The sequence below is a fragment of the Panicum virgatum genome, chromosome 4K (genome assembly GCF_016808335.1).
Source record: "Panicum virgatum strain AP13 chromosome 4K, P.virgatum_v5, whole genome shotgun sequence".
Taxonomy (NCBI): Eukaryota; Viridiplantae; Streptophyta; class Magnoliopsida; order Poales; family Poaceae; genus Panicum; species Panicum virgatum.
This window is the reverse complement of record NC_053139.1, coordinates 2731264-2870494: the sequence shown is the minus strand read 5'-3', so window position 1 is coordinate 2870494 and position 139231 is coordinate 2731264. Positions and strand designations below refer to the sequence as shown.

Sequence of the window (139231 nt, the reverse complement as noted above, 5' to 3'; positions counted from 1 at the left end):
CTGCGCTACCCCGGCCATTGCGTGGCTTGTTTTGTGATACCCGGCCAGGGCTTCGGCTCGCCCATTTTTGGGACGCACGCGTGCGTCGTCCTCCTCCTCGCGTGTGGGGGCGGCAGGTGGCCGGGGATTACTGGCCTGTTGGGTCGAGCTGCTTGTCCTGGACGACCATGGCGCTCTACAAAGCATGAGCTAATAGCCTACGCTGCTCTCCCACTCCCAGGACAGTTTCATCGGAGAAAGAGCCCATTTTTAACTGATGCTGTGGGATCGATAAAGCAGACACGTCAACAGATTATGTTGTTGTCTGAAGATGCTTGGGAGAACCCTGAAAAAAAATGCATGTATCGATGTGTCGTCGCAATGTCTGTCAGATCACTGTGTTGTGTTTTGTCTGGCGTCACATGCTTGATGCTACATGTAACCAAGTGGCCCAATGCTAGCTACATTTCTCTCGGTCCCTGATGATGTATAGTTTAGGTTCCATCCGCGGCTCGTATCAAGCATGCTCGATCTGCAGGTTGTTCAGCCCCAGGCTCGGATCATGAGCTTCTTTTGCTGACCACATCCCTCGTACTAACCATATGTACTTCTGCTAGTACGGACTTCGGGTTTTAGTAGTTCAGAAGGAACTGTGTATCCAAATTTCTTACTTCTCGGATCAAAGCATGAAGCTCCAATCCTCCCAATCAAGCGTCACACACCACCAGAGTACCACTTACTTCACTAGCTTGCGCCTTCTGATTGAGACATCCATGTCTTCAATGATCATGGTTCCTGAGACAAGCCTTTATCTAGATAAATTTGTGCTTACAGAGAGCTATAGTGCTTGGGATTACAGGGATCCTGTTAGTACTCCCTCTGACACACCACCAGAAGTCTTTTGACCCTGGAGAAATTCCCCTGATCCCTATAAAAGCTATAATGCCTTGAAAAAGAACTTTCATGCATGCATGCTATATATTTTTGTTGGTGTGGTCAATGTGATGGCGGACCATGAGCAAGTCAGACATGAGAATTTTTTTAGCGACGAAGCAGACATGATATTTTTGTTCTCAACTTCATTTAATTTTTCTCTGTATGAATATGTTACAAACAGACCTACCTAGCGAAAAGTCAAAAGCAAGCTAGCAATTAGGAAGTGGTTCCTTAGGATCTATGAGAAAATGGGTGGAAGCTATAGTGGTCATTCTTGAGCAAATGCTGATCAGAACATAGGAAGCCATCCAATAATTGTTGCCAACTTCAGCACATTGTTACATCAACATATGCATGAAAACAAACATTGTGGGCGGTGCAAGGGGGCTAACAAATGTTTTTCTATGTATGGATGATCAACTAAATGACAGAAGACCATAGTTGGAATCAAACGACAATAACCCCATCAAGTCATTTCCTAAGTCAAATATTGCTCTCACGGCGTCTATGCCTTTTATACATGGACAACGACTTTTGTGTAGTAAATAAAACTGTGTTTCGTGCTTAGAGGTCAGGGAAGAAACTTCATCAGACTTGTTCTTTGGAGCAAGACTTTATCCCACATGAACTAGATTTTTTTTTGTCAACATATATACTTGATCAAAAAGTAGCACATGCATGTCTAAGTATCTCCATCAGGCAAGCATGGCAGATTATCCTGTCAATTTTTGTAGACCAAAGACTTTAAGTTATGACTGTTTATTCTAGAATCAACAATCCATATCAATATTTTCTTATGTCAACAAGCACACCAACATGTTTTCTGTAGCTTACGTGCGTCCTATTCACACAGATCATTCCCATTTCTCTATATGAAACATAGAACAATTGCAACAATATCTGAGATCTTTGTTATTCATCCTCTCTTTCTCATATAAAGAATAAATCCCAAAGTAATAATTATTGATGCAAGAATTGAATATCGATTCCAACATATGATATATTAAATTGGAGTAAAATACACGATCAGTCCCCAAACTTGTCAAGGTGTGGCATCCCGGTCCTTGTCGGACCGGGGGCAGCGGGACTGCTTACGGGCGTAGAATATTCTAGAATAAAAGATAGCGCATGGAATATACCTTACTGTATTGTAACTACTCGTATAGAAGTAGAAGTAGTCGAATAGAAGTAAACTACCCGATAGGTATTGGGAAGGACTCCTATAGTACTCGACTAGGACTTTCCGTTTAACCATGTCCCCCAGACTATATAAAGGTGGGCATAGACCCCCTCAAAACATCATCAATCTATAAGGCAATACAAATAATCACACAGAACGTATGGTCATCCCAGTCCCCAAACTAAGAAAACCAGGAATCCAGCTCCATGTAGTAACTAAAGGTGGTTGCAAACCATGTTTTTTGTTCAAAAAAATCCAACAAATAATAGATATAGTTGTTAAACCATAAGAATATCTCTAAGCCCCCAAAAAAAACTCCAAAATTTTCAAAAAAAGATATTAGACATACATCAGAGCCTAAATAAAATAATTGGAGCTCATGAAAAATATCTCGCGAATATACATATATTTTTCACATTCTCCTAGAGTTTCATGAGATATTTTCATGAGCAACATGGGGAACCAAAATAAAATAATTAGAGCCGATGAAAATATTTTTTGGAAGCTTCTAAAAATTAGATTTAACTCCAAAAATTAGATTTTTGGATCGGTCGTGTATTTTACTCAATAAACTGCTTATAAAACATGTATGTCCTTTCAAGTTAAAAAAATATTTATAATGGCATCCTTGATTTATCTCAAAAGATCCCAAACGATTCGGTCTATCTATCTCGATCTGAAATGATTCAGCGCCTACCTATCTCAAAGTCATTTTCCAAACGTAATTCACGTTTGTATCGGCAATTTGGCATTCCGCGAAATCTCTATCTCTTGTAGCATTATTCGTCTTTCCGCGACATGGATTTGCCAAGCAAAAAATGATTAGGGGTGGTTAATGAGTGCCTAATTGACATTGGGACGTATTGCGCCACTCTTTCTCCACAGAATCTCATAGCTAACTTGTATATCTATCTCGCTCTAAGGTTGTCAACTTCCACCACGGTAAACTAAACATCTTTAGGCAGAGCCAAGCATTCCAAATTTTGTATCTCCTAGTAGTGCTCTGCGTTCGCATTGGCGGAATGAAAATGTGAAAAATAAAAATATATATAAGGAATCTTTAACGGTCGCTTAAGAATCTTTAACGGTCGGTTGAGATTTTGCATTGTCACTCAATCTCTCTGTGGATCTTTTCCATCATCATACTCTTTAAAAATAGCTTAGCACCTAAAACCTCTATATCTTTGAGCAAGATATGCGTTAGGATACATATGCATCTCTAACTCTAAGCCGCCCTAGCTCCAGCACAGTATACTTCTAAGAAAGTTAAAAAAGTAAAAAAAAAATTGTGAAAATATCTTTCTTAGCGCCCCGTTTGCAATCGCAGACGAACGTGCCAATCCAAAGATGACACGATGCATGCATTGCCACTCTATCCCTAGTTCTCTAGCTACCCATCATCTTCAAGCCACTGCGTATCCAAGCGTATCTCACTCTTCAGAAAACCACCTAATAGTGAGCAGCACCACGAAAAAGGAAAAACCTCCATCTCTTGGGTCTGGTTTTGGCATGACGGCGCCAGGAACAAACAATCCGAGGACGTACGGTTGTTTAACCACGCCGGGCGTGGTGGCTAGCTGCAGCCGCAGCAGCAGGCCAGGCCTCTAGAGGGTCAACACAGGAGGGGAGGGGAGGAGCGGCCCGGGCGCAATCGAATCAGACATGTCAGCGAGAGACGTGGCCAGCACCAGCAGCCCAGCGGCCGCGATCAGGATCGGACACACAGGGACGACGACGACGACTACCCTCCGGAACCCCCGCGGGCCCCGCCCCGCCCCGCCCCGCGGGCCCCACCGCCCACCCCCAATCTACGCGCTTGTCTTAACCCCCACCCCCACCCCGCGCATCGTCGTCGGCCCGAGACCGAGACGAGAGCCGAGCACCACCAGACCACCCACACCTCCCGGCCGGCAACCCGCCGCTTGCCTCCTCCTCCCCCTTTGACCGCCCCGCGACGCGCGCGCGCCTGCTCGTCGGCCGGCCAGGAGCTCGCCGCTCGCGTGGGGATTGGAGTGGAAGAGGCCGCGCGGCTGCTGGGATGGATCCCGTGGCGGCTGCCGCGGCGCACGGCGGCGGGCACCACTTCGCGCCGCCGCCGCCGCCGTTCCACCCGTTCGCCCACCACTTCCCAGGCCAGCACCCGGCGTTCCAGCATTTCCAGGAGCAGCTTATGGCGGGCGGCGGAGCGACGGCGAAGCAGGAGCTCGCGGACGACAGCAACACCATCAACAGCGCCGGGAGCAACGGCAGCGGCGGCGACGCGGCCGCGGACCACCACCAGCAGCAGCTGGGGCCGGCGGGCGAGGAGCATCAGCAGCAACAGCAGCCGCCCGCGGTGCTGCGGCGCCCCCGGGGCCGCCCCACGGGGTCCAAGAACAAGCCCAAGCCTCCGGTGATCATCACGCGGGACAGCGCCAGCGCGCTGCGCGCCCACGTCCTGGAGGTCGCCGCCGGCTGCGACGTCGTCGACAGCGTCGCCGGGTTCGCGCGCCGCCGCCAGGTCGGCGTCTGCGTGCTCAGCGGCGCCGGCAACGTCGCCAACGTCACCATCCGGCAGCCCGGGGCCGGGCCCGGCGCCGTCGTCAACCTCGCCGGCCGCTTCGAGATCCTCTCGCTCTGCGGCTCCTTCCTCCCGCCGCCGGCGCCCCCCGCCGCCACCGGGCTCACCGTCTACCTGTCCGGCGGCCAGGGCCAGATCGTGGGCGGCACGGTCGCCGGCCCGCTTCTCGCCTCCGGGCCCGTCGTCATCGTGGCTGCCTGCTTCGGCAACGCCGCCTACGAGCGCCTCCCCCTCGAGGACGACGAGCCTCCGCACCAGCAGACGCCGCAGGGCCTGGCCGGCCACTCCTCCTCCTCGCCGCCTCCGCAGCTTCCATTGGGCGCCGGTGGGCACTCTCACCCGCCGCCGTCCCTCGCCGACCAGCTCCCCCACAGCCTCATCAACGGCCTCCCGCTCCCCGGCGACGCCTACGCGTGGGCCGGCCCCGGCGGCGGCGCCGGCCGCGTCGCCCCGTACTGATCGATCGCCGCCGGACATGGAAGAAGCAGGGAGAGGAGAGCAAGCAAACTAAACATCAAGCGCCGGCGCGCTTCGTCGTCGCCATCGGCATGCAGCATGGTACAATCCATCGATCGAAGCTAGCTAAGAGTCATCCATCAATCCATCTCGATCTCTCCCCGCCTCTGCTAATTACCCGGCCCTCTTCGTTCCCGTGCTGTTCTTCGTTCGTGTAATCGTCAGTCCGCCATGGATGGTCAACAATTACCCGATAACCCTCTGCCTGTAGTAGTGTAATTCCTCGTAGTGCTTTGGAACTGTTAATCTCTGCGGTTAATTTTTCTTTCACTTGCACCTTCACCTGATGAGCAATGCATGATGCTGCTGCATCGTCGATCCACCTGTAGAGAGAGAAAGGGAGGAGGGGTTGAGGAGGAGATTAGAAGTAGTAGTAGTGCTAGCAGAAGCAATTAAGCTTCCTTTAAAAAATTGTTTTAATCTGTCTCCATCAGTCCTTCTCTTTGTCTCAGCCGAGCTGGGGATCGAGACCACAGGGGCGGAGCTGATTTGAGCTTCGATCGTGCGAGGTCAAACGGGCGGGGGGAGCTGATCAATCGAGCTGCGTATTTTATGGGGGGTGATGGGCGAGTTCGTTGTTGTTTCCCTTGGGCCTGTTCATACCGTGCACCCAGATGTGTCTAAGGGGAGTGGCCATGGCCGCCGGGCCAGCAGGCCGGTGATGGATGCTATCACATGATCGAGCTGCTAGCTAGCTACCTAGCTAGCCAACCACTTCACCAGCGGGCGAACGGGGACGGCGCCCTCTCTGCTCCCACTTCACCATATGTGACGCGCACTGCAACACTTGCTATATTTTATGTTGTCTCGAGTGTCAAACTGGGTCGATGGACAAGGGAGGGAGATTAGTCGAATAGTCGTCGTCATCGCCACAGGCCTCAGGTGTGCGCTTGGTGTCTCTTGGACTCTGGGCCATGCTCTGTGTGTGTGCTTTGCTTGGGTTAGTTCCAGTCTCTGACAGTAAACCCGTGATCATTAGCAGGGTGTGGGGATTATACACACACAGGCTGTGTGCCACTGTACTTTTGCTAGTTCAATTAGGAGATTTACTGTTTCTTTTCTTTTTTTGGCTCTAACTGGTGAACATTCACCCCCTTCAACATTTCAGACAAACGGACGAATTTTTTTTGGAAAATAGTTCAGTAGTTTCTAAAGCATATTATTGTCAAACACTTCTACATTGTTTTGTAACATTTCAGAAAACCCTATCAACTAACCATATACACAGCAAAGTCGTTTAACAGTTGTTGAAAAGCTGACAAAAAGTTTTTAAACCTACTAGTTCAGCATTTTTATAAACATATCTCAGTTTTTTTAAAAAAAAGCTTATGCAGCACGCAGTTTTTCTTTTATTTTGGTAAAGATTCTGTACCAAATGAATTCAAATTTTGTCAAGTAAACTCATTTGTTCGAAAATTGCTAAGAGGTTTACCCGGCCGTGTAGGATTTGTATTGTAAATCATTAACTAGAAAAATGTTGATAGATCTAGCTTCTTGTGCGCGTCATATTAGAAATAATTACTTAATTAGAAGAAGTTCATTAATTGAACCTGTTATTATGCTTTATAAGTAGATCTACTAAAATCTTTATTTGATTCCACCAGATTTCATGTCTATAAATTTTAGATTTCCTTCCAAAACTAGGGTCTTTGTCAATAATTTTCACTATGGCCCATCTAGCTTCCTTGCTCATAGCAGGTTGGGCCGTTTGGGTGGGGTGGGGGTGGGGGGTTAAAAAACTTTTTTTCTAAAAAAAATAGAATTTATTAAAAAAAATTCAGAAAATTCCGAAAACACACCCTTATATATATATATATATATATATAGATGGCCATGTGAAGGTTCATCACGAGAACTTTAGGGGGATGGTATGTAGTTCTTCCAACTTAACTCTATATATACGTACGCACACACGTCTAGTGGCATGTTCGATAGAGGTGCATGCTTACTACTGATATATGTGCACAAAACACTTATAAAGGTGGATATAGAGAGCCTGTTTGGCATGGCTCCAGTTCTAAGATCCATGGCGGAGCTGAACTTTTTTTAAATAGATTAAAATATTATATATTTTTACTTTAAATCTAAAATAAAAGTATAATGACTCAACAAAAGACCCTTGATATATTTGCAACTCTATCTCCAAGAATTCCTGGAGCTGGGTATAAACAGCTCGAAGAACTCTATGAATTTTCTGGAGTTGATGGAGCTATGCCGAACGGACCCATGGTTGCATTGGATGGATTTACTTACCACTGATACAACAACATTCTCTCGATGTTTAGTTAAGCAACCATGCATGCATGCCTAAACATCAAACAACGCTGCCTCTGATACGACGAAAAGCCTGCTCGATCTGCCGAGCGATCGGTCGAGCATAGCGCTGCATCCGATCCGTGCATTTCCTCGTCGATCCTGCGGCGCGCAGTTGGTGCGTGCTGCCCTGCTCCGGAAGCACGAGGCACTGTGGCATGCAGGGCACGGTTGGGAGGGACTAAGGTCACAGTGGGCGCAGGGCATGCCTGCCCTGCCTGCCTGCCTGCTGCTCGTTGCATCTCGCAGCCGCAGGCATCTGCCGCATGCAGGCAGATGCAGGCGAGGAGGAGGGGGGCAAATGATTCCGGTGGCCGCATGCATGGCATGGCATGGCATGCCACGATCTGCGGGTCGCTTGCTATGCTGCCTGCCCTTCCTTTTACTGCAACGGCGACGCCGGGAGGCAACGCAGGCAGCGCAGCGCCGAGTTCGAGGCTGATGCAAGGAACAGCGGCTGATGCCTATTTATCTCTCTCTCTCTCCCAGTGGCAATTACCAGGCATGGATGCAGCCGCAGCCCGCAGAGGGGAGTGACCGAGTGAAGTATGGGCCGCCTGATGAGGAATTGAATCGTGGGCAGGGTTTACAAATCCGACTAGTCCGGTCAAACCGCCGCCCTCCGGTAGCAGTTTACCGGACCGGTTGACCAGAAACCGGTAGAAATCGGTTGAATTCAAATCCAAATTCAAAATCGCATATGCAATCGGTTTCGACCGGTTTACCGGCCGATATGACCGGTTTGGGAATTTTTTATTTTTTGAATTCAAATTTGAATTTTGAATTTGGACCGGTAGACCGGTTTACCGGCCGGTTTGACCGGTTTACCGGTCGGTATGACCGATTTGGAAATTTTTATTTTTTTGAATTTAAATTTGAATTTTGAATTGGAGCCGATTTGATACCGGCCCAAACCGTAACTGGGCCGGACCGATTTGACCGGTACATGGTCAAACCAAACCGGTTCGGTTTGGGAGGGGGAGCTGATGAGGCCGGCCGGCCTCCCCATCCATGCCATGCATCGAGCTAGGCTAGAGAGAGGAAGGGGTAGAGAGAGGGAGAGATGTGACGTGTGATGCGATGTGTGTGGGTGTGATATGTGTGATGTGAGAGATTGAGGGGGTAGAGAGAGAGAGCGTGTGCGTGGTGGTGGTGGTCAGTGGCCTCAGGGTCACACGTGCACCTGGCGCCTTTTCGAGGCAGCAACAGTTGGGAGGGTATGGCGCGCAACAGCTAGAGAGAGAAAGCAGCGGCAGCTGGGGATGGGATGGGACGGCCAAAAGACGGGAGGCTGCAGGCGCTGGCGCTGCCACTGCACGCGCGCGGTGCGTCGTGTTGCCGTGGCTGGAGCGGCCCGGCCCGGCCGGGCGGCCATGCGTGCGCAGCGCATGCATGCCGCACCCGAGCAGGCGAGAGGATGGCCGCGGCGGTGGCGGTGGCAGTGGGCGAGCGAGACCATCGTCCTCGTTCGTCACGGTCGTTAGTTATAAAATTCTAGAGCAACGACACAGTACAGTGCTCGATCGGGGACCAGGGTTACGTGACGGTGTGTGTGTGTTGGGGGTGGGGGGGGGGGGGGGCGTGAGAGGTTTCAAACTTTCAATCCATCTCCAATTCTCCGAGAGAGAGAGATCCCCAAGTACCAGTTCTCTTACAGTTTCGATCGTGTCACCTATTTGCAACCACTACACACCAAATTACTAGCGAATTTCTTTGCTGTTCCGCTAGGTTTAATTTCTTAAGGGTCGTCGTCACAGCTCTGGACTTTGCTTGCAGGGGGCCTATACAGTAGTGTGGTGTGCAGATAGACCGACTCAATGGACAATACTAGCTACCTTGCACGCTTCATTCATTCGCCCCGTTGACACGGTTACACGTGGTGACCGGCCGCACGTTGAATTTTCCAGGGCATATCCGATCCGTATGGGACTAGTAGCTCAGGAATCATTCTCATCTTATCCTTTTTTTTTCTACAACAAAGAGGAGAAGACTCGGGAGTCGTTTGATCCTCGACGACTATATAACCTATACCTGCAGAGATATGCTGATGCAAAAAAAATACGACTAGGCAAACTGACCTGGGCTGTGTTTAGTTGCCCCAACTTCCTCCAAAATTTCCAAAATTCCCATCACATCGAATCATTAAATGTACCAAAAGACGCATGCATGGAGTATGAAATGTAGGTAAATAAAATAACTAATTTCACAGTTTAGATGTACATTTCGAGACGGATCTTTTGAACCTAGTTACCCCATGGTAGAATAATATTTACCACAAATAAACAAAAAGTGCTACAATTTGCTACAGTTCCAATTTTACAGGATTTTGCAGGATCTAAACACAGCCCTGGTGGTGCAAACAGACAAGCACATTTCTATAGAATAATACATAAAGTCAGGTGTCCTCGAAGCTTTACTGTTAGTCGTATAGCATGGTCTGACCCCAATAGAATTCAAGTTTTATACTGCACTTTGTCAGGCGTTGATATAGGACTAATTCCATCGACCATGCACATTTTGATCCGAACAAATGATACTTCACTGTAACTGACGCCCACAGTTACAAAAGTTCCCGGATCAGTGGATGGCGATTTTAACACTATTGGGACAAAAATGTACTCGCGTTCTCGGTACAAGAACAATGTTCCGAATGTGGCACCGTACCACGTTCCCGGTGTATCTGACACAGCAAAACGCCAAATCCATCCAGACCATGAACACTAGCAGACTAGCTACTCTCCCAGAAAGAAAAGAAGACCGTGAATCTTGCGAGCAATGACCATGTGCATGCGATGCGATCCCAGAGGAGAGATCTGGTCCGAGATAGATAGATCTCGATCCCTGATGGCCTCCTTCCCTCTCTCTCTCTGCTTGCGGGCAGGGTTTTTTTACCGACCGGTGAAGTCAAACCGCCGCCGCCCGGTTCCGGTTTACCGGTCCGGTTTAACCGAAAACTGGTAAAAATCGGTCAAATTCAAATTTCAAACTATAGACTCCAGTCCAATCGGTTTATACCGGTTAGCCGCCCGGTTTGACCGGTAAACCGCCCGGTTTGACCGATAAACCGGTCCGGTTTGAGTGGAAACCGGTCCGTTGAACAAAAATATCGACTTTAGTTCAAAATTTGAATAATGTATAACATATTTTACATTATATTTGTATACTTTTGTATGCACGATTTTTTTTTGTTTAACTTCAAATGCCCGCAAAGTATACTAAATGAACAAATTTTTGAAAATTTTTGACACCATTAAATTCGTAGCAACTTGAAGTATTTTTAGAATTTTTTTGGGATTTTTTCATTTTTTTTAAATTCAAATTTGAATTTTAAATTTAGGCTGGTTTGAAACCGCCCCAAACCGGAACCGGTCCGGACCGGTTTGACCGGTTACCGTGGTATCCGGACCGGTTCCAGACGGTAAATTTAACCCTGCTTGCGGGTGCTCGATCAAACCTCTGAATGCTGATGAAGGAGTAGGAGGGGGTACCGGCCTGTAACCCTGTGTGGCAGCCCCGCCCAAATTAATCCGGCTCAAGTGCGCTAACCATCTCCATAAAGGCAATACAGGTTAATACGCACTTCAAGCGGAGTAATCCGGCAGTGCTGTCGGGTAAAATCCCGATTAAACCACTTGAAACAGGACTGACAAAGCAGTTCAGAGAATGCAACATTCCACAAATTATACAGTACAAAGTATGAAACTGATTTGTTATAATTACAAACTGAGTTTGAATTTATAAAAGTACAACAGAGTTCAAGTTTGACGAAAAACGAATGATAGTCTAGTGACGAAACCAGACGTCATGATGAAGCCCATACATGACGTCAACCGTAACCTCCGATGTACCACCTGAAAAACAAAGCCACAAGCAAGGCTGGGTATACTAATACTCAGTAAGGCTTACCCGACTAAGGGTATACTTAGCTCTTTATCTAGACATGCAAGACTTTTGGCTTGAGGGGTTTGTTTTGCCAAAAAGCAGTAAATAGTAGATCTTTAATTTCAGATTTTAGCTTTCAGGTTCTAGTTCAATTAACCATTCTAAATGAGCATCTATCCAATAGCATACATGGTAGAAACAATTATCTTTCATCATCCAATCAGCCATATTCATCATCATCATCATCTTTCACTTTTTACTCTATGTGGCAGAAGTATTAAGCAGTCCCAAACTGTGAGAAGCGGACGATTCGAATCGAATTTATTAACCTTGCAAAGCAGACCTAACCACACGTCACGTGGTTACTCCCAGAGTCACACGTGCAACATTTTCCCTTTCTTTCCGGGTTGTGGATCAGGGTCACCCACCTCGACTACTAGAATTCACGCCCGGCGTGCGCCTTTTTGTACCCGCATGTGGCCGCATGTGAACCTAGTTCAAAGAGGGTGAAAGTAAAGTCCACTCGCCGGGCCGATCAGGTACTTAACCTTACCGATTACCATATTTCTCGGCATGTGGTTAGTACGTTCAAACGCTTAACCACCACTACCACACACTGCGGCCTTATCCATTTTCACTAAACAGACGGGGTATCACAAGTACCACAACCCTGCCCGTAGACCTTATAGTTGCAACAAGTAGTAAACACCCAACTCCTACAATTTCTCGTGAGCGACAGGAAATCACTCGACTTCTACCGAACCATTAGCATAGCCAACTAGCGACTTACACATACTAGTGTTCAAGCATCGGTACCTAGGATCATGCAACTAAGGTTCCAGTCAACTCCTGTAAACTTAAATGCACAAGTAGATAGGAACAATAATAAGTTGCATAAATTTAAAATAGAAGGACATGCTCCGGGGCTTGCCTTCCTGGGCGTAGCTAGTTCTGGGCTCTTCCGAAATTGGGTTTGGGTCTTCAGTTGCTTCAGTTAGATTCACTTGAGCTTCCTGCAGCTCACTCTCGGACTCGGGCGCCATCTCATAATTTTCGTCGACGAGAGAAGTCGTATCTATATGAAATGCACATGCATGAGTGGTGTGATGATAACAATTTATTATTTTCTTCACTAAAAAGTTGTAACCCAACAGAACCAAAGTTAAAGAGTGAAACACTTTCATTCATATTTTACTGGGCAATCGTTTATAGAATAAAATCTCATATGTTTTAGTTCATAAAAGAATCTAGGATTGAGTTTCAACACTTCATAAGTTAGAAATAGTTTCAGCAACTACAAAATTTACACAAGGTAGTACATCAGATCAGAAACTTGCAGTAAAAAAAATTTCAGGCAAAAACAGTAAAGCAAGGATGCATGAAACATACTCAAAAACAGCACATGCTAGGATCAAGATGAATTTACACAGATTAAACTACAACATTTATGAATCTCAAATTTTTACAGAGGAGTCTACATATGATTCTAAACACACTTTAAATTTATCAGAATTTTTCTAGACATTAAGCAGGAGTAATAAAATTGACAAATTTAACTCACATATAACAAGACTAATTAGTACAGAGAGTTACAAAGTGTTTTTGGCTCTCAAAGTTTGTATTCTAGCTTCTCTTCTGAAGGCTAAGGAACGGTAAAATTTTTAGATTTTTCTAGATGCAACAACTATTTATCACAATATAGCACCATTTTTAAGTATTAATTCACAGAGCTAGCTACACAAATCTAAAAATAATGAAACTTGGACAATGGTGTTCATCTAATATTGTAAGTACACAAAAAAAGTTTCATACACATGTATATATCAGAACATCCAGAAATAAAAAGTAAATTATTCTACTAGATCTAGCCAAGACTAGGGTTTCATCTAGTTACAAGTGTTAACCGGTGCTCAATTTTTACACAAAGCTAAGCATGGCATGAAGTAGCTACCAGCCAAAAATCACCCATAGATGCTGAGTAGAACTCCTAGAATAATTATAGCCTATGTAATATAATCTTTTTCCTAGATTAAAATATAGACACAAAATAAATATGTGCATGTAATGAAACTTGTAGATCTTGTGGCAAGGATTCCAAAACATATAGATTTGCATTTTTCTGATTTTTCTACAAATTTCTAGGCATTTTCAAAGTTTGCTGTTTTGAGTTCATGGCGTTTTTACTCTTGGACCCCTGGAGTTTTGTCTCCTTTTCAGGGTGAGCCCCTGGCCGAAAAACAGGGGAGGGCCGGCGGCACCGTTTCTGGCGAGCAGGGTCGCCGGCGGTGGGGGGCCCGAAGGGGAAAAGAGAGAGGGGCTCACGGGCTACCTCTGGAGGGTCTTGGGCTCGCGGACGCGGACGGAGATGGCCTCGCCGCAGATAGGGGCGGCCGGCGGCGGTCTGGACCGCGGCGGCGGCATTCCGGCGGGGGAAAAGGAGTGGGGCCGGGTCGGAGAGCACCAGCGGAGCGTGGGGAATCGGTTCCCGGGCTCGGCTTGGGTGGAGGGAGGCCGGGGAGGGCAGCTCCACGGCAGCTCAGGAGGGGGCGGCGGCCATGGCGATGGCGGGCGGCGTTCTAGGCTGGGAAAGCTCGGACTTGGCTCAGGAAGTGGGCGAGAGTGGAGAAGCTTCCTTGCGAAGCAAAAGGGGAAGGATGAGAGCAGGGGCAGAGGGGTGAGGCGCAAGTAGGCCGGCTCGGCACGTCATCGCCGTGGCGGGCGGCGGCAAGAGCGGTGACCGCGTGGCGCGTAAGCATAGGTTGCAAAGGGCGGTGGCGAGGCAGGTCGACAGCTGGTCAGGGAGTTCGGTCGGGGATGGTCCTCGGCCGGGCCTGTGCGTGGCCGGCGGCCTCTGCTCGGCCGGGCGTGGAACAGGGGAGGGTGAGGGAGAGAAGAGAGAGTAGAAAGAGAAGAGAGGGCAGCGGTTTGATTTCAAATCTTCTCAAACTTTTTGAACTGAACTTGAAAAATTTTGAATACGAAAGTTGTTCAAAATTTTAAGATCTACAATTTTTGTTTCTGGCACAAACTCATTCGAAGCTTAGATCTACAGTTAAATTTGAATTATTGTTGAACGTGCATAACTGCCACATTTGAGTTTAAATTCAAACTTTTCTTTGATTGTTGTATGGAAACTTGAAAATCTTTGAACATAAAAGTTGTTAATCATTCCAAACCCTACAACTTTTGTTTTAGGCAAAAGTTTATTTGAGCAATGTTTTGGGAATTATTTTCTAAGAATATTTGTTTGAAAATTGAAAAGAATATAGTTTAAACCTTTAAAAACTTTGATTCAAATGACTCGTCATTTCATGTACAAAACTTCATTTTCTCACCTGTTTTCATATACACATAGACACATACACATGCATATACAAACACACACATATATATTTCCCAAAAGAAATGCATAATTTGAATTGTTCTTGTTTATTTAGCATGATTCTGTGTTTATTATTTCTTGCTTAGTATTTTAAAAATATGGGATGTCACACCCTGTCGCTGCCTGATGACTTGCCACGCCACGCCATGGCCGCGACCGTGACGTCTGCTGCCTTTCGCTCTCGCCCCCCTGCCCGGCCAGCCGGCCGATCCATGACGTCGTCGTCGGCCGGTCGGTACATGCACATGTCCGATAAGATGGTTATAGTATAAATTTCCTTCCCGGGTCCCTTTCAGGCCCGTGCCCCAGGGGGCGTGCGGCCCGTGCGGCTGCACAGGGCCCCCATTTTTTTGGGGCCTCAGAATTTGTAGCAGCCCATTAACTCCCCGCATCCTTCCTACTTGGCCGGCCCTAATGCAAATGGTGAAACGGACGCATGCCACGCCCCTGCCCTGCACAAAACAAAAAGGCCCACAACACTGAGGAGTCCTGACACCCGCCGCCCGCCAGTTTAGTTGTCGTGCCGTCTTCCTCTAATCCTGTGCCGATTCATCTTCAGTTCTTGTTTTTCACGAGTCACGACACCAAAGGCCGAGCTGTCGAGGCAGATGCCAGACGGCAGGGCAGGCAACACCGTGTCACCGCCGAGGCCATGATCGCGAGTTTGCGACGGCGACGCGGTGTAGCAGCCGGCCGGCGGCCCCAGGGCAGGCGGAGAATTCAGCAACGACAGGTCGGTAATTTCAACTCTTCACGCAATTGACTGGCTTAAGGAGAAGGTAAATAGATATTTCTTTTAATTCCCAATTGTATTGATATACATATATACTTGTATCCTTTGAGTCTTTAATGGATTAATTATAATTTTGTTCTTTCATCTTTTATGTTAGAAAACGATCGATAGAAGTTATATTTTTTGCAAATCGATCTAGAAAATATGATTCTAGTAGCCAAAAACATAAGAATGATTAGTTTAGTAGGCATCAATTCAGAATTTCGCACAGGGCCCCGATTTATGCCGCCCTGGTCCCTTTCACCTTTACGTACGCGTACTTGGTAACAGCAGTATTTGTATTGTATTTCAAACCCGGCCGCGAGCTCATCCATTATCGATACGATACGTCGGCGTCGTACGTGTACGTCCGTTCCACGCCGGTGTGTGTGTGGATGGATCGGTCAACGACGATGCATGCGCTGGCAGCAGGTGCACACGATGGCTACTGCCGGTGGTGCCCTGACAGATGAAGTGTCAGAGCTCATCAGAACGTCAGTACTTCAGTCGTAGCAGATCGATCGATCTTTCTCTCAAGGAGAAGAAAAAAATACTGAAAAGAATGTTGCTGTCAGTGCTTAGCTAACTAGTAGCTAGAGAGCTCCTCTGTACTTGCTCGTAGTACTGGTACGTACTCCGGCGTCGTGTACACCGACGTCATACGTGCGTGTAACACAAGTGCTGAAAACGAGGGCGCAGAGATCAGATTCAGATCAGGTCCTCCATCGTCAGCAAAGTGTCTTGGTGTCTGTCTTGACCGACGAACCTCACGAGATCGACTAGTCCCGTACTCCCTTGCACAAACTCAAATGCATGCATTCCGAAACTTTTGTTCGGCGCATGTGAATTTTTCAGGGATTCAAAGAAAGGGACAGTTCGATCGGTTCCAAAAACAACAGTGCAGTACTTGCCATCAGATCACTTATCTGCAAGTAATTAAGCCGATGGTAATTTTGTCTGTAACAGAATTTCCCTTTATTTTGTGCGCGTATCTCTGAAGGAACACGCACTGGGTACAAGTTCTGTGGAGTCTTCTCGCTCTACAGGCAACTGGCTTCTTGTCTGAACTGACAGGGGTCGATTGGATGGTTACCATTAACCCCCCCTCTCGGTATGTTAGGGAGCGTTAAGGCCCTGTTTGATTTTCACTAGCATAGCATAGCACACAATTTCTGAGAAAAGAATTTCACATGCATGGAGTACTAAACGAAATTTATTTGTAAAATATTTTCATGGATGGGTGTAACTTTTCACGACGAATCTAATGACAGTAATTAATCGATGATTGACTACAGTTATGCTACAGTAACCATCATCTAATCGTGCGGTCAAAAGCCTCATTAGGTTCGTCTCGCGAAGTAGAGCAAGGTTGTGGAATTAGTTTTGTAGATTGATTTTATTTAGTACCCCTAATTATTGGTCAAAATTTTTATGCTACTTATGATAAGACACAACCAAACAGGGCCTAAAAATATTTGCGAGCAGGATTGTTCCCTTCCTCGCTATCCGAGTCTGACTGATGGTGGCACACACGACGACAAGATGGGAATAAGAAATCCAAAGCTGGAACTGGAAGAAGGAGATATGCCTAGCTATGGAGATAAAAGGCAGCACTAGTACATCCTAGGACTGAGAGAGCCATCACTTTGCACTGCAAGGGCAAGTCAATTTAGGTTACCGCCATGCATCCACTCCTCTCTCTCTCCGGTCTCCATGAAAGTTTTATGGGCACAATTATCTAAACTAAAAATTAGGTAAATATACCTGATGAGTTTTATGATAATAAAACTCTCCTCACATCCCATGAAACTATATCCTTCTCTCTTTTTGCCAATAATACTATATCATCTAATGTTATGAAATGCTTCATAAAACTTTCATTGAGACTAGCTTCAAGCTTCAGAGAAAGATAGCGAGGGAGAGAGGGAGCTGTCTGCAAGCAGGTAGTGCAGGCAGGAGTGGCTCAAGGCTGGTTCTTTCTTGCTTGTGTCTGTCTGCATATGATATGAATCATATGAGAGAGTGTGCATCAGTGCATGCATGCCCAGCAGGCCTCTTCTCTCAACCACTCTGGCTGTGTTTAGTTCCCTCAACTCTTCCAAAATTTTCAAACTTTCCATCACATCGAAATCACATCGAAACATTAAATATATCAAATGACCCATGCATGGAGTACTAAATGTAGATAAATAAAAAAACTAATTGCATAGTTTTGATATACGTTGCGAGATGAATCTTTTGAGCCTATTTAGCCTATGGTAGGACAATATTTACCACATACAAACAAAAAATGCTACAGTATTTTTCGCAAATACTTTTCGCATCTTTTTTACAACTAAACACAGCCTCTGATGAATGATGATGTTGACCCTCGCTGGGGCCCGCCTCCAAATGGCCTTCGTCTTCTTTTCATGAAGTGTGCAAAGGTAAACCATGCCTAGCTTGTTTATTGGCTAAAACTAAACTAAAAGCCCCCCTCCCTCCCTCCTCTCTCCTGGGTTGCTTTCTTGAAGTTGGTGTGGCGAAAAGGCCCTACCTGGGTGTCATTAGGGCATGCACAATGGTGTAGACGGTTGCCGTCTATAAGTGTCTAGAACATCGCACACAGACAACAAAAAAGACAACATGTACAGTGGAGTGTTGTGAGTCTATCTACAGGTTATTTAATACAGGTATGGACACACAACATAAGGTGATCAAGTCTAAATTGGATCTTTGTATACCTTTTTGTTGCATGTATGAAATAATACTTTGTGAATCAAATAAAATGAATTGTACCGGACGTACTATAGAAAAGCAAGAACATAGTTTTATTCATGATCTGCACAGGCTCTAGCTCTTTTGATCTGTTGCGCTTCTTCGGCGGCGAGCTCTGCTCCTTTGTCTGCCACGGGTCAGCAGCCTTGTGCACCCCTGCAGAACAAGTTCAGATTATCAGAATTTCCATATAAGCATCAACTAATTACAGGAGAAACAATTCCTGCGTACTTGCAGTTTCACATGTACAGAAGAATACATATTTTATTCGAAGGATTAAACTGAAAAAGGTAAAAACAAAGAGCTGCACTTGCATGGATTTAGCTGTTCAAGTGATCTGCTTCTCCTCCTCTTGTTCCAGGACAAGCATGCATCTAGTTCTTTCCTCTGTTCTAGGGCACACACATAGGGTGGTACTACGCTTTATCAGAAAAGCACATGTCCTTGGACTGCAAGAACGGCTTGCTAATTCAATTTAAATCTGAATGACATATAGGCCTCAACCATAAGACCACAACCTTGCTAATTCAAGTTCAATCTGAATGACATATAGGCCTGAATGACATATTTGCAATTTCTACTACCTGGCAAATAGATAACTCAATTTCATTTATAGCCTTCAGTTCACTAGATGCACCCATAGATAGATATAGATAACTCAATTTCATGAACAGAGCAAGGTTCAGCTGTCCAGAGCAAGGTGAATACATTAACTCAATTTCAGGAACAATGCACATCACAGACAACATCACTAAAGTTTCAGAAAGCTTACGTCAAAGTCGGCGGCGAAGCTTGGCTCTTGGGGTGGATCATCTGCAGCTGCCGTCGCCAAGGTGCCAATCCGCTAGCTGTCGCGTCGCTGTCGCCGCCTTGCCGCCCAGCGACGTCGTCGCTGCCTTCCCGGCCCGCGCCGTCGTGCTTTTCTCCTCGCGCGCCGCAGATGCTGCTAGGAGCTCCCGCACCGCCGCAGCCGACCGCTACTCCGGCCCCATTTGTGAGACCCCACCGTGACTGCAGCTGGGATTTGGTGGAGGAAATGGAAAGAGGAAAGGAAAAGGGCGCGCTCGCAGGTGGATTTCACGCGCGCGGGCAGGGGAGCACCGGATCCTTGCCGTCGTCGCCGAGTCGCCATCCCTACGTACAGTGCGCGGCGAGCGGGCGATGGGCGCTCGGAGCACGAGCCAGTGCCGTCGCCTCGCGAGACGACGGCACCGCTCGGTTCTCTGCCAAATCGTGATTAATTTGCTTGGGTAATCGTAATAAACCGTAAAACGACGGCATCATTAAGAGCGTTGTACATGCCCTTATCCGCTAACAAACTGTGCGCTTATCAGCTCCGGCCGGTCGGCTGCGCCGGCAGATGCGGACACGCACGGCCTCTGCGATTCAGCCGGGATCGAAGGCCAAGGGTTTTGTTCCTGTAAACCAAACCACACTTCTTTGGGGAATTGGACCCCCAGGCCAGCAGCTAGCTGCTCTTTACTTGCATGCAGGAACTGATGGCGCTGGATGATCCCATCATCCCAATTCGAGTTCCAGTTCCAAATGTGCGCCGGATGAGTTCGTGTGCGGTGATGCCGAAAACAGGGAGGCAGTGGGATGCCACTGTGCCAATTTGGTGGGCGATGACAACGGCCATGAGATGGAGTCATGTCTGTTGGCCTGTCAATTCTGGAGTTGTTGCACACTCTCATCTGCAGTTTCGTCAACAGTGTATATGTGGCATCGATCTGGGCAACCTTGTCGAAACACAAGAGTGGCGAGTGCAATGGGCTGGTGCATTTGGACTTGCAGGTACCATTCCTCGCCTACCAATCGGCACTCTTCTCGGGGCATCAGCTCCTCCTCTGAATAATGTCGTGTTTAGTTTGAGCGCAAAAAATTTTTGCGTTGGAATTTTACTAATTTGAAATATTAAATGAAGTCTATTTATAAATTTTTTTGCACAGATGGGTTGTAAATCGCGAGACGAATCTAATGATACTAATTAATCTATGATTAATTAATAACTAGCGGATAGTTACTGTAGCATACCTGTTGCAAATCATGGATTAAGTAGACTCATTAGATTCGTCTCGCGATTTACAGCCCATCTATAAAAAAAGTTTTGTAAATAGACTTCATTTAGTACTCCATACATGTGTCGAAATATTTGATGTGATGGTTTTTTTTTGTGTTTATGAGATTTACGGGTAAAAATCTAAACAGTACCTAAACATTCTGCGCGTTTGTGCACAGTACGTAAGGTGGCCAGTCACCACCATTGAAAGCTAGGTCTTCTCTCCCAACAGCCGGTCACATTGACATGAAGATACAGCAAACATGGGCTCCTGATCTCATTATTGAAAGCTACATACAGCCCGGAAAAGGGCACTGCTTGTATCTGTATTCCCAATCCAAAACATGGGCACCTGATGGTACTGAAAAGTAGTGCACGGTGCGCCTAGAGGCTAGTGCCCAGTAGTGTTTTTGTTTGCTGTGAGGAACAAGCCCAAGTTGATCCCGTCTAATCGAGTCATCGTCCATTGATCAACTTGATTAGAGAGAGCCAATCCCGGTAGTCCTTGGAATGTGTCATGAGCACCGCCCAAGATTTAAACACACTCCACGAGCACAACAATAACACTATTACATAGGTACGTCAAACACATGAGATCATATTACAAAGCGGTTCAAAGTTTAATACAACAAGTCTTCAGAGTTTCTGCAGCGAAAAGTTCTACTACTGACACTCCATACATAAAGCAAAATAAGAAAGTAACACTATATGCCGATAGTGCCCTTCACATAGCCACCGGCCATTACTCCTCACCCGCACCTCCGTCCACGGGGTAGAAGTAGCCGAACACGGCCTCCGGCTGCGCCTCACCTGCGTCAACTTAACGGCAGCAACGTGAGTACAAAAGGTACTCGCAGGGCTTACCCAATATGAGTATATAATATCCCGACCTCAAGGAGAATGCATTTGGTTAGTAGCAAGGATAGGATACGGTATTTAATTTTTGCATAAACGCATCTAACTTTGATCAAGTTGTAATAAGCAAAAGACAGATCATCTATATCTCTAGAGCATGCATCAAACAATTACATAAATAAAGTGTTCATAAATCATAAGCTCAATCTTCCATGAACTTCCTCGGTAACTCTACACTAAAGTCAAAGTACAAGAGCGTGCTCAATGTCCGAGAGCGCGGCTATTGCAATAGATCGAAAACCCTGCAGGGGTGTACAACTTTTCCCACACGAGAACAAAACCAACGACTATACCCACAGCCAAGGATAAGTGTTGATTCATGCCTCAACCTTTCGCACAAACACAACCGACTATGAGCGAACGGTCGAGAAGGACAAGTGCACCGGAAACGCCGATCGCACTCCATCACAACTCGCACCGAATCCGATCAAGGCAAGGTGTGACTTATGTTAATTGGCTTACCGTCCCATTATGAAGTATGTGGTTTGTACGGAAAGGTGCTCAAGTATCAAAGCGATTACGCATCGATCCTTAATCAACTCAAGCAAGACTAACTATGTGAGCTCCATCCCAACATGGTCCTATCATACTTGCCCAAGTCCAAATCATTCTTCATATTTGCTCAACTTTTATCCATTCTTGACTAATCATGTAAATTAATCAAACATACTATAGCTTGCGAGTGGTGGTGACCTTGCCACCTCTCGTCTTGTACCGAAGCTAAGCATGGCTAAGCATATAGTTCGTGACACTTATTCAAGCATACTCATCTAAAGATGATATCCTAATCAAGGTTGATAATGCATCAAATAGGTTCTATGCAATCAATGATATATATAATAACTCATGCGCAAACAAGACACATATACTTCATTGATCCAAAATAGGGTGTAAGAAATGCTTAGGGGCCTGCCTTGAGTCTCGACGGGAGTAGAGTCTCCAATGATCTCCGGTTCAAGCTCCTCTTGCTCCGGCATCACGGTCTCTACACGAGTGCAATGATGCAAGATAAATAATATGCCATGAATGATTGACATGGTATGCAAAAGGTATGAGAAGGTATGATTTAACATTGCAAAACTATGATAAAAGGGGTTAGACATATAGTACATATGTGGAATAATCATAACTAAGTGTAAGGGTAAAGAACAACTAAATGTGGACCGTCCGGCTTGGGAGAAGCGGACCATCCGACTACAAACGACGGACCATTTGGTGGACCTTCCGCCGGTCAAGTGCGGATCGTGTTGGGTGAAAACATGCTCTCTGACTAAATCGCGGACCGTCCGAGTTAGGTTAAGCGGACTGTCCGGTCTGAACGGCGGACCGAGTGGCGGACCGTCCACGGTCAGTCGCGGACCGTGCTGGGTGGAAAACATGCTCTCTGACTAAATCACGGACCGTCCGGGTTAGGTTAAGCGGACCGTCCGCCTCTCAATTTGTGAAAAGCTAAGAATCGTGCAGAGGCTCTGTTGATTTGGTCAGGAGCTGGCGGACCATCCAGCCATGTCGGGCGGACTGTCCGCGACACGGCCGAGGCTCACCGGCGAGTTCGCCGCCGACGATTCCGGCCATGGTTTGGGGTGGGGTTTGTTCCTATAGATTCCTGGGAGTCTAGGGAGTTGTTATCGCTATAAATTAATAAGGGTTAATTTATGGGCCGAAAGCAAGATGGGTTTAAAGCAGAAGATTAAGGAAGGCTTGTAAATCGGCTCCTGCGTGAGCATATGGGCCACGTTGGCCGTGTATCCTTAGATTTAGTTCAAGATTAGAGATAGAGTCCAATCGGGACAAGATTAGTTTAGATTATTTCTCAAGTCTCCGGACTATAAATATGTATCCTTTGTTATTCGTAAGGGGAGCGTCATCACGACTCGCAAACAACAACTCTCGGCGCATCGCCACCCCTAATCCTAGGGTTTCAACCAAGTAAGTGTCATGCTGCCCTGATCAGGACAGTATTGTTCTTGCTTTTACCTTGGTATTACTCGTACTGAAGCATTTTTTATGGCGAGTAGTACTAGTTATCATGATATTCGTAGCATGGCTTTTAGTAGATCTTTTGTGCTTTGTTGCTTATCATCTGCGAATATCATGTTGTCTCTGTGTAGTCACGTTTTAATCTCTCGCTAGTTCTTATCGCATAGAACTAGTCGCACAGGGACAACACCCTGCTTCTTTCATGTTTAGTAGATCCGATCTGTTATGGTTTGCTCTTATCTTAAGAGTTGGCATAATATCTGCTGGGTTAGGCCTTGCAAACGGATTGGATGATCCGGTGGCGTAGTAGATGCTTTTTCTTAGCCTTGATAGGGATTGTTCCGGGAATCGGCTCTTGCTAGTTCTTAGGCCTCTGTTTTAGGTTGTGGTTTAGTTGTCTGTTACGTTCGCTAGGCCCAGTCACGTGTAGGATGTTCCGATCTAGCAGTGAGGCTGTTACCATCGTGGGTTAAGATTAATTGGACTTGATTGAAGCAGTTTTATAGTGATTTGCTCTATTTATCATATCCGGATACAATCAGATCCCGTCTGACACCGGGACTCGATCGGCTCTTCAAAGCCGATGCAAGAGTCGTCCCGGGGAGCCGACCACGGCTCGGACTTACGTTTACACGTGTCTTTGTATGCAGGAAACTGTTCGGGGCACGTCTACACCCTCCTGATCGGGTATAGGTCAGGTGGCACGCCCGGCTTTCACACATTCTCCGGGCGCGTGACGGAAATTGCGGGCCGTCGACGAGGGAGCAGTGCTTGCCAGCGCACCAGCAACCTCCCGGCTCTTCGTGTTGCCCGTCGTTGCTCGCCGGTGGGTTTCGGTAGACAACACATTCTGGCACGCCTGGTGGGACACTCGGCAACAACATCCACCGCAATGATGACCGGAGCTCAAGATCAAGAACCCGCTCCCAAGCCCGTCACATATGATGAGCTTCCTCCTGAACACAAGAAGAAGTATGATGAGATCAAAGCTCTGCTGGAAGCCGATCTCATCGGCTCTTTTGAGAGGACTCGCAACCATGGCATCAAGTGGAAGGGGTTCTCACCAGAAGGCGCTCTGGACAATGTAGATCTGTCTGTACCATCTGAGGAACGCACCAGAGCCCTGCGTCAGGAGATGAACTACATGGTGGCCCATGCGCTTCATTGGCACTCTCAGAGCTTGATGAACGAACTCGAGCGCATGGCGCATCGCGTCATCCAGGAGATAATCAAGAACCAGTACTCTCCATCCGGGCCAATCCTGGGGAGTCATACAGAGGAAGCTGCAATGCATTCTAGGCCGCAACTGCCGTTCTCGTTTGCAGCTCCCAGACCACACAGCTCGCCGATCTACGTCGTCCACAAGATCGGCGGTGATCCTGGAGAAGGCCAGTTCCTCACCGAGCCACCTAAGGAGATTCCGCAAGGCTACACGTGCGCCTACATCCCTGACAGCGTCAGTCCAGCACGCTCGGTGCAGATGGTGAACCCAGGAGCTCCTGGAGCAGACGCAGAAAAACAAGCGTGGCTGGCAGAGTACGCTACTGGGCCGAGTGCTGAGCCATCGGCCCCAGGAGTTCTCAGTGTGGAGCAGGTCAGTGCAATACTCAGAGACCAGTTCGGCATCCTGCCCAAGAGGAAAGCGATCGGTTATTCCAAGCCGTATCCAAGTGATTATGACTTGATCCCACTGCCACCCAAGTATCGGCTTCCTGAGTTCACCAAGTTCAACGGGTCAGAAGGAGCCAGCTCCATCGAGCATGTGAGCCGATACTTAACGCAGCTTGGGATGATCTCAGTATCGGATCTCACTTTGGTAACCAAATCGCACATGCATTATGGTTTCGAATCTCTAGGTCATCAATGGTGATTGGGCTCTAGGTGAGTTCTTGGCTTCAAATCCTAGGGCAATGGGGAATAGATCGGGGATGGGAAACACTCACCGGCGTCGAGTAGGATACTGGCAAGGGCTTCAAGTCGTCGGGGAAGGCTTGGAGTAGCTCGGGGTCGTCCTCCTTGCTTGAGGCTTGAAGGAGAAGATGAAGTGGAAGAAGAACTCGTTGGGGAAGCTCCTCCCCAAGGAAGAAGATGAAGTCGGGGTGGTGGAGCTAGTCGGCGTCGTTCTCCGGCGTCCTCAGGTGGTGCTCCGGCAAAGTGGAGGGGCTTCAATGGTGGGGAAGATGGGGGAGCTCCTCCATGGCTTGGACTTGAGAGAGAAGGTGAGGGGAGTGAATGGGATGAGGGAGAGAGAGCACGGGGTGCTCTGGTGGAAGAGGGGGCGTGGCTGATGTGTGGGGTCGGGGGAGACGTGGCGCCCAGACTCTGCGCGCACGACACGCAGCGGAGATGCACTAGCGGACCGTCCGCGAGTGTGGCGCGGACTGTCCGCGGGTGGGTGACGTGGCAGTGAAGTCGATGCGTTTGAGGTTGACCATGGTCGGCCACGTGGCAGAACCGCGGACCGTCCGCCGTATAGTGGCGAACTGTCCGCCACTGCCAAAAACAGCGTATTAACCTAAGGTTTAATTCTCTCCTTAAGGGGTGAGCTAATTATGTTTAAAACTTAAAGATGCATATGATGCCATGTTTAACTAGCTCATCAACATAGGACTGTTACATTTGCTCTGCCGCGCACTAAAAGATGATACTGGCAGTTAGCAAAAGCATACTAGGTACTGGCGACCTGCAGATTCAGTATAAGCTTTGTGCAAAATTTGGACAGTACATTTCTCTTCAAATAGAAGATTCTCGGGAAAAAGTAGAGCGCATGCTGCGTCCGATACATATAATGAAATGGAAGACTAGCTGCTACATTACACTTCAGCCAGCATGACTGCTCATCTTGCTAACTAGTAAATCCTAGAGTTCCGTAAACTGAAGTTCAGGGTAATGCAAACCAACACAGTACACAGCTCTGATACAATAACATAGCATCTACTAGCCAAGTCCCAGATTTCGCATGTCCTTCCTTTGAGCAGTGGACCCCTCTTTCTTGATCCGAGAAGGCCTGACAATGCGGTCAATGACCCCGTATTCGAGAGCCCCTTCAGCATCAAAGCGCTTCACCCTAGACAAGTCCTCATGAATCTGCAAAGGTGTAAATACTTCAGATGGATGGGACCCTTAGGACCGAAATTGCTGATACAATCATATCAAATAACAAGTGAAAAGATAAAATCATCTATGGGATATTCTCAAAATAATCAGAATATGGTACAGTAGCATGTGGTGTAATATGGCAGTGTGAATCAGATTTTGGAATTTATTACGCAATACTTGAGATGAATGGGACCCTTAGGACTGAAATTGCTGATACAATCGTATCAAATCACAAGTGAAAAGATTGAAAAATAAAATCATCTATGGGATATTCTCAAAAGAATCAGAATATGGTACAGTAGCATGTAACGTAATATGGCATTTTGAATCAGATTTTGGACTTCATTACGCAATACAAAAAAACAGAGCAATGCAAACCATAATGCACCACCAACTTGTACATAATGTGGCAAAAAAATTGTTTAAGCGCACATAATTTAAAGGAGATAAATCAGAATTTAGAAAGAAGGTTCATGAAATCGGAAGTCCTTGCCTTTTCGACAGAGTGACCTGTGTGCTCCGCGAGTTTGCCATACAGATAGTTCTTGATACGAATAAGCTCATTTGCTTCATTTTCAATATCATCAGCCTGCAGAGAAATATAAAATAAATAACAGACTCTAAGATGCAGGCATCCGATATTAAACCGATTGGCCTTCTGTTAAGATTATAAACCTGGCCTCGAGCAGCTCCAGCAGGTGACTGAAGTGAAATCCGACATAGGGGCATACCAGTACGTGAACCCTGGACAGCACAGAAAGAACAGATATATGTATTATACTCGAGCATATTCAAGACAATAGGCTCCAAAAAGAAAACCAATATTAACTAGTAATACCTTTTCACCAGCTGCAAGAATAAATCCTGCCAAATTGAATGCAAATCCCAAGCAGTGTGTACCAATTGGACTCTTCAGGCTCAGCATGGTATCATATAGTGTCATACACGGAGTAAGCTGCAAAACCAGGGATGAGTTCAGATTAGAATGTGACCTCATTTTCATGGACTCTTTGATCAATTATTTTAATATTTGAAACATAAAAAACATGTACTTAGATTTTTCAAATTCTTGATGCTAGTGCTGCTTCCATTTTCTCCCAAAAAGAATAACAATAGTAACATAAAAGAAGACAGCCAACATGAGTCCAAGCATGATGTTGTAAGGTTCTTACATCTCCTCCTGGTCCATTAATGTATAGAAGAATCTTTTTTGTATTATCAATGCTGTCAAGGTACAGCATGCTTGCCAACACTTGGTTGCTGAATTCTTCATCTATATTGTCCCCAATGAAGATAATCCTTTCACGATACTGGGCATGGAAAATTCAATTGTTATCGCGGTGGGCAAACAGAATTACATCAGTTCAAGGGAGCATGTAACTAGGTGTTGTCAAGTATTACCAGAGCATTCCATATGTCAAGCCATTGCCAGGTTCCTTCACCAGGGGTTCTGTAAGGCACACGTGGAGTACCTATAGGCATCATCGAAATGCGGGCTCTGGTAGCCCTCTTGTTTGACAACCTATCAAGGGCAAATTAGTACACTAAAATGTCAATTGTGTGCAACAAACGACGCCAGAGTAATTCTGTTTTTCTTCAGCTACCTCAAGTGCCAACAAATCTATGGAGTATCACTTCTTATTAAAACAGGGACGGGAAAAAATCCTTTGTTCTTTAACAGATGGATAACTCATCTTAAGTTGTAGATCTTCTGAATATCCATCGCTCGAATGAGACTCGAAAGGTCACTCATGTCTACAGACTATGGTTACTTAACGTGATCGAAAGCACTGCTTGCAGACTAACATAGGTACTTGCATTTCCATGTAAAGTGCCACATCCAACAATGCACTAGGACTAGAATTACAGCTAACCGAAATGGAGCAACAACAAACATTGCCAATGTGATAGTAACAGTACATCCTAATCCCCTATCACGGCGTAAAATCTAATTTCTCAGAAACCTGGGCGGCGGGCTCATGCCCCCAGCAAAGAAGGATCACGTGCCAACGCATACGGATCGGCGCACACTCACCCGAGAGAGATCCTCCGGTTGACGGCGGTGTAGAACCCCGCGCTGACATTCGGGCACGACGACTCCGACGAACCTGCTCGGCATCCTCAATCAAACACGGAAGATAAATCCAGCACAAATCCCAGCAAGTTTCGTCAGCTCTCGCTCACCTAGCTTGGTCTGCGCCCTGAGCCCGACGAAGACCCTGGTGCCCACGCTGCAAGAGGGGGGGGGGGGGGAGGCTAGAGAAGTCAGTGTGGGGAGAGATTAGGGTTTCAGGGTCGGAGGAACGGGAGGAGACGGCCAACCTGAGAGATGATGTCTGGTTAGCGGCGGCGCGGGCGTGGAAGCAGGAGGAGTTGGCCGGCGCCGCCGGGGACAGCACCATCGGAGCGGGCGGCGGAGTGGTCGGGGGGAAGGAAGTAGAACCCGTGGGGGAGTGGGTGACCGAGTGGATAACGGGGGTGCGCCTTGTGCGTCAAGATTCGTGCACCACGCGGTCCACGTGGATGATTTGACGGATGAGATGAACTTGAGCTCATGACGGCGGCGAGCGGCGGCGGAGGCGCGGAGTTGTTGGCGCCGCCCGCCGGGCCACCGCTCGCCGTCGATCAGAGATGCGTAGATTCCTCGCCTTTGGTGAAAGCTCTCATATCTAACGAGTTTGATCACTCTTCAGAGATTGAGAGGCGCATTGAACTTGGAATGCCCTTTGGTGAGACCGATGTTTAATTTGTTTTTGTCCATGTTCTTGTAATTCTTCTGCTCATGAGTTATTAGCACACTCGATTCGTCCGCTGCTCCCGTGTGTCAAGGACTCCAGGTACTATCGGGTTTATTTTAATTTTTGATGGAGTATTTTTTTTGCTCGAGTTTCTCCCCAAATTTTGTTATTTACATGCATGTATACCAGTGTAGCTGCTTCAATTGCCCCTATAAAAATTGATCGCACCTATGCCCTCGTGTTTTTTTCCCTGTAACCCGTATGCCCTTCTGTTAGAAGATAACGGGAAAAAAGATTGACAGGTGGGACTGAGCAGGGAAAAGACGATATTGCCTTTGTGAGTGAGAGTGGCCCTTTATCTTTTTCCCAACCTGCTCCTCCCCATATCCCCGCCACCTCCCCATCCCCCTCCGACGGCGAGACCGGCGCCACCGCCCGGATCTGCGGGGGGGGGGGGGGGCTAGCCACGCCCGGCCTCTCCTGCCGTGCGTGGAGGGCGCCGCCCGGCCCCGTCCTCGCCTGGAGCCACTCGGACCCTCCTACCGCGCGTGGAGGGCAGGCGCTCGCCCTGTCCCCGCCTGGAGCAGCCTAGCCCCGCCTGTCAGATCTTATTTACCGTTATCTTCTAACAGAAGGGCATACAGGTCACAGGAAAAAAACGCCAGGGCATACATGTGCGACCAAATTTTTTAGGGGTATAGAGGTCGGCACCAACTTGCATAAGGGCATACACGTAAAAGACTCCACATTCATGCCAAAAGTTTAGAATTTACAGTTTAGAAAAAGCTGCAACATATTCTACAAAAAGTTCTCTATTGTTCATCGTATTCATGAGTTACCAGCTTACAAGTTTCCTCTCTTTTTTTTTGGGAAAACGGGTTATGCTGTTGCATGTGGTCTGTGGAACAATTATATTTGCTGTGGGTACAAAAGAGTTGCATGATCAAGTTTTGTGTACGGAAAATACTTCGCGCGTACGTGGATAGCTACCCACCCACAGCAGTTAGGCCCTTCACAATGTGTGGCTTAAATGGTGCCTAAAATAGAGAGAAGAAATAGCCAAATTGGCACTACTCTCACCACCCATGCCTATGCTAGAAAAATGAGGAGAGATGCAAGTAGATGCACTAATGACATCTCTTAAAAAATTATTTCTCTAACACATGCGGCCTGGGAAAGACCGCAAGAAGGCATGACTCATTGGCAGCTTGGAGTTGATTCTATTTATTTATTTTTTCTATCTGTTATGTGGGTTCTATTAGAGCAAGACTTATGATTCAGCTTGCTGCTGGCTGAATCAACACCACCGTGGAGAGCAATAAATGCAGTAGCAGCAATGACAGCATGCAACCCAGCACATGCAGCGAACCAGAGTCCAGCGCGGTAGCAGTTCGGCCAATGAGAGCCGCATGCATGCGCATACGCTCGCTTTGGCCGGCGTTTCACGAACCGCCTGCTGCGCACTCTCTCTCCATTTCTCTCACTGCCAGCGGTGATTTTTCTGATGTGGCACTGCTTCCAGCCTGCCTTGCTGGCTTCATAATACTTGCTCCTAGTGATGTCTGTACTACTGCCCATTGCAGCTCTTGAGGAGCGATGCTCACTGGGGCCTGATTTTTTTTACAGGTTTCACTCCATTGTGGAGGGCCTTAGTCTCCATTTGCATAAAAATGCTTGTGTCAGAGGGCACCTATGAAGTACCTTTTGCGTCAAAAATTAAAATTCAAAAGTCAATATGGTAGATTGTACAATCTTTCCGAAACTTAACTTCTTACCACATTTCTAGCATTTACCTAGAAAATAGTTTCAATCCAAATTGATATCTAACATTTTAGCTAGAAAAATAGCTTCTATCTAAAAACAAAAATAATTCTAAAATCCCAATCCATCACCCGAGCAATCAAATCATCCCAATTCCAATTTAGACAGTCATGTTATTACACATGGAGCAAGGTGAGCTAAGTTTTAATAGATTGATCTATAGAAACATATGTTATTACGCAGATTTATGTTTAGCAAAAATCGGACTTACAAAGAATCAACAGAAAAGCGCTTGCGAGATTATACTGAAAAGAATATGTCCATTGCTGCAAAGGAGATTTTGATAAAAGCAGTAGCACAAGCCCTACCAACTTACAGCATGAGTGTTTTCAAGTTACCGCTGGGCTTATGTGATGACCTGACCAGCATCATACGTGATTTCTGGTGGGGAGTTGAAAATGGGAAAAGGAAAACTGCATGGATAGCTTGGGAAGAACTAGTTTTAAAAAAGTGCTGCAGTGGCATGGGTTTCAAAGATCTTCGGCTCTTCAATCAGGCCCTGCTTGCCAGGCAGGCATGGCGCTTAATACAGTTCCCTGACAGCCTCTGCGCACGTCTGCTTAAAGCCAAGTATTTTCCGAGGGGTAACCTAGTTGATACGGCCTTTTGCTCCAATGCTTCATCAACCTGGCAAGCCGTCATTTATGGACTCGAGCTCCTAAAGCAAGGTATCATTTGGAGAGTGGGCGATGGCAGCCAGATTCGGATTTGGAGGGATCCATGGATACCCCGGGAGTTATCAATGAGAGTGTCAACTAGGCAAGGTAGATGCAGAATGAGATGGGTGTCAGAACTTCTAGACACAGAAGGTCGAGAGTGGGATTTTGATAGACTCATTCAGATTTTCAACCCAGCTGATGTGGAGGAAATTGTTAAAATTAAAATCCCAGCTAGGCGGATGGAGGACTTTATTGCATGGCACATGGAGAAAACCGGCCTCTTCTCAGTACGGAGCGCGTACAATCTTGCTCTCAGAATCAAACTGGGTCAGGGAACTGCGTCCTCTAGTTCTGCACCTGATGGTACAAGGAAAGTGTGGTCACGTGTATGGAGCGGCAAGATTCCCCCAAAAGTGAATGTATTCACTTGGAAATTAGCTAGAAACAGCCTGCCGACAAGACGTGCGAAGTATATCAGACACCTGGACGTAAGTGATACATGCGCTCTCTGTGGCCGGGAACCAGATACAAGCTACCACACCACAGTCACCTGCCCCCGGGCGCAAGGTTTGAGAAGCGCAATGCGTGAGCATTGGCTGTTGCCGGATGAGGAACAGTTTCACTACACTGGACCTGACTGGCTCCTATTGCTTCTTGATCAGTGTTCAGATGCAGTGCGCGATCTCACCAAGCTGCTGCTCTGGAAGACATGGTCCATCCATAATAACATCACCCATCAGGAAGGTCCCATGAGTATCCCTGAAGCTGTTCATTCCCTTCTATCCATGCAAGCTACGCTGTCAGATGTTCTGTCTGGCAGCTGTTCAAACACAGGAAAGGGGAAGTTGCCCTGCCCAGTGCTAGGCAAGCAAAAGCAGAGTAGTGCTGGCTCCAAATCGTTAGGGAGGACAGCATGGGATCCCCCTCCAGCGGGATGGACCAAAGTGAATATAGATGGCTCCTTTGTTTCCCAATCTGGGACTGCAGGCGTTGGCATCATTGCTAGGGACAGTCAGCGTCGAATTATTTTCACTGCGTGGCGTGTTCTTTTCAGGTGTCGAGATGCAGCGGAAGCGGAAGCGCAGGCATGCTTAGAGGGTATTCGACTTGCTGCACAGTGGGCCCAAGAGCCCATCATCGTAGAGACGGACTGTGCTAGAATTGTTCAAGCAATGGAAGCCCAAGAGGATCGTTCCACACTCAGCTTCGTCATAGCTGAGGCCAAGTCCCAAGCCCGGTTGCTAGTTGATTGGCGTGTTGCCAAGGTAAAGAGAGAGAGTAATTTAGTTGCTCATGAGTTAGCTCATTTAGCTCGGAGAAATGCTCACACAGCAGTGTGGATAGGTCAAGCACCTGCGTGCCAGTGGCGGAGGACAGATGAGAATTTAGGTATGGCACAGTTAGACTAATGAAGTCAATTGCTACAGTATAGTGCTTATGCTAATGCTAAAAGAATTCACACCAACGTTGAACATGTATTGTCCTCAAAATTTGAGGTATGGCGGCAGCCATACCCTGCCCTACCGAGCGCTCCGCCACTGCTGCGTGCGTACATGATCTTATCAAAAACGAATGTAATTCTCCGTCCTAATCAATAAAGCTCTCTTTTACCCGCAAAAAAAAAACAGATCAGAACAAGAAAAAAAAATCAACAGCAAGTAACAAACAATCTGACAAGAAATACAATTTGGAAGTTGGAGTTTAGAATTTGAGGTGGCGATCAGCTTATTAGAATCAGACCGATAAAGAGGCAGCATTTTTTTTTTGTCCATGATGCCTACGAGGCCATGCTCATATATAGAGTACATTTGGCACTTGGCAGCAGCAATACCCACCGCCGCTGCCACAATACACTGCTGCATTGCTTGCTACTGGACGCAGGTTCGGGAGGAAGAGTTCGATCGATGTCGCCATTCTTGTGGCCCTATCTGATTGGAGCAGGAGAGGCCCTCCTCTTACCGGTGTGGGGTCCGACGAGAGCTGGTGAATCGCTCTTGGTGGCGACGCATGTGGAGGTCCGCAACTGTGGGCGATCCCTTTCCAGCGTCCCCGGGAGGAAAGGGAACGCTCGTAGCTCGTTGACGCCAAACTCGCAGCCGCTGTCAGGTATGGTTGGATCTGGGGGCGGGGCGGGGCTGTGCCTGTGCCGCCCTGCCTCGAGACGAGCTCCAGCAGCCACTACCTGCCGTCGTGCTCGCATGACCCGTCAAGAGAGCTCCACGGCGCCTGAACTGGCGTGCAGCTCGCGGCGATACCGCGTGGAGCAGATTTTTTTTTTTGCGAAAGGAAGGATGGAATTAGAAATGAAGCACAGTACATCCCCAAATTACAAATAAGACCTTCAGAAAAACAAAAATTACAATGAAGCCCTTCGTCTTCCTTGCCTCTGTCCTCGCGGACCACCGACGACCGCCGGCACCGACGAGGCTGGAGAAGTGGAGCTCCAAAACTTGGAAACGTTGCAAGAGCCAACGCCACAGAGCACCAACCTTGACGCATCTATTACCACTGTGGAGCAGATTTTCTCAAGAGAGGGAGACGAGAGCCGAGAGCCAGAGTGACATTCAGGTCCGTTCATGGGACGGATATGCTTCTGGTGAGCATATGCCCACATGAGCAAAGAATGCACTTGGACTTTTGCCTCGGTGTGAGAATTTCAACTTAGGTATTGTTTAGATCAAAAGTTCAAAATTTCAAAAAAAAAAAATTGCGACACCTACATGGTTATTAATGGTAGTCGGAAAAAATTTACATTATACAAATGGATTGTAAATCGCGAGATGAATCTAATGAACCTAATTAGGCCGTGATTACACAAATAGATTGTAAATCGCGAGATGAATCTAATGAACCTAATTAGGCCGTGATTAGACACTAAATTGCTACAGTAAAGCTACAACAAACATATGCTAATAACGGATTAATTAGGCCATTAGATTCGTCTCGCGATTTACAACTCATTTGTGCAAAAAAAAATTATAAATAGACTTCATTTAGTACTTGTAAATAGCAAAATTTCCTTTCAAAATTCTTATACTCATAGCTAGGGTCTAAAACTAAAAGGTTTATGGGCTCGACCGAGGATAAAGGCCTGCTAGGCCAGTAAGGCCTTACATTCGCAGATTCGCACGAAGCACTAAACAACTTCGATTATTGCTCACCTCGTAAAAAACTTCGATTATTGTTCAATATTAGAGAGTGCCATCTTGCATCATCATCATCATTTTAAGAAATGGTGCTTATAAAACTGCGAAGGCGAAGCCGAATTCGTCAACTTATCATGACTAATTAAATATTCAATTTTAAATGGTGGGCACACTGGCAAGTATTGGGCCATCAAAACGAGCAGCGCTGCATGGGAGATTGGGAAAAGAACAAGGGGAATTCCAGCGCGGAGATGCCTACGGAAAATGACCTGTGATCAAGCAACGGCAATGGATAAAGATCGTTCGCAAGGTGTCCAAAGTTTTTTTTTTTGGTCATATATGTGCGCCAGTTGATAATATATTTTTTCCAACCATATTTGTGGGCAAAAATTCACAAATTTTTGATGACCCCAACTCGAGTTCTTGTCGTATGTGGTTAATGGCTGATTTCCGGATCTAGTCTCCTGTCATGGGCCAAATGAAAGATGCCCACGGAAAGGTCAAGCAACAGTAATGGAAAAAGATCACTCGCAAGGTGACCAAAGTATTTTTGTCATATATGTGCCAGTTGACAATAATTTCCCAACCATATTTGTGGACAACAATTTACAAATTTTTGACGACCCCAACTCGATTTCTTGTCGTACGTCGTTCATGGCTGAATTCCGGATCTTAGTCTACTGTCATGGGCCAAATGGGATAGGTATCACGAGAAGTTGGTAATGAAGTCACAATCCATCAAACACAGAATAGTGGTGCATCTTTGTTCAAAATAATAAGGGAAAAAAATCTAGTTTACACCCTTGAACTATCACAAAAGTCCAATTTTTCAATCTTCAACTACAAAATCGGATAGCAAAGGTCATCCACCTGCTAAAACCGGACAAATTTAGCCCTTAGGTAGTTTTGAAGGTGATTTTTCATTTTGTAAGAATTAAAAATATTCTATTTTAAACTAACAAATCATAACTAATTCATTTTAAATTAAAAAATGTGAAATTTTACCAAAAGTTTTCTAAAAAATGCAATCTATCTATTGGCATGATACTTTTAATCTATTTTTTTATTTTCTAATATTTGGTTGCTTGTAGTTATATCTATTATTTTTTAATAACCAAGATTCAAATAGAGCAATAATAGATAGGTTACATTTTAAAAAAAATGGTACTAGTTTCAAAAAAATTTTATTCAAAATAAATTAGTTTTGATTTTTTAGATCTAACTAGAATTTATTTAATTTTTTTAAAAAATACAAAACCACCTTGGAAACCATCCCAAGAGCCAAATTTGTCCGGTTTGGACAGTTAGATGGCCTGTGTTATCAGGTTTTGTAGTTGAAAGTTGAAAATCAGACTTCTGCAATAGTTTGAGGATGTAATTCGGACTTTTTCTAAAAATTAATTATGCTCATAGTTTCAGAATGATCTTATAGCTAGACTTGTACGCATAATTTTTTTTTCCATGAAGTCATCGGTGGTGCCAAGGTGTCTGTTTGTTTTCTAGGCAAAGGCAAAGGTGTTTGTGGCTTTGTGCATATGACAGATTAAAAAAAATCATCATGCTTCTAGGTGAGCTCTTACTTTCTTGGACAGAGTTGCACGCTTGATTGGACCGGGGAATTTTTCTTTAGAACCAGATGGTGACCAAGGTGACGGTGCAAAATACCACTTGTCCTTGTCCTTTTCCCGTGGGTAGACCTTTGATCGTCCTCTTGCGCCATTAGTTAAACTTGAGAGTGCTTTTTCAAACAAAAACGTATATGAATTAAGGACCAGTTAAATCTACAATACTCAATCCATATGAATATATGCGTCAAGATGGTGGTACCACGGAAATTAACCATCAATATTGTAAAAAGGAGCACTTCTCTTAGAAAAAAATATATCCGGCCGCTTTCGACTTCGAAGCTCTACCATGCAAGTACATTTGTATACATAATAATACTCTAATCAACAAGGAAATATTTTTGTTAACACAGAGAGTGGAGTAACTTTTTCTCCTCCCAGCTTTAAACTAGGATTTAAGAAGGCTATCAGCAGGAAAAAAACAATTATTATATGATAGTACTATGTTAGTACTCCCTCAGTTCCAAATTGTACATCGTTTTGACAAATCTGATACATATATTTTGCTATGCATCTATATAAACACTATGTTCAACGAATATTTTTTGGAACAAACAAATTAAACACTATGTTTAGATGCATGACAAGAATTATACATCTGGATTTTTTTAAAAAAAATGATCTACAATTCAAAACGGAAGAATTATCCATTGAACTTTGAAAAGCTACCGCAGTACTTACACCATGGAACAAGACATCGAATATGGTTCGATGCCGCTAAAGCCCCCGTGGCCCCGTGGAAACCAATGGCGCGAGGAGCTTCCCCTCCTCCAAGTAGGGGTGGGCATTTAAAACCCGAAAAAACCAAACCGAACCGAACCGAATAGACCGAAATGTCGGTCTATTCGGGTTCTCGGGTTCGGGTTCGGTCCACACTTATGGTTTAATTCGGGGTACGGGTTAGGGTTCGGTTTCTAGCCTCCAAAACCCGAATAGACCGAATAACCCGAAATTCATTCAAACTCTTGGTATGCCATGATATCTTATGTGATTTTTGAACTTATTAGCTAATAGTTGTTATCTCATCCTAATATTTGTATGTCTATTTCATTATGCTATTTTTTCATAGTTACTTATCGCTATTACTCGTACTTCTATTTAACTATTCATTGCATATATTTTGATGGAAGATGAGGATGTGTTTATTATTCGGTTAATTCGGTGGACCGAATAGACCTAACCGAAATATTCGGTCTATTCGGATTCGGTTCCTAATTTTGTTTTTAAAATTTCGGTTCTCATTTTTTGAAACCCGAAATTCGCAAAATCCGAATAGACCACCGAAATATCCGAATAGACCCAATGTCCACCCCTACCTCCAAGCAAATCCATGCGCGGACGCCGACTAGAGTGGGGCCCATCCGCTCACGTGTGGAGACTTGTGGCGCCGCCAGGTGGCCCCGACCCGTCCCGCCGCTGCCCTCTTCTTCCGTCTACAAATTGTCCGCCCGCGGCCGCCGCCCCCGACTCGAGTGGCGAGACAGAGCACGAACAGATCTAGAGAGAGAGCGAGCGAGAGGGCATTTTGCTTTTTGAGATAAGGAGGAGAGAGCTTCGTCGCGGCGGGAGGAGATGGCGGTGACGATCGCGTCCGTGAAGGCGAGGCAGATCTTCGACAGCCGCGGCAACCCCACCGTCGAGGTACGTGGCGAAATCGATCGAGGGGGGCAAGGGGCTTGTTCCGTGTCGGTTCTGCGCGTCGCTGTGCGTGTGGTGATGGTTTTCCGTCGGAATCTGGACTGATTGCGGCTGTCACTGATGCGTGCAGGTGGACGTGGTCCTCAGCGACGGCAGCCTCGCGAGGGGGGCCGTGCCCAGCGGCGCATCCACTGGTACGTGCGCCCTGCATGACACGAGGTTTTTCAAGTGCTCGATCTCGATCTCTTCCGCGCTGCGATGCTTGTAGATTGGTTGATCTGGGGGGGGGGGGGGGGGGGGGGGGGTCAAGGAACTCTCCTGAACCCCTCCGCGCCGCTCCGACCCAGAACCACCCCACCGTCCAGCGCTCTCTGACTTGTGGTGGCTGCGGCGGCGGCGGCGCTGAAGCCAGTCCCTGCCGCAGACCCTCTCTTGTACCCTCTTACCCGTTTTTACTCCCCCGTTAAAACTTTGGGCGCAGCTTCTGAACTCCGGCGCTCCCGTTAAAACTTTGGGCGCAGCTTCTGAACTCCGGCGCCAAGCACCTGTGCGTGATGGCGTTTGAGTTCGTCCCAACTCTCCCCATCTAGATCCGCCCTCCATGCTAGAGGATCTAGCCTCTGCACCTCTCGGTGACGAGGCGCGGCGAGGCGAGCAGATCGGGAGCTGTATCTCAGTCAAGGCGTCGCGGCCTTCTCACTCGGTTCTTGCCGCCTTGCGGATCCGATGGCCAGAGGGGCGGCTTTGGGACTGGCACTTGCCCTTGGCCACGAGCATGGGGACGTCGCGCGGGCTGATGCTGGCTACAATTGGTTGTTGATATTTGTCAGGTTACATTGGCTAGTGCTGGATGTCTGCGTGGTTGTTTCGTTGCTCAATTTGATTGGTATATTCTAATTGAAAGTGTTATTGAGTCTGTTCTACGCTGCTATGACCATCTGCTGGGAGCATATTTGGAACGCAAGTGTTTTTTACTATAGGAATTGAAATACCTCCTGTAACATTTCTGTCTTCAGGCTTTATAAAAAGCAGCTTCCTTGCAAAGTAGCGCCTAAAATTGTTTAGAAAACATGTCAGCAGAATCATCACTGTTATGGCATGGTGAACTTGTGGATATGTTAATCAAACAAAGACAGCTACGCCATTTGAACACTACTAGAATGTTCTCCACATAATGTCATCTATTTATCCATTGATCATAATTCAGCTATATCTTTCTGAGCCTTACTTCAATACTCAAGAATAAGCATGATTTTGTATCCAAATAGTACAGAAATAATGCAGCACCATTGAGACCATGGTTGAAGACTGAAGAGTACTTGTCTTGTGGACCATGAAACAGATTTATGTGTGATGCAATGTCATGTTTCATCATTTTGACATGCAATACAGAAAAGCAAAGGATTTTTCGTACTAGATAACTATTATAATTCTAAATGTGCTATTTAGTTTGAAATGACTTTTGCAGTATGTAAGTTTCTGCTGTAGCCCCCCCCACCCCCCCCCCCCCCACCCACCCACCCACCCACCCACACACACACACACACACACACACACACACACACACACACACTCTTTTTGAAGAAGAGTGGCTTCTGATGTTGATTCAAGTTCCACATACCTTCTTTGACATCTATATGCAGAATTTTTACATTTTTGGAAAATTTACCTCAGGAATATATGAGGCCTTGGAGTTGAGGGATGGAGGATCTGACTATCTTGGCAAGGGTGTTCTTAAGGTTAGTTGGCCTGCAATATTTTCCATTCAGTGAGTGTATTATGTTATCCGTATATGCCATGTACCATGGTCATTCGTGCATACAATGGTCCTTGTTTAAGAAACTTTTGATAATAGAAACCAACATGTATCTCACTGTGTATTTGCAATAAAATTGATTAGTGAAGCCCATTTGAAGTACTTTCAGCACAAGAGTAATCAGTTCAGTAAGTGTTACTTGGTAGGTTGTGATTTAAAGTTTGTTTCCACAGTTGACCTGTATCAGTGGTAGCAACCATTGTTTTTTATGGGTTGTTTTCTCCGTTCAAATTGGACTAATAAATTAAATTGTCTTTTGCTAGGCTGTGGATAATGTGAATAGCATTATTGGACCAGCAATTATTGGAAAGGTATCCATCTCAGTTCTCAAGTCAGATGATTTCATTAATGCGATACCCAAAACACATTATAGCTAGCTTACCGGTGAATTATGGTTCAGGACCCCACGGAGCAGGTTGACATTGACAACTTCATGGTCCAGCAGCTTGACGGAACCTCCAACGAATGGGGCTGGTGTAAACAAAAGGTATCATGGAGTTGATACTTATGTTCGTAAACTAAACTTGCATTTTGCACTGTTCATACTGATTTCCTTTGATGTTACTTTGAATCTACAAAGCTTGGAGCAAATGCTATTCTTGCCGTGTCACTAGCTGTGTGTAAAGCTGGAGCCATGGTGAAGAAGATTCCTCTTTACCAGGTCTGTCAATGTTACCATGCTTTTATATTATTTTGTATGCACAGTTTAGAGGATTCTGAAAGTCTACATATTGGCAGCACATTGCAAATCTCGCTGGAAACAAAACACTGGTGCTGCCTGTACCTGCTTTTAATGTGATTAATGGAGGATCGCATGCTGGAAACAAGCTTGCCATGCAGGTAGCTTAGTTTGAGAAGATTTTCTAAATACATGCTTCAACTATATTTTCTGAATGTTTAACTGTTGTACAGGAGTTCATGATCCTCCCAACTGGTGCTTCCTCATTCAAGGAGGCCATGAAGATGGGAGTTGAGGTGTATCACAACCTGAAGGTGAGCAAAAGACAATTTAATTTATTAGTCCAACAGTACCTGAATTTTCTGATATATCGTAGTCTGTACCCTTGGAGAGTGTATTCAGATGTAGCTTCTGTACGCAGAGCATAATCAAGAAAAAGTATGGTCAAGATGCTACAAACGTTGGGGATGAAGGTGGCTTTGCACCTAACATTCAGGTAATGTCCATATGCCTTTCCCTGTTAGTGCCATAGGCAGGCACAACAGATTTCTTGTAATATTTTTGAAATCTAGTGTATTTAAGCTGACCACAGGCCATAATTTAAAATTTAAAATATGGCAAAATTGAGTTTTGTGCAAGGACAATGGCAATAGGCTAATTGCTTTATGGTTCCTTTTCACAATAGGAACACTGTAATGTTTATATATTTACTCCAGGGGTACTTACAAAATTAATCATTAGCATTCATATGATCTAACAAACCAGTTGCTATATCAACCAATATATGCAGGAAAACAAAGAGGGCCTTGAACTGTTGAAGGCAGCTATAGAAAAGGCTGGCTACACTGGAAAGGTACTTCCTCTCTTCTCTACTTGCTCACAATTCAACCTTGTGTATTGTTAATCCAACTTATCCTATGGCAGGTGGTCATTGGAATGGATGTTGCTGCTTCTGAATTCTTTAGTGATAAGGATAAGACATATGATCTTAATTTCAAGGAGGATGTAAGAACTGCAACTTATTATGCTTTTATTTACTCAGAGCTAGTCTTTATGTTATTGTACAGGCCTATGATAATAAATGACTATTTATATTAATGTATATTAACATTGTGGCCAGAACAACGACGGTTCAAACAAAATTTCAGGTGACAGTCTGAAAGATCTGTACAAGTCCTTCGTTTCTGAGTACCCTATTGTCTCGATCGAAGACCCGTTTGATCAGGATGACTGGTCCACCTATGCCAAACTCACTGATGAGATTGGAGAACAAGTGCAGATTGTAGGAGATGATCTTCTTGTTACTAATCCCACTGTGAGTAACACTTAAGTGCATTGATTTTCTTACTAATCCTTGCAACATACAATTTTAAACATTACCTGCTTGACTTGAACAGAGGGTTGCCAAGGCCATCAATGAGAAGACCTGCAATGCTCTTCTGTTGAAGGTAGAATCATTGCTATTTTCTTACAAATCTTTTTCTGGGCATCACGTTTCGTTGCCTGTATTTTTAGTGACACCGACTAATCTGGTAATGCCATCACTACACGGTTACAGGTGAATCAAATCGGCTCGGTGACCGAGAGTATTGAGGCTGTTAGAATGTCCAAGCGTGCTGGATGGGGAGTGATGGCAAGCCACAGGAGGTTGGCATTGCAGTGCTTTGTGCACTTTTGAAAGCATAGTAGTCCCGTTTGATCTGTTTTCACTAAACTATTTGATCTCCTCTTTGTTCAGTGGTGAGACAGAGGACACCTTCATTGCTGACCTCTCGGTTGGGCTAGCTACGGTACTGCTGTCAACTAGCCTCGTAATATACACATCAGATACTTCTGAATATCTTCATTCGTAACATCCTCTCCATGTATTGGTTTCAGGGTCAAATCAAGACAGGAGCTCCCTGCCGTTCTGAGCGCCTGGCCAAATACAACCAGGTTAGTATTTGCACACGCTTTCATGGAAATTCCTCTAAGTTACTGAAATTACGTGTTGCATTTCCAAACCTGGTTATGTTTACGGTTTGAAGTCTATTCTGAACAAACATCATCATTGCTTGTTTCTCGGTTGCAGCTGCTCAGGATCGAGGAAGAGCTTGGTGCTGCGGCTGTCTATGCCGGAGCAAAGTTCAGGGCACCAGTGGAACCCTACTAAACACCCTTCTTAGAACCCGAAGATTATCATGTGTTCTGGTGGTGTCACTAGTTCGTTGCAGCATTTTAGTACGAGTCTGTATCATTACAATAAAATCTTGTGTACCATAAAAGCTTCCTGTGTCATTTGCATATGCCATATCACCAATGGCTGGACAATTCATATAAGTGGTGATTTTGTCGTGCAATTTCTGGTAGTTTTGGTGGGTGACGATCTGCACCCGTAAAGGTTTTGTCCAAACAGATTTCTGAACAGTTTGGGTTGTGCCATAAAGATGTATTTTGCTTTTTGTCGGATGTGAGCTTCTATACTCTTAACCATTTCAGAATGTAATGTGATGCCACCTCACGCGGCCACAGCTTCAGCTTGTACGTCCCAAATTACAATTCATTTTGATATATATATATATATATATATATATATATATATATATATATATATATATATATATATATATATATATATATATATATATATATATATATATATATATATATATGACACCGCTATTCAGTAACTGGGTATGGAATATACCCGAGCCAACCAGCGGCGAGCGCCGAGCCCACCTCCCACGCTGCGCTCGCGCGTCCGCTCACCTCCCATCCGGCTCTGTTTTTATTCTTCGTTGTGCCTATCCGGTTTCACCGCATAGTGGCTGTCGTGGTTTCCATTTTTTTATTCCAAGGTACAGTTTTTCTTCGCCCGCTCTGCCTGTCCAGTTTCACCGTGTAGGTGGGAGCGTGGTGTCCATTTTTTTTTCCAAAGTGCGAACATAAGCTGGGTAGGCATGCAGTTGCGTTTTTTGCCAGCACGTATGACGGGCCTGACGTGGCTGATAAAACTGACGGCGTGCCACTTGTATTGTTTCTCAACCGTGGCCATCAATAGTTCAATACATCAGTAGCCAATTAGGCATACAACTAGGCAGATAGCAAAGTTTAACAAAAACAGAGTCACCAAACTACAAATATTGAGGTTTTACACACGTGCTCTGAAACAGCTTAACATTTGCACAACATTGACAAGTCATCCGAGTAGGTTTTTAAGTAATGTTTTTACACATTATGAACATTAAACTACTTTTATAGTCCAATACTGGACAGTTGCACTTGAAATTTTTTACTGTAAAAGTTCAGTACAAAATCTTGAATCCCCATATATGCATAACTGCATCCGAGGGTCTTTTGCATGTGGCATGTGCAGTTATGATCATCTGGCATCATCTGCCGCCATAGTTTATTCTGAGGCGAAAGATCTTCAGCACAGCTTGATCAGAACACCCACCTGTAAATAAGATCCCTGAACACAATCTTATATAATTAGTATAATGGATAGCTCAGAAAGAGAAAAAAATCCAAACAATAGAAATGTGGAGCTGATTTTAGGATAACTGTGTTGAAACCTGATAAGAATTGATATCAATTTTGATGTACTTCAGAATTTACAGAATGCATAGTCATGTTCAAGTATTAGAACTTGAGCGATAACTGGACTAGTCTGGGACCAGATTCTAAGAGCAGAGCTAGGTAGCTAGCAAATGTAAAAAAGAATTTACATGTACCAGAAATTTCTTAATTTAATGGCAAAGGAAAGGACTGACTACACTAAGTAAAAGGCTATGAACAGCACAAAGTGCTTCAATTCTGCACATTCTTCTCCATATAAGACATACAAAGAATGAATTATGAAGTAGGTTGGCTAGAATATAGTGACAAACCTAAGCTGAAAAACTCCTTCATGAACCACACAAGAGGCCAACAAATCCAGTTACTATGCAATTTTTCTACTGATAAAGAATTTTTTAATATGAAACTACTGAAAGTGTAAATCAATTAAACAGGTTAAGCCTGCCTCTGTCTCAGGAAAGATCAAGTATTCATAAAGCGACCAATCATCAACAACTGAGAGCTCACCTCTCATGCTTGAAACTGAGCTGCTGAAGGGGCGTGCACCATGAGCATCTGAAGTCGTGGACAGGAGGTGCAACAGAATATGCTCCTTGTGTCCTCAGACTACCCACAAGTGAGGGAGATAAACTGACAACAGGGAAACCATTTATGGTATTTTGGAAAGAAACGAAATGTGGATATGCCTCACATATTAAATTACTGCTTATATAGTTTACTAATGCACTCAAATCTTATATAGGCAGATACAAAACATGGATAAGGCTCACCAAGCTGCATCTCACTTAGTAGTTCAGATGGCAAACCATGGAATCAACACTGTGAACTACTAGTAATAAGTAAGAAAAATATTAATCCCAAGGAATAATTAATGGGAACATATCTGGTGCAAACCACAACTCTGTTAAAACCCGTGCAAACCACGGCAAAAAAGTCGTATAAATTCACCAAAAAAATTACATATGTAGATGATATCATGCTATACAATTTTGTAAAATATCTTGTCCAAACTCGACTTCGTTTGTGAGATATAAAAATAACAAATTTCTAACAAATCATTTGGACAGCTTTCTGGCTTGAAATTTGTTATTTTTATATCTCACAAACGAAGTCGAGTTTGGACAAGATATTTTACAAGATTGTGTATCATCATATCATCTATATGTGTGATTTTTTTGGTGAATTTAGACGACTTTTTTGCCGTGGTTTGCATGAGTTTTCATGAAGGCTGTGGTTTGCACTAGATATGTTCCCTTAATTAATGGGAACATATCTGGTGCAAAGCCAAGCTAACTTCCTAGAACTATGTAGCAGAAACAAAATTGGTGCGGACTATTCGTGCAATATATCAGACCACCTATAATACCAGTTTTAATTTTCTTTTCTAGCATGTCAACTGAAGAGTCGTAGTCTAAAATTGGAAAGCAAAGGACACAAATTATTTAACGGAACTAGAACGAACATGGCAAGATAATTGTTGTATCTCCAAATAACTGAAAACTGAAGCTTTTTGATCAATTTGTGCACTAACAGCGTGTTTGGCACGCGATGTGAAAGGGATTTTTAAGCTTCCATTCCCCATCCCGCTAAAACTTGTATTCCCACCAAACAAACATGATTTTTTTAAGCTCTCACATTTAAACTTCCATTCCCTTCCACTAATTACCTCCAGCCGAACAAGCCGTGATATTAATCCATCAAAACATATGGCTAATCTAGCACTATTATCAGGTGCACAAATCTGCAGAGAAAAGTACCTAAGCCTAAAGTTCAATGTATGTAAATTAAGAAGAGAGAAACTGACAGCAAGATTTCAGAAAGCTAAACAAAGTCTAGTTCAGTTACCAAAGCCATGAGATCAACAATCTAATCCACCTTTACTGCATAACTTGAAGTAGTATTAAATTTAAATAATAATTCCCACCACAGAGCAGTTCGCTGAACACATCTCATGCAAGAATAAAAACAAAATGACCGGGGGTTGAAAGGATGGTGTTGGCGATCAGCTGCTCGACGGAGGGTGTTCTACCGGCTGTATTCAGATTGGAGACAGTTAAGGCTGGGGACGCTCATTGCCCCTAGCTCGTTGGTAAGGGACGTGCGTAGGCAGCAGGATATCTCATGAAGAAACTCAAATGATCAGCAGTTCAGATTGGGCACATCAACATTTAACAACAAAATTATATGAGGAATCCAAAATTCACAAAGTTCACTATGTGGAGAAGAAGCTACGGAGCCTTGATTGAATGGGCAACCAAAAGGAGATTTGGCCAGATCCAAAATGGCAACTCGTCGCCACAAGGTAGATGACGAATCAAGAAGATATGCATGTCCCCTTTGGCTCACGGGGATTACTAACAGCTACTACCGACACAAATAATCATCACATACGTGTGAAATAAAGCAAAACCATGGGAATAGGGTGGAGTCGATGAGAGGGCACTTTGCACACAGGGGATAAAACCTCTGAAGAAATCGCAAGCTTGAGGAGACGGTGAGGAAGTTGAGCTCCTGCAGGTCGCCGTCGTCGTTGCGTCCTTGCCCCATCCCGCATGAGGTAGCGGGTCGAAAGAAGGAGCACTCCATCCTGGTGACCAAATCGAAGGAACCACCACCCACATCCCGATCTGAAGCTAGGTCGCCTTGAATGCGAGGATGCGCAGTGCTGGCCTGGCGGCGGGCGGCACCTGTCATCGGATCTGACTGGCGGGCGGCGGCGGCGGGTCGCAGGACGGGCGGGCGGCGGCAACAGCGGGTCGCAGGACGGGGACGGGGACGGGGACGGCGACGGCGACGGGAGAAGCAGAACGCGAAACAGACGGAAGGATTAATGGGAGATCGTGGGCGGCGACCAAAGAAAAAAAAATGAAACGAGCGCGGGGTGGGTCGGGCCCGAGGAACGCCAGGTCGGTGGAGGTAGAGGGTGGTTCGGGTTATTTCATACTAGCTGGATGGTAAATAGAGCTACTATATATATTAAAAAATTAAATTAAATTGTAATTTGGAACGAAGGGAGCATTCACTATTCGTGCACACCATTGAACCGCGGCAAGTCGACTACCAAATTTCAAAGTCTAGAACCAGCTACAAATCTAGGGCCTTGTTTAGTTGCGCAAAAATTTGGGTGTAAAACACTGTAGCACTTTCGTTTGTATTTGATAATTATTGTCCCGTCATGGGTTAACTAGGCTCAAAAGATTCGTCTCGCAAATTACAATCTAACTATGTAATTAGTTATTTTATTTAGCTACATTTAATACTTCATGCACGGGTTGAAACATTCGATGTGATAGAGAATCTTGTAAAGTTTTGGAATTTTGAAGGGAACTAAACCGGGCCTAGAACCAGCGAATGCGCTTCCAATAGATGACTGGACTAGGAATGACATTGACATCAGATACCCAGCCTGGCAGGGTTTCGCTTTTTTTTAAAAAAAAACTCAAATCAGAGGAACTTGCAGTACTCCTTTGCCCCGTGAGAGCTGATGCTCAATCCAATTCAACAAATAGGAAGTGCCGTGGCTCATGACGCACACGTGACGCACGCTACGGCAGCAGGTGCTTTCACTAGGTTGAACAGCTCGGCGCGGCATGCCAACCTTACTGTTGAAAGGCATGATACATGACGCATGCCAATTCTTATAAAGCTGCAAAGGCAAGGTCGAATTCGTTATCTACTTATCACGACTCAACTATTCAATTTTAAATATGCGGAAAATCTAAATGGAGAGGTTTAGTCTTATGGAGAGCCCTCAAACTTTCTTAAAACATAAAGTGTAATTCCACCAGATTTCCAAAAATGGAAAGTTGTTATTTTTATCTTCAAAATAATTTTACTACCCTAAGAAAGTAACTTTGTACTCGGTGAAAATTACAAAAAGGTAACTTCGTAATCTATTAATATTACAAAAAGTAACTTTTATTATCTGTGCCTTTATTAAGAAAAGTAACTTTTATATTTCGTGAAAGTTAAGAAAAAGCAATATTGTAGTATATAAATTTCAAAAAAAAATAACTTTCTGGGTTGTGACATAAAGTAACATACCAATAGTATACATGATACATGGTATGAAATAACTTGTGACTTGTTTATATGGTAGAGGAAGTAAGATTTGTATTTGAAAAAGTAACTTTTATACTTGGTGAAAGTTAAATAAAAAGTAACATTGTAGTATAGTATTTTTAGAAAAAGTAACTTTCTGGTTCGTGACAGGAAGTAACTTGCTAATAGTATATATGGTATGAAGTAACTTGCAACTTGTTTATATGGCAGAGGAAGTAAGATTTGTCTTTAAAAAGTAACATCACCACTTTGAGCAAAACATAGTCATGTAAAATCTTGTTTTGAAGCTCTAGATAAAACAAACAGAACAGTATAATCGGATTTTGATTTGCATATGTGATTGTAGAACTATAGATTTTTTTAACTTGCACCGAATCACTTGCGCCATGTCACGTGGCTGCCGCAGGGATTGCTTTCTGAGCTCACGGAGCAGAAGCCACATCGGAGAGACATAATTGCTTTTCCAATTTCGGTGCATATATAGTTGCTAGTAAGGCTCTCCGCTCAACGTGGAGAGAGCTAGTAAGCCATATAATTGCTTTTCCAAGTGGAGAGAGCTCTCCCTCTCCAGGTATTTGCCTCCTTAAATATGGTGGCATTATTGGCGTAACAAAAACAGGGCTCTGCCTTTGGAACTGGGAAGAAAACAATGGGTTCGGAATTCCAGTGCTGAGATACCCATAGAAAAGGACCCCTCGTCAACGGTAATGGAAAAGGAAAGCTAGAAGCCCAAAAGCATCTTGACATATATGTGCCTCTTGATAGTGATTTTTTAGCCACATGCGGCCAGCATTTTCGAAAAAGTTTGACAACCCCAACTCGAGTTTCTAGACACAGGGCTTGTCAAATCTTTTCACTATAAAGTCATTGAAGGTGCCAAGTGTGCCTGGTTTCTAGACACAGGTTGAGGTGTTTGTGGCTTTTACAGGTGAAGAAGATTTTAAAAGTTTTCATGCTCTAGGTGAGGTGTTAGAGCAACTCCAGTAGAGAGAGCAAATGAGCTTTCATATGAAGATTTAGTCGGTGGATATCAAAAATCAATCTCCAGCAGGGGGAGCAAATGAGCTGCTATTTTGTTGGTAGGCCTTTCAAATTCCCCCCCACACCAATTTGGTGGCCCTCTATTTGGGCTGCCAACTATGGGCCCTTTATAGAAGTCCAATTTACTCGGCCTGCTAGAGTGGAGACCCATATTTGAGTGAGTAAAATTTAAAAGTTGGCTTCTAAATAGACATTTGCTCACCCAAATTTAAAAGGCCTACTGGAGTTCCTCTTACTTTTCCCCGATGTATTTGCACATTTGATTGGATTATAAATTTTCTACATGAAGCGAGTATATTTTAATTTGCTATAAAATGTACTAAAGCCAGATGGTGACAAAAGGTGGCGATACAAAGTGCCACCTGGCCAACTCCTTTTCACTTGCCTACCTAACACATGCCTTTCGGTTATCCTCTCCTATCATTAGTTTACAATGCAATTTAAACTGCTTAAAAGTTTTAATTTTTTTAAGAATTAGGGATCTGCAGTTAAATCTACAATATTCATTGCATGCTGCGAATATACGATGATTACCTGCAAAAAAAAACATATGGTGATCTGCAACAACATGGCGCGTGCCACACAAAACAATCATCAATATCGATATTATAGATCAGCATTTTTCTCACATAAAAGTATATTTGCTTCAAGACTATACCATGTATGTACCATCGCGAAACCGACGCTTCTAAATTCAAATAATTACAATAGTAAAAGTTCTTAATTTTGAACTTGAACAGATCACCGTACTTGCACCGCGGAACAAGAAATCGAATATGCTTTCAGATGCGCCAGCACCGTGGAAACCAACGGCGCCCCCGTGGAAACCTACGGCGCGGGCCCGCGGGGAGCTTCCCCCCCTCCAAGCAAATCCATGTGCGGACGCCGACGAGTGGGGCCCACCCGCTCACGTGTGGAGACTTGTGGCGCCGCCAGGTGGCCCCGACCCGTCCCGCCGCTGCCCTCTTCTTCCGTCTACAAATTGTCCGCCCGCGGCCGCCGCCCCCGACTTGAGTGGCGAGACAGAGCACGAACAGATCTAGAGAGAGCGAGCGAGAGGGCATTTTCCTTTTTGAGATAAGGAGGAGAGAGCTTCGTCGCGGCGGGAGGAGATGGCGGTGACGATCGCGTCCGTGAAGGCGAGGCAGATCTTCGACAGCCGCGGCAACCCCACCGTCGAGGTACGTGGCGAAATCGATCGAGGGGGGAAAGGGGCTTGGTCCGTGTCGGTTCTGCGCGTCGCTGTGCGTGTGGTGATGGTTTTCCGTCGGAATCTGGACTGATTGCGGCTGTCACTGATGCGTGCAGGTGGACGTGGTCCTCAGCGACGGCAGCCTCGCGAGGGGGGCCGTGCCCAGCGGCGCATCCACTGGTACGTGCGCCCTGCTTGACACGAGGTTTTTCAAGTGCTCGATCTCGATCTCGATCTCTTCCGCGCTGCGATGCTTGTAGATTGGTTGATCTTGGGGGGGGGGGGGGGGTGGGTCAAGGAACTTCGTGGTGAAATTATTGGATGCTGAACTTGCCGAGCCTGAACCCCTCCGCGCCGCTCCGACCCAGAACCACCCCACCGTCCAGCGCTCTCTGACTTGTGGTGGCTGCGGCGGCGGCGGCGGCGCTGAAGCCAGTCCCTGCCGCAGACCCTCTCTTGTACCCTCTTACCCGTTTTTACTCCCCCGTTAAAACTTTGGGCGCAGCTTCTGAACTCCGGCGCTCCCGTTAAAACTTTGGGCGCAGCTTCTGAACTCCGGCGCCAAGCACCTGTGCGTGATGGCGTTTGAGTTCGTCCCAACTCTCCCCATCTAGATCCGCCCTCCATGCTAGAGGATCTAGCCTCTGCACCTCTCGGTGACGAGGCGCGGCGAGGCGAGCAGATCGGGAGCTGTATCTCAGTCAAGGCGTCGCGGCCTTCTCACTCGGTTCTTGCCGCCTTGCGGATCCGATGGCCAGAGGGGCGGCTTTGGGACTGGCACTTGCCCTTGGCCACGAGCATGGGGACGTCGCGCGGGCTGATGCTGGCTACAATTGGTTGTTGATATTTGTCAGGTTACATTGGCTAGTGCTGGATGTCTGCGTGGTTGTTTCGTTGCTCAATTTGATTGGTATATTCTAATTGAAAGTGTTATTGAGTCTGTTCTACGCTGCTATGACCATCTGCTGGGAGCATATTTGGAACGCAAGTGTTTTTTACTGTAGGAATTGAAATACCTCCTGTAACATTTCTGTCTTCAGGCTTTATAAAAAGCAGCTTCCTTGCAAAGTAGCGCCTAAAATTGTTTAGAAAACATGTCAGCAGAATCATCACTGTTATGGCATGGTGAACTTGTGGATATGTTAATCAAACAAAGACAGCTACGCCATTTGAACACTACTAGAATGTTCTCCACATAATGTCATCTATTTATCCATTGATCATAATTCAGCTATATCTTTCTGAGCCTTACTTCAATACTCAAGAATAAGCATGATTTTGTATCCAAATAGTACAGAAATAATGCAGCACCATTGAGACCATGGTTGAAGACTGAAGAGTATTTGTCTTGTGGACCATGAAACAGATTTATGTGTGATGCAATGTCATGTTTCATCATTTTGACATGCAATACAGAAAAGCAAAGGATTTTTCGTACTAGATAACTATTATAATTCTAAATGTGTTATTTAATTTGAAATGACTTTTGCAGTATGTAAGTTTCTGCTGTCCCCCCACCCACCCACTCTTTTTGAAGAAGAGTGGCTTCTGATGTTGATTCAAGTTCCACATACCTTCTTTGACATCTATATGCAGAATTTTTACATTTTTGGAAAATTTACCTCAGGAATATATGAGGCCTTGGAGTTGAGGGATGGAGGATCTGACTATCTTGGCAAGGGTGTTCTTAAGGTTAGTTGGCCTGCAATATTTTCCATTCAGTGAGTGTATTATGTTATCCGTATATGCCATGTACCATGGTCATTCGTGCATACAATGGTCCTTGTTTAAGAAACTTTTGATAATAGAAACCAACATGTATCTCACTGTGTATTTGCAATAAAATTGATTAGTGAAGCCCATTTGAAGTACTTTCAGCACAAGAGTAATCAGTTCAGTAAGTGTTACTTGGTAGGTTGTGATTTAAAGTTTGTTTCCACAGTTGACCTGTATCAGTGGTAGCAACCATTGTTTTTTATGGGTTGTTTTCTCCGTTCAAATTGGACTAATAAATTAAATTGTCTTTTGCTAGGCTGTGGATAATGTGAATAGCATTATTGGACCAGCAATTATTGGAAAGGTATGCATCTCAGTTCTCAAGTCAGATGATTTCATTAATGCGATACCCAAAACACATTATAGCTAGCTTACCGGTGAATTATGGTTCAGGACCCCACGGAGCAGGTTGACATTGACAACTTCATGGTCCAGCAGCTTGACGGAACCTCCAACGAATGGGGCTGGTGTAAACAAAAGGTATCATGGAGTTGATACTTATGTTCGGAAACTAAACTTGCATTTTGCACTGTTCGTACTGATTTCCTTTGATGTTACTTCGAATCTACAAAGCTTGGAGCAAATGCTATTCTTGCCGTGTCACTAGCTGTGTGTAAAGCTGGAGCCATGGTGAAGAAGATTCCTCTTTACCAGGTCTGTCAATGTTACCATGATTTTATATTATTTTGTATGCACAGTTTAGAGGATTCTGAAAGTCTACATATTGGCAGCACATTGCAAATCTCGCTGGAAACAAAACACTGGTGCTGCCTGTACCTGCTTTTAATGTGATTAATGGAGGATCGCATGCTGGAAACAAGCTTGCCATGCAGGTAGCTTAGTTTGACAAGTGTGATTTTCTAAATACATGCTTCAACTATATTTTCTGAATGTTTAACTGTTGTACAGGAGTTCATGATCCTCCCAACTGGTGCTTCCTCATTCAAGGAGGCCATGAAGATGGGAGTTGAGGTGTATCACAACCTGAAGGTGAGCAAAAGACAATTTAATTTATTAGTTCAACAGTACCTGAATTTTCTGATATATCGTAGTCTGTACCCTTGGAGAGTGTATTCAGATGTAGCTTCTGTACGCAGAGCATAATCAAGAAAAAGTATGGTCAAGATGCTACAAACGTTGGGGATGAAGGTGGCTTTGCACCTAACATTCAGGTAATGTCCATATGCCTTTCCCTGTTAGTGCCATAGGCAGGCACAACATATTTCTTGTAATATTTTTGAAATCTAGTGTATTTAAGCTGACCACAGGCCATAATTTAAAATTTAAAATATGGCAAAATTGAGTTTTGTGCAAGGACAATGGCAATAGGCTAATTGCTTTATGGTTCCTTTTCACAATAGGAACACTGTACTGTTTATATATTTACTCCAGGGGTACTTACAAAATTAATCATTAGCATTCATATGATCTAACAAACCAGTTGCTATATCAACCAATATATGCAGGAAAACAAAGAGGGCCTTGAACTGTTGAAGGCAGCTATAGAAAAGGCTGGCTACACTGGAAAGGTACTTCCTCTCTTCTCTACTTGCTCACAATTCAACCTTGTGTATTGTTAATCCAACTTATCCTATGGCAGGTGGTCATTGGAATGGATGTTGCTGCTTCTGAATTCTTTAGTGATAAGGATAAGACATATGATCTTAATTTCAAGGAGGATGTAAGAACTGCAACTTATTATGCTTTTATTTACTCAGAGCTAGTCTTTATGTTATTGTACAGGCCTATGATAATAAATGACTATTTATATTAACGTATATTAACATTGTGGCCAGAACAACGACGGTTCAAACAAAATTTCAGGTGACAGTCTGAAAGATCTGTACAAGTCCTTCGTTTCTGAGTACCCTATTGTCTCGATCGAAGACCCGTTTGATCAGGATGACTGGTCCACCTATGCCAAACTCACTGATGAGATTGGAGAACGAGTGCAGATTGTAGGAGATGATCTTCTTGTTACTAATCCCACTGTGAGTAACACTTAAGTGCATTGATTTTCTTACTAATCCTTGCAACATACAATTTTAAACATTACCTGCTTGACTTGAACAGAGGGTTGCCAAGGCCATCAATGAGAAGACCTGCAATGCTCTTCTGTTGAAGGTAGAATCATTGCTATTTTCTCTTACAAATCTTTTGCTGGGCATCACGTTTCGTTGCCTGTATTTTTAGTGACACCGACTAATCTGGTAATGCCATCACGACACGGTTACAGGTGAATCAAATCGGCTCGGTGACCGAGAGTATTGAGGCTGTTAGAATGTCCAAGCGTGCTGGATGGGGAGTGATGGCAAGCCACAGGAGGTTGGCATTGCAGTGCTTTGTGCACTTTTGAAAGCACAGTAGTCCCGTTTGATCTGTTTTCACTAAACTATTTGATCTCCTCTTTGTTCAGTGGTGAGACAGAGGACACCTTCATTGCTGACCTCTCGGTTGGGCTAGCTACGGTACTGCTGTCAACTAGCCTCGTAATATACACATCAGATACTTCTGAATATCTTCACTCGTAACATCCTCTCCATGCATTGGTTTCAGGGTCAAATCAAGACAGGAGCCCCCTGCCGTTCTGAGCGCCTTGCCAAATACAACCAGGTGGGCACCAGCACATGGTTTCTTGGAAGTTACTCTTAGTTACTGAAACTAGATGCATTTCCAAACCTGTTTATCTTGCAAAGTCTGTATTCTGAAAAACATCGGCATTGCCTGTTTCTCGGTTGCAGCTGCTCAGGATCGAGGAAGAGCTTGGTGCTGCGGCTGTCTATGCTGGAGCAAAGTTCAGGGCACCCGTGGAGCCCTACTAAACCCTGCGTTCTTAGAACCTGATGATGAGGATGTGTTCGGGTGGTGCTAGTAGTTCGCTGCGGCATTTTAGTGCGAGTCTGTATCATTACAATAAGAGTAGGTTCTTGCGTACCTTGAGAGCTTGCTGTGTCATTTGCTTATGCCATGTCACCAATGGCTGGACAACTGATACTAGTGGTGATTTTGTATGGCTACCGTCTATCTTTTTCTGGAGGTTTGATGGCTGACGATCTCCTCCCGTGATATTATTGTCCTAGCTGAATTATGAACAGTTTGGGTTGACAATTGTCATCAAGATGTTTTTTTTGCTTTTTGCCGGATGTGAGCTATGCTCCAAGACCATACGCCAATCTCGATTGAGTTTTACGGGTACTAAAATTAATGCCATAATGAGGTATTATGATTGGAGAGAATGAAGTTATCAAGTTTTCTATTTTAATAACAATACAATTAAACTTTGTAATGAGACTCGTTGTGGTCTTAGAACGCCGCCTCGCTCGGCTCAATAAGGGCATGTCCAGTAGTTAAATAACAGCTATCTTTATAATCCACTGAGCTGACGTGATCATCATTAAATGAGGAAAATGTGTGTTACTATCTACTATTTCATCTACTGTTTTGGTCCGTATTCCCATGCAAAACAACACCAACTAGAATACGTGTTAAATATCACACAAACAGGCTAAATAGACACCTCATTGTAGAGTTGTTATTTAGCCGTCTATGTGGGTCAAATAGACCGTAGCTGTTAAATCTCCAAGTCTAAACCAGCTCCAAATCTAGAACCGACGACTAGACTAGGGATGGCATTGGCATCAGATGCTGATACCGAGGGAAGGCTAAACAAAAATGGACCATCAAACATGATGGCAGCCTGGCAGGGCTCCGCAATTAGAAAAAAAAAGAGACAACTCAAACTAATGCACAAATCTCCGAAACTTGCAGTACTCCTTTGCCCCGTGACAGCTGATACACAATCCAATTCAACAAATAGCGGGAGTGGCTCATGATACACATGATGCATGCTATGACAGCAGCAGCTTCACTGGGTTGAACAAACAGCTAGGCATGGCATGCCAATCTTACCGTTTGAGGTATGTTCTCTATTTGCCTCACTGAACCAGAAATGGGTAGCAGATATTCAGCCTGCCATGGGCACTCTTGTGCGGTGTTACCTAACTAAAGATGGCAAGACCAGATTGAGCCACCATATCAATTTTTTTCAGCCTATTCGTCCTCCTCCGACAATACACTCCAGATCATCCTGCAGAAAAACACACAAGTGGCAGTTAATTTCTCATTTGCTAGCTGCAGACTTGCGGTCAAGCAATAGAGTTAGCCATAACATCCTTACCAGAACAAGGACAGGAACAGCAGAATGATGAGACTAACTATCTTAAAAAGACGGCGCTTCTTCTCACAACCAAGTTGATTAAATATCTCCGTCACATCTACTAAATGTTGCCGCCGTTGGTACCTGCAAAGGCCATAAACATATATTTATTCATTGCAAATGCTGAAAGGAAACTAGATTGTTGCTTGCTTCAAGTAGTTCAATAATAAGTTGATGGCTACTGTATTAACAACCAGAAAAGGTTCTGAAAACTAGACAGGTTAGCAACCATACACAGCAAGGAGAAATTACAGCAACTATATCAAATGCTAATAATCATTCACATGGTATACTCTCGCTTTTGTCGCAGTTGCCCCCCCCCCCCCACCCAGCCACCCACCTTTTTCAAGGCTTGGGGAAATGAAAAAGGAATCTTCTAGGCTTGACAAGTCTACCAAGGTAAAGGTATAACCAAAACAACCAGAAGCAGAAAGGTATCCAGCTAACTGATAAGGTTTAGCTTTAAACAGCAGCAATAGAAACCAATGGTATCAGCTTTGGGAAAAAAAAATTCATCTCATGTCTTTCACTCTTATTTCTTTCTTCAACATTGAAACAACCAAAACAATAAGGAATGTTTTGACCAACATTTTAATCACAGAATCAGAAGCTGTGTAACTAAACTGTTTAATGTCTTGTGACAGGCTGACAGCTGCTTGACGATATTCGCTGACATCTATGTTTGGTTTCAATCATATGATGATTTGGTTGAATGAATTTAGAAGTTAGCTGCATAAGTACATTCAAGTAACAACCAAGCTCATACAGCACATGTTAGCATAGACAGTGAAAGATGTAGGGGTAACTGTGGCCTTAGGTTTGCTGCAAAAGAAATATTATTTTGTTCTCAGATGGGGTACTCTATTTTTTTGTTAGAATACAAATTATGCTTTCTGCGTGCTTACAGAGCATGATGCTTTTGTAAATATTCATGAACCATGATCCAATCCCATCATGTGATATTTATAAGATGTTCATCGTATGCATTTCAAATATTCCTATACAAAATAAGATATATGGAATTGCCAGCATCGCAACCTCGTGTATGCAACTTAAACAAAACACAAATGTTGACAATTCACTATATCACTCACTAAGCACAGCCATTGTAAGTTTAACAAAAACAGCATACAGGAGGCAAAGCACCTAAACAAAAGAGAATAATTTATTAACTATGTAAAAAGGGCCCCTACACTCATTAAATTTCTATGTTTCCTACTCAGTGTTAATTGCTGATAAGATGTTGAATATGCAGAAATTCCATTCAGTTAGTGTGCATATATGAGTAGCATTTGGGTTCGAAAGCTATTAAGAAAAATATCAGCTACATACCCCTGAATCATGTAATCATCTTCAATATGTCATGTGTAAAGTGCCGAGCATAGAGTTAGAAGCAGAAGACACCAGCCTTTAACATATGATTGTTTAAAACAAAGAATTTGTGACCCAATAGCACGAAAACAGCTAAATCACTTCAAAGCACCCATTTCCTCTTTTTTTTTTCTTTTGGTTCTCAGTATTAGTTGATAATTTAGCAACAATGTCTAATCAACACAATGCTAACCTCATGATTTTCACATTAGTTAAAGCCTACAGGACCATATTAGTTGTTTCGAAAGGTAGTTATGAGACAAGCAGCACTTACAGAGTATAGTTGTAGTACACCATTGGGACAGAAAGCAAGAACATCGCCCAATGCCCAGATAAGAGGAACAATACGCTCAGAAGTGCTTGCAATACGAATTCTGGCATAACCACCTTATTTATCCGAGAGGATGAATCAAACGGATTGATATAGTCAAACTCTAAATCTGCCAAGCACATCAACTGCAAAGGCACGAGTAAGAACAAAATCATCAGGAACAATTTCAGTGTAAGTATGATTGTCAGTAAAAAAACGAGGGAAAAACATCCAAATTCCTCCAAAAGAAAACATCTGCTAGGGAGCCTTGTGTAGACTCCTATCAAAGGCCACAAACTGGCAGTGTAAACTATACAATACCAATTATATGCATCGGAGATCTCGAGGCTCAACACATATATCCCGCATCAACCACCAACCAGGCAACAAGTTGGAACCATCACTAGAATCTAACATCGCAACCAAGTCCAATCCTGATTGCTTCTCCGCCAGCCAAATTAAAAACTCAAAACCAAACATTCGGATTAGCTACACGGTCCGACCCCCTAAACCACTGAAAGTCCGACTGAAACAACATGTAAATCCGCAAGAACGGCCGCCTCAGTTTCGCGGGGGATCGTCCAGAGAAAGATCCTGCGGGTGCCCAGGCACAGATACGGATTCGGGGGCGCGGCGCTGACCTGGTAGATGACGAGCACGATGAGCGCGACGACGAGGAAGAACGCGGTGAGCCACACGAACACCATCTCCGCCTTCCCCCCAACCGACCGACCTGGCCCTCCAGGCGGCGCAGATGCCTCGCTCTCTCGCTAGGGGGAGGCGTCGCCGGAGCCCTGGCCGAGCACGGTGGCGCCACGGCCGCCGGAGGGGGGTGGTCGGGGTGCAGGGGCGGCGAGCTGGAACGCGTGGGTGGGGAACGGGAGGAGAGCGGGTCGGTCGGTTCAGATACTCAGATGGGAAGTATAGTAGTTCCTCTGGAGTTACTCTACGCTCACTGACGTGTGGGTCCCCTGGGCGCGTGCTTCAGCATTGCAAAATTGCAAGGGAAATTTGTGTACAGCACACTCTGAAAGAGTGATTTTATGTAGAACACACCATGAAAGCTGATTTTGTTCTCAGCACATCCTGAGTTTGCAATTTTGTCTACAACACACCACACTGAGCATAATAATCATTTTTAGTTGAGTGAAGGTTCAAAAAACCATTTTGCCCCGGGGCCCACATGTCATCTTCTTCTTCTCCCGTTGCTCCCTCACTTCCTCCGCCACCTCAGCTCCCTCTTCCCGTGCCGCTCTTCCCTCCGACCCTCCTCTCCGCCGCCGCTCCCCTCCTCCAATCTTGCGGCGACGAGCGCGTAGGGAAGCACGCACGGTGGCGGCGGTCGGAGGAGGAGGAGGCACACGGTGGGGGGAGCCGCTTGGCAAGGACGAGGAGGAGGAGCGCCGCCCGCCCTGGGAGCTCGGGGCGGCGCGGGTCGGGAAGGGCACACCGAATCTGGGGAGGGCGACGCCGGTCGGGGAGGAGCCACCGCGGGGAGGGGCGCGCGCCGGTCGAGGACGAAGTCGCCGTGGGGAGGGGGCCGCCGCCGGGAGGCTCAGCGCGCGTCAGTTGGGGAGGAATCCGCCACGGGGAGGCGGCGCCGGTCAGGGAGGAGGCCGCCGCAGGGAAGGGCGGTGCTGGTCAAGGACGGGACCGCCGCGGGGAGGGGGTCGGGGAGGGAGAAGACGCGTGGGAGGGCGGCGGTCGGCGCGCGGGAGCAGACGCTGGGCGGGCGGAAGTAGACGCAGGGAGGACGGCTGGCGGCGCACTAGAACAAGCGCGGGGATCGACGGTGGTGGCCTGCCGGAGGGAGAAGAAGAAGATGACATGTGGGCCCGAGGGCAAAATGGTCTTTTAAACCTTCACTCAGCTAAAAATGATTATTATATTCAGCGTGGTGTGTTGTAGACAAAATTGCAAACTCAGGATGTGCTGAGAACAAAATTAGCTTTTATAATGTGCTCTGCACAAAATCACTCTTTTAGAGTGTACTGTACACAAATTTCCCAAATTGCAAACAGTTGCATTGACGGCACGTGACCGTGAACTGTAAAGAGAGAAAGAAAGGGTGCCATAAGTCTCTTTCAAAAGGAAAATTTTTTTAGTCACTAGCAAAATGTACGTGCGTGTCGCACGTAATATATTTTTAAACACATAATCTATATACTATACTTATTATGAACATAGATGACATTTGGCCACATTATTTCTCTGATCATATTTTTGACTCAAAGTTTAAACTCGGTTCCTAATTGCACTTCAAGATAACGATGCAAGATTTAGTTGCATTTGTTGTTTGCCTAATCCAAGCATAGCAATATTATTTGGACCTAGCTAACGTACGAAATTAGGCCGGCCGTACGGCCTTCTCCTTTTTGGCAAATAAGGTATCAAGTTTCCCTTTTTTGGCAAAAAAAACTGTTATCCGCTTCACTATCCTCGTGATAATAAGGAAAAAACGATGACATCAGCGCATGCAAAAACAATCTCAGGTTTAGAAAAGCTGTAATTTTACAACCGAGAAGCAAAATTAAAATACAATTGCACTATTGAGTTGCCCCTGGCAAAAACTTCAAAATAAGATCTCACTTCAATATATCTCGATCATATTTTTCTCATACAATTCCAAAAACACTTCTGTTAAAAGTTGAAAGCATATCATAATATACTCCGAAGTAATTTAGAATAAATGTACAAGCAAATAACACAGATTGATTTGAAGCAAAATTAGATTAAATATACAAGCAAGTAACATTAGAGGAAATGCCTATTTGCTTCCTTTCCTAACCATGCCACGACCTGCAATGCTTTTAAGAAAGAACATAATTAGAGGAAATTAAAGTAGTAGGGGTTAAAGACTTCGCAGTATGTTGCCTACATGAAACATTAGATCGACACTACAAGACACAAAGTATATTATTCTTGCCTGATGAAAACATTAGATTTAGCACCTAATAATTTATGGTGATGCAGCTTCTCCTACAGGTGCATCAACTATCTATACTGCAATACTTTAAGCGATAGCAGTTTTCACATGATGATTCATCAGCTTCAACAGCTGCAGCATGTAGAAGCCACATGTAACCTTTGGCAGAAAAATTACCTATTGTAACCCATGTTATTGCCTATCAAGAACAAATATTATTGCTCATTTCCTACCAATATTATTGCCCAATTCCTACCAATATTATTGCCTAGTTCTGAAAATGCTTCTAGTATTTGATGTGTTTGCTACTGAAAAGTACTGAAACGTGTCTCATAATTGATGTATTTGCCTACTGGAAAGTAATGAAATGCTTCTAGTAATTGATACAATTCACTATAGGAAAGTACTAAAAATGCTTCTACTATTTGACAAAAATGCCTACTGCAAAGTACTAAAATGGTTATAATGATGTGAAGAAGAACAAGATAACAATTTCGCATTCAGGAACCAAACTGAAGCTTCGTTCATGAAACCCAAATTAACAGTGATATGAATACACCACCCACCCACCCCAGATTAAACCCCCGAACAAAGGAAGAGCAACTGAATCGAAAATGCCCAAATCATCCACCTAGATGTTGGTGTCCAGGTCAAATCCTCTGAGTGTACCCTGCAACAAGAGGATGGATTAACCCCTGCAAGCACCGCATGGCATGGCAGCATGAGATGAGAGATCAACTGTTTAATTAATATCGGAACACTGTTTGCAAGTACTATTTCAAAAAAAAGATATAGTGGACTCAAAAGCAATGTAGAACAAGTGAGAGAGCAAAATAAATCAAATTTCCTGAAAATATTTATCATCAGAACATAAAAAATGCTAAATCAGTAGAACAAAAATGCTAAATTATGATAAATATATTACTTGTCGATTCAGTATATGTTGCCTACAAGGTAACACAACATACATAAGTAGGAAGGTCAAACCGAACGCGGTGGAGAACTGGACTCCACTTTCCTGACATGTATCCCCATAGTATCATTAATCTGGGAGCAGAAAAACTATAATTTCCCCATATTAATGCATTGTATGTCATATTCCAAAAAAGGATAAAACAGTATGCCAGATAAATGTAACAATTTCAGATTGTATTAAACATATAAATCATTCAATGACAGTGATTACACATGACACTAAATAGAGGTAGCATCACACCATGTCTGAATTTAGCTATTTTTAGATGCACATGTCTGAATTTAGCTATTTCTCCATAGGGTATAGAGCAAAGAAACAAACACCATGAGAAGGAAACTTTAGATTGTAATGATGTAAAAAGACTTGGTTCCAAACAAAAGGAGAGTCTATCGGCCGTCACATGAGACATAAAATGTTAAAAAAATTACTTGAACTGAACACTAAAAATGCTATATGAATAGTATTTAAATACCTACTAAAATGTATTAAAATGCTCCTAACAATGCCAGTAGAAAAGTTTGTGGGTCGCAAGCAACCAACATGTAGTTCTGCACTTGCATAGTCAAGCCCCTACAAAATGATTAAGTTCTTTTCTGGTCCACCAATGCATAACAGGAGTCTAAAAATGATCGGAGTTAAAAATGGTAGAAATATAGATTTACAACTTAAACCCATCTCTAGTGGTGATCTTGTTGTTACTGTGTCTAAAGACCAATCCATGTTACAGCATTCCAGAGAGGGACACTGAAAAAACACGGATATAACACAAATCTGGCCACACAAAAAGCATAACAAAAAGGCAAAAGGCAATGATTATGGAAAATGATCAGCTATCTCAAATTAATTTTCCTACATGAGAGAGAATGCAAAAGCTAGAAGACAGTGCTACAGCTCCCTGTCATTAAGTAAAATCACATAAGCACTTGCTGTTGGAAGGGAGAAAAAAGTTATAGAGCCACTGGGTAAAAGCACATGAGCACTCAAGTAAAAATTGACACATACAAAGGTAAAACTACACGAGCTAAGCACAGAATAATATTTGTATCGATCTGAAGCAGCTATTGCATAAGGACAGAAAACCAACAATGGCTTGCATCGATTTGATTTCCCTGTAGAACAACAATATATGTAGCAATCTATACCAGCACTACAGACACTCCCACCACGCCTATCTCTATCAAAATACTACTGCAGCCAGTGGGTGGGGGCTAAAATACATGCAGCAAAGACAGAAATGAAACACCAAGACAGAAATCGAATCGGCTTGAATCGCGCAGGAGGACCAGACAACACCCACACGGGAGAAAGACCTGGGGGAAATCGCATCTTGTTGGTTGGGGCATGGGATTTACCTCTGAAAATGCAGTACCCCCAGTGTTGCGGCCGCCGACAAAGAGCACAGGCCTGGCACTGATTCGTTGCCCCTGGTCCTCACAGTTCCCTCGATCTGGAGACGATAGGAACAAAAATCACTAGAATCACTGCCAGCTCTCCACCCCCTGCACCCCCAACTCTATCATTTTGCTGGGCAATGGAAACAATGCTGAAAGCACCCCAAATCAGAGATGAGAGAGAGAGAGAGAGAGAGATTGATTTCAGGTTTGCGAGGCGCCCCGCAGAGGTGAGGGGTGGGGAGGTGGCTCACCTTATTCTGAACCTGCACCACCGGATTCGAAGCCACCCCAGATGCTGCAGTCCTCGCACAAAAAAAGCGCCCAAATCAGAGACGAGTTGTAGAGAGATTCAAGTTGGTTGGGGGATGAGCCTTAGCTCACCATCCAACACTCTCTCCCTCCGGATTCCAGCTGCTCGTGACGATGAACTCCACCAAAATAAAATGCAAAAATAATCCAAAATCAAAACGCGGTAGATCGAGATGATACCAGCGCGCTGGGGAAACACTCACCTGGGTCTGATCTTCACTTCAAACCCCGCCGATTCCACGCTGGGATCCAAAGGCGCGCAACGATAGTGGGTGATGGGAGCAATTTCGGCGATGGCTGCTAGAGCGGATGGAGAAGAGAGAGAAACCCTAGAGAGAGAAGATGAACAGACGAAGTGAAGGGGGCACACGACCCTCAGGTTTTCTAGAACGTGGGACCAGCCTGTCAGGTGCACATGGTGCGCGCGTCGTTCGATGGTGCGCGAGTTGTTCATTGGATGCAGAGCGGACGGTGGATGCAGGGGGCCATAAGATTGGGCAAAAATACGGCCTGTTAGAATAGAGTCATTACCATATTATTTATTGTATTGAAAAAGCTATTTCCTTTAACTGAAAAAAATGTTGACATCACAACAAATTTAGAGAGGAAAAAGTATCCAATGATATGAGATGGACAAAAAAATCACCCGCATTGGATTGGATTGGAAAACAATTTTCTCCATAAATCGCATTTGGATCACATACATCAGAAGAATAGGAGAAAAAAACAGAAACAGAATCGTTACCTTGCAGCGTCGAGGGAAAACTTGTGACTGGGATAGCAGACGCTCTATCTGCCGCGGTCCCCGCTTGAAGGGGGCATCGTCTGATCGTCCATCAACTTGATGCTAGACACATATTTGAGCCAAACAGGAAAATACTGAGAAGAACAAACATAAACATGTCGAATTACAAGACCAATAAAGTATCCAAAAGAAAGAATCATCAAGCTCCAACCGATTTTCGTTGGAGCAAGCGAGTATCTAGCTGCCCAATCAGCAACCAGATTATTTAACCAACGATTCAGTCACCACACAATTATTGCTTCATCTCTAGCTCTTGTGTCAATCGATTTACTACTAATCCTGGATGGATCGGAGGCCAAAAACAAGAAGCAACCCGTGCGTGTTACAAAATTTTCATCCCAGAAAAAGAGAGGCGGAGAAATCTGAGAGCAATTGAAAAGGAAAAAGGAAATCAAAACCCAAGCTTTGAATGGCCGTCGTCGGTTGAAGCCAGTCTGGCTCCAAATAGCGTCGCGCACCCACAGCACAGCCCGGCCCTTGAGCATCGGCCCGGCGACCTCCACCACCAATGCTGTGCGGTGGCTCCCACCCACCGGCGCCCGCCTTGCTGTTGTCGTCCAACATCTCGAATAGCATCTGCTCCGGCCTCCGGGTCTGGCACAACGAAGCAGCTCGGACACATGGGCACCTAGACGGGCGCTGACGCCCGCCGTCGCCGTGCCGTCCTACCCTCCGCCTCCACCAGCCAGCAGGCCTCGGGGCATGGGCTCCCCGGCTCGGCGGCCGAGTACCAGACGTCGGCCGCCGAGATCGAGGTGGCGCTGTCGATCCCCCATTGCCACCATGCCTCCACCAACGAGGATGGTGCCGCCGTCGCATCTGCTTCGGTGCAGGAGATGCGAGCAAGGAAGGGCTGGGCGCACGGACGGATTAGGGGATCTCGAGTAGGGAGGGGGAGGGAAGGACCTGAGCATGGAGGAGTACGATTGGAGAAGGGAAGGAATCAAACAGACGACACACGATTGACAGGAGTTAGAAGAGCGGGTACACGCGGGCGGGTAAGATGTGAGCGGTGAGAAAAACATTATCTTTTTTAGCAAAAACGCTTCCCAACATGCGATTTTTACGGGTCTCCACCCCTTCCCACCTTTCTCGACCCTAACAGATGGGTCCGGCGTGAGTGGTATGGTGGATCTAATGTGGGTGGAAAAAAATTCAATTGTTTTCGATCTATATATATAAATAATAACCTTTGATTTGTTTAAAAATTTGTTCACAGCTGAACCGATCCGGCCCCACAGTAGACACGGATGATGAGCTCGGGAATTCGCAGGAGGATTTTTCTTCAGAAAAAATGCAGGAGGAATTGACATGTGCTCGATGTAATGAAGGAGTCAAGCTTTAGCAGCTGCAGGCTTGTAATTCTATTTTTTTTAAAGAATAATCATGCTTTGCTAATTCCCATGGGGATCAACTATTCCAGCATTTCAAGAACGGTCTAGTCAAAGTCATGCCACTAGCAATCTCACATTCACTCAATCTCGCTAACAGGAATGTAACGACGGGCGACAGCACTCTCTCGGTAGGCATCCCACTCAATAGCTTGTTTGGGGACCAGCAATCCCAACTCATTCCAGTCGGTGGCCAGGAATAACAAATTTAGAGTCAACTAACATGAGTTAATTAATCCATGAGGAAAACCACAAGTACTCCTTCCGTTCCAAATTATAAGTCATTCCAAGAATCTTGGAGAGTCAAAAGTTTTTAAGTGTGACCAAATTTATACAACAACATAATAACATTTACGATACCAATTAAATATTATTAGATTCTTTGTTAGTTATATTTTCATAGTAAACCTATTTGTTGTCATAAATATTTGTGTTTCTCTCTATAGTTTTTTTCAAACTTTGAGATGGTTTGACTCTCCAAGACTTTTGGAATGACTTGTAATTTGGAACGGAGGGAGTATTAAGCAATTACATTCCGCTACAGGGTATCATCATTGTACAATCATAATATGTCATTGTTTAATAATATAATAATATTATCTGAATGGTAACAGATGGGACGTCTTCTCCCTTACAATATAAGTATATCATATAATTCGATCGAGACTTTAAGATTCAAATAAACAAAAACAACCGTCCCACAGGTGAAGGGAGGGATAAAAACTGAGAATAGCACCCATAAAAAATGAACTTTGACACGGCAGATTTTAGCAACAGATGCAATACAGTGTGCTCCACCGCTCTTAATTCTCCGCCAACGCCTCTTCACTGCCCCTAAAGAAAATACATAAGCAAACAATATTCAGAACGGCACCCAAGATATGGTGTACATGTTGTCATAATCAATATTCATACCTTAAAAAAACCTTAGTCTGGCCACAAAAGCTTCCTCCTGCACCATAAAGGTAACAACTATAGTAAAAAAAAAGCAGTAAAAATGATAAAGAGGTATCATGAACAAAAAAGGAACTAAATCACCATACATCCTCATCGCTAGAGTCATCATCACCTCCAAATGGCACATCTCCACTCACATGCCCCCCAATGTATGCACGACTATTATTTGGGTGTATAACCTTCTGCTTAGGATTGGTGCAACCATAGCAACAACCTTCAAAAAGGAAAGCAGGTATTGTCATCTAAAAATCAAATAACAAACGATGCATAAACATATTTGAACAATAGATTGGCAATTGAAGGTATTGAAAATTGTATGTATGCTTGTTATCAAAGTCTTGTGCACAAGCCAATTTCGAGATAGAACAAAAACACAAAGCAGAAGAAAAATGCACAAGATTAGTGATCATATAGGGCAAACAAATTAGTAAGACTACATATTAGACAACTGGAGATCATATCCAACATTCTGCTACAAATTTACAACTACATTAACAAGTAAGTTCCGGATAGTGAAAGCAACAAATTTTATCACAACATCCTGTTGCTGTAAACTTGTCCATATTCAGGAGGTGTCTTTGTAATGAGATGCAAAAGTGTGCAACCATGCAACATTATTCATGCCAATACCATGTGAATAGTGAAGTTAATGTGGAATAAAACTAAGTAATACCATCATCTTTAGGTTTGATCATGCAACAACAGGTGACCGCATAACCATTTTTTATCCACATCACTTCAGCAAAGAATAGATTGACATCATCAGCTTTGTTCGTCTTCGATGTGAAGTTAAAATGATAATAAGTCTTATTGTTCTCATACATCCAGTCGAAGCTCACAAGATCTTTGAGTTCACGTGAAAGATCCTACAGAAAGAAAAGTAAGCATTGCATAAGCATGTGTGCATGTGTTGGGTAAAAGGAGGGGTTGGGTTGAACCTTGGAAAGATTGTAATAATCATTATACTGGTCCAATAAAGCTTTAACCAAATGACACATGTGATCCTTGGAATTCTTGGATGGTGCATTGGGGCCTCTCTTTGGCGTGCCATCGGGATAGTAAAGACATTGTTTAATAAGCCACTCCACACGAGGACCTTCAGATGGCTTCTGGCATCTAATTCACATCAGAGCATTCTTTTAGCACTTCACTAGAAACTCAGAGTGTGGAGGAATAATATAGTAGAAGCGGTACTACATATTCAGCAAATGTTATTGTGTCCCATGTAGGTTGGGGAGGGTGGTTCATTAAAAGTTGCTGGCACATAGATTAGCTCATGGAATAATTAAGAAGGAACAAAGTAATGTCTTAAAAACTCATAAACACATAGATTATCAAAAATGAAATGATTCCATGCCTATAATATATCAATGTATCACATCTTTCATTTGTGGACTCTCAAGTATTCTGCGATGCCTGGCACTTTTTGACCAGCTAATGGGCTAATTTTTTTTTCTAGTTATCAACATAGTACACGACATGGGATAAGACATCCGGGTGGGTTTCCCTGGTTAACAAGTTAAAATCGAGACCACAATAGATCTATGCACGACATGGTAGACTCTGGTGGGTGTTAATCTTTATACACTACAACTTGTACACTATATTGAGTTTACCTACTCCTAGGCAAACATATTTACAAAAAGAAACTGTTGTGCTAAATTTATCTGGTGCAGAACAGGATCTCAAATTAATGTAGCCTGTTTTCTAATCAACTCTTGAGCTTTCTATACCCCAAAATTAAGGACATTTGTTCTGTTAGTGGTTCATACTCTGAAAAGCTGAGACTGTAAAATCAAGTTAGTGATACGACCACTACAAACAGGGCCTGAATTGTATGGAGAGATGCATCGATTTTCCTTATTATTTATAACTATATAATCAATGCTTGCAATGGAGAAACGAAGGTAAACAGAGTCTAGAAGCTTTACATTTCTGGGAGCCGCCGTTCTTCAAGATGGCGATTGATAGCAGCTTCAGCTTCCTGCAAGCTTCCAAATGGTCCGCCCAGATCGGGATACATGTGCAGATATCCCTCCCGATCCGTCCTCATGTAAAAGTACTGATACCAATTCGGGGGCCTGCACAACAGAATGGGAGGCCCGACAGATGAAGCCGATGGTGGAGAGTCCTCAGCCGTGGCACGCAAGTGCAGCACACTACTTGGACTGGCAGTGCTCATCAATTGTTCAGACGATGCAGACCCAGCAGCACCTGCCGCAAGCTCCTCCTCGCTGGATGGGAAGAAGGTCGAGGAGCCATCGAGGGTGCTTTGCGGCAGTGTCCCTGGACTGGAAGTGATTGGTTCCTCCGATGATGGGAGCAACTCCTCCTCCTCCTCCGAGGATGAAGTATCCGCCTCTTGCAGAGTCAGCGCGGATGCAGAGTCGGCAACAACGGCCGCAAGTTCGTCAGAACTGGATTAAGAAGGGGGAAAAGATCGATCAGTACAGACTGCAGAGGGCCTTACGCGGGATCTCCACATTCCAGAAATCTGCATGAACCCCTGAAAAGAAATCTGCATGCATGAATGCATGGCGTCGATTCCGGCCGGCCCTTTGGTCCTCTCCTCTTCTTGCTGAAAAGACATTAGGTAGGGAGGCGAGGCACTCACACTGACATTGATGATTACAAACTGGTGAATTTCGCAATGATCCTCGCACCGGATCCTCTTCTTTGCTGATGGGAAGCGAAGATGCTTGATCTCGCCGCCAGTTGCCGCCGGGAAACCAGACGCGATTAGCGTCGCGCAGCCCTGAAAACCTCGAGGCCAAAAGTTTTTATCTGGGCTGGACCACACGGATCCTCTTCCTATCGCGACTCGGTCTCGTTGTGCAGCCCGGCCCCGGACACCTGCCAGACCAACAGGGGAAGGGCGCTGCCAGCCTGCCACGACTCAAACCTCGTCGGCACCAGGGGAAGGGCGGCGGAGCGAAACGAACACCCGCCGCCTGTGCACGACGACGGAGGTCGCGATCGCGGCGGAATCCGCCGGCCGCGGCGCGTCGTACTCGCGCGCGAGCCACAACCAGCAGGCGTCAGGTAGACCGAGGGTCCAAGCGAGGCCACGAAGAAGAAGCTGCCCCCGAATCGCAACGCCGCCCATCCCGAATCACACACGGCTCATGGTCATGGAGTACGCGCAATGGCGGCATCCTTAGTTGCCCCCGAGCTTCCCGAGACGGGGCCCGGCTACCCGGAGTGGATCTTCCTCGCGAGGCGCGCCTACATCTCCGACCGCGTCAACGCGGCGACCCTCGCTCGCAGCCACACCAGCGACGGCCACCCCGTCCAGGTCTCCCTCTTCGCCGCCGCCCCGCCCGCCGTCTCCCACCTCTGCGTCCACTGCCCCGGCAGAGACCCCCACCAGTTCAGCTACAACCCCGGGGTCGTCTTCTCCCGGGGCGATCTGATCCTGCTCGACGTCGCCTTCGACTGCCGCGACACGAGCGACTACTTCATCTACAGAGCTGGCCCCAAGACCCCCTGCCTCGTCCTGATTCCGGAACCAGAGCCCTTGCCCTGCGCCTCGAGCTTCCTCAACACCGGGATCGTGCGCTGCGGCGCCGACGACCACTTCGCGGTGGCTGCTCTCATACGAGACTACATGACCGACATGTACAGGCTGTCCGTCTTCGATTCCAAGACTGGGGTGTGGGAGACGAGGCTGCTGCCGCTGGAGCCGTCGGAATCGCTTCGCGATCCCCTTGCGCTTTGCCTCTTCCCTAGCAAGGTGATCCCGCTGAAAGGTTCCATCTTGGGATGGGTCGATCTGTGGAGGGGTATCCTGCTGTGCGATGTTCTTTCGGATAGCCCCAAGCTCCAGTACATCCCGATGCCTACTCCGATGCCAGGCAATGAGGGTCTTGAAGACGAGGCCGAGCCAACATATTTTAGAGATGTCACTGGCTGTGGGGACCTGATCAAGGTAGTCGAGGTGGAATACAAATATAATGGCACTGTGGTCACCGATCCCAGCAACTACATACATGAAGATTGGACACTTGTCACACTGACTCGGAGGCTTGATTCCAGGGACTGGGAAAGAGGCCATGAGCTCGACATTGGGGATGTAACAGTGTCTCAAGACTTTTATGGACGTACAGATGTGTTGCCTCGGTTCTGCGATGAGAATGGAACCCCATCCGTGAAGAGAATGCCACTCGGCGTCCCAACTTTGTGTGAGTGGAACAACATGGTGTACTTTATGTGCAAGGTTAACTGCAGGGACTGTTAGATGATGATTTGTATAGCTTAAACAATAAGTTTAATAATGAATGTACAGTAAAGCAATTAATGAAGAAATAAATGAAAAAGATAAGAAAAACGGGATGTTTCCATCTCGTTCCACCCTGATCGGGGGTGGAAACTGACCTAATGTATGTCGGTTCCCCGGTGGGCAACGGGCCTATAAATACAGGGGTTGAAAACCCGTTCAGCCAGCCCGATCGGCTACCCGTTGCCACCACCGGGTAGCACCACTGACATGCCCATACACACAAAACAGATGGGCAAGACAAGAACATGAACAAAAGAAGAAAAAGATGAGAGGTCCTATCGACCAAGGTACGCATCTCATGTTATTTTGTGGTTCTAGTTTGAGCTAATGATCCTAGAAATCTAACAGGGACTACAATGGTTGGGTGGTTGCTATTGACATGAGCTCAAAAATGGTTCCTAATCCTAAGAAATCCCCCAAATATAAGGAATCCTAACCCTAAGATCTAAAGAAAAGGGTCGGGGGATTACCTTAAGGGCCGGTATGGCCACCACCGTCGCCATGGCCGTCGCTAACGGCGAGCGCACGCTGGGACTTGGTCCCGAGCGGCATCGCAGGACCCCGCACCAGCGGCGCCGACCCCTCGCGCGCACCATGAGGCCGAGGTGGCCGGCCGCCAGCCGGATCCGCCGTCGCGGCCGCCCTAGATGTACGCGCGGCCGCCGGGTGCCTTAGGGCACCGTCGACGGAGCTGCGCGCCCGCATCCGCAGCATGCAGATCCGGCGAGCGGAGCTCGGGCGGTGCCGCTCCCTCTCTCCGCACCGCTCGCCGCCGTCCCGCGCCATCGCCCTCCGCTCGCTCGGGTCGCCGGGTGGAAAAGAGAGAGAGAGGGGGAGGAAAGAAATGAAGATTAGGGTTTTTGGGGGCGCGGCAGACGCCGCTTTTATACGGCGGCGGGGGGGGGGGGGGGTTGCGCGGGCCGTCGGATCTGATCCGACGGCTGGCGCGCGCGCGGCCGCAGAGCGGGCCGGCGGAAGGCCGGCGGGGGCGGCAAATTCCCGTCCCAGGCCCAGGTTTTTGGGCCTGAGGCCCGGGAGGGAAGGCGGCGCTGGTTAAGTGGACCGGGCCGAAATAGTGCTGGGCCAGAAAATGATGATTGGGCTGGTTTTTTCAGTGTTTTTTTTCTCAAAAAATATAAAATGAGTAATGGGCTGCATAGTAATGGGCCAAATAATGATGGGCTGAATTCAATGAAGGGCTGGAAATAATGTCAAAATTTTAGAATATTTTTCTCCTCTATTTTTGACCATTAAGCATTGTGATTATGAACTTTAGTTCATGATAAAATTTTAAAGACCTTTTATTATACTTTAGCAAATAATAATAAGGATTATGACTAGACTTGTTAAGTGATTACATTATGGTTATTGTTTATGTGTTATAAATAATTTTTTAATTAAGTAAGGCCAAAATTAAGTAAAATTATGGTAAATTTATGAATAATTAAGTTTTTTTGCTTAAATAATATTGTTTTTGGGCCAAACCTTATGGAAATTTTCTCCATTTATGATTAAGTATTTTTCTTATGTTTATGGTTAAGCATTCTCATTATGTCTTAATACTTCACTTTATTTCTAAGACATTTTATTATGTTTATGTTTTGCCTTACTGCAATTTATGTTATCACTAAAAATTATGAAATACTCTCCAATTAAATTGGGATTATTTTCAGTGAAGTTTTGGATTCAGTTTTAAGTCTATTTGAGACATTTATTTGTGAGGTTTATGTGTCAATTATGATGATGAATTACTTTCATTATGAAATTAAGCTATCTGCCACATACTTACGTGCCACTTAAAATTGAGGCTTAATAGTAAAGCATCTTATGATCCGTAAATATTATCAATTATGTGAGCATGTTTTACTCACAAGAATTGATATGCCCATAAGTTAAGCATGAAACTTAAGACCCATTTTGGGAAAAATCAAATAATGACATCTTTAATGGCCAATTACCTAAAGAAATTAAATAATGGGCCATATTTATTTGATGTCATTAATACTTTTGCTTATATTTGAAAAATATGCATCCTATAGATAAGATCATTAAGGGATCATTTATTATAAAGATTGGATGCACAAATTCTAATGACTGAGTGGCTCTATTTTATAATTTTATCCCATTTTGGAATCAATGCAACGGGATAGTTTGATTCAAGATTAGAATTTTCAATGGTGATTCGTGATTGTATTCTAATCAAAGTTGTTTACAATCATGGATTATCATGATTCAATTCGTTTATTAATAAAGAATATTATTCTTAAGCCATGCATACTTAGTGAGTCCAATTTTGGACATAAATCTTAATATCTGGCTTTTGAATATTTTCTTAATTGAGCCACAAGTAATGTTGATAAGAATGTCAGGAAAACACTAAAGTTTTTTCTGATAAGTGAGAATTTGCTCAAAAGAGTATTGGTATAACGTAACTGATTATATGACTTGTGACTACATACTTAACAAAATTATTTGTAGCCACATGCCATTCTCATCCTGAAGATTATGATTAATTTTGTGACTCATGGCTATATACTGACCAAAGTTGTTTATAGTCTTGTGTCATTAAGATTGATTGAGTTATTAAGTTTATTGCTCTAGAGCAATTATGCGTATAATCATAAATTAAGATAGACTGAACTATTGATGACTAATGTCAATAATGATTATGTTTATACAAAATTAAGAAATCTCTTATTAAGAAAAACCAAAGAAGTGCCTATTTAATGATTCAGTTATGAGAAATTATGTTGAGAGTCACATGGGTCATTTCCAATAAAGTTTCCACTGCAAAAGAAATAACACTCTGATTAAGTGTGGCATACGTTTATCATTCTGGCCAAATGAAAGCATCTAGGCCCCTAATTCGAGTTTTGGTAATTAATGACAACGGTTTGTGGATTAACGATTTCATTTGAGATAATGAGTATAGGTTGATCCACGGATGAAAGAGATTTGGTTGTGAACGTATGGAGTTTTGGAGATGATGAGCAAAACTCGGGCTCAAGGCAAAGGTAAAATAGGGCTTTTGTGTTTTACCGGTCACAAGGCGTTTAGTGGCTGAAAAGTGACCGGATTTGTTGGATAGATAGCCGTACTATCAAGAGGGGTTGTGTACTCATGCTTGACGGGTCTTTAGTGCCACTTTGCTCAAAATATCTAGTTGCATGCATGAGGGCTAACGACGTTTTGAAAAGATTTGAAAAAGACTAAGTTTGAGAGCTGACTGAGTAACGGCGGACAGTCCGCCCACGAGGGGCGGACAGTCCGCACCCGTTCCAGAGAGCTTGTAGAGGCTCTGGTGGGCTGGCGGACAGTCCGGCCCAGGTGGGCGGACGGTCCGCCACTATATTTCAAAATTGTACCAGAAAGGGTGTCTCTCTCTGGTGGGCTTCAAAGTTGAACGGCGGACAGTCCACCCATGGGGCGCGGACGGTCCGCCGGCTAATCTTAGATTTGTACCAGAGAGGTTGTTTCTCTGGTTTGGGCTGAAAGTGAACTGCGGACGGTCCGCCCTTGGGGCGCGGACGGTCCGCAGGCTAATTCGATATTGTATCAGAGAGCTTGTTTGTCAAGAAATCTCAAGATGAAGCTCATGGGGGAGAAATTGATATGAAAAAAAAGTGTGGCATTCAAAGCTCAAGATAGCAAAAATGAAGAAGAAAGTGGATGCCAAGAAGAAGAATCGAATGAGGAGATGGCTCTCTTTGTCAAGAGATTCAATAGAATGATGAGCAAGAAGAACTTTGGCAAGAGAGGTCAATCATCAAGAAAAAATCCTTTTGTGGACAAGACTTGCTTCAATTGTGGTAAAGTAGGTCATATCATTGTCAATTGTCCAAACAAGAAAAAGGACAAGAAAAATGATGAAAAGAAGAAGAAGAAGTTCATCAAGAAGAAGAAGAATGGCCAAGCTTACTTTGTTGAATGGGATTCCGATGCAAGCTCCGATGATGATGATGATGATGATGATGATGATGATGATGATGATGATGATGATGATGATGATGATGATGATGATGATGATGACAAGCCATCCAAGGGAGTTGCCGGGATTGCCATCAAGGAGGCTCCATCACTCTTCTCTACACTACATTGTCTTATGGCAAAGGGTGGTGCAAAGGTACAACAAGATGGTGAACTTGATGAACTTTCATATGATGATCTTGTTGAAATGCTTAATGATGCCGATGAATTCATGACAAAGGAAAAGGCTAAGTTGAAGGACTTGAAGTTGAAGTTTAATTCTCTTCAAGATTCCTATGAGGAGCTAAAGACTTCTCATGAGAATCTCAAAGAAACTCATGAGAAGCTTGAGGAAGCTCACAATACCTTGCTTAATCATGAAAGAAAAGCAACGTTGAGTATTGGTGTTAATTGTGATTTAATTGATGATAAATGTTGTGGCTCTAGCTCTACTAGTTCTTTTTGCACCAAAATTGATAACCCATCTTGCAATGAATCTCTCATTATGGAAAATAATTTGTTAAAGAAAGAGATTACTTGTTTGACTAATGATTTGAGAAAGTGCTATGATAGTAGAGCAAAGTTTAATCATTGTTGGGCAAGCCAAAAGTTCACCTTGAACAAGCAAGGGTTTGGATATATTCCTAAGAAAGGGAAGAAGGCTTTTGTGCAAACCAAAACTACTTTTGTGAAGAGTAGTGGCAAGCCATATTGTGAAAAATGCAAGAAGGTTGGTCATGTTGAGAAGAATTACACCAACAAGAAAGTCATATCCTTTGATTCAAGTTACATGCTTATGAAAAATTCAAATGGCAATGTTAGTGTAAAATTTGTTGGGATACCTATAAATGGTGCTAAAAAGAATGCCATTTGGGTGCCAAAAGTCTTGGTCACTAGCGTTCAAGGACCCAAGAAAGTTTGGGTACCTAAAAGAGTTACTTCCTCTTTGTAGGTGAATTACAAGTCCGTAGGAAGGCATTGTGTGCTTAATAGTGGATGCACTCAACACATGACCGGAGATCCAATGATGTTTTCCTCTCTAGATGAGAATGTGGGTGGCTATAGTGACATCATCTTTGGTGACAATAGCCAGGGCAAAGTCAAAGGAGTTGGTACAATTCCTATCTCAAGCGATCATTCTCTTTCAAAAGTTTTGTTGGTTGATTCTCTCAAGTTTAATCTCTTAGCGGTCACTCAACTTTGTGATTTTGGATATAAGTGTAGTTTCACTAAAGATGATGTTGTAGTGACTAGCTTGGATGGAAAAGATCACATCTTTACGGGATTTAGACATGAGGATGTATATCTTGTGGATTTTGGTACTAAAGAGGCAAACTTGTCCACTTGCTTATTCACTCAATCATCCTTGGGTTGGTTATGGCATAGAAGGTTTGGTCATGTTGGCATGAAGCAACTCAACCGACTTTTGAAGCATGACTTGGTAGTTGGGTTGAAGAATGTGAAGTTTGAAAAAGATAAGTTATGTAGCGCATGTCAAGCCGGAAAGCAAGTTGCAAATACTCATCCCACTAAGAGTGTCATGTCAACCGAGAGACCATTGGAATTATTGCATATGGATTTATTTGGTCCTACAACATATAGAAGTATCGGTGGAAATTGCTATTGTCTTGTGGTAGTAGATGATTACACAAGATATACATGAGTTTTCTTTCTTCATGACAAGGCCGATACATATGACACATTCAAGAAATTCTTTACAAGGGCTGAAAATGAATTTGAGCTCAAGGTGAAGAAAGTGAGGAGTGACAATGGAAGTGAGTTTAGAAACACAAGAGTTGAGGAATGGTGTGATGTGAAAGGAATCAAGCATGAATTCTCAACCAAGTACACTCCGGAACAAAATGGTCTTGTTGAGAGGAAAAATAGAACCTTAATTGATATGGCAAGATCAATGCTCTCGGAATACAATGTTTCGGATAGCTTTTGGGCCGAAACAATCAACACGGCTTGTCATGCCTCTAATAGATTGTATTGCCATAGATTTCATAACAAGACCCCATATGAGTTGCTCATTGGAAGGAAGCCAAATATATCTTATTTTAGAGTGTTTGGTTGCAAATGTTATATTCTCAAGAAGGGAACTCGGTTATCAAAGTTTCAAAACAAATGTGATGAGGGTTTTCTTCTTGGATATTCATCTAGTAGCAAGGCTTATCGGGTCTACAACAAAACACATGGCATTGTTGAAGAAGCATATGATATTGAGTTTGATGAAACCAATGGGTCTCACAATGAACAAGAAAATCTTGATGATGTGAGAAGTGATGGATTGAGAAATGCAATGAAAAACATGTCAATTGGTGATGTTAGACCAAGAGAAAAAGATGAAGATGATCCTTCTATCTCTATTAGAGTTAATCCTTCAACTTCTATCTCAAATGATCAAACACAACTAATTGTACAAGATTCAAGTAATGATGATTCTCAAGTACAAGATCAAATTGGTTCATCTAGTGCACCTTCTTCATCAACTCAAGAACTCATTGCTCCTCAAAGAATTCATCATGTTCTTGCAAAGGATCATCCGGTGGATCAAATCATGGGTGATATTAGTAAGGGTGTCCAAACTCGATCTCGCATTGCTTCATTTTGTGAACATTATTCTTTTGTATCTTTTCTTGAACCTAACCGTGTAGATGAAGCATTGAGAGATCCGGATTGGGTGAATGCTATGCATGAAGAATTAAATAATTTCACCCAGAATCAAGTTTGGGATCTAGTTGAGAGGCCCAAGAATTATAATGTAATTGGCACTAAATGGGTCTTTAGAAACAAGCAAAATGAAGATGGAATGGTTGTGAGAAACAAGGCAAGATTGGTAGCTCAAGGCTTCACCAAGTCGAAGGTTTGGATTTCGGTGAAACTTTCGCTCCCGTTGCTAGATTAGAAGCTATTAGAATTTTATTAGCTTATGCTTGCTCTCACAAAATAAAACTTTTTTAAATGGATGTGAAAAGTGCTTTCTTGAATGGCAAGATTAGTGAACTTGTTTTTGTTGAGCAACCTCCCGGTTTTGAAGATGCCAAGAAGCCAAATCATGTATACAAGCTCTTTATGGTCTTAAGCAAGCTCCACGAGCTTGGTATGAAAGATTGAGGGACTTTCTTATCTCTAAGGGCTTCAAAATTGGTAAGGTTGACACTACTTTGTTCACTAAAGCAATTGGTAAGGATTTATTTGTTTGTCAAATTTATGTTGATGATATTATCTTTGGTTCAACTAACCCAAGCTTTTGTGAGGAATTTGGTGAAATGATGTCTAGGAAATTTGAGATGTCCATGATTGGTGAATTGTGTTTCTTTCTTGGACTTCAAATCAAGCAACTCAAGGAAGGCACCTTTGTGTGTCAATCAAAATATGTGAAGGATATCTTGAAGAAATTTGGTATTTAAGATGCAAAACCAATCAAGACTCCTATGGCCACAAATGGGCATCTCGACCTAGATGAGGGAGGTAACCCGGTTGACCAAAAGCTTTACCGATCTATGATTGGTAGTTTGCTTTATTTGACCGCATCTAGGCCCGACATCATGTTTAGTGTTTGCATGTGTGCACGATTTCAAGCCGCACCTAGAGAATGTTATTTGACCGTCGTCAAAAGGATCTTGAGATACTTGAAATATTCTCCTAATATTGGTTTATGGTATCCCAAGGGTGCTCATTTTGATTTGGTTGGATTCTCGGATTTGGATTATGCGGGGTGCAAGGTTGATAGGAAAAGCACTTCCGGTGGTTGTCAATTTCTTGGGAGATCTCTTGTATCATGGTCATCAAAGAAGCAAAATTCCGTGGCTCTTTCAACCGCCGAAGCGGAATATATCTCGGCCGAAAGTTGTTGTGCACAATTGTTATGGATGAAGCAAACTCTTCTCAATTATGGTGTGAAATTTGATAAAATTCTCTTATTGTGTGATAATGAAAGTGCCGTGAAGATTGCTTCTAATCCGGTTCAACATTCAAGAACCAAGCATATTGATATCCGCCATCATTTTCTTAGAGATCATGTGAACAAGGGTGATATCAAGATTGATGGTACTGGCACGGATGATCAATTAGCCGATATATTTACCAAGCCTTTGGATGAATCTCGGTTTTGCAAGTTAAGAAATGAGTTAAATATCATTGACTTCTAAAATGTGGCTTGAAAACTAGCACATGTGGCATATGGTTCTTTCATGCACTCTTTGTTTCATTTTTCTGAATTTTTGAGGTATTTTTGAGCCAATTATGAGTTTTCATGATTTTACTCGATTTATTTTCAAATTCTTGTTGAAACTTGCTCATATGAGTCTTTTGAAGGTTTTCATGCAAGATTTGAGCTTTTTGGACTTTTATATGAGCAATGATCCAAAATTGGAGTTAGAATTAAGAAAGTTGGCAAAATTCTGGGTTGTCTGAAATTTGGTATTGCGGACAGTCCGCGAGTAAGGGGCGGACAGTCCGCCGTTCATGAGACTTGTCCACCAGAGGTTCTGCAGAGAAGTTGTCAAACCGGAAAAATACACTGCGGACAGTCCGCCATAGGACCGCGGACGGTCCACCTGTGTTGGGCAAAATTTGCCAGAGGCAGTGTCAGTCGGGTTGCAGTGAAAAAAATTCAAAGGCGGACGGTCCGCCAGGATATCGCGGACAGTCCGCGAATGGACAGAAAGGTGGAGTCGGCCAGACTACTTATAATGAGTGTCCCTCTCACAACCGCCCACCAAACCGCACACATCCTCCAAAAGTCTCTCTCTTTCTCTCTCAAGCACGTGGGGGGAGATGACAAGGTCAAGGCTTTTTGGCGTGGTTCCCGGACAGTCCGAGAGCATCCCCGGACTCTTCTCAAGTTTGTGCATCATGACCTCCCGGTATTTTGACGAATCCCTAACTCTTATTCTTGGATTTCTTTATTGGAAAGAGTTAGGGTTAGATGCTCCGATCTGTTTTTGGACAATGGATTCTTGAAAATACTTGGGGGATCTTGTTCCTAGTGATGAGGAGATGCTATGGTTAAATTTTGGTTGGTGGATTTGGATCGAAACTCAAAATATGGATGAATCAAAGTTAAGGGCGATTTTGTGTTCCTGCGCAGAACAGATGGGTCGCGGACAGTCCGCATGGTGGACGCGGACGGTCCGCCATGGTAGTTCATGAACCGCGGACGGTCTGCGTTCAGAAGTGCGGACGGTCCGCCTGTATTAGATTTTTCAGAAATTTTGAATTGACTTATATCAATATGGATTGATCCTATGACTTTAGCAATTATTCTTATGGTTAAATCTTCATCTCAGGCTGGCCCGGAAGATCATCAAGGCCTCTGCTTCCAAAATCAAGAAGGTTATGACTTCCAAAAGACATAGAGACAGTGATGACTCTGATGATGTGGACTATGCTCCAAATGTCAGTGAGATGGCTGCAACTTCTTCAGTAGGAGATGCAGGTGATGAGTCTTCAGAGGAAGAGACTGAGGGGATTGATGATGATGTTATAGATTTGATGGGGCTAGATCTACCTAGCCGACAGTGGACTGCAGAGAGCTATGCCAACGCAAGAGTAGTGGATCAATTCAGCTTGCCTCGTGACACCAACATTCTCTTCTTCAGAACTGAGATACAAAAAGATGTTTACTTTGGTCATCTAGTTAAGAAGAATGTTTTCAAACATCAGACCATTGACCTAGGCTATATGAGACAACAACAAGTCATGTCTGATCTAGTAGATAGATTTCAGCAAATGGGGTTAGCAAATTTTCTGCAACATAGGTGTGATTGGAATGAAACTGTGATACGTCAGTTCTATGCCACTCTAGAGATCAACATGGTTGAGGAAACATTTCGGTGGACAACTGGCAAGAGAACATATTATGCTACAATTGCACAGTTTGCGGAGGCTAACCAGTTAAATTATAATTTCATCAATAGTGAGCAAAGTATGAATGTTGTGTTAGAAAACCCTCTAGATGAGAATGACTACCCCATGTTCTATGAGCCTGCACATCTTGGAATTGCTAGAACCTTTGGGGGCACTCAGGGTCTGAGGCATCATCCTGCAGTGATTAATAAGATTGTTAGAGTCACATTCATGCCTAAGAGTGGAAACAAGGACAAGATTAGAGGGCACTATTGGAATGTGATATCTCATATAATGAACGGAAATAGAATAAATGTCATTGCTCTTATCATGGATCAGCTTGCAGATTTGAGGCTTAATATGGAGATGAACTTATATTTTGCTCCATACATTATGTCCATCATCAAGGTTAAGTCTAGCTTCAGAGGGTTATGTGAAAGCAAGCACACTCCTTTCAGGCCATTCAAGAATGACAATGCTTTTCTTTTGAGGCCTTTGACTCCTTTCTCTGGAGATGATATGGATGCTGAAGCACAGGGGCAGGACGATGATAGTGATGATGATGCTCACATGGGAGCAGCTGTAGCTCAGAATGCCATGCCACCACCGCATCCTCCAGTACAGCAGCAGTGGGCCCCTCCAGCTGGCTACTTTGACCCATACTTTGCATCCATGCAGGAGAGCATGTCCTCTCAGATTGCGGGGTTGGCTAGTCAGATGCAGAATCAGATGAACCTCAACTTTCAGAACATGCAGCAGCATATGCTCCAGCCCATGATGGCTCAGATGCAGGGGTTTCAGGAGAGTTTACACTTAGATATAGCAGCTCTTGACTCACGTTTTGAGGATTTGCCCTCTTCTGAGCAGTTTGAGCAGCTTGAGCAGAGACAGGAGCAGCTAGAGCAGCGCTTTGATACATTCAGCACATCCTTCACTGGATTTTCTGACCACTTCTACTCAGTATTTCCGTCTCCAGTGCCGCCTCCAGAGTTCAACCCGCACCAGCCGTTCTACCCACCACCACCTCCTCCACCGCCGATGGATTGACCTTATTGGCAATTGATGCCAAAGGGGGAGAAGGAGCTTTGGAGTGCTTGGATCTAGGGGGAGCTCATGGACTTCTCATGGAGATCATTCGCTTTCGGTTTCCGCTTGCTACTCATGATTATTTGTGTTGAACTATTGCATTACATGTCTTTGATTTGTGTCTTGCATGAACTTGGTTTGAGACTTGTGTTTGGATTTGAACATTTGGCTTGTAATGTGTGATGAACTATGTTAGTTTATGTTACTCTTATCTACTTATGTTCATTTTGTGGTTGTGAGGTTGTGCTAACCAAGCTAAAATTCATATCATATATATCTTGTATCTTGTATGCCTCGATTTCCACTTGTAGTGAAAACTCCGTCAAAAGTTTCAAATATATATATGTGTACTTGGTATTCATGAAAATTTATATGCACATATCAAGGGGGAGTTCTCTCTACTCATCGAACTTGGTGAATTTATTCATACCATATTATGAAATTTTCAAGAAAATGAGTAAGTTCTTCCAAAGTTTAATTCCAAGTCCACCTTATGCCAAGTGTATAAAGTTGACTTGAACACTTTTATCACTCCAAAATTTAGTGTTGTCATCAATTACCAAAAAGGGGGAGATTGAAAGCATCTAGGCCCCTAATTCGAGTTTTGGTAATTAATGACAACGGTTTGTGGATTAACGATTTCATTTGAGATAATGAGTATAGGTTGATCCACGGATGAAATAGATTTGGTTGTGAACGTATGGAGTTTTGGAGATGATGAGCAAAGCTCGGGCTCAATGCAAAGGTAAAATAGGGCTTTTGTGTTTTACCGGTCACAAGGCGTTTAGTGGATGAAAAGTGACCGGATTTGTTGGATAGATAGCCGTACTATCAAGAGGGGTGGTGTACTCATGCTTGACGGGTCTTTAGTGCCACTTTGCTCAAAATGTCTAGTTGCATGCATGAGGGCTAACGGCGTTTTGAAAAGATTTGAAAAAGACTAAGTTTGAGAGCTGACTGAGTAACGGCGGACAGTCCGCCCACGAGGGGCGGACAGTCCGCGCCCGTTCCAGAGAGCTTGTAGAGGCTCTGGTGGGCTGGCGGACAGTCCGGCCCAGGTGGGCGGACGGTCCGCCACTATATTTCAAAATAGTACCAGAAAGGGTGTCTCTCTCTGGTGGGCTTCAAAGTTGAACGGCGGACAGTCCACCCATGGGGCGCGGACGGTCCGCCGGCTAATCTTAGATTTGTACCAGAGAGGTTGTTTCTCTGGTTTGGGCTGAAAGTGAACTGCGGACGGTCCGCCCTTGGGGCGCGGACGGTCCGCAGGCTAATTCGATTTGTACCAGAGAGCTTGTTTGTCTCTGGTGAGTCAGATCTCTTAACTGCGGACGGTCCGCCCCTGGGGCGCGGACGGTCCGCCGGGGTTTAACGGCTAGTTCTGACACGCATTAAATGCACTCTGACTCCCTGATTTATAACGGTGGACGGTCCGGTTTTTGAAATGCGGACGGTCTGCGACTTCGCAGAATAGAGTGTAACGGCTAGTTTTTGGAGGTATGTCTATATATACCCATTGCCCGGCCTTTGGGTGTTTCTCTTGGCCATTTGGACTGCATACTTGACATCATAGAGCTAAGGCATCTCTCCCTCACACACACTTGCTTAGAGATTGCATTCTTGAGGGTGTGAGAGCTTCCTAGTGCATTGCATCAAGAGTTTGAGCTTTGTGGCACTAGGGAAACTTCAAGCAAGCGTCATCGACTTGTTACTCTTGGGAGTTGCCGCTCCCTAAACGGCTTGGAGAAGAGGATTTCGTGGAGCTCCTCCAAGGAGATTGTTGAGGAGCCCCGATTTCGGTTGTGAGAGGTCTTGTGCTCACCTCACCGGAGTGGTGAAGAGCAACTCTAGTGGAATCGAGGTGTGGAGCGGTTCCTTGATTCAAGCCGGCTCAAGATCAAGAGGTTCTTGATAGAGGAGCGGTTGATTCTTGGAATCCACCTCAACGTGGATTAGGGGTGACCGGCAAGTCATCGACACCACGGGATAAATTCTTGTGTCAAGCTTGGTTACTTTTCTTGCTCATTTTAATTCTTGTTTTTACTTTGAGCAATTTACTTAACTAGAGCTTGATTTGTATCTTGTCACCCTAGGTTGCAAACCCATCTAGAGATAGTAATAGCATGACATAGGGCTTTCCTTTGTTACTAATTAAATTTCTCTAGTGTTGTTGGCTTTAGATTTTAAACCGCCTATTCACCCCTCCTCTAGTCGGTGTTCTTGATCCTACACCAAAGCTGATTGATGAATGTGTGACTGCAAAATTTTATTATTCCGGTTCATCTTCTGGCCAAAGCTGATTTTTAATCGGAATAATGAAAGGAGTTTATTTCTTAAACTAAGTGTGGCCTGTGTTTATCATTATGGCCAAAGCTGATTGATAAATACTTGTCCACAATACTTTTGTTGGTCTTAATCCACTTCTGGCCAAAGCTGATTTGGGTTATGATTCAACAAAAGAAGTTTTATGCACATGATATTAAGTGTGGCTTGTACTTATTCTTCTGGCCAAAGCTGATGAATAAGTACTAGATCACAAAATTCTGTTGTTCTTTTTCATTTCTGGCCAAAGCTAACTTGGACTGGTTCAATAGAAGAAGTTTGTGCTGATGCTTGCTAAAGTATTCAATAAACCATTCAATGCCTCTAAAAGATCAAAACTAATGAGTGGCACTAAGCAATTAAATGAGAGTAACTATGCCTCATGGAAAGAACATCCATTTATGGGTGAAAAATCAAACTTATGAATTATCCCTATTGATGATAAGTATTAAATAAGTCATAAGTTTTTGATAAGGTTGTTTTAAATACCACTATCAGAAGTGAAGTGCTTTTACCTGCACCTTATTGGTTCTTAAGATCATAACTAAGATGGCGCATACAAGTGTCATAAGAGGTGCAGTTCCCATTAGAAAAGTTCAATACTAAGGATATTGATGAGAAATTAATGATTTTATTGATCATCAATATCTAATGGGAAAATATTAAGATAAGTCATTTATGGACAAATATCAGAATAAAGGGGAGCAATCCCTCAATTCTAGATAAATGTAAGTATCAGGGGGAGCAATCCTCAAGATAAGTTATGTTAAAGAGCACATTTGACATTAATGGTGAGTTATTTCCTTTAATGTGTATCAATAAGGATAAGATAATGTGATATGCCACTGGGCATAATTAAGCTCAAAGAAAATGAGACTAAGTTAATAAGATGAGTCTCTAAGTAATAAAATACTAAGTTTTAAAAATTGTATTTATGAAAATAAAGATAATTAGTTTCTATTAGAATAAAATTATATTTATTTTCAACATATACATTTGAAAATCCCAATTAAAATGAAAGGAATTGACTATGTCATAAAGATTGGATGGCACTCATTGCTCATCATTTGAAAAACTATTGAAGTCCATAAGTGATACATAAGTACAATGAGAAATAAGTTATTTAATTAAGTTTTAAACAATAGAGATATTGTGTACATAAAATCTAGATTTTCTTTTATCTGGATACTAAGATTGTCTTGGTGATATCTCTTAAGTTTTGAACAATAATGTTCACCAAGATAGAGGTCCAGGAAATGAGTTGATTTCCATTAAGGGCAATAAGTTTGCTTATGTTGTGGCAGACATAAGTATTATGTATTTAATTAAGTTATAAAAGGTCCTAAGTATCCTTAAAAGGACCGGTATATCTAGGAAATAAGTCTAGGACTGGACCCCTGGAAAAATTAATTAAGAACACTTTGTCTTATTGGCATAAATGCAAAGGTGTTATGTTACATGCCCACAAGTAAAGAGTCCAATATTTTGGACAATCATGCTACAAGAAGTGTTGATACTAAGAAAAATTCCATATAAAGTATTATCAACACTCTTGTGGGAGAAGTCATATGTGGAAGGTTTCAACCAATACTTTCTATAAAGGCATCATTAAAGATGAAAGTTAAATTGTTGCATGTTTTCAATTATACACCGTCAAATATAGATTTGTGTCCCTGATCCATATCTTTTTAAAGATAAGAAATTGCTTTAAGCAATTTATCCTAGAAATTATTAAATGAAAGAGTGCAATTTTGGATCGAGTAACATGTCGAGAGATATTCCCAGACCTAAGACATTGTGAAAGATTGAATCCAGAATCAAACATAAATATTCAAGGCCTAGATGAACTATGTTTAAGACTAAGTGGTGCTTGACAAATTAAGTATGTCATAAGTGTTGAGCATCAAATAAGTTTAAGATTATGGTGCTCAATATGTAAGCATTAAGTGATATGACATAAGTCCTAAAGATTGGGCATCATGTTTAGAGGCTTGCCTAATAAATTGCTGGCATAAGAAATAAAAGGCAGCCTATTACTAAGGGACAAGTTATGATTCTAGAAATATGTTGGTTTTCTTTCTTCTTTTAAAAGTGCATGCACATAAGAATATATATATATATGTGTGTGTGTGTGTGTGTGTGTGTGTGTGTGTGTATATGTGTGTGTGTGTGTGTGTGTGTTTAATACATATAAAGGAAAACCAACTGCACTCAAGGACTATTATAACCCCATCTCCCCATAAGCCTAAGAGGAATCACTTCGATATTATATGGGAACCATGATCACTTAGTCCTGTGGTGCTTAATTGACTGCAGCGATTGATTGGTCTGGTGTACCGTTTTTTGAGAAGTGAATCCATAAGTTTTATATAAGTTTTGGAGCTCCTAAGTTAAAGAAGTTCATTTGATATGAGGTGGCGTACTATAGCACCTGGGTTCAATGGTATTTATGATTTACCATTGTAATCCTTTTGTCTTGGTGCGTCATTTTATTGAAAAATGAACTTATAAGTTTAAGCCTTTCGATCAAGGGGGAGAATGTTAGATGATCATCTGTAAAGCTTAAACAGTAAGCTTAACATTGAATGTACAGTAAAGCAATTAATGAAGAAATAAATGAAAAAGATAAGAAGAACGGGATGTTTCCATCTCGTTCCACCCTGATCGGGGGTGGAAACACCTAAGGGATGTCGGTTCCCCGGTGGGCAATGGGCCTATAAATACAGGGGTTGAAAACCCGTTCAGCCAGCCCGATCGGCTACCCATTGCCACCACCGGGGTAGCACCACTGACATGCCCATACACACAAAACAGAGGGGCGAGACAAGAACATGAACAAAAGAAGAAAAAGATGAGAGGTCCTAGCGACCAAGGTACGCATCTCATGTTATTTTGTGGTTCTAGTTTGAGCTAATGATTCTAGAAATCTAACAGGGACTACAATGGTTGGGTGGTTGCTATTGACATGAGCTCAACCAAGTTGCAAGCAGTATCCAGTTTTTGTGCAGCGACCTTGTGTGGGTTCTCGACAGCCTACTATCCAAGCTCGTTTACGAAATATCTCAACAACAGCAGCCCAGGTATGTATTGCTTCCAATTTGAATGATAATGATGGTTCAGTTCTTGCTTTCGCATTTTTTGGAGTTTAGCTACATACCCGAAGAATTGACACTTATCATTGGGAAAAAAGAAATACTGGCTACTATCTGTAGGGCGTAAGAATTGTAATTGTGGCTGTATCCTGTTGCTTCTCTGTCTCCTGTTTTCGATAACACCAGTTGTGTGTTGATTGCCAATCCTCCATGTTCGTCAGATAACACCGAATTATGATTGATTTTAGAAGAATTACGTTATGCTGATTGTGGATGTGATGAAACATTGTTGTGGGTACTTGAATATACTAAGTATTCTCTTTGGTGCTTAGTATGCTGCTAGTTCTGATAGTTAAACTATTTCAGCATGTTTCTTTATTCAGTTTTTCAATGACGGTGCCCATTTTCCATGTTTGATCACACCTTATGTTCAGTTTTCTCTTTGCAGCCTTGTAAGGGGGAAACTGAAGATACTTTGGCATGGCATGCATGCTCTGATGGATGGATGGATGGATGGATTGCTTCAGTGGGACTTGGCCCGGTGGGCGGTGGCCACCTGTCTAACAAGAAATGAATGCGCATTCTTATTATAGCGAATGCTTTCTTTGCAGAAATATTTCCATGTTTGTTTTGTTTCACTAGCTGGTATATATTTCCATGTGAATCCATGACGTTGTTGCGAAAACTCGAGAGATCACTATCAGTTATGTGTATGCACGCACGGCACGGCACGGCACGGCACGGTGTGGGTTATGGGGTGACTGTCATTTGCATAATATTTGTGTGTATTATGGTTTGGTTGCTCTGTCCAAATAAATTGGTTTTTATGTCGAGCATAGAGTAACTCACATCCTACTTGTTAGCCTGCTCGTTTTAACTAGGTAATTTGATCTTCGTTTATCAATTCAACAGGTGAGAATTATGAGTTTCATGTTGTGAAGTTGTTAACCTCGTGATAGACCAAGACGGGCCTAATCAAAGTCACACCACTAAATCATCGGACCTCGATCAGATGAGAAGACCAAGACGCGGCGTCGTCCGATACACGCACGGCAGGCAGCTTGTCCACAAGTCTAGGCGTCTAGCCGCAGGTCCATCCAAACCTGCACGCCAATTGAAGCCGTGGCCGCCGGCCATGCCATGGCCGACACGTCTCGCACGCGAGCCACTGGCAGGCGTCAGCAGGTAAACAGAGGCCAGGAAGAAGAAGCTTGGGCGGAATCCACATGGGAACATAATCGCATATTCACCCGTTCTCTACAGATTTTTGAACTTTGAAAAGGAAAATCAAGGTGCCTCGATGTGGTTGAGGTTAACTTAACCTCTGCTGCTATCTACTGTAACTTGTAATCTACTACGACGATATGATATGATGCATGCATGTTCTTGTTCTTGGCCGATCAAATCAAGCCCAAGCAGCGGCTGGGGATCTCCGGGCGCAGAGGAAGAAGTTGCGAGACCCCAGATCCACGACCTTCTCATCGGGCCTCAAACCTGACAAAATCCCAGAGTCGAGATCGATCAATTTTTAGGATGCGAAGATTACTGATTCTGAATTCAGAACCAAGTTCCTAGGGGGGAAGAAAAATCACATGACTAGGCTCGAGTTCGCGCACTCACTCTCGAGGGAGTACTTGGAGAAATGCAGCTCGAAGGCGTCGGCCGGGTCGCCGCCCGCCGCGCCCCCGGGCTGGAGCGGCGGCCGGCGGCCCTCGCGCGCGTAGGCCGCGACGGCGGCGCGCACGAGGTCGGCCACGGTGGCGTCGGCGCCCAGCACGAGGTGCACGGGCCACAGGCTCCGGTCCACCGTCACGTTCACCAGCAGCCGCGTCAGCCGCCTGTCCGCCGCCGGCGCCAGGCGCAGCGGCGCCGTGCGCTCCAGCAGGTGCAGGCAGTGCGGGTGCTCCGGCAGCTCCCCGCCCCCTCCGCCTCGGTGCGCCGTCGGCGGCGCCAGCGCCTGCGTCGAGCCGCTCGCCGGCATGCCGGGCTGCTGCTGCTGGTCCTTGTAACCGTTGGTTGGAGACGGGAACGCGAGATCGATCGAGACGAACTGAGCTCGAACGCGCAGGTGCGGTGGTCCTGGACTCCTGGTGAGGGTGGGCGCGGGAAGATATAGGTGGAGAAGATGAAGATACATGGCCGGCACGGGGGAGATTGTTCTGTTGGGTAGGCGCGCGCGGCTGATGGTTGGTTTGGTTACGGTCGCCGTCGCGTCGAGTGACGCGGCTCCCGTATCCCGTCCACGTGGGCCGGCCGCCGGCGATCGGATACTCCCGTGTTGGTGGCCAATTGAGCCATGGACTCTACCACCACCACCACTACATGTCTGCTACATGCTCTCTGATGCCGTCATCATGGGGCGAGCCACGTGGCCGGCTGATGAGCCAGCTCATCAACACTCGAATTATTTTTTTTGGGAAGTAAATACAGCAATCTACTACTACATGAAACAATTCACGTGTCACTGATACAACCATACAGGGCGGCTGCAAAATTGAAGAGGTGTTGCCATGGCAAAATTGAAGCAGCTTCGTGTGAGGGGAGGACGCGACGCGCGACGGCGCGGGGGGTCACCGGCCAGGGGCTGCCACGACGCCGTCTAGCAGCTGGTAGGTAGGCTCGTGTCCGCGTCACCGAGAGAGAGAGAGAGAGAGAGAGAGAGAGAGAGAGAGAGAGTTGGTTACCCGGGGAAGCGCTGCCTGCCTGCCTGCCTACGGCGGCGAGCTTGCATTTGGCTGGCCGAGGAGGAGACGAGATGAACCGGCCGCGCGCCGAACGGGGCTTGTCCGCTTCCGCCCGCTCGGCGTGGTGGCGCGCGGTCCTGAGTTGTGATCGGATCAGGCAGGCGCAACGGAGTGGAGGGCGTCGCTTTTCGTTTCTCCCTCCGGCGGGCGGCGGGATCGGGATGGCCCCGACTCCGTCTCGAACCTGCCGGGGTGTCGCGCCGCGGCCCGGCCGTGGTCCTGAGCAGGGAGGAAGGCAACTCGGCATCGGCAAAGGCTTCTTTCGCCGGGGAGCCTGGTCCGGATCGCAGTTTGGCACAGCACACGGGCTGGCGCGTCGTGCACGGCACCAGCTGTTACTCCTCGGCACGTCCACGGTGACGCGCACACGCTCGACTTCAGTGCACTCGACACCTCTCGACCTCAGGAGAAAAAAAAAACTCGTTTCAATCCACAACAAAAACGAAATTTATACAGAAATGAGTGTGGTGGTGGTGGTATACAAAGCCCAACAATGTCCGGCCATATATTCTTTCCCCTCTCAACCGCGACCGACCTTTTTGGGGGTTTCCTGGGCTGGGCCTCATGCACGGTGAGTGGCTGAGAGAGGTGCAGTATACAACCAAGCCCAACTGTTTCACACACACACACACAAAATAAATTTGTCTTCCATTAAAGAGGCATGTTTAGAATTTAATTTTAGATTTTAGACTAAACATATTCTTCGGAGGCCAAATGAATCTTATACTAGCTTGCAATATATGAAGATATACCAAACTTAGTATCGTGTTAGTTTGTACTGCAGCTTTGTGTAGAAATCTTGACTACCAATTGTTTATGCAACTCCATCCGCGGTTTTGTTTTTGGCAAGGCAATTGCCTCTAGGATTTTATAGCTTGGTCTGTGCTATATCTCCTGGATGCCCCTTCCTTCCCAGCTGTGCTGACAGTGCCTTTCTTGTTGTTATGTACCTTCTAATTGGGTTGCTGGATGGCTTGAGCAAACATGAAAGTATATGTGTCCTGCTAAGTTCTTTTGGGATCCACAAAAGTATATATGTACTGTAATAGTACGCAATTAATCATGTTATCGAAAGTTATATGTTGTGTTGCATGGGTGTCCCAAAATGGGTTGCTGGGTGGCTTGAGCAGCTGCTTTGTTTTCATCCTAATGTTTATGTTGAAGATGCCATTGCATTTCCTAAATTAGTGTATGGATTTGTTTGCTTCTAGTAATATACTACGCCCTGGTTCTGAATTGTTTGTGACTCACTCGACTGCCTCACCGTTGTGTCGATTTATCTTGTGATCCACAAAAGACTTCTACCGTGCCCTAGCCCACAAGGCCGACGCCATCAATCCTACAAGGCCCGTGAAAAATCCTACATGACCGCCTCCGTCGCCGCCGGTCGTCACTTCACGCAAACCACCGGATTCCAAACTATCAACCGGCGCACGACTTGCCTTCGTCTCACCGTCATCTGCATCGTTAGTCCTACAGTATATCTGCTAACCCTGGTATGTGATCCCAAATTTCTATACCCTAGCTAGACATTCCCATTTCTCCTTTTTGCCGTAAAAATTGACCCAATTTTTCATTCGTCTGACGGAAGCATAGGTAGCAATGGCGGAGGAGGACGAATGGTTCATATGCAGTATTTGTTTCGCGCTGGTATCTTTGACTGCCCTTCATTTCCAGGAGACGAAACACAATTCCTTTCATATCCCTAAAGACGGCGAGCTCAACCTCATCTGCTCCAGATGCAAATCAAATTTCACATACTTGTCGGTAAGATGACGCTCCACCTGGATTCAAAATTTCCTTGCCAAGCTTTGTTGGTTTGTATTAGTTCATTTCTATAATGTCTTGCTGCACGTAGAAAGTGGCACTGCACATCGAGAGCAACCCAGAACACAAGGAGTTCCAGGAGACCGCCATGGATGATGATGTGGAAGGTGCGTACTTCATCTATCTTATATGATGAGCTAATGTTTGGCCATGCAATTAGCTATGAGCATCTCTTTAAAAACCAATGTTTAAAATAGCGGGCTAATAAGACGTTTAGCGGTCGGTTTTCTAGAGGCTAAGAGAAGACTACAACTGGATATAGCTCCCGCTAACCTCATTTAGCGGTTTTTGCAAATTGAGTAATTAAGTTTAGAATTTATATGTTCAGAATATCAAATTAAATAGATACATGTCACAAAGTTCATTACATTATGCACCGAAGTACGTTTAGAGCTTCATTCCCTCACTACATCACTGATGAAATACTAAGTTTTGTAAATGATGGAGTTCCATACTATTGAAAATATCAATGCATACTTGTAAGAAGCTTCTAGAAGATTAGAGAGTATGCATGAACCATGGTTGTCATGGTTTATGGTAAAATGTGAAATACTCTAGAAACTATATATTTGTATAGTTAAATAAGTATGAGAAAAAAATCTAGAGTTAGATATTTTATAGAAAGTTTGTAGAAGATGGACACATGACAAAACCATATGAGCCATGAAGTCCTATCAATAGAGTGCTCTTCTCCCCTCTTGCCATACTATGGCATAAGAGGTCTAAAGTAGAAGATGATAAGGTTGTCATGTAGAGTAGTATTATTATGGTAGGGTAGCCACATAAAAAGTGAAATAGTCTTGTGTTATACTAAGTTATGGTAAATAAAGATTTGAGTCCTCAAATAGAGTGTGGATATAGGGTGCGCTTAAGAAGTTATGGTAAATCCTTCTGGGGCTGAGATATACTGTACATACAGGTTTGGCTTAAAGAATTGAGCCTTAGATGTTTGACTCCCCATCCCTGACCTTATCTGGCTTGGTATTTTTTCCACGAAGAAATTAAAGGGCACACTATTAAAATGGAGAAAATGTAAGAAGATAAGTTGACCACTCTAATGCAGAATCAGTACATTCTTGATGTACCAAGTTGAGTAAACCACACCTACTAATTAATCCTCTTGCGCTTTCGTCCTCGCTTCGCGCAAAAAAAATCGATCCGGAATTAACTAGCTTCCCGCGACCGGCTATTTAAGCTGGTCTGTTCCGTTCTCAACTTTCAGTATGGGATCATCGTTCCGAGCTACAGCGTTCCGCGATGAACAGTACCCCGGCGATACAGTACCAGACGTGCTACAGTACCCGAGCTACAGTACCCCGTCTGCTACAGTACCTCGGCCCAGCACTATTCATTTTTGGCCCACTGGCCCAATGGGCTGATCTGTTACAGTTTGCATGCGCAGTGAAGTCCTAAGGTGGCAAAGGTGGTGGCAAAGTGTTCTACGATGAAGGAGTTTGTCTCTTTAACATGGGGTAGGACAAATGCCCATAATAATGCTGTATGTAAGATGTCTCTTAAGCATGTCTCAAACCCAACCCAGCTGCCCACACACACAGTGGCGGAGCTCGCCTCAAATTTTAGGTGGGGCAGAATTACACTTGCAGATTGAATCAAGAGTATGGACGAGTATTTGCTCTCGAGACCACCAAATCGAGCTCTCCCACATCACTCAAAAACCAGCAGGTTCTTCTTTGTATTAGCCGCTGCGGGTGCAAGCACGTTGCCAGACATCCGAGGCCGCGCCAAGCAGTCGGCCTGCCCATATTTCATCATCGCCGCCATGGCTCCCCTCCACGAAATCATTATGCAATGCAGCCGTAAGCTGGGAGTTGGCCAGCAGCCGAGGCAGCCGCACCAGCACCAGGCCTAGGCCGGCATCAAGGCAGCAGCAGCCGCCGCGCCGGGCATACGAGCGTGGTGCTTGCTGAGGCAAGTCACCTTGCGCATAGATAGCATGCGGCCTGATATTTCAAAGCAGATGATCAAGAGGATTCAATTGCGGGCTAGGCCAAAATTTAAATTAGGCAGTCTACTTGGACACTGTCACCATCCATTACAATGCTGCGTTGCTGTGGTCACTACCCTGGCTACCTAAATGCTATGGGGAGGATGACGTGTGCAGGATCTTTGCTCTGCCAGTAGCTGGAGCAGTTGCCCCACTGTGCCATATGAGGAGCTTCGCCTCTGCACACACACGATGAAGTCAAGTTTGAACTTCAAGTGGCGTCTAATTTTGTTAGAAAATAATCTGACTGGAATTGTTACAAAATAGCTACGTTTTGGTAACTGAAGTTTTCTTTGTTGCCACGGATCTTCGGCTGGTAAAGCTTCTGCCCCAAGTTGATTTGTACCTGACATATTTCCACGGGAGAGAGCAGAGCGTGTGGGCGCCGTGGCATTTTTTTTATATTTTTCAAAATTGTTTTTTTACAGAAATATATTTTCGGTTTCATAATTTACAGATTTATACCCCTACCGCCCGGCTGCGGGGTGGTAGGGACCTTAATATAAATAAAATTTATTTTTAATCGCATTTTGGCCCTTGGGGCCGGTGGCCGTGGCATTTTTTTATTTTTATATTTTTCAAAATTATTTTTTACAGAAATATATTTTCGGTTTCATAATTTACAGATTTATACCCCTACCGCCCGGCTGCGGGGCGGTAGGGACCTTAATATAAATAAAATTTATTTTTAATCCCATTTTGGCCCTTGGGGGAGGCTGCCGCCCGGCAGCCGGGCGGCATGTACCCGCCGCCCGGTGGCGGGGCGGTAGGCTAGGCAGCCGCCCGGCAGTGGGGCGGCAGGCCCCTCCCGCAGGTTAAACCTTGACCGTCAGTGCGGCAGTGCGGCATTAGATGTGGTTTTAAATATTTTGGATAGAAATAAAAACCGTTAGTAAAGTAGATGAATATGAAAAGTATAACTTAGCAATTCATACACATACGCAATGGTCGCTTCTAGTTGTTTCTGTATTTTTGTTATGGATTTGTCGTCATGTTATACTTATTTCGTTCTCATGCATCACCTATTTCGTTCTCAGTTACGTATGTGTATGAATTGATAAGTTATACTTTTCATATTCATCTACTTTACTAACGGTTTTTATTTCTATCTAAAATATTTAAAACCATATCTAATGCCGCACTGACGGTCAAGGTTTAACCTGGGGGCCTGCCGCCCCCCCTGCCGGCGGCGGGTAGGCCTACCGCCCCGCCATCGGGCGGCAGCCTCCCCAAGGGCCAAAATGCGATTAAAAATAAATTTTATTTACATTAAGATCCCTACCGCCCGGTAGGAGGCCGGCCGACCCGCAACCAGGCGGTAGGGGTATAAATCTAAATCAAAAATATATTTATGTAAGAAACCATTTTGAAAAATATAAAAATAAAAAAACGCGTGGCCGTGTGGGATCGGCCGACCTTCTTCCCTTTCCAAGTTAACGAAGCCGGCCCGGCCCGGCCCGGCCCGGCCCAGCTGAAGAGTCCACGCGCTCCCTCCGCCTCTCGCATCTCCTGACCCGATCCCGCCAGGTACCGCCGCACCGGTCGTCGCCGGCGCGACGGACTTGAGCGGTGCATCGCGCCCGGCTGCCGCGGCAAGTGGGCGGAGCAGGATAGCAGCGGCCGCTCGGCTAAGCAGCCAGCTGATTCGCTTCCGTCTACTGGCTTTGCTTTCGGGGGATTTGGGATCCGGCACCGCACCGGCGGAAAGGGGGTCAGCCAGCCATGGCGGCGAGGCAGCCGCCACCGTCGTCCGCCTCCGCGCCCACGGGGGGCCTCTCCATGAAGGAGTACCTCAAGAGGTACCAGTCGGGCCCGGGCGCCGACGGGGACCAGAAGAAGGCGAAGAAGAAGACGAAGAAGAAGCCCAAGCCCGTCGCCGGGGGAGGCGGGGTGCTCATCGTCGACGAAGACCCCGTGTGGCAGAAGCCCGTACGGCTGGAGGACGACGAGCCCGCGTCGTCAGGTACGCTGCTCCTTCCTGAGCCTCGAAACCCTAAGTCGTGGTGCGAGTTCTGGATGGATTGGTGAGGGATTTTGAATTTGGGGTTGGGTTCGCGGTTGCAGGTGACGACAGGCCTCTGGTGGATGAGGACATCGAGGTCAAGCGGATGCGCCGCCTGGAGGCAATACGCGCGGCGCGGCCGTACAACGCAATTGCGGAGGACGGCAGCGGGTGGGTCACTGTGGCGGCCCTGGAGGAGCAGGGTGGTGGGTCGACCCGCCGCCGCAGGAATGACACGCCGTCACCGGAGCGGGGAGGTGCTGGGAACAAGGACTTTTCTCCTCCACGTCGGAGGCAGCGGCGTGACACGCCCTCACCTGAGCCTGGTGATGCTGCTGGGAAGGAAATCTCGCCACCGAAGCAGAGGCGGAGGCGCCAGGACACACCATCGCCAAAGGGCAACGGTGCAGCTGATCAGGATGACATGTCACCACCACGAAAGCCTAGGAGGCAACAAGACCCCTCGCCACCGAGGAGACGTGCTCGTAATGACTTTGAGGAGCCCCAGGACCTCGAGCTGCCTGAGGAGGCGTGTGAGACATGACTCTGAGGAGCCGCAGGACATGTCACCACCACGAAGGCATAGGCATGATTCAGAGGAGCCGCAGGACATGCCACCACCACGGAGGCGAATGCGGCATGATTCTGAGGAGCCTCAGGACATGTCACCACCACGAAGGCGTAGGCATGATTCAGAGGAGCCCCAAGACATGTCACCACCACGGAGGCGAATGAGACATGATTCAGAGGAGCCGCAAGACCTCTCTGTGCCACGTCGAAGAGCACGGCATGACTTAGAGGAGCCCAAAGACTTATCCCAACCTCGGCGACGGAGACGGCATGATTCAGAAGAGCCCGAAGACATGCCACCACAGAGGAGGAAGTACCAGGACTCTACAAAGGTGGATGATCTGTCGCCTCCAAGAAGGAGAAATATGGGGCAAAATCCAGATTTTTCACCACCAAGGAAGGGTAAGAAGGAAGGAGCCCAAAAACAGGCAAGGAAAGCTGGACTTATGACAGCAGAGGAAGTTAAAGAGGACATCAAAAGATTAAGGAGGATGAGATGCTCAAGTGAGTGACGACTACACATCTAAGAATAGATATGCTTGCCCATTGATTGAAACTTATTATATATTTATTTGTTGTTTTGTTATTAGGTTCGCAGCGCAGGATCCCTCATTGGTTGGGAAAGGGGCAAAGGCTGTATTCCGAGATAAGGAAGGTACGGCATATGCAGTATGCACAGCTTGTTTTGGTTATTTTGTTGTCTGTTTACCCATATAACCGTACTATATTCTTGCGCTAACATAGCTGGTAATGTTTTCCAGGGAAACGGATAAGTGAAGAAGAGATGCGCAAGTCAAAGGAATCTGAAAAGCCGAAGGTAGATAGATGTTCTTCTTGAACCTCTATTTTCTAGTCATCTGTGTCTGTATCTTCTGAAATGTTCTGTGGTGCATGGAATTTCTCATGTGGTTCTACCATGAGTCTATAGATTGGGGAGCACAGTTTTCCACATTTATCTGTCTTGAGCCTTGATATTTTGGTAATTAGGAAATATTTCTTGCATTTTTTTAAAAACAAGTGAAACCTGTCATGAAACTTATCTTTCCTTTCACCAGTACTATAAAGAGCAATTGTTTCTAAGCACCGATTTTAAGCTGTTCATATGAGAGAGAATGTACAGTAGGCTATCAAATTACCTACTAAACAATATATTTGTGCAGCTTCCCCCACCTTGTACCTATAAATGTCAGAGCAGACTTGAAGCTTATTGCTGGGGTTATGATAAATTTGTCCTTCCCCATACTAGTTGTAAATATGTCTAATCAAAAGCAAGTTCCTTGTTTTAGCTTTTAATAAAATGACCTATGTTGTACCCATCATGGGCAGGAAATACATATAGAATGGGGTAAAGGATTGGCGCAGAAGCGAGAAGCCGAGGCTAGATTAAAAGAGCTTGAAGCTGAGAAGAGTAAACCATTTGCTCGAACAAGGTACTTGACAGATGTTGCCTATCTGTGTTTTTTCTTAATTCTTTGTTTAGTTAGGTGTGTATCTGTCTGAACTTCCCTTGCATGTATTTGACGGTTAGCTGGTTCTCCTTGTAGGGATGACCCTGAGCTTGACTCTATGCTAAAAAACAGAATCCGATGGGGTGATCCTATGGCTCACCTTGTCAAGGTAACTGCGATTTGATTGGAGTGGCTTGGTTGCCTGTTGAACACTATTTGTCTATCTCTTCTGTACAATTGCTGATATTGTGCTAATTTATTGCAGAGGAAAGATCCAGAATTTCTCCTTGAAGACTTTGGAGACGATGAAAAGATGAAAGAATCTGGTTTCATAGTTCCCCAAAATATACCTAGTTACAGTTGGCTGAAACGTGGAGTAGACCCCCCTCCAAATCGTTATGGCATAAAGCCTGGGCGTCACTGGGATGGCGTGGATCGCAGTAATGGTATGCACCTGACAATGTCACTACCAATTTTAGCTTATAACCTCATGTCCTCATGCAGCATGCAAGCGGCAAAAGGTTTACCTGAGCTTGAATGTTACCTTCCTGCTTAGAGTCATCTATCACATATGCAGGCTGGTATCAGTGTATCACTAATACAGAGCACAACCATAGTCTGGGCTGCTTTACTTCACTTTTTTTTTAGCCTTTCTTAATATCCCTTTTAGGAGATTGTAGTAAATTAGTCAATTTACAAGAGCATAGCAATAGGTGAAACTTCACCATTTTAACCTGCCCAACTAGTCATTTGTGCTAGGTGTCTGTTACCTCACACAATTAATATGTTTGCTCATTTGCATATCTTGTGGGTTTATTTATCAGCAAACTTTCTTGTATGATAGCATCCATGAGTTTTGCTGACCTTGGCAGGACATGGCAATATGCCCGTCAACTAACCACATGCCCATATAAGAAACATGTGGTTTTGAGCTTAACACAGAATCTGTAAAATTCTGTAAGGAGAGCTATTGTCAATGGAGTTATTAACTTGAGAGCTTTTTTCTATCATTGAGAGAATATTAAATTTCAAACAAGATAAGTTTGCCCGCATGGGTTGTTTAAGCTGGGTTTGGTTGTTAATGGATGAACATGGTTGGAGAGGAGAGAACCTCTGAAAATATTTGCTTTCTGTTTTTCCGTTGTATGCTAATCTTCATGTTCAAGGCCAGCTTAGCCTGGGGATTTGCACAGCATATCTTGTGTGTATTTTAAAGTTGCTGACCTTTGGGCTAATTGGTATTTTGGTGTACACTGTTTGCAACAACTGTGGCATGAACCTGACACAAGTTCTAAATCTGTTCCCATTTCTTTCCAGGATTTGAGAAGGACATGTTCAAGCTAAAGAACGAGAAGCAAGCAATGGAGCAAGAGGCCTATCTTTGGTCTGTGTCAGATATGTGATCCCAGCTGCTGTTCCAAGACATGAATTCTGAAGGGACTAATGTGGTCTGAAGGAAGAAACAAAGAGACTATTCAAACGTTTTTCTTTAAACACACAAAATGACCACGCTGGTGGGTGCTGTGTTTGCTGGAAAGCCCAATGAAGCATTGATTTTGTTACATGTATTTGTTGAAACTTGTTACTACTCGTACTTCTTTTGTTATCCTTGACATTTTGTAATATAGGTAGACATACATGCTGCAAAGACGCAGTTTTTGGACTAGTACAGAAGATGAGATTTGGAGTGAATAGTTTGTCACTTTCTGCTGCTTTCCATGTGAATAGTTTGTCTCCGTTTTGAATCTAGGAAGATTTGGAGTCTCTGGATCTGCACTTGTCTTGTCAATTAGAACGCCATCCGAAGCAGGAAACCGCAGGGTGATTACTGAGTACGTCACGCCAAGTCCGTGACATCGATCACGTATTCACGTTCGATCATGATCAATAATCTGTGCCGTTTTGCTTTTGATCTGAATTTCCTGCCGTTTTGACCGCGATACAAACTGCTTTCCACCCAAGTCACGTTCAGTTTTTTTATAAGCCCTCGCGTCAGGTTGCGCCGCGTGATCGAATATAGCCCAACCAAACCTGAAAAAATTGTAATATTAGTACTGCAAACACTGACCACTCGTGAATTTGTCATCTGTGTCTATAAAATGTGGAGCCAATGGCAAAACTGCAAAGGCTATTTTTGCAAATTTCTCAGCAAACCTTGGTCCAAGCCCATCGTTCGAGTTGGAGAGGCTCGCAAGCGGAGAACAGAGGGGACACGCAGGCGAGGGCGGTGCCGCCGGCGCGAGATCGAGAGGGACCCCATCCCCCGCCGACGCGACGCTGTTCGAGGGCTGAGCCGAATTCGTCGCCGCCGGAGCCGGAGCGCAGGGAGCCCGAGATGGTGAACGCGTTCTTCGTGTTCTGCGGGTGCGTGGACCAGGCCAGCGTGGCGGTGGTGGAGAAGTGGGGGCGCTTCGTCCGCCTCGCCGAGCCGGGCCTCCACTTCTTCAACCCCTTCGCCGGGGAGTGCGTCGCGGGGTCCCTCACCACCCGCGTCCAGTCCCTCGACGTCCGCGTCGAGACCAAGACCAAGGTTTGCCGGTTCTGCTCCCCCATCTGTTCTGCTCTGTTCCAGGCTGTCTAGCTCCCCTTCCCAATCCTGATCGCGCGCTGTGTTGCTAGATATATTTGGTTGCGTCTGTGCTGGTACGATTGCCTATGTTAGATGTTGAAATTGATCAACCTCGGGGGGTTCAGTCCTGGAATTCACCAGTGCTCGGTGAATAAGTCGCCGAGCTGTGTGCGGTTCTGATCAGTACTTGTGCTAGATTGATGGTTTAGTTTTTGGGATCATGTGAAATTGCATCCTGCTGTGGACAGTGGACTGGGGGTATCCTTTTGGTTGCAGAACTCCAGGTCCAGGATAGGGTTATGCTTTACCGTGCGAAGGGAATTGGAATCACTTTACATGGTCTGTGGAGTAGTGGTAACCTGTTTTTCCTGTAGATTAATTAATGTGGGACTCTGGGATATTGGAAGAACATCATTGATGACATTATATCTGACAACTGAAATTTGAGTTTCTGAGTAGTAAAATTTGTGAGCTGCGGAGTAACTGATCCGGACGCTGCAGTTGTTCTGTGGTGACACAGACTCGACCGCTCCTTTTTCGTGCTAGATTTGGAAGTGTGGCTGTAACAACACTAAATCACATATGTCAACCATGTGACGGGCCAGCTGTGTAGCCTGTTTACAGATGAAGTGAAATACTAAATAGTTTTCTATGGTGCTTGTTTCTTGTTAAAATAACTGATGACTTACTTTTCCTTTGCAGGATAATGTCTTCGTCCAGCTGATTTGCACAATTCAATATCGTGTTGTCAAGGAACATGCTGACGATGCATTCTATGAGTTGCAGAATCCCCAACAGCAAATTCAGGCCTACGTCTTTGATGGTGAATTATTGATAGTGCACTAGTTATTTTGTACTGTTTCTCTAAAGTATAAGTTGACACTTTAACTTTTCGTGATAAATAGTTGTTCGGGCCATAGTTCCAAGAATGAATCTGGATGATCTTTTCGAGCAAAAGAATAATGTGGCAAAATCTGTACTTGAGGAGCTTGAAAAGGTAATTTAAAGGCCAGTTTTCACTCGTAGTCTGGGATTGCCTCAAAATTATTGATACACATACTCTTGCAGTGACGCATCTGATGATTGTTTTTTCACTTGTTTACATGTATTGCTCACATTCATGTTACATGGTTTCATGGATTCAAATACATTTTGCTGATACTCTGCTTTTAATTAGCAATCTGTTCTCTGACCACCTTAGCATAAACTTTATCTCTCTGTCCCTTGTAAATGCTCACAGTTTGCTTTGATTCAGTACATCCTAATCATGCTTTGTTGCCTCTGGCCGTTTTATTTTCAGTATGTGTTAAACATGTCTACTATAAGGAGGATAGTTCCATAATACAATATTACAATTTGATGGAACTTGGTTGTGCCAAGTACTGCAAGGATTCTTATATAAACAACATGCTTAATGGTTTTGAACACTATGCTTGTTTCTGATGAATCGGAATCGTATTTGGTTGATATTACCCCATGCTTGATTGGATTTGTATTATTTAGTGTCTCTCGAAACAATATTTCCTCTGCATTACTTAATTTTAAGGATTCGAGGTTAGTTCAATGTTTTTTTGTATGCGGCTTCTGTTCTGTCTTTCTTTGCATTTAAATAAACTCTTGCTGCTGTTCAGGTAATGGCAGATTATGGTTACAGCATTGAGCACATTCTCATGGTTGATATCATTCCTGACGCTGCTGTGCGGAAAGCAATGAATGAGATAAATGCAGGTATTGTGCTGTTTTTATTCATGCAGAACTGCTTCCAGGTTATACAGCTTGGGAAATGTCAACTGAACTTTGTTCATGAAGTTAAAACATAATGTTGCTTTTGTATGCTATCCTTTTATAGCCATGCTTCCTTTAAGTTTTCATCTTATCTCTGGCTTTTAGTAGCATTTTCAACCATTTGCATATGTGCTCAATTAACTGATTAACTCTTATTGCAGCCCAAAGGCTTCAGCTGGCAAGCGTCTACAAAGGAGAAGCAGAGAAGATTCTTTTGGTGAAGAAGGCGGAAGCAGAAGCAGAGGCGAAATATCTCTCCGGTGTCGGCATTGCCAAGCAGCGGCAAGCTATAACCGACGGCCTCAGGGAGAACATCCTGAACTTCTCGCACTCGGTGTCGGGCACCAGCGCCAAGGAAGTCATGGACCTGATCATGGTCACGCAGTACTTTGACACCATCAAGGAGCTCGGCGATGGCTCGAAGAACACCACGGTGTTCATCCCCCATGGCCCGGGCCACGTGAAAGATATCAGCGAGCAGATCCGGGACGGCATGATGCAGGCCTCGAGCAGCAATGTGTAGACCACTCGTTCACGTTGGTACACACGGCTGGAGACGCCTCAGCTCGGGCTGAGCCTCGAGCTAATCTGTTTAAGTGTTTGTAGTATTAGATCGTTAGTGGTAAATAACGAGCGCTAGGACTTTCAGCTTGTCATCTGGAGTTGTATGCGGTCCTGAAACTAGTGTGGATGAATTTTTGTATGAGATAATGCCCAGGCTGTACGCGTTTTTTCATGTTCTTTTAGCCACAAGTTATATAGTGATGATCTGCCCTTTTAGATAATGTATAGAGCTTGAGTTGATACGTTGGTGTAGATTTTTGTCTGTGCTGAATACAAGTGAACTGGAGCATTATGATGGTTGTGTAAAGATAGATTATAGGTAGAAGCACCAAGCCCTAACTTGGGTCTCTGGTGTATGCGTGTTAATAATCATATATATATATATAGGCCAGGGCTAATCTCTACCCTGAGTATGAAATAAGTTATTCCATACCCGAGGCAGTCCCGTCGCCACACCTGTAGCCGCTAGCGCGCGTCCGGTTTTTCTATCCCACGCGGCCGGATTCCACGCCCATGGGCCGGTGTACCGAGCGGGCTGCGCTCAATTTTTTTTCCAGCAATATGACTATCTCCCCATTATACGGTTTCTTGGGGTTTTTTTTTCGGTTTCCTAACATTTTTGTCCTGGTTACCTACGCAGATACGATTTCATAGTGGAAGAAAGCTAGCGCTCTAATTGGATTATATAAAATTGATTCGTACGCCTGATTCTCTGAAAAGAAGAGTTTTAAATTCGTGAGACATTTTTTTGTCATTCCCGTGAGACATTTTTTTTACGAATTGAAATGCATTTTCCCAAATTATTTATTACTTGTGTGCTGGTGCTTTACTCAACAAATTAAGTATTTTATTTCCAATCCATAAACAAGTGCCGCTACAATATTTCCAATCAAGTCATACGTATTCTCCTTTTGCAAATAGATTTATGAAATGAGCAGCCAGGTGAGCCCAGAAATACAAATTGAACGATAAATCTAATTTATTCTCTATCTGTATCTGTCTCAAGGCCCATCTTGTCATTTCAGCTAGATTCTGACCCGTACAACCATTTCAGCAAGCTTCTGACCCATACACATGGCCATTTGCAGACTTAGTTTCAGGAAAACAAAATGCTAAATGTGTACACCTAAATGATACAGTGTAGTTTATCCTCGTGGATCAGGGACATATCATACTGAGCTCGCTGTAATCTATGCTCGTGTATCCACTATTGAAGTTTTCTTGCGACCTCATCTTAGTCATTGCACCTGCAATAGACACACTATAACAAGAGAACATTTTCACATATAATGTCACATGTGAAAAAAGGACATTTCTTCTTTTCCTCAGATTCTAGGGCCAGCCCTTTTTAATGCGCCGCTTGACCCAGTTTTGAAAATGAGCTTAAAAGGCTTTTCTTGGTGCGTTCACTACACGAAACGGGAGGAGATTCCTCACCCGGCTTGCCTAAGTGGACTTGCATAAAGCGGTCACAGCAGTGGTCAAAGTAGGAAATCTCTCGCCTTAGCTTACGAAAGCTTTAGGGCCGAAGACTCACTCGGAAAGGATGAAATCACAAGCACTCAAAAAAGAACTTTCTTAGAGTGCTAGCTTGATTGAATGGGAGACTGAGCTCCATTTGGCATACTTTCGTACTTTAACTAAGGTTTACATGCAACTTATCTTAGAGTTTGTTACTTCATAAAAAATAATGACATGCATAGATGCAAAAATCTAGCTACCTTCTAACATGGAGTGATTCATAATAAAGTTGTCACAAATATTCCCATGTGTGATGGAGCATATGACAAAAGTTCAGCTCAAAGGATACTTTGTTGGCAAAGATTGAGTGGGGTGATAAGCCATCTAATGTTCAGAAATATAGTGTCCTTAACAGAAGTACAAAATAAGCCATATGATCTAGTGTTCAATGGTACTAACTACAGATTAAAGTAAAAAAAAAACATTACGGCAAGCAGGCAACTCCTCCCGGTTCCAGAATGCGCGATCGCCTGCTACAGGCCTACTGCTATGGTAGTATACACAATTCAGATAGTAGAGATACCTGCTGCAACTGTCCAGAAGCATTCCTACGATTCCTCTTCAGTGGATTTGTGATATGTGTTCAGGTCCTCAGGAGCTGATGAACTGAAATAAAATAACATGTAATATTATCTAGTCACACCTTTGCAGATCCTATATCGTTTCAATTGGCAACCTCCCTGGTGGCCTTCCACATTCTTCTCCTCACTCTGCACATTTGTAGATAATACTGAAATCAGTAATTTGATGATGAGAAAAACCTAAGCAATTTCAGACGTATCAAGATTTTAGATTGGCAAATCGCAATAAAACTGAAGCAATTCTGTTTTAGACATGATACTAGGATATTTTTTCTCATCAAGAAAATATTGGGAATGCAAATCCCTGAAGTTAATAAACATCAGGATTGTACATACCATCAAATTGAGACTACATTTGCCATTAGCAACAAAATTGTTCATTGCCAAAAGATTGCAAAGACTGCAGTATGTACGTTCAACTGGGAAGCTCAACCCATTTACAAAACATCAAATGAAGAAAGTGAAGGGTCAATGGTTGGAGTAACCATTTAGATTGTATGTAAAAACCAGTCCAAATCCAGAAATGCATAGTTACCTATGTTGGTAATGTCACCAGAAGAAACTTCTTTACTGTTATCAAGCTGGAGTCTTTTCGTTTGACATTCATAGAACTTGACCAAAATGTATCAGAACTTCAGAAGCGATGTGGCTATTTGCTGCAGAAATAACAGAGAAATTGAACAACACAATCAGGCTTAGCCAAACATAGAAACAGACAATGTTTCCTTAGTTGTGATAATCAGCATTACCTGTACAGTCAAGAACTCTTTGTTCACGAAAAGCATTGCCATAGAGATGCCTCCGGAGGAAAAGGCTGCACCTAAGCTGCAAGAACATATGGCTAATCTAGCATTATCATCAATTGCACAAATCCGCAACAAAAAAAAAACTAAGCATGAAGTTCAGTATTAGCAAGTTAAGATGAGAGAAAACTGTCAACAAGATTTCAGAACACTAACCAAATGCTGGTTCAGTTAGCAAAGCAATGGGATTGACTAATCCAACCTTTACATTGTGAGTTGAAGTAGTATTCAATTAAAATATAAGTCCCACAAGAGAGCAGTTCGCAGAACACGTATGATGCAACAGCTAAAATAAAATGAAGCATTGAAGCACTACTAAAAAGGATGGTGTTGGCGCTCAACACCATTACTAGACGGTGTTCTACAGGCTGTATTCATAGATCAGAGCTAGTTGAGGTTGGGGCGAGGGCCTCAAAGCATCTGCCTCGTTGGTCAAGCAAATGCATAGGCAGCAGGATCGATCCCCCATCTTGCAGAGAGATACCAATCAGTCAGAGGCAAGTGCGTACACTAACAAGAGCAGGAAAGAGAAAAAAAATGAAGAACACCGAAACAAGGAAACAGGGAAAAGGATCATGAATCTGCATATTGCGCCAACCTGCGACCTAATTAGAACAACATCCTCCATAAATCATCGGCACCTCTAAGGGAAATTCAACGAAACAACAGAAATAAATGGGGAAAGGATAGAAGGTAACCTTGAGGCAGCGAGTGCTCATTAACGATTCATCCAAGATCGAGTGTCGCCGACCAGGGGTTCGAGACATGCTACTGATGTCCCTTCGCGCAGTGGAGAGGGGCTGCTGCAGGAGCTTTGGTGGGAAACGGCGATGGGCGGTGGCGACGGGAAGCAGAGGAAACTTGGGGAGCTTTGGCAGGGTCTCGCCGGTGGAGCAGGCGGGAGGTTCCTCTCTGAACGGTGGCCGGCACAGACGCCATCAAGCTGCAGCTCGACAGGGGGGGGGGGGGGGGGCACGGGGGCCGTCGGCGCAGGGGCTCGGCGGGCCAGCGAGATGGGGAGAACAGTAGCCCCGCCTCACCAGATAGACGCCGGCGGGGATAGAGACGCAAGAAATTGGGGAGCATGTGGGGTACCTCACAGGACAGCGGGGGACGCGCTGACGTCAAGAGGCTGCAGGTAGCCGGCGGCGTAGGACCTCGCCGGACGGCGAGAGGGAGGAGGGGGCGACAGGACCGCGCCTCACCAGAGGGTCGCCGGGGGGGGGGGGGGATCGCGAGCACCCTCGCCGGGTCGAGAGGGGGGCCGGCCGCGCAACCCTTCGCGGGGTAGCCCGAGGGTCACCGACGGGAAGCCCGCCGATGGCAGCCGGCGGAGCAGGGTGTTGCAGCGGCGGGGCGAGATCCGGCGAGGCAGGAAGGCACGGGGGAGGGCGGCGCAGGAAGTTACGGGGGAGGGCGGATCGCCGGCGGGAGGAAGGATGGAGCGAGGATCTGTTTCGCTGGCAGGAGGAACGGGATGGAGGATCATGGGTGGGCCACGATCTATTGCGAGCTGGGACGGGGAGGTGGGCGAAAAACCACTGAATTAAAAAAAAAACGGACGCGCGACGGGTTGGGCTCGGGTATGCAATACCTTATTTCATACCCGGGTACCCAATAGACTTAATATATATATATATATATATATATATATATATATATATATATATATAAAACCTTGGAGATAGACCAGCTAAAGGAATCTAAATTGATTACAACAGATCTCCTAATAGGATACAACTACCAGGCCGATCACAATCCAAAGCTATCTGTTACATAATACTTTTTTTTTATCTCTAACACCCCCCCTTAATCACAACTTCCTAAGTTGAGATTACATCTGAACTCTTCAATTCTTCGTACAGCAAGAGGTTTTGTAAAACCATATGCAAGCTGATCATGTGTAGATATAAACCGTACCTCCAAGAGCTTCTGAGCAACACGTTCTCGTACAAAATGATAGTCCACTTCTATGTGTTTCTTTCTGGCATGAAACACTGGATTCTGAGAAAGATACTTGGCCCCAAGATTATCACACCATAACCTTGCTAGAGAAGGATGAGGTATTCTCAACTCAGTCAGCAAGGTCTGAATCCATATTACCTCTGCTGTTGCATTTGCCATAGCCTTGTATTCTGCTTCAGTACTCGATCTCGCAACCGTGGCTTGTTTCCTTGCACTCCATGAAACCAGATTTGATCCTAGAAAAACTGCAAAAGCACTTGTAGACCTTCTGTCATCAAGATTTCCAGCCCAGTCTGCATCAGAAAAGGAACTTACCACCATAGATTTGCACTTCTCAATTTTAAGCCCGTTCCTGCCGTGTACTGCAGGTACCTTAATATCCTCTTGACAGACGTCCAATGACAAGTAGTTGGAGCATGAAGAAATTGGCAAACTTTGTTCATAGGAAAGGATAAATCTGGATGAGTCAAAGTCAAATATTGAAGAGCACCAACAATACTTTTGAAACGAGTAGAATCTTCCGGCCCCAACTTTTCACCTTCTTCAATAGACAATTTTTCAGAGATTGACACTGGGGTGCTCACCGGCTTGCAGTTCTGCATTCCTACTCTTTTAATTATATCAGATGCATATTTTTCTTGAGAGAGCAGTATACAATTGGTAATCTTCTTTACTTCTATTCCCAAGAAATAATACAGGCCCCCCAAATCCTTGAGAGCAAAATCATCTTGCAGATCTTCAAGAAGCTTATCAACAACATTCTGCGAGGAACTAGTCACAATTATGTCGTCAACATACACAAGTAAATATATTGTAATATTTCCTTTGATATAGAAGAACAATGATGAATCAGCCTTGGACGCACTGAAACCAAGCTGCTGTAGTTTTCCACTGAGACGTGAATACAAGGCTCGCGGCGCCTGCTTTAACCCATACAAGGCCTTGTCTAATTTACAAATATAATGTGGCATAGTTTTGTTCTCATACCGAGGTGGTTGTCACATATATACGTCCTCTTCCAGAACACCATGCAGAAACACGTTCTTTACATCAAGTTGGCGAAGACACCATCCCCTAGAGATTGCAACAGATAGAATAATCCTGATCGTGGCAGCCTTCACAACTGGGCTAAACATGTCATCATAGTCTATCCCATACCATTGTTTAAATCCCTTTGCTACAAGCCGAGCTTTGTATCTATCTATGCTTCCATCAGGTTTGTGCTTAATTTTATACACCCATTTGTAGTCAATAATATTCCTCCCACGTTCAGGAGGAACCAAATGCCATGTTTGATTTTTGAGAAGGGCATATATTCTTTATCCATCGCTTCTTTCCAATAACCACTTGCTAAAGCTTCCTCAAGATTGTTAGGCTCACCATTAGTAGCTAAAAGACCATACCTGACTGTGCCATCACTGTACACTTTGGGTTTCCGTATACCACGTTGCAATCGAGTGACTGGTCTTGTAGTATTTTGTTGCTCCTACATCACAGTATGATCTGGCATAGATGACCTTGCTGGTTCAGAGTCAGGCACAGTTCCGACGCCAGTTAACCCCACCAAATCCGCCTGAGTTGGTGCACCGTGTACTGCGATTGGCGAGGTGGAGATGCTGTCTCCCTCGATAACATGTGGTTGCCACGGACTGGCCTGCACCTGATCCGAGATGGATACACCTGGCTGCCTGTCGAGGGGTGGTAGAGATTCTGACGTGCTGTTGTTCTGCTCCTCTGGTTCTAGGCCTTCTCTATCCTGCTGTGGATCTGTGATTTCGTGTTCATTTTCTTCACCAAAAACATCATTAGCCTCAGAATAAATTACTGAATCAGGATTGAAAGGAAAGTTAGACAACTGATCAGCTGTTACTCCCCCCCCCTTTGATCAGTACTAGACGGAGGAACAAGAAGGATTTCAGGTCGCAAATGAACTCCAGCTTTTGAATGAAGAGAGGCAAAAGGAAACACCCCTTCATCGAAATAAACATCACGAGAGATTTAGACTCTTCCGGTGGAAATGTCTAAGCATTCGAAACCTTTATGAAGATTACTATAGCCTAAGAAGACACACTACTTGGATCTAAATTGAAGCTTTCTAGAGTTGTATGGTCTTAGGTTGGGCCAACATGCAGAGCTAAAAATGCGGAGGGCAGAATAATCAGGCTTTTGGCCAAACAACAGCTCTAAGGGAGTAGAGTTGTCAATTACTTTACTAGGCATTCTGTTGATCAAGTATGTAGTAGCTAAGAAAGCCTCATCCCAAAATTTTAAAGGCATTGAGGCATGAGCCAAAAGAGAGAGACCAACCTCGATAATGTGTCGATGTTTGCGTTCGGCAGACCTATTTTGTTGGTGAGCATGTGGGCAAGAAACATGATGAGAGATACCAATTTTATTGATTAGCTTTTTATATTCGCCTCCCCAATCAGTTTGCATTGCAATTATTTTTCGATAAAAGTATCTTTCAACAAGATTTTGGAAGTCTTTAAAAACTTGAAACATCTCAGAGTTGTGTTTTAGAAGATATATCCAAGTAAACTTGCTAAAGTCATCAACAAAGCTAACATAGTACTGTTTCCTGCAAACTGATTGAGAGGCAGGACCCATACATAAGAAAACACAAGCTGTAAAGGGACAAAAGATATGCCGGTGGAAATATGATGTGGAAGCTGATGGCTTTTTCCTTGCTGCCAAGCGTCACAAACAGAGACTCGATTTGATTCACTAGCACAAGGAAGATTACTTTTACTAATAACTTGATGAACAATAGAAAATGAAGGGTGTCCTAGGCGAGTATGCCAGATGGTAGACGATGGTTTGGCGGCTGCACAGGCAAGCTTCTGTGATTGTAGAGAGACAGCCGAAAGGGGGTATAGGCCACGTCTACATACCCCCATTCACCGGTATGGGAAGGGGGCGCCGCGAGAATGGAGGGAAGAGAGCGATTCGGGAGTGGAGGGATGGGAAAAGGAGCAGACTACTCACAGGGGCAGTATGGACTTTTTCCTTGCCGAGTCCCACCTGTCAAGGCTCCTCTACTGTTATCTTCTTACAGATCATGGATGGAAGGGCACACGGGTCTAAGGAAAAAATTGTGAGGACACACAAGTGCAACTAAACTTTTTAGGGGCATGGAAGTCGGCACCAACTTTCATAAGGATATACAGGTAAAAGACTCATTCTTTGAAGATGAGACAATAGAAGATATTGTGAGGCCAAAGAAACAAATCACTATACCTCAAGTTGTTGATTTGGATCCAATTCCTACTCCCGTTGTGTATAACAATCATGGGGGAGATGATATCACTGAAGATGCCAGTTCAGATCAGTGTGATAACCAACCACCTGAGCATAATGATGGTGATGTTGATGAGGATGCTGAAATTGATGATACTCCAGAAGAAGGGCAGCAGCAAGAGCAATTGAGAAGAACTAGTAGAGTTCCCCGGTCCTCTAGCAGGTATTCACCACATGAGTACTTGTTGTTGACTGATGGTGGTGAGCCCGCATGTTATGAGGAGGCTATGTCTGATCAGCACAATGATTAATGGTTGGATGCCATGCAGGATGAGATGAATTCCCTGTATGAGAATAACACATTTGAATTGGTAAATCTGCCAAAGGGCAAGAAGGCACTAAAGAACAAGTGGGTGTAGAGATTGAAGACTAAAGAAAATAGCTCACATCCAAGGTACAAGGAAAGATTGGTTGTGAAGGGCTTCATTCAGAAACAAGATATTGACTTTGATGAGATATTCTCTCCTGTGGTCAAAATGTCTTCATTCGAGTTGTACTTGGTATGGCTGCTGCAATGGATTTGAAAATTGAGCAACTTGATGTGAAGACAACTTTCTTGCATGGTGACCTAGAGGAGGAGATATACATGAAGCAACCAGAAGCATTTGAAGTTGCAGGAAAAGTGCACTTGGTTTGCAAATTGAGCAAGAGCTTGTATGGCTTGAAACAAGCTCCTCGACAGTGGTACAAGAAGTTTGAATCCTTTATGACTAATCTTGATTACTATAAAGCACAAGCTGAACAATGTGTCTTTATTTAGAGATATGTCGAGGGTGATTTTATTATTCTTTTTCTTTATGTTGATGATATGTTGATTGCAGGGAATAGCACTAAGAGGATTGCTCTCCTGAAAAAGACCTTGAGCAAGTCATTTGCCATGGACGATTTGGGATCGGCAAAACAAATACTTGGCATGAAAATCTCACATGATAGATCAGAAAAGAAGCTTTGGCTCTCACAGGAGGGTTATATTGAGAAGGTACTTGAAAGATTTAATATGCAAAATGCAAAATCAATTTTCTCTCCACTTGCATGACATCACAAGTTGAGTATCAATCAATGTCCTACAAGCAAAAAGGAGAAAAAAGTGATGAAGAAAGTATCTTACCAATCTGCAGTGGGCAACTTGATGTATGCCATAGTTTGCACTAGGCCAGATATTGCCTATGCAATTGGAGTTGTTAGCCGGTTCATGAGTAATCTAGGAGAAGCACATTGGGTAGCAGTAAAATGGATTTGCATATATCTTAGAGGTACTTCCAAGATGTTCTTATGCTTTGGAAATGGTGATCCTATATTGTAGGGCTATACAGATGCAGATTATGCTGGGGATAGGAACTCAAGAAAGTTCCCATTGGGATATCTGGTGACATTTGCAAGGGGAGCAGTGTCATGGCAGTCAAGGCTGCAAAAGTGCATTTCCTTATCAAAAACAGAGGCCGAGTATATAGCTGCAGCTGAAGCCTGCAAAGAAGTGTTTCGGATGAAAATTTTCCTACAAGAGTTGGGCCATAAGCAAGCGAAGTATAATATGTATTGTGACAACCAAAGTGCTATTCATCTTGCAAAGAATTCAAGTTTGAATTGTCGAACCAAACACATTAAGGTGGGGGTGCCATTGGATTTGATAAGTTATTAGTTCTAGGTTGCTACAACTCGAGAAGATCCACACCGACCTAAATGGTGCGGATATGATGATCAAAATTCTTCCTAAGGAGACGTTGCAAGTGTGTAGCGAGATGCCAGACATGATGGTGCCCCCTCAAAAGTTGGAGGGAGAGATATGTTGGAAAATCCTCCTCGTGATGGGGGCAAATGAGGAGAGTAAATGTTCATTGTGAGCAGCCCCACTTATAAGAGAAATATAGTGTAAGGTGTGGACCAACCTTGGGTGCATTTAACATCTAGTGTGCTGCCTTACAAGAGAAGAAAGAAGCCTCTAGAAATAGAGAGAGAGAGGGAGCTACGAGATTTCAGAACAGAGCCTCCAAAGGGAGAAGAGAAGAGAGGGAAGAAAAAGATTGGAGAGGAGATCTTCCAAAGGAGCAAGAGGGATTCGTCCTCAAGGTTGTGAAGCTTCAGATCATCCTTGGTGCCTCCAATTTGCTGTTCCACCATTCCTTAGTGAGGTCCTTCTATACTCGAGCTTGCAGCCCTAAATCTTGTTGCTGTCTAAGATAGTGAAATCTTGATGTATGTGAGCCTCTAGTGTTATCTAGAGAGAAACTTGTTGTAATCCCACAAGCATATAGTGGAAGAAGATTTGGCTGGCTTGGCCCTGTGGCTTTTCCTCTGATTTTGGGGGTTTTCCACGTTAAATCTGGTGTCTCTTGGTTGATGTGATGCTACTGCGATTATCTCTACAATATGTGTAAGATGTGTAATACATATATTGTCCTGTGTAAATAGGTTAACATCTTGGACTGATTTCCTCTGCCACTAACCTGTTGCGTTAGTGAGATTTTTCCAACAGAGATCTGGGTCTGGCCACATATATCGCGTATCAACCACCAACCAGGCAACCAGTTGGAACTATCACTAGAATGATTCTAGTAGAATCTTAGCAGTTCGCATTGACCGCACGTGACCTTTGAATGAACTGTAAAGAGAGAAAGGATACAATCATACAAGGCTAGTTTAGTCATAATACTATTTCAAAAGAAATTTGGTCATAATACTCCCTTAATTTGTTAGCAGCTGGATTGATCCGGCGCCACAAAGTAGACAAGGATGATGAACTTGGGAAATCGCAGGAGGATTTTTCTTAAAAAAAAATGATCGAGGAATTGACCTGAGTATTAAGCAGCAGTAATAATCTACAATGTGGTACATGTGTTCGCTGTAGTAAAGGAATCAAGCTTTAGCAGCTGCAGGTCTATAATTCTATTTTTTTAAAACAAAAAAAATCATGCTTTGCTAATTCCCATAGGGATAAACTATTCCAGCATTTCAAAAAAGTCTAGTCAAACTCAAGCCACTAACAATCTCAATCTGGCTAACAGGAATGTGATGACGACAGCACTCCCTCGGTACGCATCCCACTCGATAGCTTGTTCGGGGAGCAGCAATCCTAATTCATTCCATGTCAGTGGCCGCGAACAAATTTAGAGAGTCAATTAACATGAGATAATCCATGCGGAAAACCACAAGTATTAAGCATGATCACTGTATAAGCATAGTATGACATTGTTTAATAATATAATAATAATATCCGAATGGTAACTGAACAGACTTCTTCCCCCTTACAGTATATATCATATAATTCGATCGAGACTTTAAGACTCAAATAAACAAAAATAACCCTCACACAGGTGAAGGGAGGGATAAAAACTGAGAATAGCACCCATAAAAAATGAACTTTGACACGGCAGATATCGGCAACAGATGTAATACAGTGTGCTCCACCGCTCTTAATTCTCTGCCAACGCCTCTTCACTGCCCCTAAAGAAAATACATAAACAAACAATATTCAGAACGGCACCCAAGATATGGTGTACATGTTGTCATAATCAATATTCATACCTTAAAAAAAAACCTTAGTCTGGCCACAAAAGCTTCCTCCTGCACCATAAAGGTAACAACTATAGTAAAAAAAAGCAGTAAAAATGATAAAGAGGTATCATGAACAAAAAAAGGAACTAAATCACCATACATCCTCATCGCTAGAGTCATCATCACCTCCAAATGGCACATCTCCACTCACATGCCCCCCAATGTATGCACGACTATTATTTGGGTGTATAACCTTCTGCTTAGGACTGGTGCAACCATAGCAACAACCTTCAAAAAGGAAAGCAGGTATTCTCATCTAAAAGTCAAATAACAAACCATGCATAAACATATTTTAACAATAGATTGGCAATTGAAGGTATTGAAAATTGTATGTATGCTTGTTATCAAAGTCTTGTGCACAAGCCAATTTTGAGATAGAACAAAAACACAAAGCAGAAGAAAAATGCACAAGATTAGTGATCATATAGGGCAAACAAATTAGTAAGACTACACATTAGACAACTGGAGATCATATCCAACATTCTGCTACAAATTTACAACTACATCAACAAGTTCCGGATAGTGAAAGCCACGAATTTATCACAACATCCTGTTGCGGTAAACTTGTCCATATTCAAGAGGTGCTTTGTAATGAGATGCGAAAGTGTGCAACCATGCAACATTATTCATACCAATACCATGTGAATAGTGAAGTTAATGTGGAATAAAAGTAAGTAATACCATCATCTTTAGGTTTGATCATGCAACAACAGGTGACCGCATAATCATATTTTATACACATCACTTCAGCAAAGAATAGATTGACATCATCAGCTTTGTTCGTCTTTGTTGTGAAGTTAAAATGATAATAAGTCTTATTGTTCTCATACATCCAGTCGAAGCTCACAAGATCTTTGAGTTCACGTGCAAGATCCTACAAAAAGAAAAGTAAGTGTTGCATAAGCATGTGTGCATGTGTTGGGTAAAAGGAGGGGTTGGGGTTGAACCTTGCAAATATTGTTATAATCATTATACTGGTCCAATAAAGCTTTAACCAAATGACGCATGTGATGCTTGGAATTCTTGGACGGTGCATTTGGGCCTCTCTTTGGCGTGCCATCGGGATAGTGAAGACATTGTTTAATAAGCCACTCCACATGAGGACCTTTAGATGGCATCTGGCATCTAATTCACATCAGAGAATTCTACATGATTAGCACTTAACTAGAAACACAGTGTGTGGAGGAATTTAATATAGAAGTGGTAGTAAATTTTCAGCAAATGTTATTGTGTCCCATGTAGGGTTGGGTAGGGGGGGAGGGGGGTTCATTAAAAGTTGCTGGCACATAGATTAGCTCATGGAATAATTGAAAAGGAAAAAACCAATGTCTTCAAAACTATATGAACACATAGATAATCAAACATGAAAGTTTCCATGCCTATAATATATCAATGTATCGCATCTTTCATTTGTGGACTCCCAAGTATTCTTCGGTGCATGGCACTTTTAATCCAGCTAATGGGCAAATTTATTCTAGTTATCAACATAGTACACAACATGGGATAACACATCTGGGTGGGTTTCCCTGGCTAACAAATTAAAATAAAGACTAGAATAGATCTATGCACGACATGGCAGACTCTAGGTGGGTGTTAATCTTTATGCGCTACAATTTGTACACTATATTGAGTTTACCTACTCCCAGGCAAAAATATTTACTCGAAGAAACTGCTTTGCTAAATGCCTAAATTTATCTGGTTCAGAACAGGATCTCAAATTAATGTAGCCTGTTTTCTAATCAACTCTTGAGCTTTCTAGACCCCATAATTAAGGACATTTGTTCTGTTAGTGGTTCATACTCTGAAAAGCTGAGACTGTAAAATCAATTTAGTGATACGACCACCACAAACAGGGCCTGAATTGTATGGAGAGCTGCATAGGTTGTCCTTTTTATTTACTACTACTAATCAATGCTTGCAATGGAGAATTGAAGGTAGAACAGGGTCTAGAAGCTTTACATTTCTGGGAGCCGCCGTTCGTCAAGATGGCGATTGACAGCAGCTTCAGCTTCCTGCAAGCTTCCAAACGGCCCGCCCAGATCAGGATACATCTGCAGATATCCGTTCCGATCCGTCCTAATGTAATAGTCCTGATACCAATTCGGGGGCCTGCACAACAGAATGGGAGGCCCGACAGATGAAGCTGATGGTGTAGAGTCATCAGCTGTGTCAGGCAACACACTACTTGGATTGGCAGTGCTCAATTCTGCAGATGATGTAGCGTCAAGCAACTCCTCAGATGATGAAACATCTGCATCTTTAAGGGTTTGTGCAGATGCAGGCTCGGCAGCACCTGCCATAAACTTCTCAGGCCTGAAGGGGGAAAAGCTTGACGAACTATCAATGGTGCTATGCGGCACTGTCCATGGACTGGAAGTGATTGATTCTTCTGATGATGTGCGCAACTCCTCCGAGGATGAAACATGTGCATCTTGCAGAGTTAGTGCGGATGCAGACTCGGCAACAGCAGCCACAAGCTCAGACCTCAAGGGGAAAAGACTCGATTAGTACAGTGGACCTTACGAAATCCACATTCCAGAATGACCGTTGAGCAGTATGCGTGAAGCGTTGATTTAAGCCTTCCATCTTTGTGATATTAGAAAAAAAAAACTTTGCCCATCCTGCCATTCCCAGTCCCCCTAACCCAACACTAAACAATACCAATTAATAAACAATACCAATTAATCATCGATCGCATGAAAAATCCGCATCTCCACTGAGCCTAAATCGCAAATAGAAAACGATAGAAAGCAAGGTTGGTAGTGGTCGTACGGAGGCGGTAGCGGCAGAGATGGCGAGTCCTCTGTTACCACCGGCGACGAGGCTCGACGGGTTCCCTGGGGACGGATGGTGGGTCCGCCTTGCGTCACCCTCAGCTGCGGGTTTCGGCAGCCAAAAAAGTGACAGATTGCATTTCTGAGGCGCAAGTAGTTGCGAAACGGCCCCTTCAAGCGAGGATGGTCGGTGTAGAATCTCCCGTCCGGGGCGCGGAAGACATTGAACAGTAAGCCGTCGGGAATCCTGATCTGCCCATAGGGCTCAGCGCCACCCTGGATGCGAGGAATCCTGATCTGCCCATAGGGCTCAGTGCCACCCTGGATGCGGGGATGAGGTTGCGGCATCGCCGGCTGGGAGCGCGGAGGAAGACGGCCAATCGTGGTGCTAGGGTTTGGGCCTTTGGGGACTGGGGAGGGGAAGGGACGGGAACACGAATCGCTGGATGGTGGGAGTGGTTGTGGACTTGTGGTTCGGCGTTCGGCCGGGGCTGGAAAATACTCCCTGTCGTGTTGAGTTTGTTTTAAATTGAATATTTTAAATTTTAACTATAAATAACTTTTTTAGATGGAGTTTGAAAATATAAAAATGATATAAATAAGTTTATCTTGAAATTTAGTTTCGTAAAGATATATATTAACCATATTTTCTAAAATTTTTATAGTAAAAATTAGTGGTTAAAGTTATTTTTCGAGACTGTGTCATTGTCCAAAATGATTTTCTTTACAATACGGAGAGAGTATACAGTATATGTCGGATTGCTTATGCAGCAAGTTCACCAGGGGTATGCCCGGCGGTAGATTTCAGACGAAGGATTCCGAAGCCAAGAGATTGATGGTTACATGATGACGCAAGGATTAGACAGATTCGAGCCGCTAGAGTAGTGTAATGCCCAACGTGATGTTGGTCCCTGTATTTGGGTTTATGGATGATGATGCGAAGTGCATATATGGGTTTTAGATGTCTCGTCTATGGATCCCCCACGACTCCGTTAGTGGAGAGTGTCTCCGGGTTGAACAAACACTACAACAGTCGAAGTACGCGCGGTCCGAAGACGTATGAACATGAGGATACGGTAGTGGTCTTCGAACAATCAACTGGGCTTTTCTCTCTCACTATATTCAGTGTCCCATCAATGATAGTTACAGGGTATGTATGGGGGGCTAGTCATTCAATTTTATCATCATCACGCCCTCACAACCGGAATATTCTAGGGCCCTAAGGTATTTTCTCCCATGAAATTGCGGGTGGCTTGCAGCTCAGGCGGGACCCTTTTGTCAGATAACCAGGTCAGGCTTCGCGCCCATGTTCTTCAGGCGATCGTCCTTGGCCGCTCGAGAACACGCTCTTCGTGGAGGACGCCACTTTGGTAGATCTTCGTCTTGGAAGGCGAAGATCACCGTACCTTCGCCTCCTCGTCCCGCCGCCCGGCTCTTTGGCGTTGGAGGTCCCTTCGCCTCCCCGAGGGGCCTTCGCAGAGAAGACGACGGTCTTGATGTCTTCGCTTTCTCCTCGCCTTGCTGCCTGGTTCTTCAATCATCAGAAGCTCCTTCGACGTCAAGACCGAAGGTCGCATCCCCAACAGTAGTCCATCGGAGCCACGGTCCGAGCTCGGGAGGCCCGCGACTTCGACCTTGTTTGGGTGCCGCCTGCGCCCGAAGCGCCACCCTTCGAACTAGGCGCCGCAGGCAGACTGTGGGGGTCACTCCGCATCAACCTGTGTAGAAAATAACAAACATGAGTATTGCCTTGTAAAAATGAAACAAAAATGAGTCGATTGGTTATGAATGCCTTGGTAATTACTCTCCCTCGTGTTTTTCGATGCTCCCATTCAATAATAAAAAATGACCACCTTGCCCTTCTAGGGATGGTTATGCTGGCTTTGCGCCCGGGGGGTAGTATGGTCTTTCCACTTCTCGTGGTGTGCGCTAGGTTACGGCGCGTTCCGTATATAAAGGAGGGGGGCAGGGTCGATTTTCATCCTACTCCACTGTTGGCTGCATCCATCTTCTCCACTTCGCATGCCTTCTCTTTGAAAAAGTCTGGCTTTTCCGGAAGAGACCGTCTCTTTGGATGGGGACATGGCGCCGAAGCGTGATCTTGCGAAGGGGCCGACGACCAACGTACTTGGTACGTCGAAGATGACTCCAGCGTTGCTCGATGAGCTGGTTCGGTGAGGCATCGTCGGCGCGGAGGATGTGCGCGCGCCTCCGTCGCACGAGACGTCGGCCCACCCCGAAGACGACGAGGTGGTGGTTGTCCGGGATTTGTTCACCAGTGATCTTCGCTTCCCTTTAGACCTCGTAGTCATGGATATCTTCTGATTGTTCGGGGGTTTTTCTTCATCATATGACACCTACGTCAATCCTTCGGTTCAGCCTCTACATGTGGTTGGCTAAAAGCTGCAATCTTGCCTCGAGCGTTTAGGGTTTTGATCGCGCGTTCCGAGTCCATTATTAGCCGAAGAAGATCGTCGTTCGGTCGGCCAGTGGGGATAGGATCGAGGCGGTGCCCCAATGCGGGTGTTATTCCTTCGCCTTCCACAAGAATTTGCCAGCCCCGTGGCCACCTACAAGAACAAGTGGGTGATTGATTTGGCGTCGCACTGGTTCTACCACAAGGTCCCACAGGATCCTGCGATGAAGAGCCATTCTCTCGTTGTCCGCCATATTGGCACCCTTGACGATGTGCCGAAGGTCGCGGCAGACGCTAGGCCCGAGGATGAAGCCTTTCTCGCCATGCTCTAGAAAGTGTCAAAGACCTTCAGCACGCGGGACATCATTGAGGAGTTCATGGTGGGCGACTGCTTGTTGACTCTCACTAACGACCATTTACAGACATCAACTTGATCAGAGAGTTATTGGATATATGCTTCATGATCTGGTTGCATTATCATTTGATTCTTGCATTACATGATCACCCTGTGCTTGCGATGGTTAACATATTGGCATTAGAACTCTGTCAACTACTCCAGTATTCGTATGTTTGCTCTAATATGATGTCTATCCATCCGGAGGGTGGGGGCTCCGCGCGGGATGCTAGAGTATTGCTTACTAATGTAGACGTGGTGTCTAGACTATATAAGAGTTGCTGGATGTCACCCCTTCCCACGGATTGAGAGGTAGCCGGCAGATGGTGACAGCCCTGTCCGAGCCCTAGTAATCCTCCACATTCGGATTATTGGGGGATAGGAGGTACATAAAACCGCCTAGGTGAACAGGCTTCTCCCGTCAGCTAGAAGAGCGGTCTCCCTGTGTCGGATTGCTTATCCGGCAAGTCCACCAGGGGTATGCCCAGCGGTAGATTTGTAGGTGAGGGGGGGGGGGGATTCTGGAGCCAAGAGTCAGATGGTTGCGAGATGACGCTAGGGTTTAGACAGGTTCGGGCTGCTCGGGAGCGTAACACCCTTCGACGATGAATGATCAGATTGTTTTCTATGGGTCTCCTCACGGTGCCTTTATAGGCCAGGTGCCGTGGGTTACAAGTAAGGGAGGATATCTACTCGGATTGTTACATGGAATCAGGTCGGTTGAGATCCCTAGATATCTGGAATCCTTATCCGTGCCTTGATCCTGATCCTCGGAGGAACCTTCCGACATCCAGCCGAGTGCCTGTCCACCGGGTAGTCGTGCAGAGTGGTCCTAGCCGAGTAGGTACCCAGTCGGGAGATGACTACTCGGCTGGGAGGTACCCTGGTGTACCTCCGTCAAGCCCCGAGTGCTGGAGGGCTGAGCTGAATCTTGATGGTTGACTTGTTTGCGAAGTTCTTCGGGACTCAAATGATGAATCTTGTCCTCCTTAGTCTTCAACGGGATATGCCCCTGGGCGCACCTGTTGGGTGCAGCCCCCGAGCCTCGGAAGGTTTCGAAGAAGCTTTTCGAGGGTCAATAAAGAAGCCTTGTCTATCCGAATTCCTAAGTTGCCTGAGCACCCAGGTTGTCATGTTATCTTATCGTTTTCCTAGTCGTTTGTCAGGCCGGGTTCATTTGATTCTGGAGCCATGGAGCCCACCCCCCGAGTATTTACGGTGCCCAGTCCTCGAGCGGGGTCGCTGGCGGAGTCGCGGAGACACGCCGAGTAGCTGCGGCGCCCCGCCCCTGAGCAGGGTCGCTGGCAGAGTCGCGGAGACATGCCGGGTAGTCGCGGCGCCCAACCCCCGAGCAGGGTCACTGGCGGAGTCGTGGAGACTCGATGGGTAGTTGCGGCGCCCAGCCCCCGAGCAGGGTTGCTGGCGGAGTCGAGGAGACACGCCGGGTAGTCGCGGTGCCCAGCCCCAGAGCAGGGTCACTGGCAGAGTCGCGGAGACATGCCGGGTAGTCGCGGCACCCAGCCCCCGAGCAGGGTTGCTGGCGGAGTCGCGGAGACATGCCGGGTAGTCGCGGCGCCCAGCCCTCGAGCAGGGTCGCCGGCGGAGTCGCGGAGACACGCCGGGTAGTCGCGGCCCCCAGCCCCCGAGCAGGGTCACTGGCAGAGTCGCAGAGACACGCCGGGTAGTCGCGGCTCCCAGCCCCCGAGCAGGATCGTTGGCAGAGTCGCGGAGACACGCCGGGTAGTCGCGGCTCCCAGCCCCCGAGCAGGGTCACCGGCGGAGTCGCGGAGACACGCCGGGTAGTTGGGTCATCCTAGTAATTTGTATTTTTACCGTTGGTCTCGGCCGCAACGGGCAGAAAGTTACCGTTGGGGACCCGCTCCTTGTTGAGTACGACTCCGGCAGTTTTTGGAAAGCCGATTCGAATTCCGTGCAATCTTCGCAGTTGCCGTTGCGCACGCATCTGATCCTCTTGATAAGGAGCAGGGCCCGGCCTGCGGAGGGCTACCCATTCCCAAGTCTTCCTGAACACGCTGTTGGCGCTCCTTAAGTACCCATTTTATTATATAATTAGGAGTGGTTTTTGGTAATTTCTTCGGGATGATTCATGTACTAACCCGCCACTTGGCACCCGAACTTGACCGTTTTCGATTTTGTCTTGGATTTTGGAGCATGTTGCATTTTGGCAGGAAATTGGACATTTTCGGAGATGTTTTGACGCAGGGTCACAACTGGGCTAAGATGAAGAATAAGGAGAAGAACTCGCACGCGAAAGTGGAGCCGAAAGGGGCCAGAAGGAGCCCAGGCCGGCCGGCCTGGAGTCTTTAAGCCGGCCGGCCTAGCCCATTCCAGGGCCCAATCGGCCTCAACTTTCTTCAGCGCGAAGTACTCGTTAACCCTAGCCGGTGTTTTACAAAAACCATCGACCAGAGCCGCCTACATATGCCCCGAAGCCGCCGTCAAGAAAGTAGAGCATCCAGAGGCGATTTCCAGAGATCCATTCGAGTTAGACACAAGAGAAAGGTGACACCGGAGGCCTCATCGTCCCTCGGCGCCGCTGCAAGTTGGAGGACAGCAAGGGATCCATCCCTTGCCGGAGATTTCATCACCATGATCGACTACGCTTCGCCTAGCTTCATGGGGTAAAGTCCTGGTTTGTTGTGGGGTTGTAAGGAGACCTTGAGTTGTAATTGCCGAAACCTTTATGAGATTGATCTATCATGATTCTTTTTTATGATGCTTTGATGCTTAATAGGTCGCGATTTGGCTTTGGGTTTGCTTTGCTCTTGCATGGTTTACTTAGATTACATCAACTATCGTGTTCTTGTTGTTCGTTATCGATTATCCCCGTGTAGTGACAGTATGCGGGAGGGAAAGATTTTGATCTTGGAACACACCTTCGGTAGATTAGATCCGTTCTTTGTTGCTCAGCGATTGCATCTCTAGTGATCCTATACCCTATGGACAAATGCTCTTCATATCTTGTGCACACACCTATCATTGCTCACTAGTCTAGATTAGATTAGATTGGTTAGATTAGATCTATTTCATACTCAATCACTCAATATAGATCTTTTACCAATGTCATTAGTGCTTAGTTAAGCATAGTAGAACGCTTGTTCCGTGGATTGATAAACCTTGGGGGAATACTCTGAGGGAAAAGCTACACGATCCGTGCACTTGCGGTACATAAATTGGGGCTCTAAAGAGTGTCAACAAGCTTTTCTGGCGCCGTTGCCGGGGAACAAGCAATTTTGCTATGTTTAACTTTGTATTAATTTTGTTGGTTACTAACACCTAACCTTTTCCCTAGAAATTTTTTGTTTTTGTTTTTGTTTTGATTGTCTAGATGGCCCTTCTCATTCAACACGTGGAGGAAGGAGAAAAATCACTAAGGGATTATGCAAGCCCGCGATCGGAGGACTTCGACATGCAAAAATCAGATTCGGTGTTGCGAGCCACCGAGGACGAGATCAAGCCTCAAATCATCAAGATGGCGGTGGCAAACCCCTTTAGAGGAGATGAGACGGACAACCCATATAGATATATCAAGTGGTTCACAATGCTATGCAACACGATACAACAAGACGGAGTTCCGCTAGCTTGGTTTAGATGGAATCTTTTCCCATACTCACTTGCGGAAGAAGCGAGAAGATGGTTTGCACTTGCATCCTTCGAGGTAAAAGGAAATTGGGATGACTTGATGAAGAAATTTTGCGAGCGGTTCTTTCTGTTAATCAAGGTTCAACATATTCGGAAGCAAGTGATCAACTTCGCGCAAGGAGAAAAAGAAGGGATAGATCAAGCATGGAATAGATTCAATGGATTGATTGAACAAGGACCGAAGCTCGGATTTTCCGATGATGTACTCTTGCATACCTTTTATTTTTCCCTAACCCCCGAGTGCATGCAATTTGTTCAAATGTGTGCAGGAGGAGATCTCATGGAGAAAACACTCACGGAAGCCACCCAACTCCTACAAAAAATAAGCAAGGGTGCGGCCATCTAAAGAGATTGGGAAAAATGATGTTCGGCAAGCTCCGAGGAAGAATCTCAAGTGCGGGTGCTTGCTGGAATTTTCAAAAAAGAGACATAGGAAGTGAGGGAAGAACAACCGAAGCATGGGAAAGTCATAGAGACAAACCACGATGAAGAAACATCGATCCGGAGTGCAACGAAAGACGACCCGGAAAAGAAAGAAAGAACCTTGGGCACCGCCAAATCGCTAAGGGAATTCGAGCAAATGGATTGGATACCAATTGACTTTGGAATATTGTTCGACAAAGCAAGACCGCATCCAAATCAACGAGGAATGACGAAGGTGATAGCGGAAGACTTTCCGCCGGATAATCACACGGGATATACATTTGGCAAGAAATCGGCCGGTGATATTATTCAGAAACTTGTTGAAGAAAAAGAGGAAGAGATTGACTTGGACGAAGTGCTGGAGGTCAAAAGGATCATGGGAGTGAAATCGGAATCATCACCCTACGCGCACATAGCCCAAGTATATGCGATTGGAAGCAATCTAGGCGAAGGTAATCCATCACCCACACCTCGTGTTGATTGCATGATAGACGGAGTAAAATATTGCAATGTTTTATGTGACGTTGGCGCCCATGTTAGTGTGATGAGTTCCAAGGTTTATGTTGGGCTTTTTAACGAAACACCGAACCTAGATGTTACAATCATTAAATTGATCATGGGAGATGGTAGATGAATCAAACCTCTAGGAGTGCTTAGAAATCTAAATGTTGCTATAGCGGGTAAAGATATTCCTACCGACTTTTTTGTGATTAATGCTAGTGATGATGAACATGAAAGCCTAATCCTTAGAAAACCCTTTCTCAAATTAGTAAATGCTATTCTAGATGTTGGAAAAGGGATTGTCACTTTTGATCTAGATGGAGAGAAGCGCACTTTCAAATTTCATTCAAAACCGTCTCGTGCTTCACCTCTACTTCTTGATAACGAAGGGGTACAGAGCATTCGTTTCATTGATTCTTTTAGGGATCCTCTCCAACGCGATTTGGAGAATGGGGACGCTCAAGATGATCAAGATGGAGAACTAGTGGAAACAATGGAAGAGTTGAAGCCGCAACACTGGAATTTGGAGGAAGAAAAATTTGAAGACATTGGAGAGTTAGATCAAGAAGAGGATGGTGCGCCCGATGTTGAGATGAAGCCGCTCCCCAAAGGATTGAAATATGAATTCTTGGGAGATGGCAAGACTTTCCCGGTGATTGTTAGCGACGAATTAAGCCCGGAAGAGACGGAGAAGTTGCTGAATTTATTGAAGAAGCACAAAAAGGTGATCGGCTACTCGATTAATGACTTGAAAGGTATTAGCCCCGCTTTTTGCACACATCGTATACAACTCGAGGAGCAATACAAGCCGGTCGTAGAGCATCAAAGAAGGTTGAGCCATGCTATGTGTGATGTGGTGAAGAAGGAGGTTATCAAATTGTTGAATGCCGGAATAATATACCCCGTGCCACATAGTGAATGGGTAAGCCCCATGCATTGCGTTCCAAAGAAAGGAGGACTCACGGTTGTGAAAAATGAGAAGGAGCAATTGATACCGCAAAGAACCATCACAGGATGGAGGATGTGCATCGATTATAGAAAATTGAATAAGGCAACGAGGAAGGATCATTTTCCGCTACCGTTCATTGACGAGATGCTAGAAAGGTTGGCAAAGCATTCACACTTTTGTTACCTTGATGGATACTCGGGATTCTTCCAAATACCTATTCATCCGGATGATCAACATAAGACCACATTTACTTGCCCGTATGGAACTTTTGCATATCGGAGGATGCCTTTTGGATTGTGCAATGCGCCCGCTTCTTTTCAAAGGTGCATGAAGGCTATATTTTCAGATTTCATAGAAGAGATTATGGAGGTATTCATGGATGATTTCTCGGTGCATGGTACTAGCTTTGAAAATTGCTTGGCAAATTTGAAGAAAGTTCTTAAAAGATGTGGAGAGGTTGATCTTGTGCTTAATTGGGAGAAGTGTCATTTCATGGTGAAAGAAGGAATTGTCCTCGGTCATGCTATCTCTGAGAGAGGGATAGAGGTGGACAAAGCAAAGATAGAAACCGTGGAGAAATTGCCACCACCTACAGATATCAAATCTTTGAGGAGCTTCCTCGGTCATGCCGGATTCTATAGGAGGTTCATAAAGGATTTTTCAAAAATCACCAAGCCATTGACACAACTTCTCCAAAAAGATGTGGAATACACCTTTGATAGTAATTGTCTTCACGCCTTTCGAACACTCAAGCAATCTCTCATAAGTGCTCCTATCATGCAACTTCTGGATTGGAATCTACCTTTTGAAATCATGTGTGATGCAAGTGACTACGCCGTAGAAGCCGTTCTTGGACAAAGAAAAGAGGGAAAGGTAAATGCTATCTACTACGCAAGCAAGACTCTCAATGAAGCCCAAGTTAATTATGCAACAACGGAGAAAGAATTGCTTTCCGTGGTATTCGCCTTCGAAAAATTCAGATCATACATAGTAAATTCAAAGGTGATAGTTTATACCGACCACGCGGCAATCAAGTATCTCTTGTCCAAGAAAGATGCTAAGCCACGCTTGATTCAATGGATCCTATTGCTACAAGAATTCGATGTGGAGATAAGGGACAAGAAAGGGGCGGAAAATGTTGTGGCCGACCACTTATGAAGGATGTACCATGGAGATGATGGAAAAGAACCTATCGAGGACCAAATGAGAGATGATCACCTATATAGAATTCTCAACAAAGATGGTTGGATGAATGATATAATAAGGGCAATAAAAGGGATGCCCTTAGATCACTTGGAAAAGAATGCAAAGAAAAGAGTGATCGCGGAAAGAGGAAAATAATATTGGGATCCACCATACTTATATTGATATGGAGAAGATGGAGTCCTAAGAAGATGCATACCGAGGGAGGAACGTGAAGAAGTTCTAAGAAAGTGTCACTCGTCGGGATATGGAGGACATTATGGGAACTTTAGAACTCAAGCTAAGGTATGTGCTAGTGGATTCTATTGGCCCGAGATGCATGAAGACGCGAAAAGATTCGTTTCGACTTGTTCGGAATGCCAAAGGACGGGGAATATCTCGCAAAGGAATGACATGCCGTTGAACTACAACTTGCAAATAGATCTATTTGATGATTGGGGAATCGATTTCATGGGACCATTCGTGAACTCACATGGGTTTGAGCATATATTGGTGATGGTGGACTATGTTTCAAAGTGGGTTGAAGCTATGCCATGTCGGAAGGCATCAATGGAGGAGTCCTCACACATGATTAAATTGGTAATCTTCCCTAGATATGGCATCCCGAGAATCTTGATAAGCGATGGAGAAACACACTTCACGGGCAAAGACTTTGGGAAATGCTTGAAGAAATTGGGTATTGAACATAGAGTGTCCACAACTTATCACCCCCAAACAAACGGACAAGCAGAAACTTCGAACAAGCAATTGAAGGATATTTTAAAGAAGACCGTGATAAAAGGAGGAAAAGATTGGTCGAAGAGACTAGATGATGCACTATGGGCATATCATACGGCACACAAAATCCCGATTGGTATGACTCCTTATCAATTTGTTTATGGAAAAACATGCCACTTGCCGGTTGAGCTAGAACATAAGGCGTATTGGGCGATGAAGGAGATGAACTTTGATGCGGAAGCCACTGGAATTAAAAGGAGAATCCAAATAAATCAATTGGAGGAGTTAAGATTGAAAGCGTACAATCATGCAACAATTTACAAAGAAATGATGAAGAGATGGTACGACAAGCGATTACAAAACAAGGAATACAAAGAAGGAGACAAGGTCCTACTCTACAATTCAAGGTTCAAACTCTTTGGCAAAGGAAAATTGCAAAGCAAATGGGACGGACCATACGTCGTACACTCGGTTTCACCTACGGGAGCGGTGACAATCATGGATGCGAAAGGCGACCAATATGTGGTGAACGGACAACGACTAAAGGTATTCTCGGAGCCCGACGTCGTGCCCCTTCATTACATCGACATATACACCATGGATAAGGAACCGGAACGTCAAGCCTAACGACGTCAAGCAAGATAAGTTTGTAAATATTCTCTTTTAGATTTTATTTTCATAGTTTTATTTTTATTCTGGATGAACTTCGAGTAAAACATAGGCTTAGAATTTGTTGGTGGGCACCTCGGAAAAAGTTGGAGGATTGTCAAGATACTAGTTGACACTGGCAGTTCTGCAGACATCATCTTTTCCGACACCTTCGATAAGATGGGTATTGACCGAAGCCTGCTACAGCCTTCGGATATCCCCTTAATGAGATTTGGAGGAAAGAGAGTGAACGCAATCGGCAAATTGTCACTCCCTATGTCCTTCGGAGACACGGCTAACACAAGAACAGAGCACATCACCTTCGATGTGGTAGAGATGCCCTACCCATACCGAGCAATCCTAGGAAGGGGGACAATCAACAAGTTTGAAGCTATCGTTCATCAGCTGTACTTGTGCATGAAGATTCCGGCTCCCGCGGGGGTCATCACCATCCGCGGAGACCAGTAGCTTGCACGGGACATAGAGCGGGGATACACCCCAGGCCAGAAAAATGTCCACAACCTTCGGACTGAATCTAAGCCTGATACCTTCAAAGAGCAGCAGAGAGACAGCGAGAAAGCAACCTTCGAGGAAGACTGCGAAGTTAAGAAGGTCCCCCTTGACGTACACCTACCCGACAAGATGGTAACCATCAATGCAACCCCGAGCCCGAGGAGGAAAAAGAGCTTCTTGAGTTCCTCCGAAAGAACCAAGATATCTTTGCATGGTCTGCTAGTGACCTACGGGGCGTCAGCAGAGATATCATTGAGCACCGCTTGGATATCAACCCAAACATCAAGCCAAAGAAGCAAAAGCTTCGCAAAATGGCAGACGAAAAAGTCGCAGCGGTCAAGGCCGAAGTCCAAAGACTGCTAGATGCAAATGTTATTCGAGAAGTCAAATACCCAACATGGCTGGCAAACACTGTGCCGGTCAAAAAGAAGAATGGCAAATGGCGCATGTGCATCGATTTCACTGACCTCAATAAAGCCTGCCCGAAGGATGATTTCCCAATACCAAGAATCAACAAAGTCGTCGATGATGCGGCAAACAGTCAACTAATGTCTCTGCTAGATTGTTTCTCTGGATACCATTAGATTTGGATGAGGAAAGAGGACGAAGAAAAAACAAGCTTCATAACTCCCTTCGGCACCTACTGCTTCGTGAGGATGCCCGAAGGATTAAAGAATGCAGGACAGTCCTTTTCAAGAATGTCTTCAGTGGTCTTAGAGCACCAACTTAGAAGGAATGCCCTGGCTTATGTTGATGACATTGCTGTAACCAGTTCAATAAGAAGCAACCATGTGGCAGACCTGGCCGAAACCTTTGCAAGCTTAAGAAAAGCAAGACTGTCCTTGAACCCCAAAAAGTGCATCTTCGGAGTTCACAAAAGGAAAGGTGCTAGGATGCTTAGTGTCCACCAAAGGCATCGAAGCAAACCCCGACAAAGTAAAAGCTCTTTGGAACATGGAGGAGCCAAAGTCCATCAGGGACGTACAGAAACTCACAGGGCGGATAGCAGCCCTAAACAGATTCATCCCCCGCTCTGCAGACTGAAGCTTACCATTCTTCAAGGTCCTTCGCAATGCAAACAAATTCGAGTGGGGCCACGAACAAAGCAAAGCCCTTCAGGAACTCAAAAACCATCTCCAGAACATGGTCAAAATGACCTCACCTGACCCGAAGGACGTGTTGCTCCTGTACATCGCAGCATCCTACTTTGCTGTCAGTGCAGCTGTAAGCATCTAGGCCCTCAAGGTATGTTTCGGTGATTAATGACAACCATTATTGTGACTAATGAGTTTGTGCAGCTTAATAGATCTTTATTGCTCATTTGGTCGTATGACAAAAGAGGCCCCTCAATTTCGTTAACCAAAAAGGCGATCTCGGTATTCAATTTATATATATGTCAAGACTAAGGATCTTTCTAGTCCTAAGTGTCATAAGGTTGAGAAGGACACTTAGGTTAGTATAGGTTTTATAGTTTTGTAGTGATCGCACTATTAAGAGGGGTTAAGGCTAAGTAACTTGAGCATGGACATGGTCATTTGAAAATGGATGCATACTATGGTCACTCAGGTTTCTAGAAGTTCAAATAAGTGGTTCTCAACTTATATCTCAAGAATATTTGGATTTCATTCAAGACTCAAATCAGAAAAGGCAAAATCAGAAAAAGTCTTTAACACCGGTTTAACCGACGCTGTCAGTTTTCTATACGTCGGTTAAACGAAGTCAGCAGAGTCTGGACAAGTCAATACACCGGTTAAACCGACATGTTTGAATTTAACGTCGGTGCATTAGTCCAGAGTTGGTTTTTCCAGGGTATTTCAAGTTCTATACACCGGTTAAACCAACGATGTTTGAAATGGGACGTCGGTGAAATTGACCAGTGAGATGGTTTTTCCAAGGATTTTAGAAGTTGTACTCACCGAGTAAACCGACGAAAGGGTTGAGTTAACGTCGGTGCAGTTGTCCAGAGACTCGGTTTTTCAGTTGATCAGTGGACAACTACACTCACCGGTTAAACTGATGGTACATCGGTTAATGTACCCAAGTTGTAACGGCTAGTTTTTAGAAGGGGCAGTTTACATTTATCGGTTAAACCGACGATAACTATTGGAGGAACGTCGGATTAATCAGCGATGCGCAGTTTTCTGGCAGCTTTATCTCCAACGGCTCTATTCGTGTGAGCTGCCTATATATACCCCTCCAATGGGTCATTTTGCTACTCTTAACACCAGGCAACATCCAAACACTCATACTATAGTCAAGAGCCACCTTGAGCTTCATCATTTCACATACTTGTTCATTCAATCAATCAAGAAGCAAGATTAAGGACTTGAGTAGAGAGAAGCTTGTGTGCATCCGTTCTTGGTGATCGGTTCTTGCTCAAGTGAAGGCCTTAGCTTATTACTCTTGGTGATTGGCATCACCTAGGCGATCTTGGTGATCGAGGTGTTTCTCGCGGAGCTTGCCAAGGATTGTGGGAGCCTGGAGAAGAAGATTGTACGTGGCTTGATCTCCACCACGCCGGGATGGTGAACGGAGACTCTTAGTGAGCGCCCTCGTCTCGGTGACTTGGGAGGTGACAAAACTCTTTGTGAGTGTCACAACATGGATTAGGGGTGTGTGCCAACACATCGATACCACGGGAAAAAATCCGGTCGTCTCTTGTCCACTCTCTTTATTCAAGCGTTTTCTTTCATGCAATTTATTCATGTGCTTGACTTAGAGATCATAACTTAGCTCTACCTTGCTAGGCTTTTCTTCTCTTTTTTTTTCTCTTAGCTTGTGTAGGTAGCTTAGTTATCCGGTTGGTGAATTGGTGCCTTACTAGCATTGCATAGGTTAAGGTTGCTCTACTTTGTTTTAGAAATTGAAACAGGCCCAATTCACCCCCCTCTTGGTCCATCGATCCTTACAATTGGTATCAGAGCCTCGTTGCTCATTTGGATCATTAGGCTTCACCGCCTAGAGCTATGGCCAAGATGGGTGGTTCGCCGCCTCATTTCGAGGGCAAGAACTTTGCTTATTGGAAAGTTCGCATGGCCGCATACCTTGATGCGATAGCCCCCGAAGTGTGGTTGGCAACTAAGACCGGGTTCACCGGAACTCCCACCACCGAACAATTAAAATGGAATGCCAAGGCTAGAAATGTAATTTTCGAAGCCATTAGTGAGGATGTCTTTGCTAGAGTTAATGGCATGGACTTAGCAAGTGATATTTGGAAAGAGCTCATTGAAATTCATGAAGGCTCCACTAAAGTTCGTGAGCAAAAATATCACTTGTTTAGAGCTAAGTATGATTCCTTTAAAATGCTAGCTCATGAAAATTGCAATGATATGTATTCTCGCTTGAATGTCATTGTCAAGGACATTAATGCACTTGAAATATCCAAAATTGACAGTGCCTCCATCAATCACAAGATTCTCATGCTTCTCCCGAAGCCCAAGTATAACATCATCAATGCTATGCTTCAAAAGGAGAATCTTGACACAATGGAAGTGGGAGAACTTGTGGGCGAAATTCGCGCTCATGAAATGAGTATCCTTGGTATGTCCGAAGAGCCAACTTCAAGCAAATCAATTACTCTAAAGACCAAGGCAAACAAATCCCGCAAGCTCAAGATGATCAAGCAAGATTCAAGCTCAAGCAATGAAGAAGATGATCATCATGAAAGCTCATCCGATGTTGAAGATGATGGAGAACTTGCTCTCATGATGAGAAAGTTCACACGCTTGAATGACAAGATCAATAAGAAGGGTTTCAACTTTGACTCTAAAAAGGGAATGTTCCGGCCAATGGATGTCAAGAACAAAATTTGCTACAATTGTGGAGAAAAGGGTCACATCCGTCCAAATTGCCTCAAGCCGGACAAAAGAAACAAGGATAACAAGAGCAAGCATCGCCATGATTCAAGCGATGATGAAGAAGAAGAAAGGAAGAACAAAAACAAGAGACTTGGGAAGAAGAAGACCCATGACAAGAAGACCAAGCTCTTCCCAAAGAAGAAATGGCACACCAAGAGAAGTTTCTTGGTGGAAAAATAAGAGTGGGTGACCGATGTCTCATCAAGCGAAGTTTCAAGTGATGAAGAAGACATCGTCACCATCGCCCTCACCAATGAAGAACCACCACTACCTCCGCCTCCTATGTGCCTCATGGCAAAAGGTAACACCAAGGTATGTGAGGTAGATAGTGAAGATGATAGTGATGAAGAGCTTGATCCTTATGAATTCACTAACCTCATTAATGAGTATACATCCGTCATCAAGAGGGAAAAGGGCAAAGTCAAAATTCTTGAGAGCACTCATGCCAAGTTAGAGCTTGCCCACTCCGACTTGCTTGGTAAGTACAATGACTTGCTTAAAAAGCACAATGAGTCACTTGTACTTGCTAAGCAAGTTGAAGAGAGCCACAAAAAGCTCAAACAAGAGCATAGGGAGTTGGCTCACAAGTATCAAGAACTTAAATTTGCCTATGAAGCAATTGACCCAAGTCTTGAGAACTTTGCTCATGAAACTATTGAGAAGGTCAATGCTTCTACTTCATGTGATGACCTACTCATTAATACCAATGCCACTAATATTGTGCCCGAGCTTGCTCCTTCTAGGGAAAAGGAATTGATGGATCAAGTGGCAAGCCTCAAGAGTAGTGTGGAAAAACTCTCAAGAGGAGAATACATCCACAAGGAGATTCTCTTCAACAATGCCCGTGACTATGGCAAGAGAGGTCTTGGTTTATTTCCGGAGCCAAACATAGCTACTACTCCTTCTCCGGAGATCAAGATTAGCTTCATCAAGGAAGTTGGTTCATATTGCCAACATTGCCAAGTCACCGGGCACCACACTAGGGAGTGCACTTTACCATCACGTCCTCTTCCTAATTTACCCAAGAATTACTCATCAATGTTTCAAAATAACCATTTTCTCTTGAGTAAAGTGAAGGACAAGGTGAAGGCCAAGTTCATTGGCAAAATTGCTAAGGAGTTAAAGAAGAAGCTCCCCAAGCAACTTTGGGTCCCAAAAGCTCTTGTCACACATGTGCAAGGCCCAAAGCTTGTTTGGGTTCCTAAAACTCAAAAGTGAATTCTCATGTGTGTAGGTGAACTACAAAGCCGGTGGAAAACATTAGGTACTTGATAGCGGTTGCTCTCAACACATGACCGGCAATGATAGCATGTTCACCTCTCTTGAAGTCCCCGACAATCATGAACATGTCACCTATGGTGATAACTCAAGGGGGAAAGTTTTAGGTTTGGGTAGAATAGCAATTTCTAAAGATTTATCTATTTCTAATGTTTTGTTTGTAGAAGCACTTAGTTTTAATCTCATTTCTATTGCTCAACTGTGTGATCTTGGACTAACGTGTACCTTTGACAAGAATGGTGTTGTAGTAACTCTTGAAGAAGACAAGTCAATGGTATTCACGGGGTTTAGGCATGGCAACATCTATTTAGTGGATTTCTCTTCAAAGCAAACAAGCATCATGACATGCCTCTTCACCAAGTCGTCTCTTGGGTGGCTTTGGCATAGAAGAATTGCTCATATTGGCATGAGCAACCTCAAGAAAGCCCACAAGAGAGGGATGATCACCGGCTTGAAGGATGTCACCTTTGACAAGAACAAGTTATGCAAAGCATGTCAAGCCGGGAAGCAAGTTGCAACACATCATCCCATCAAGACGATGTTGTCTACCTCCAAGCCGCTCGAGCTACTACACATGGATCTCTTTGGTCCAACTACATACAAGAGCATTGGTGGTAACCTCTATTGCCTAGTAATCGTTGATGATTTTTCACGTTACACTTGGGTCATGTTTCTAGGCGATAAGGGTGAAACTCCGGAAATCTTCAAGACATTTGTAAGAAGAGCTCAAAGGGAGTACAACTCTCCAATTGTGAAGATCCGGAGTGACAACGGCACCGAATTCAAAAATATGAAGATTGAAGAATGGTGCGATGAAGATGGCATCAAGCATGAGTTTTCCGCCACCTACACGCCTCAACAAAATGGAGTGGTGGAAAGAAAGAATAAGACACTCATCACCCTAGCTAGAGCAATGTTGGATGATTATGGCACGTCCGAGAAGTTTTGGGCGGAAGCAATCAACACGGCGTGTCATGCATCCAACCGAGTATATCCTCACCGACTCCTCAAGAAAACTCCATATGAGCTCATCATCGGGAAGAAACCAAATATATCATACTTTCGAGTCTTTGGTTGCAAATGCTTCATCTATAAGAAGAAAAAGCTCGGTAAGTTTGAGAGTAGATGTGATGAAGGTTTCTTTCTTGGTTATGCATCAAACTCCAAAGCATATAGAGTATTTAATCAAACCTCCGGGTTAGTTGAAGAAATATGTGATGTGGAGTTTGATGAATCTAATGGCTCCCAAGAGGAGGTTGTTGGCTATGAAAATGTAGGTGATGAAGAGATTGATGAAGCTTTGAAGAATATGTCCATTGGGGATATCAAGCCGGAAGAGGTGCATGAAGGCAATGATCAAGAGGGGGGACCTTCCTCATCTACACCAAGCACCTCCACGGCACCCCAAGTGGATGAAGATCAAGAAAAAGATGATACACAACCTCAAGAAGATGTGCCAATGCCAACACCCCAAGTCCAAGAACAAGAAGAGCAAAATCTTCCACCACAAGCATAAGTCACCCATGATCCACCCCAACAAGCATCCACTCAAGCACCGCTAGTGAAGCATGGTCGAATCTCCAAGGATCATCCAATTGGTCAAATCATTGGTAGTCCTTCCAAGGGAGTAAGAACTCGCTCCAAACATGCTTCATTTTGCGAACATCACTCGTTTGTTTCTTGTTTTGAACCCCTTAGCATAGAGGAAGCGCTTGAGGACTCGGATTGGGTGATGGCCATGCAAGAAGAGTTGAACAACTTCACCCGCAATGAAGTTTGGGTCCTCGAAGCTCCTCCAAAAGACAAGAACATCATTGGCATAAAGTGGGTCTTTCTAAACAAGCAAGATGAACATGGGGTGGTGATACGCAACAAAGCAAGACTTGTGGCAAAAGGGTTCTCTCACGTCGAAGGTTTGAATTTTGGTGAAACTTTTGCTCCGGTCACAAGACTTGAAGCTATCTGTATCCTTCTTGCTTACTCTTCACATCATAACATTAAGTTGTATCAAATGGATGTGAAAAGTGCATTCTTAAATGGTGTTATTAACGAACTTGTTTATGTTGAGCAACCTCCCGGGTTTGAAGATCCGAGGAATCCTAATCATGTTTATAGGCTGCACAAGGCACTCTATGGGCTCAAACAAGCTCCAAGGGCTTGGTAGGAGAGGCTTCGTGACTTCCTAATCATGCAAGGCTTCAAGATCGGGAGGGTGGACACCACATTATTCACAAAAGACGTCAACAGGGATCTTTTCATTTGTCAAATTTATGTTGACGATATTATCTTTGGCTCAACTAATGATTTACTAAGCCATGAGTTTGCTACCATGATGTCTAGGGAATTCGAGATGTCCATGATTGGAGAATTGACCTTCTTCCTTGGTTTTCAAGTCAAACAAATGAAGGAAGGGACATTCATCCATCAAGAAAAGTATACTAAAGATATATTGAAGAAGTTCAAGATGGATGAGTGCAAGCCAATCAAGATACCCATGGCAATCAATGGGCATCTCGACTTGGATGTGGACGGTAAACCGATTGATCAATCCCTCTATTGTTCTATGATAGGGTCTTTGCTTTACCTTACCGCATCTAGGCCTGATATAATGTTTAGTGTGTGCTTGTGTGCCCGCTTTCAAGCTAACCCAAAGGAATCACACCTTTTGGCTGTGAATAGGATCCTTCGGTATCTCAAGCACACCCCTAGCATAGGTTTGTGGTACCCCAAAGACGCTAGCTTAGATCTCTTGGGATACTCGGATTTGGATTTTGCCGGAAGCCGTGTGGATCGCAAGAGTACCTCCGGGGGTTGCCACTTGCTTGGGCGTTCTCTAGTTTCTTGGTCGAGTAAAAAGCAAAATTCCGTGGCTTTGTCCACCGCGGAAGCGGAATATATAGCAGCCGGTGCATGTTGTGCCCAAATCCTATATATGAAGCAAACCCTTTTGGACTTTGGTATGAAACTAGATAGGATACCACTCCTTTGTGACAATGAAAGTGCCGTAAAAATTGACAAGAATCCGGTTCAACACTCTCGCACAAAGCACATTGATATTCGCCATCACTTCTTGCGTGATCACGAAGCCAAAGGAGACATATCTCTTTAAGGTGTGAGATCCGAGGAGCAATTGGCGGATATCTTCACAAAACCATTAGACGAGAGTACCTTTGTAAGGCTAAGGAATGAGCTTAATGTGTTAGATGCGGCAAACGTCATGTAAAGTTGCCATGTCATACAGAAAAAAGCATACATATAGGACACTTGTCTAACCATGGTAAGATAGTGATGAGCAAGGGTTTAGCTAGAGGTGGTGGTCCACTTGTTTTCCTCTAGGCTTGTAGAAAGGCTCATCATGAAGAAGCTTCCCGTGGGTTCAAACTTGACAAGTAGAATTTAAATTCTTGCTATGCATTTCTTGTCATATAGATGTGCACTTCATGTTTACCTTACTTTCGCATGTGGTTGTAGCTTGCATTATCATTACTTGCGTAAGGGTCACAAAGGAGATCACTTGATGAAAATGAGACTTGTTTCATTTACAAGATCTTAATTCATGAAAAGTGAAAAGAGTGAAGTGTTAGGTGCGTTATTGCCTAGTGAGCAATGTCATGATGAGTTTTGAAGCTTTCTATCTTAAATATTCCTATGACATGGCTCATACATTTTATTTGGCGCTTTGTCTCTCTTGCGGCTTTTCCTTGTGTTCAAAAAGAAAATTATTTAAGCTAGTATGCTATCCTATTTATTTTGAGGGGTAAAGTGGCCTATGCAAGTCCATTAACTTGAGTTTAGTTGAATTTTATAAGTTCATTGGACTTAGCATGGAAGAGTGAGCTGAGTGAGGGGTTTTTTTGGCTTCACCGGTTAAACCGACGTTCAAAGGTTTTAACTCATCGGTTTAACCGGCGTTACTAAGTTTCAGCCTCAGCTCAATCAAACCAGGCGTTCAACCGGCGTATACACTTTTCGGAGCATCGGATCAACCGGTTAACGTAACACAGATTTGACCTATCAATCAACCGGTGATATCAGCGTTCAACCGGCATATACAAAAGTCATATCGTCGGATCAACCGGCGTTCAGATGCAGATCTGGTGGAGTCTCGGGTAAACTACACCGACGCAATCAACCGGCATTCAAACCCTATGCGTCGGATCAACCGGCGATAAGAAAATCCGCGGGGTCCACCTGTCATATATCTCTCTTACCCCCGCACCGCCGGCTTCACCTCCTTTGTTTAACCCGCGTCCTCCCGTCTCACGCCGCCGCCGCTCCGCACCCGCCTCCGCGCCGTCACCACTCGCCGTCGCTCGCCTGCACGCCGAGCCGCCGCCGCCGCGCTCCTTTCTCGCCGCCGCACAACCACCGCAGCGCACCATGCGCAGCCCACGCGCGCCTCCCCCGCCAAACGCCGCCGTGTGCTCCAAGCGCCGCCCGTGCATCACCGCCACCTACGCCGCCTGCACACAGCCGCACCTCCACGCCTTGCGCAGCACCCACGCAGCCGCGCCTCCTCGCCACAGCCACATCACACCCTCACCCAGTGCTCGCAGGGTGTTCGAGGTTTTGCCTGTTTGAGATGGGACGTGAAAAGAGGAAGGGGAAGGAGGTAGTTGTGGAGAAGCCTGTCTGCAAGCGGACTCGCGCAGAGAGAGAGGCCGAGAGGGCCGAGATGGTGGCCAAGGCCGCCGAGGAGCAGGCGTCAGGCCGTGCTCGCCCGTTCGCGATCAGGGATCCGCCAGCCGGGGACAGAGCCAGAGGCCGAGGTATGGGCCGAGCCAGAGGTGCCAGGGCCACCAGAGCCACGACTGAGGCAGCAGTAGCAGAGTCAGATCATTCACTTTCATCTGCAGAGTCAGATGCAGATACAGAGGCAGAGCAGTCTGAGCAGTCGCAGGGGCAGGGCACACAGGAGTCACCAACTCTACGACGGTCTGGTCGCACTCGGCAGACGTCCCCAGCAGGAGACACTTCGCCAGCGACCGAGCGTCGCACTGGACCGAGGACGCGAGGAGGTCACCAGCCACAGGAGCCTCGCAGGTCCACAGCAGCTCGTAGAGCCGAGGCCCTAGAGGCCGAGTGCGCAGTGTTCCGTATGGACACTGTTGTGCGTCTGGAGCCAGGTGTGCTGCTCCAGAACTTGACCAAGGCCAATGCGGCGAAGGTCAAGAGGCTCAGGTGGAGTGTTCAGGAGGAGGACTGGTTCCTCGTGACCCGTGACAGCAGGGTCGACCGTAGGTTCTGGACGCTTCTACAGGCCAGTTTCAATGAGACCTACCAGAGGCGGGGCCACAGGATCTTCCCGCACAGAGTGCTTGACTGGGT

At 44.8% G+C, this 139231-nt stretch overlaps 12 protein-coding genes, 1 long non-coding RNA gene and 1 pseudogene across 67 annotated transcripts; 6 read left to right on the top strand and 8 right to left on the bottom strand.

Annotated features, from left to right (window-relative positions):
• Positions 1-3950: 3950 nt before the first annotated feature.
• On the top strand, positions 3951-5597 carry LOC120702526 (AT-hook motif nuclear-localized protein 18-like). Its single transcript, XM_039986380.1, has one exon. It carries the CDS (start codon positions 4134-4136, stop codon positions 5112-5114), a length of 981 nt encoding a protein of 326 aa, XP_039842314.1. The 5' UTR covers positions 3951-4133; the 3' UTR covers positions 5115-5597.
• A 20307-nt stretch (positions 5598-25904) lies between these two features.
• On the bottom strand, positions 25905-28812 carry LOC120702525 (ATP-dependent Clp protease proteolytic subunit-related protein 2, chloroplastic-like). Its single transcript, XM_039986379.1, has 9 exons — positions 28653-28812; positions 28515-28561; positions 28366-28438; positions 27732-27852; positions 27503-27640; positions 27169-27285; positions 27006-27074; positions 26824-26919; positions 25905-26318 (listed from the first exon to the last, which is right to left on the bottom strand). Exons 1-9 carry the CDS (start codon positions 28730-28732, stop codon positions 26169-26171), a joined length of 891 nt encoding a protein of 296 aa, XP_039842313.1. The 5' UTR covers positions 28733-28812; the 3' UTR covers positions 25905-26168.
• An 8921-nt stretch (positions 28813-37733) lies between these two features.
• Positions 37734-42971, top strand: LOC120702524 (enolase 1-like). Its single transcript, XM_039986378.1, has 17 exons — positions 37734-37960; positions 38088-38151; positions 39632-39696; positions 40037-40084; positions 40174-40260; positions 40354-40434; positions 40512-40613; positions 40686-40766; positions 40874-40948; positions 41243-41305; positions 41377-41457; positions 41573-41767; positions 41850-41900; positions 42011-42099; positions 42191-42242; positions 42331-42387; positions 42524-42971. Exons 1-17 carry the CDS (start codon positions 37892-37894, stop codon positions 42602-42604), a joined length of 1341 nt encoding a protein of 446 aa, XP_039842312.1. The 5' UTR covers positions 37734-37891; the 3' UTR covers positions 42605-42971.
• Positions 42972-43531: 560 nt separating this feature from the next.
• On the bottom strand, positions 43532-46876 carry LOC120702523. Its single transcript, XM_039986376.1, has 3 exons — positions 46475-46876; positions 44518-44640; positions 43532-43903 (listed from the first exon to the last, which is right to left on the bottom strand). The coding sequence occupies exons 1-3, from the start codon at positions 46702-46704 to the stop codon at positions 43876-43878; spliced, it is 381 nt and encodes a 126-aa protein (XP_039842310.1). The 5' UTR covers positions 46705-46876; the 3' UTR covers positions 43532-43875.
• Positions 46877-50120: 3244 nt separating this feature from the next.
• Positions 50121-55211, top strand: LOC120702522 (enolase 1). The gene is made up of 17 exons (XM_039986375.1): positions 50121-50294; positions 50422-50485; positions 51933-51997; positions 52338-52385; positions 52475-52561; positions 52655-52735; positions 52813-52914; positions 52991-53071; positions 53179-53253; positions 53548-53610; positions 53682-53762; positions 53878-54072; positions 54155-54205; positions 54318-54406; positions 54498-54549; positions 54638-54694; positions 54823-55211. The coding sequence occupies exons 1-17, from the start codon at positions 50226-50228 to the stop codon at positions 54901-54903; spliced, it is 1341 nt and encodes a 446-aa protein (XP_039842309.1). The 5' UTR covers positions 50121-50225; the 3' UTR covers positions 54904-55211.
• A 611-nt stretch (positions 55212-55822) lies between these two features.
• On the bottom strand, positions 55823-58878 carry LOC120702521 (protein cornichon homolog 4-like). The gene is made up of 4 exons (XM_039986374.1): positions 58620-58878; positions 57943-58124; positions 56259-56381; positions 55823-56168 (listed from the first exon to the last, which is right to left on the bottom strand). Exons 1-4 carry the CDS (start codon positions 58683-58685, stop codon positions 56132-56134), a joined length of 408 nt encoding a protein of 135 aa, XP_039842308.1. The 5' UTR covers positions 58686-58878; the 3' UTR covers positions 55823-56131.
• On the bottom strand, positions 58845-65368 carry LOC120702516. 50 transcript variants are annotated; one of them, XM_039986342.1, is made up of 8 exons: positions 64329-65364; positions 63787-64093; positions 63656-63702; positions 63526-63577; positions 63233-63379; positions 61536-61574; positions 59996-60025; positions 58845-58982 (listed from the first exon to the last, which is right to left on the bottom strand). In XM_039986342.1, exons 2-8 carry the CDS (start codon positions 64035-64037, stop codon positions 58931-58933), a joined length of 618 nt encoding a protein of 205 aa, XP_039842276.1. In that variant the 5' UTR covers positions 64038-64093; positions 64329-65364; the 3' UTR covers positions 58845-58930. The 50 variants fall into 50 exon arrangements, 38 of the variants coding, with proteins under 38 accessions (XP_039842276.1, XP_039842292.1, XP_039842286.1 ...); XM_039986358.1 differs by having other exon boundaries at positions 63233-63327; positions 63538-63569; positions 64329-65363; XM_039986352.1 differs by having other exon boundaries at positions 63233-63327; positions 63526-63569; positions 64329-65362.
• A 984-nt stretch (positions 65369-66352) lies between these two features.
• Positions 66353-69341, bottom strand: LOC120702515. Its single transcript, XM_039986333.1, has 6 exons — positions 68668-69341; positions 67675-67852; positions 67410-67602; positions 66823-66950; positions 66695-66731; positions 66353-66613 (listed from the first exon to the last, which is right to left on the bottom strand). Exons 1-5 carry the CDS (start codon positions 68916-68918, stop codon positions 66696-66698), a joined length of 786 nt encoding a protein of 261 aa, XP_039842267.1. The 5' UTR covers positions 68919-69341; the 3' UTR covers positions 66353-66613; position 66695.
• A 28-nt stretch (positions 69342-69369) lies between these two features.
• Positions 69370-70973, top strand: LOC120704953. Its single transcript, XM_039989505.1, has one exon. The coding sequence runs from the start codon at positions 69882-69884 to the stop codon at positions 70971-70973; it is 1092 nt and encodes a 363-aa protein (XP_039845439.1). The 5' UTR covers positions 69370-69881.
• Positions 70974-88541: 17568 nt separating this feature from the next.
• On the bottom strand, positions 88542-89947 carry LOC120704988. The gene is made up of 2 exons (XM_039989537.1): positions 88955-89947; positions 88542-88828 (listed from the first exon to the last, which is right to left on the bottom strand). Exons 1-2 carry the CDS (start codon positions 89469-89471, stop codon positions 88740-88742), a joined length of 606 nt encoding a protein of 201 aa, XP_039845471.1. The 5' UTR covers positions 89472-89947; the 3' UTR covers positions 88542-88739.
• A 5428-nt stretch (positions 89948-95375) lies between these two features.
• Positions 95376-99679, top strand: LOC120702513 (annotated as a pseudogene). Its single transcript, XR_005686424.1, has 9 exons — positions 95376-95873; positions 95975-96395; positions 96496-96986; positions 97073-97137; positions 97244-97299; positions 97809-97912; positions 98027-98099; positions 98196-98376; positions 99248-99679. The product of XR_005686424.1 is annotated as a BUD13 homolog (transcript).
• Positions 99680-100071: 392 nt separating this feature from the next.
• Positions 100072-103147, top strand: LOC120702512 (hypersensitive-induced response protein 4-like). The gene is made up of 5 exons (XM_039986331.1): positions 100072-100460; positions 101202-101322; positions 101405-101496; positions 102131-102227; positions 102446-103147. Exons 1-5 carry the CDS (start codon positions 100266-100268, stop codon positions 102805-102807), a joined length of 867 nt encoding a protein of 288 aa, XP_039842265.1. The 5' UTR covers positions 100072-100265; the 3' UTR covers positions 102808-103147.
• A 656-nt stretch (positions 103148-103803) lies between these two features.
• On the bottom strand, positions 103804-107269 carry LOC120702514. Of its 4 annotated transcripts, XR_005686427.1 has the most exons (5): positions 106452-107266; positions 106104-106358; positions 105700-105775; positions 105486-105606; positions 103804-105079 (listed from the first exon to the last, which is right to left on the bottom strand). It is a non-coding gene; the product is annotated as an uncharacterized LOC120702514 (long non-coding RNA). The 4 variants fall into 4 exon arrangements; XR_005686425.1 differs by having other exon boundaries at positions 105700-106358; positions 106452-107269; XR_005686428.1 differs by lacking the exon at positions 106104-106358 and having other exon boundaries at positions 106849-107257.
• A 6896-nt stretch (positions 107270-114165) lies between these two features.
• LOC120702511 lies at positions 114166-117822 on the bottom strand. 2 transcript variants are annotated; one of them, XM_039986330.1, is made up of 7 exons: positions 117340-117822; positions 116527-117051; positions 115515-115692; positions 115249-115441; positions 114672-114795; positions 114538-114576; positions 114166-114456 (listed from the first exon to the last, which is right to left on the bottom strand). In XM_039986330.1, exons 1-6 carry the CDS (start codon positions 117687-117689, stop codon positions 114552-114554), a joined length of 1395 nt encoding a protein of 464 aa, XP_039842264.1. In that variant the 5' UTR covers positions 117690-117822; the 3' UTR covers positions 114166-114456; positions 114538-114551. The 2 variants fall into 2 exon arrangements, with proteins under 2 accessions (XP_039842264.1, XP_039842263.1); XM_039986329.1 differs by having other exon boundaries at positions 114668-114795; positions 117340-117821.
• Positions 117823-139231: the final 21409 nt, after the last annotated feature.

What these genes read in the sequence shown, in the direction of transcription:
- LOC120702526 (XM_039986380.1), top strand. Translation starts at nt 4,134, where the DNA reads ATGGATCCCGTGGCGGCTGCCGCGGCGCACGGCGGCGGGCACCACTTC.
- LOC120702524 (XM_039986378.1), top strand. Translation starts at nt 37,892, where the DNA reads ATGGCGGTGACGATCGCGTCCGTGAAGGCGAGGCAGATCTTCGACAGC. An exon ending in GCCCAGCGGCGCATCCACTG is followed by an intron (nt 38,152 to 39,631) that starts GTACGTGCGCCC and finishes AATTTACCTCAG; the next exon opens with GAATATATGAGGCCTTGGAG. An exon ending in GACCAGCAATTATTGGAAAG is followed by an intron (nt 40,085 to 40,173) that starts GTATCCATCTCA and finishes ATTATGGTTCAG; the next exon opens with GACCCCACGGAGCAGGTTGA.
- LOC120702525 (XM_039986379.1), bottom strand. Translation starts at nt 28,732, where the DNA reads ATGGTGCTGTCCCCGGCGGCGCCGGCCAACTCCTCCTGCTTCCACGCC. An exon ending in CAGGGCGCAGACCAAGCTAG is followed by an intron (nt 28,439 to 28,514) that starts GTGAGCGAGAGC and finishes GATGCCGAGCAG; the next exon opens with GTTCGTCGGAGTCGTCGTGC. An exon ending in TTCTTGCAGCTGGTGAAAAG is followed by an intron (nt 27,075 to 27,168) that starts GTATTACTAGTT and finishes TGTGCTGTCCAG; the next exon opens with GGTTCACGTACTGGTATGCC.
- LOC120702515 (XM_039986333.1), bottom strand. Translation starts at nt 68,918, where the DNA reads ATGAGCACTGCCAGTCCAAGTAGTGTGCTGCACTTGCGTGCCACGGCT. An exon ending in GATCAAACCTAAAGATGATG is followed by an intron (nt 66,951 to 67,409) that starts GTATTACTTAGT and finishes TCCTTTTTGAAG; the next exon opens with GTTGTTGCTATGGTTGCACC. An exon ending in ATGACTCTAGCGATGAGGAT is followed by an intron (nt 66,732 to 66,822) that starts GTATGGTGATTT and finishes TTTATGGTGCAG; the next exon opens with GAGGAAGCTTTTGTGGCCAG.
- LOC120704988 (XM_039989537.1), bottom strand. Translation starts at nt 89,471, where the DNA reads ATGTATCTTCATCTTCTCCACCTATATCTTCCCGCGCCCACCCTCACC. An exon ending in CTCCAAGTACTCCCTCGAGA is followed by an intron (nt 88,829 to 88,954) that starts GTGAGTGCGCGA and finishes GGATTTTGTCAG; the next exon opens with GTTTGAGGCCCGATGAGAAG.
- LOC120704953 (XM_039989505.1), top strand. Translation starts at nt 69,882, where the DNA reads ATGGCGGCATCCTTAGTTGCCCCCGAGCTTCCCGAGACGGGGCCCGGC.
- LOC120702512 (XM_039986331.1), top strand. Translation starts at nt 100,266, where the DNA reads ATGGTGAACGCGTTCTTCGTGTTCTGCGGGTGCGTGGACCAGGCCAGC. An exon ending in TCAGGCCTACGTCTTTGATG is followed by an intron (nt 101,323 to 101,404) that starts GTGAATTATTGA and finishes CGTGATAAATAG; the next exon opens with TTGTTCGGGCCATAGTTCCA. An exon ending in TACTTGAGGAGCTTGAAAAG is followed by an intron (nt 101,497 to 102,130) that starts GTAATTTAAAGG and finishes GCTGCTGTTCAG; the next exon opens with GTAATGGCAGATTATGGTTA.
- LOC120702511 (XM_039986329.1), bottom strand. Translation starts at nt 117,689, where the DNA reads ATGCCGCAACCTCATCCCCGCATCCAGGGTGGCACTGAGCCCTATGGG. An exon ending in GAACGGCGGCTCCCAGAAAT is followed by an intron (nt 115,693 to 116,526) that starts GTAAAGCTTCTA and finishes GATGTGAATTAG; the next exon opens with ATGCCAGATGCCATCTAAAG. An exon ending in ATTATAACAATATTTGCAAG is followed by an intron (nt 115,442 to 115,514) that starts GTTCAACCCCAA and finishes TTCTTTTTGTAG; the next exon opens with GATCTTGCACGTGAACTCAA.
- LOC120702521 (XM_039986374.1), bottom strand. Translation starts at nt 58,685, where the DNA reads ATGGTGTTCGTGTGGCTCACCGCGTTCTTCCTCGTCGTCGCGCTCATC. An exon ending in GTGTACTACAACTATACTCT is followed by an intron (nt 56,382 to 57,942) that starts GTAAGTGCTGCT and finishes TGGCCTTTGCAG; the next exon opens with GTACCAACGGCGGCAACATT. An exon ending in CTGTTCCTGTCCTTGTTCTG is followed by an intron (nt 56,169 to 56,258) that starts GTAAGGATGTTA and finishes GTTTTTCTGCAG; the next exon opens with GATGATCTGGAGTGTATTGT.
- LOC120702522 (XM_039986375.1), top strand. Translation starts at nt 50,226, where the DNA reads ATGGCGGTGACGATCGCGTCCGTGAAGGCGAGGCAGATCTTCGACAGC. An exon ending in GGGGCTGGTGTAAACAAAAG is followed by an intron (nt 52,562 to 52,654) that starts GTATCATGGAGT and finishes GAATCTACAAAG; the next exon opens with CTTGGAGCAAATGCTATTCT. An exon ending in TCTCGGTTGGGCTAGCTACG is followed by an intron (nt 54,550 to 54,637) that starts GTACTGCTGTCA and finishes CATTGGTTTCAG; the next exon opens with GGTCAAATCAAGACAGGAGC.
- LOC120702516 (XM_039986334.1), bottom strand. Translation starts at nt 64,037, where the DNA reads ATGAACAACTCGCGCACCATCGAACGACGCGCGCACCATGTGCACCTG. An exon ending in GAGGGAGAGAGTGTTGGATG is followed by an intron (nt 63,578 to 63,655) that starts GTGAGCTAAGGC and finishes TTTTTGTGCGAG; the next exon opens with GACTGCAGCATCTGGGGTGG. An exon ending in TGGTGCAGGTTCAGAATAAG is followed by an intron (nt 63,380 to 63,525) that starts GTGAGCCACCTC and finishes TTGGGGGTGCAG; the next exon opens with GGGGTGGAGAGCTGGCAGTG.
- LOC120702523 (XM_039986376.1), bottom strand. Translation starts at nt 46,704, where the DNA reads ATGACAGGTGCCGCCCGCCGCCAGGCCAGCACTGCGCATCCTCGCATT. An exon ending in AGCTTGCGATTTCTTCAGAG is followed by an intron (nt 44,641 to 46,474) that starts GTTTTATCCCCT and finishes CCCTGTTGTCAG; the next exon opens with TTTATCTCCCTCACTTGTGG. An exon ending in CTCAGTTTCAAGCATGAGAG is followed by an intron (nt 43,904 to 44,517) that starts GTGAGCTCTCAG and finishes GATTGTGTTCAG; the next exon opens with GGATCTTATTTACAGGTGGG.